At 34.7% G+C, this 144,179-nt stretch overlaps 4 protein-coding genes across 4 annotated transcripts; 3 read left to right on the top strand and 1 right to left on the bottom strand.

Moving 5' to 3' along the window:
* Positions 1 to 11,669: 11,669 nt before the first annotated feature.
* Positions 11,670 to 16,932, top strand: LOC126884243 (uncharacterized). Its single transcript, XM_050650170.1, has 2 exons — positions 11,670 to 11,809; positions 15,552 to 16,932. The coding sequence occupies exon 2, from the start codon at positions 15,552 to 15,554 to the stop codon at positions 16,149 to 16,151; it is 600 nt and encodes a 199-aa protein (XP_050506127.1). The 5' UTR covers positions 11,670 to 11,809; the 3' UTR covers positions 16,152 to 16,932.
* On the top strand, positions 11,819 to 15,538 carry LOC126885383 (uncharacterized). The gene is made up of 4 exons (XM_050651945.1): positions 11,819 to 11,956; positions 12,422 to 13,412; positions 13,608 to 14,581; positions 14,660 to 15,538. Exons 1-4 carry the CDS (start codon positions 11,819 to 11,821, stop codon positions 15,536 to 15,538), a joined length of 2,982 nt encoding a protein of 993 aa, XP_050507902.1.
* A 6,753-nt stretch (positions 16,933 to 23,685) lies between the features above and the next one.
* LOC126885382 (uncharacterized) lies at positions 23,686 to 24,948 on the top strand. Its single transcript, XM_050651944.1, has one exon. It carries the CDS (start codon positions 23,686 to 23,688, stop codon positions 24,946 to 24,948), a length of 1,263 nt encoding a protein of 420 aa, XP_050507901.1.
* A 17,825-nt stretch (positions 24,949 to 42,773) lies between these two features.
* Positions 42,774 to 131,542, bottom strand: LOC114338582 (probable JmjC domain-containing histone demethylation protein 2C). Its single transcript, XM_050651943.1, has 17 exons — positions 131,518 to 131,542; positions 124,472 to 125,053; positions 111,773 to 112,232; positions 86,919 to 87,063; positions 71,038 to 71,634; positions 70,584 to 70,745; positions 68,711 to 69,374; positions 68,277 to 68,521; positions 67,930 to 68,187; positions 64,807 to 66,369; positions 63,406 to 63,556; positions 61,899 to 62,029; positions 61,168 to 61,486; positions 56,950 to 57,383; positions 54,636 to 54,994; positions 52,504 to 53,023; positions 42,774 to 49,457 (listed from the first exon to the last, which is right to left on the bottom strand). The coding sequence occupies exons 1-17, from the start codon at positions 131,540 to 131,542 to the stop codon at positions 49,146 to 49,148; spliced, it is 6,927 nt and encodes a 2,308-aa protein (XP_050507900.1). The 3' UTR covers positions 42,774 to 49,145.
* Positions 131,543 to 144,179: the final 12,637 nt, after the last annotated feature.

Raw genomic sequence — 144,179 nt, 5'->3', positions numbered from 1 at the left:
ATATGGGTCATCTTTTACTCCTATCCTGAATAGGTGAACTGGAGTAGAACAATGACCTGTCCTCATTCTAATAATGGTGGTTATATGTCTTCTGTCTTGGTATGCAAAATTGTGGTACCAGGGGAGTTTATCTATCTGACCTACAATTTTAGAGTAAAATGAATTATTTCGATTTTTCCCCTGCCATTCTTGCTTCCACCGATTCCAGATGGAATGCTTGATGTCTGGTAGAAAGTTGGAATAGTGAAGAGTGATACCAGCAGCTACATTTAAGGTTCTACCTATATTAGCTAGTTTATCAGCCACCATGTTCCCTTTAATATTCGAGTGTCCTGGAATCCATGCCAGACTAATATTAACGTTATTTTCTTTCGCTTCAATGATGCCTCTCTTGGTCATGAACGATGAATGTTCTGTTTCCATAGAATAGGTTGATCTGCCTATTTACTGTAAGGCACTTTTAGAGTCCGAGCAGATGATTGCTTGTTTAATCCCATTTTTCAAAATAATTTGGAGGGCATGATTAATTGCGACAATCTCAGCCGTGCATATTTGGGTATACTTAGGTAGTTTACTGGTATAAGAATAGTTGATCCCTCGGCTAAAGACACCAAAGCTTGCTGATCCTTCATCATCAACCGAGCCGTCCGTGAAGAATTTGGTGTGACTAGGTTTATTTAGAATTATTTTTTGGAGTTGAACTGAGGCAAGTTCATCTGAACGATTAGATTGGATATTTATGATTGGAATTGTTGATAATTGATGGTCTAGTTCAAAGTTATGGCATGGGTATAAGTCACTTAAATATAAGTTGGGATAAGTACTTTTAAATTTGTTTTTTAAAAGCACTAGAAATGGAATACTTCTGTTTTTCCAATGATTTTGGTTCCTTTGAATTGCCAAGTCTAACAGGTCGAGAGCGGAAATAATTGGGTTGCCAATTAACATTAAATTTTTTAATATAAATTTAGAGCTAAACCATTCCCATCTAGATTTAAGCGAGATCTGACCACTTTCACTTAAGAGAGCATGAATTGGGGTAGATTTCATGCATCCAGTTATAATTCGGATACTTTTGTATTTTAGTTTCTCCAATCTTTTAATTAAGGAAGTTGGACAATCGAAAATTACCTGGCAGCCATAGTCCAGATGGCTCTGAATCAGACCATTGTGTACAATTTGTAAGGTTTTTGGATCACTTCCCCAATAAGTCCCACAAAGAGCTCTCATCACATTCAGGCCACGATTTACTTTTAGTTCTATTGAGTTTACATATGAATTCCACTTTAAGTTTTTTTGAATATTTACCCCCAGGTATTTGACTGAATCCACCCAACCAATATTCTGGTTACAAAATATTACGTTAGGGGGAGAGATTTTCGTGTTTCCTTTTGTAAATAATATTGCAGAAGATTTGTTCTTAGACAGATTTAAATTGTGGTCTAGCAACCATGATTCCATCTGAATCAATAATTTATTTACATTAATTACCAATTCATTAATATCACTCCCTCTAATCAGAAGAACCAAATCGTCTGCATACTGAATTAGTTTGCATGAAGAGGGGATTAAATTATACAGGGAAAGACAATATAGGTTGAAGAGGATAGGGCTTAATGGGGAACCTTGAGGTAGTCCCAGACTTGATTTTCTTGGGCCATGGGTTTGTCCCAGTTTGTCTTTGACAAATAGCTCTCTATCATTTAGAAGGCAGAAAATCAAATTAGCCAGTTGGGTTGGAATGTTATACTTTAATAATTTGGAATACAAGAGTGATATATTGACATTATCATAAGCAGAAGAGATATCTAGAAATATGCCAATAGTGTATTGATTTTGAGCGAAGCCTATTTGAATTGTTGAGGTGAGGTATGTAAGGCATTCCGTACAACCTCTACCCCTTCTAAATCCTAGTTGTAGTGGATTAAAAATCTTATTATGTTCCACAATCCACTCTATTCTATTCTTTATAAGAGTTTCGAGCATTTTGCCTACACATGAAGAAAGAGCTATTGGTCTAAAGTTTAACGGATTATTACAATCTTTATCTTTTTTGATTATAGGTAAAATTACTGATTGTTTCCACTGAACAGGAACTATACCCGTTCTAAGACTTTCATTGAAAAGTTGAATTAATAACAAAGATCCAACAACGGGAAGATTTTTTAACATTGAGTAGGAAATCTGATCCAAACCAGGAGCCGAGTCAGATTTAATTGAGAGGGAGTTCTGATACTCGTCGAGAGCAAATGGCGGTTCTAGGGCTTGAGGAGATCTAACCAATACTTTATTGACAGCGGAAAGGGGGGTTAAACAACATAGAATTTCGTGGGATATAGGAGTAGAGGGCAATTGTGTATATATTGAAGGTTTCGAAGCCGATACCTTATTAATTTTCTCCCACACAACTTTTAGAGGAGTGTTTCTATTTAATTTACTGTAAAATAGCCTGAAACTATTTTTACGTTTTGATTTTAGGAATTTTCTTGATTTGGCTATATTCTTTTTAGCCTCGATATAGTTTTCCATTGAGGGGATATTTTTAAATTTTTTTAAGGCAGACACTCTCGCAGAGACGACTTCAGCACATGAGTCATCCCACCATGGAATGTGGTATTTGGAATTATTAGGAGGGTGAAGCCAAGGTATTGTTTCATCAGCTACCGATGATATGGAGTTAGTAAAAAATTCGTAATCTTCCCTGGGAGAAGCTAAGAAAATGCTGTTTAAATTGTTATGATAAGTAGACCAATCAGCTTTCTTTAGATTTCTTCTTTTACATGAATGCGGGGGAGATTGAGGACATACACCTATCTGACATATTATGGGGAAGTGGTCACTAGTTCCAGTATCTGAAATAGTGGACCACTTGCCCACACTGGCTGCCACATCGACTGATGCCATTGTTAGATCTACTACCGACTTACTGCCTCCTGGGGCCACCAGTCTAGTTGGGGACCCATCATTGAGAAATACTAGCTCAAGTTCCTCCAAAGAATCAAAAATAATCCTACCATTGTGACTGTCTCTAGAACTACCCCATGCCTTATGATTACAATTTAGATCACCCATGATTAAAAATGGCTTATTAAGTAATTTAACAAGGGAAAACCAGTTGGATTTGGAGATAGAGTTGTCTTGTGGACAGTATATATTAAGAATATTCAAATTAAAGTTAGGGAGAAATGTGAGTTGGAATTGGACATCATGATTGAAGCCTGGATTGGCAATTTGAATTTCCCTATAATCAATATTATTTTTGATAAGAGTAATTAATCCGCCATAGCCATCCTCTCGATCTTTTCTGATTATTTGATACCCTCTACATCTTATAACATGTTGGTTTGAGAGCCAAGATTCGCTAATAAGGATTATATCTGGGTTAAGGTTTTTTATAACGATTTTTAGATTGTCAGAATTAGTGTTACACGAACGTATATTCCACTGAATAATAGTTATCGGAGTGTTAGGATTCATTATAAAGAGTATGTTTGCTAGACCAAGGAGTCAAAAGATCTCGAATCCTCAGGCTCGAGATCCTCTATTCCCCTCCGACCCTGGTTTACATTTGTATTGAAAGGTGATACACTTTTGTTTATGCTAGTCTTTAGATCTGCCATATTGTAAGGAATGGAGTATGATTTTGAGTTTATTAAGTCCCCAATGAAGGTCATGACGAGCTCCCTGTGAGACTGGTTTAGCATAGACATGGCCTGATTGAAATCCAAATGAAGTTGGGATAAAGATTGTGAGTTAGTGATTTGAGAATCAGGGTGAGCAGGATTGAATTTTGAAGTCGAGGGCTCATTTATTCTTCTACCTGATGGATTAATAAGTAGTCTTTGGTGGGAGATTTTATCATAACCTGTATTTTCTTGTATTGAAGGTCTTCTTCTTTTTGGTGGAGATTGAGTGACTTGACTAAAAGGTTTTGAATATTGAGCTGAGGCTGCAGACCTCCTCTCCTGTGGTAAGATGCCATTAGAATTATTCTGATCACTATGTAAGGGGGGGAAATCGTTTATGTTTAAAGATGAAATATTATGGATCCTAGGAACCTGCTGACTTGCCTCATAGAAAGATAGATTAGAAAAGGACATTAGATCCTTAATATCTTTTTGTCTGACTCTCTCTCTACAATTACGACTACTTGATTCATGGTCAGAAGATTTGCAGAAAATGCAATATTTTGTACACGTATTATATGAAGAATCCTCATGAGAAGTTTCGCATCTAGCACATTTCTTTTTTCCTCTACATTGGTTCATAGAATGGCCATAAAGTAAGCAATTTCCACATTGAAGAACAGGGCTGATGAATGGTGTGACCCTCATTGGTAGTTGATATATGGAAATTTCTTTAGGAATAGTTTTTCCTGAAAAAGTTATGCTAATAGTTCCCGTGGAGACAAATTCAACCTTTGAATCCACTTGTACTCTCCGGTTCATTCGCTTTACACTTAATATCTTACATAAAGCCAAGTTGGTTTCTGATGCCTCCTTTATTTCTTCCTCTGTGAATCTTTTATTAACTCCCCTTACTATACCCCTACAAGAAATCTGATGAAATGGAATGAACACGTCATACCCTAGGGCTTCCCAATCTTTCCTCACAACGAAATCGTTGGCTGCTTTTCTAGTGGCAAATAATACCCCTATCCTGTTTTTACCTTTTCTACTGATTTTCGTGATGTCTTTAATTTTTAAAACAGAAATAGATTTAGCTATACTTAACACGTGGTAATCTCCAATATTTTTATCCTGACCCTGGACAAATACCTACTTCATAAGGACCTATATCGGTCTCCGAATATAGTATTTGTTTTTTCCTTTAAGACTTTTCTGAATAATTGGAGGTTGAGATTGACATTCATGTTGGTTGATTTTATTAGGAGGGTCAGGTGGTGGAGGAGGATCGGGAGGAACTTCTTCCTCCATCTTATGCGGCAGATTGACGAATTTAAAATCTATGCCAGTCGATGCAAATTAGAAATTAACAGGGAAATATAGATAGTTTTGGCCCTTACCCTTTGGATGAGTTTCAAAAGTCGTCCGTTCACCTCGAACGATAATCACATATTTGTCTATTTTAAGTTTTCTTCCAAAAAATCAAATGTCAAACACAACAAAATTCACAACAGATATTCACTGCGAAAAGAAGCCGAGGCTGTTCATCCCAGCGGACCTCGACTTCTTATCAACGATAAATAAAAAATTAACAAGAATTAACAACTGTTTTCAAACTAAATTAGGTTTGATGAGGTTTTTTTAGCAAAAATTAAAAACTGTCAACTGTGACGTTTTCAACCAACAACCTTGTACGGCGTGATTTTACGTGGCGATTCGTAGTGGCGGACATTTCAAAGCCTATTATTGGAGTTGATTTTCTTTCCCATTTCGCTCTCCTAGTGGACATTGCTAACCAGTGCTTAATAGACAGTAAGACAACCCTTCGAACTAAGGGACTCGTTAAAGAGTGTTTCGATAGAAGCGTAAAGACTATCGCGGAAGTGTCACATTACCATGAACTGTTGCTGCGATTTCCGGAAATCACGCGACCCGCCGGTATCGTGAAAGACATTCAGCATCAAACCAAGCACCACATCGATACAATACCAGGTCCACCCGTTTTTTCTAAGCCGCGACGATTAGCGCCTGACAAACTGCAATGGGCTAAAAAAGAGTTTGAAAATCTTCTGCGTCTAAGCATCCTAAGACCATCAAAAAGTAACTGGTCTACTCCACTGCATATGGTCCCGAAGAAAGGTGAGGAATGGAGACCCTGCGGAGATTATCGACGTCTAAACCAAAGAACAGTTCCAGATCGATATCCAATTCCGCACATCGAATATTTCGGTCAGTCGCTAGCTGGTAAGACAATCTTCTCTACAATAGATTTAGTTAGAGCATACAACCAGATACCAGTAGCCACCGAAGACATACCAAAGACCGCCGTTACCACACCATTTGGACTGTAGAGTACTTATACAGTGCTAGTCAAAAGTCCGTACTCCTCCTCGTATCTTTTGAACGATTATACCTCTAATAGTGAAATTTAGAGGGAGGAAATAAACGGATGTAAGCTTCTTAACTAGTCATACAGACGAATTTATATTATACACTAACTCTATTTACAAATCTGTCCGGATTTATATACAGTTATTATGGAACATTCCAGAAATATCCGCGCCCATCTCGAGGTATCTCCCATCTCTATACCAGTCGATCCATTGTCCCACGTTCCAGAACGCCGCGAAAATTCGATTACGTCATTCGCTTGTTGTTTACTATAATATATTATATATTCGTTACAGTATTGACAAGTAGCATCTTATACATCTAAGTCGGCGCACACAGTGGAGGCGGTTTCCGCTTACGGTTAAACCGCGCGGACCCGCTTTTAAACGTTTTCAAAAAGAATGCACGTCTTTAAATGTACACGAACATAGTCAAAGCGACAAAGCACACGGTTATTAGACTTTATTACGGTTGTCTTGTCCGATGGTGGTGGGGAGACTTATATTTTTGACTTTACGTCACAAGAGTTTACATTCCCATATTTTTAAATGATTTTCGATCATTGAATGTGTGTTATTGTGTATATATGTGTATTATTTGTGTTATTATGAAATAATTAGACAAATAGTACACATTTTATCTTATACCGGGTGGTGAATCGTAAAAAGGGCCATAGGAAACTCAATGTAAAATTCTGAATTGTTGAATTCCTGCTTCCTTAATTATTTTACATCAAAAGTCATGAGAGAATACTTATAGAGAATTAAAATCTGTATTAAAATCAAAAGTTAAAATTGTTCTACGATTTAAATGAATTCCAAAATTTTGAAAAATATGATACATTTGCCACAATAGGTATGCGTGTAAAAGTAAGGCCACACGTTACTATTTAACTGACAGTGCTCACACCATTGACTGAATAAAAAAACCTTTATTATTAATCCTTTCTCCGCAACTGAGGGTATCTTATCAACTGTATTGTTTTTAAACAATCGATGATAAAATAAAAATATTCACAGTTCAAAAATGTGAACATTATTGCATTGTGTGTGGCCTAAGTTTGGGCTGAAAACTAAAATGTATTACATTTTTACAAAATTTTGGAATATGTTTAATTACGTAGACCAATTTTAACAGTTATTTCCAATACAGATTTCAATCCTCTACAAATAGTTTCTAATGTCTTTTGATGTACAATAATTATTAGGGAAGCTGGAGTTCAACAGTTCAGAATTTTACATTGAGTTAATGCAAAATTTTGACGCATGTCAAAATTCTCAATGTGTTTTAATTGTATTCATTTTTTTCGAATCCTGAGAAAACTAATAAATATTTTTGAAAAATTTAAACTCAGAATGAAAGACTACATTATTACCGAGGGCTGAAAGTCCCTGAAAACTTCTATAATATTTATTTTAATAAGTTACAGGGCTGAAAATAAAAGAGAAGTGTGATATTTACTTTCAAATATTTCATTCAAAAGAAACTTTTTATTTATTCTAAGGGGCTTTCCGCCCTCGGTAATAATGTAATCTTGCATCCTGCGTTTAAAGTTTTCTAAAATACTTGGTTTTCTCAGGATTCGAAAAAAATCATATTACGATTCAAATGACAGTAAACTCTCGTGACGTAATCTCACCCTTAATGTTCATTGGTTAGTCGATTTAGGCAACCGTAGTAATGTCTAAGAACCGTGGTCAAAGCAGGTCCGCGCGGGTCAACCGCTTCAACCCGCCTGACCGCTTTTGCTAGAATGAGAATTTAGTTTTTTCCGCGCGGTTTTAATGTTTACTCGAATGAGAGTTTAGTTTATTCCCTCTTTTATAATAAGAATTAATAGTTCTCCATGGATTATAATATTGTACAATATAAAACAAAAGTAATAAAGTCAATCTTATTGAAACCGTAATTTTGCGTGACTTAGGTATTTCTAAAATCATTCCAGTATTAACTATTAACTAAATAAGTACTTGAAAAATAAATTTACAATAAAACTACTTACCTCAATGTTATAGCAAGCCTTTCTTCCGGAAGGATAGCCTGCTTATGTAAATTACACCAGTTTTTAATTAAACGATACTCCTTCTTAAAGTACCTATCCGTTCCGGATGTTGGCAATCATCATGGCTATCTTGACTTACCGCAGCGCGGAACAGTTCAGTGGTAGTGGTGTTATACCACTTTCGTAAATTTTGAAGCCAGGAAATGCGTCTTCTTCCCGGTCCTCTTTTACCATTTACCTTCCCTTGGAGAATCAGTTGGAGAAGGCCGTAACGCTCTTGATTTCTCATTACATGTCCTAGATATTCTAATTTTTTTGTTTTGATGGTTATGAGAATTTCACACTCTTTCCCCATTCTACGCAGAAATTCCACATTAGTAATTCGGTCAACCCAGGATATACGTAAGATGCGCTTATAACACCACATTTCGAAAGCTTCGAGCCGATTCATAGATGCAACAGTTAGTGTCCACGCTTCCATTCCGTAGAGCAGAACTGTGAATATGTAGCATTTCAACAGACGGTATTTTGTTTTTAATGATATATTTTGACTGTTGAAAATAGGTCTCATTGTAACGTATGCTGCTTTCGCTTTTATTATTCGGTATTTAATTTCTGTTGAGTAGTCCCATTGGCTATTTAAATTCGTACCCAGATATGTATATTGCTCAACTCTTTCGATATTCTGTTGGTTGACTGTAAGTTGAGCGTTTAATATTGGTTTTAACGATACTCCACTTTCTCCAAAATATATTTAAAAGTCTCTTGAGTCATTCTTATATACTGGAAGAATAGTTCATTATATTTTAATTTTTGAAATAGATGAGTAGATGATCTAAACGGGTGTCACTACAGATATAGGGAATTCTGTGTGTTAGAGAGAGAGGTATGTGATGTCACAGCTGATATAGGAAAGTATGTGTGTTAGAGAGAGAAACATGGTATCTCTGCTGCTATTGGTCCGATTTAAACGTACGACGGCTCGTTGGAATGGGCGGGAGATAACGAATACAAAAAAACATGGCGGCATAGTGTCAAAAGGGCGCTTTCCGATGTGACGACGTCCGATGGGGCGCGTTCCGGCGTTCTAGCGCTGATCGATCGGTGCGCGATACCAGATGTGCGATCGGTACCTTAATTTTTCGCGGAACGCGAAGCAGATGCGCGGTCGGTACCTTAAGTTTTTCGCGGATCTCGTAGATACGAAGCGCGCGGTAATTTTGGAATTTAAATAAAACAACAACATAATGCAATTTTTTTTATTAAAAGAACTTAAAAGGAACACAGCGGCGCAGCGGTGCGCGATACCAGATGTGCGATCGGTACCTTAATTTTTCGCGGAACGCGAAGCAGATGCGCGGTCGGTACCTTAAGTTTTTCGCGGATCTCGTAGATACGAAGCGCGCGGCTGGTAATTGTGGAATTTAAATAAAATAAAAAAACATAATGCAATTTTTTTATTAAAAGAACTAAAAAGGAACACAGCACGTCAACGCGTCACGTAAAAACGTCACATCAAAACGTCACGTAGGCTTGTGAAATGTCACGTGAAAACGTCACGTCAAAGCACGTCACGTAAAACGTCACGTCAAAGCACGTGAAAACGTCACGTCAAAGCACGTCACGTAAAACGTCACGTCAAAGCACGTCACGTAAAACGTCACGTCAAAGCACGTAAAAACGTCACGTCAAAACGTCACGTGGGCTCGTGAAATGTCGCGTAGGCCTTATTGTCACGGGGAGCTCGATCGCAAGACCTGATTGCCACAGCGCGACGTGAGGTAGTAACATCATGTCTTTGAATGAGTATAGACGTAAATTAGCAGAATTTAGAGAAAAACTGACACAGTTAAGAAGTCAGGTTTTATTTTATGAGGATAAAAATAAGGTTATAAAACAAATAGAGAACCTATCACTGGGAAGCAGCATAGACTGGACACCTAAGGAATTTAGTCAGCAGCTGCAACAAGAATATTCAAGTGCTGCGGACTACTTATTTAGGGAAACTCCAACAAGGCGAATTCATCCAATTACTATTAATGATGTTATCGACGCCGGCGCCAACAACGATGAACAAAGAAAACATGAAAAGTGAAATAGATAATGTTTTTGCAATGACTTGTGTAATATTAGCTTCAGTGTTTATTTTAATTATAAAGATTATATTTAAAATTGTTAAGAGAAAATTTGAATCATCATGTAATATAAGACTTGAACAATAAATAAGGCGTTTAAATAAAAAACCCATAACTCTAAAAAATATTTAGTTGAAAATAATGAAAATAAATGTTAGCAGATAATTTACATATCGCATAGGAAATAGCGGTTGAGGGTCTAATCGCATTACTATGCAATTTTCGTTATCATACCCACATTTTGTTATTGAGTTATATTTCTTATCATGTGCATAGAAAATGTTGGAATTTTTAAAACCAATGACAATGATAAAACTGAATATAATTTTGCACACGCACACTTTCTACAACACGTCATAGGGTGGGGCACGCAACCGTATAAATTTCAAAATCCACCTCAGGACGGTCTATTCCATAGTCTATTCCTTACTGTTAGTGTACTGTTGTGGTTCAACTAGTTTTGCAAGGTAAGTGTTCTCTTAATTATTTTTTGTTAAATATTTTTTATTTTTCTTGTTTGATTTTGAATAAAACTTAATGTTTTCTGCTCTGCTATTTATAAAATCTCTTCATTCCAGCTGAGATTTATTATTTCGACATTAAATAATTATCTAATTGTCGACATTTTGAATGTCATTTATTTTTTATTTTCTCGTAATTATTCGTTGTTAAAATCTTTTCGGTTTTTCAAGTTTTTGGTTAGCTATTTATATATTATTTTAGCACCTGATTGTCTACAAGACCTCATGTCAGCATGACAATTATTTTTTATTTTCTCGTAATTATTCTTTGTTAAATCTGTTCGGTTTTTTCAAGTTTTTGGTCAGCTATTTATAAAATTCCTTCATTTCAGATGAGATTTATTATTTTAGCACCTGATTGTCTACAAAAAAGACATGCTAGCATGACAATTATTTTTTTATTTTCTCGTAATTATTCGTTGTTAAATCTGTTCGGTTTTTTGGTTAGCTATTTATAAAATTCCTTTATTCCAGATGAGATTTATTATTTTAGCACCTGATTGTCTACTCATGCCAGCATGGCAATTATTCTTTTTTATTTTCTCGTAATTATTCTTTGTTAAATCTGTTCTGTTTTTCTTTGATTTTTTTAATTAATGTTTTCTACTCTGCTATTTATCCCTTTATTCCAGATGATAGTTATTATTTCGACATCTGATTGTCTACAAACAAAAAAGACTTAATGTTAGCATGCTGAATGTCAATTATTCGTCATTCTTCGTAATTATTCTTTGTTAAATCTTTTCGTGTTTTGATTTTGAATACAACTCAATGTTTTTTGCTTGGTTATTTATATCACTCCTTCATTTCAGATGGATTTATCAAAAATTAATGCCTCATCTGTCGTAGCGAGGAAACCCGTGAAGAAACTCAAAGAATTACCGATCGACATTCCAGTACCCATTACGGGAGCCAAAATTGTGAAGACAAAGTTTGGGCAAGCTGTTCTGTTAGATTTGGGGGAAGAGGTGGTGTTTCTACCGCCTAGAGTCACAGATACCTACAGCCCCGTCATTGAGGAGTTTTCGAGCGGGAAGTATTCGATAGTTTATCACGGCCTGGTGGACTGCGGCCAACAGTACCAGCCCATGACATCATTTAAAATTATCTAAGCGAAAATACTGAAAGAGAGAGGTAAGCAATATGGATATTGTTAAACAATGTAAAAATTTACTGTTATTCATCAAAAGAATCAGAAAGATAGTTTTTGATAAATTCACAGCTAAAGACAAAGAAATTTGGGTGAAACGCTTAACGAAACAAATCAAAACTTGTAATAAAGTAATAAAAAAACGCACTTTGCCTATAGGTACAATTAGAAAACTGCAAACGCATGTAGGACATTTTAAACATTTTAAACAGATTATTTTCAATAGACATGTCGGTATGGGGCTAGACAACAAACTAAAACATAGAGTTAAATGGGAAAATGTAGTTTCCGCGTTTAAAAGTCGAATTAAAACTGGAGTTATAGTTAATTTATGGCATAAGGACTTAGCACATTTCCTAAATGATTGTTATATTATTTTTAAAAATAAAATCAGAAAAATTTTAAAAGCAGATAAAGTTGTTAAAGTTAATGTTTGTTTTTGTGGAGAATTTATTAAAAAATCGGGGGAGGAGGAAATTGTAAATTTTAAATATTTTAATACAAAAAATGCTGTACTAGACGTATCTACCGATACAGAGCGGTGGTTTTTTGAGAATGTTAAAGATAAAATAAATCTTAAATTATCCGAGTTTCAGGAAAGGGACTCCGGTTTTGCATTAAATAGAATTGTATCTTTAGAAGTAAATATTAATCGATATGAAATTGGAAATGGTTCCTCGTATATTAAACTTCCTGAGAGTATTCAAAAAAAGCGTGCTTGTATTAATGTAAAAAATTCTGATCAAGCATGTTTTTATTGGGCAATAGTTAGTGCCCTCTATCCAGCTAAAGCACATAAAGAACTCCCATCCTCATACCCATGGTACAGTACAGTACTAAAAACAGAAGACCTAGAGGCACCAATGCCGTTACATCAAATTTCAAAATTTGAAAAATTAAATAATATATCAGTCAATGTATTTGCTTTAGAATTAATAGAAAATAATGAAAAGTCATTTTTCACAGTATATCCAGCTAGATTAACTAAAACAGTCGTTGCCAAACATGTAAATCTTCTTTTAATTCAGAATCACTATTTTCCTAAATTAAACGATTATGAAGCACCTCCAGTGGATAATGATAATTCAGAAATTAAGTACCACTACTGCCACATTACGGATATGTCTAAATTAGTTGCTGGTCAATTAAATAAAAGAAAGGCCAAATTATTTCTTTGCAATAGATGCTTAAATTATTTTTCAACTGAAGGGAAATTGTCGGAACATGAAAAAATGTGTGCAGATATGAATAATTGTAAAATGTCTTTTCCTAAATATGATGCTGTTAGTTTTAAAAATTATACTTATAAACAAACAACGCCATTTGTCATATATGCAGATTTTGAGTGCATGTTAGAAAAAGTTACAGACCTCCAAACATCCTGTTGTACTAAAAAATATCAAAAACATATTCCGTATAGTGCTGGATACTATGTAAAATGTAGCTATGATGAAAAGTTGTCTTTTTTTAAGAGTTATAGAGGCATTGACTGCATGGAGTGGTTTGCTAATGAATTACCAAATTTAGCTCAAAGTATTCATTCGAAAATTAAGAAAATTATACCAATGCAGGAAAACCCGAGTACCAGTAAAGCCACAAGGTGTCACATATGCGAAAAATGTTTTTCTCCTACAGATATCATTGTTAAAGACCACGACCATTTTACGGGGGAGTTCAGAAATTTCGCCCACCAAGCCTGTAATTTAAATTTCAAAAAATTGTTTGTCGTCCCAGTTATTTTTCACAATATGAGTGGCTACGACAGTCATTTTATAATTTCAGAGTTAAGCAAAAAAGGAGATATTAGTCTACTTCCAGTCAATAAAGAAAAATACATTTCATTTACACTTAACGATGCTGTTACTAATATAAAATTTCGATTTATTGATTCATTAAGATTTTTAGGAGCCTCTTTAGATGAATTGGTCTCAACATTAAATAAAAATGACTTTAAAATTTGCAAGCGAGAATTTAGCAGGTTAAGTGACGATGAATTTAAATTAATAACTAAAAAAGGGGTATTTTGCTATGATTTTATTGATTCTTGGGAAAAATTAAACATTACCGATTTACCTCCAATAGAGGCATTTTATAATAAGCTAAACGATACGAATCTTACAGATGAGAAGTATGCTCATGCTAAAATAGTTTGGGATACCTTTAACATTGAAAATTTAGGTCAATATTCAGATTTGTACTTAAAAACCGATATTGTGCTTTTAGCAGATGTTTTTGAAACTTTCCGCAAAAAATGTTTTATAACTTATGGGTTAGATCCAGCCTGGTACTACACAATGCCCGGTTATTCTTGGGATTGTATGTTGAAATACGTGGGGTGTAACCTCGAGTTATTGCGTGACGTTGACATGATACTATTTATGGAGAAAGCAATTCGTGGAGGAATTTCAGTATGTAGCGGTAGAATGTCGGAGGCCAATAATAAGTACATGTCTAATTATGACCCCGCACAGCCCTCAAAATACTTAATGTATTTTGATGTCAATAATTTATATGGGTGGGCTATGGGAGAACCCTTACCCTACGGAGGGTTCGAATGGATGGATGTCAAAGACATTGATGTTATGTCTGTACCTGATGACTCTCCCGTAGGGTACATGTTACAAGTTGACTTGGACTATCCTCGCCAATTACATGATCTGCACTCAGATTTTCCATTCGCTGCCGAACACCGCAAAGCTTTGGGTTCAAATCATACTAAACTAATGACAACACTTTATAATAAAAAAGAATATATCGTTCATTATAGAAATTTAAAACAAATGCTGGCTAATGGGTTAGTTTTAAAAAAGATTCATAAAATTTTGAAATTTAAGCAGTCTGCGTGGCTGCGACCCTACATAGAATTAAATACTCGACTTAGAGCTGCAGCTACGAACGATTTTGGAAGAAATTTATACAAATTGGCCAATAATAGTGTATTTGGAAAGACTATGGAGAATATAAGGAAACATAGAATAGTAAAACTAGTCAGATCATGGAATGGGCGATATGGTGCTAAAAATTTAATTTCTAGTGCCAGGTTTCATAGCAGAAAGATATTTAATGAAAATTTAGTAGCTATAGAACTGATTAAATCAGATCTAGTTTTTAATAAACCCTTATACATTGGCATGACTGTTTTAGATATATCAAAATTATGTATGTACCAATTTCATTACGACTATATGCTTCCAAAATTGGGCGCAGATAAATGTAATTTAATGTATATGGATACCGATAGCTTTATTTATGAACTGTACTGTCATGATGCATATGAGGAAGTAATAAAACAAGATCTATCAAAATTTGATACATCCGATTACGCTGTAGATAATATCTATAATATTCCTCGCGTAAATAAAAAAGTTTTAGGAGTAATGAAAGATGAAAATAAAGGAGAAATTATGACAAAATTTGTGGGATTACGATCAAAAATGTATACTTTTAAAGTTCAATCTGGTCGAATCACTAAAAAAGCAAAAGGGACTAAATATAATATAGTAAAAAATGTTATAAAATTCGATGATTATGTAAACTGTTTAAATGATTTTAAGGAACAAACTGCTACTCAACACTCCATTCGGTCATATAGCCATAACGTCTATAGTATAGAACAAACAAAAATTGCGCTAAGTCCTTATGACGATAAAAGATATTTAATTCCAAATAGTTTTAGAACCCTACCATTGGGACATTACAGTATTTTAGAATAGATTTTTTTTGTAGATGAATGTTCCATCATTGACCGACCTGTCTATCAAAAAAATCTGTGAAACAACAGTATCAGCATCATATTTCATCGAGCAGTCCCCCTTGCCGTGGACATTAACAAAAATAATATTAAAAAAATTTCCTTTATATAAATGGGAAACGATGATAAGCAGTGCTAAAAATGATCCTATTCCTTCATATAAAGGAATAGAATTTATTGCTTGCTCTAAACACATACCGTCACATTTAAGAAATGTCGTATTAGGAAAGTCAGATTGGGGGAGTATATTTGAAGATGAACACTCCAGTTATTGTGTATGGGCTAATGGATATTATCTTAAGCAGCATCGCCTAAACGTATGTAAATCATGTTTTTTTGCATTCAAAAATGCTCATGAGACCTTAAATAAATTTTTACTGGTGCGTTACGACCATACTCACGAAGTTTATGATGCTGATGATATCGTTGAATGCGTATATCAGCAACCATATTATTGGTGCAATAGTTGCTTTACTCAAGTTTTATTCGATTTAAAAGATTACGAGTCTTGCGTTAATGCATTACATGAAATGCCTAGAAATAACAGGTTTGATGATTCTGAACCAGAAGTCTGAAGTAGGCAGTAATATTGATTCTTTTTTAAGGAACAAACTGCTACTCAACACTCCATTCGGTCATATAGCCATAACGTCTATAGTATAGAACAAACAAAAATTGCGCTAAGTCCTTATGACGATAAAAGATATTTAATTCCAAATAGTTTTAGAACCCTACCATTGGGACATTACAGTATTTTAGAATAGATTTTTATTGCAGAAGAACGTTGAAATGTCTCACAGATGTGTTACACCAGACCTATGGACTCCCGCTAATCTGCAACAAATAGCAGCCAATAAAATTTATTGGGATGTAGTTGATGCTAATACAAAGACATTTACGCTTCCAAGTGGAGAGCAACATCCTCTCCCTCAAGATGTGATTGGTATTGAACGATGGTACAGCAAGCAAGGATGTACCGCGAATTTTAAGATTCCCAAGCAAATACGATTCAGTTTAAACGTAAATTGTATAAGAGAATTAAAACTACAAATTGTGAAGAACTGTGAAAAAGTGATGTCATGCGGGTGTCGAAGATGCGGGGCTCCCTATGGATTCCCCCCAATTTACAAAAAATAGCGAATACAATCCTAAGTAAATTGTCTAAGAGAATTAAAACTACAAATTGCAAATATTTAAAAATTGATTTTTGAGACGAATTATGTTCATAAGCTACTATCTCTCTTTTGTACTAAACGCATAACAATATCCACTTGCTATCTCTCTCTTTCTTGTATATATATTGTAAAATAGTGTGTAATATATATATTATGGTAAAATAAAAACTCTAAATTGGTATTTTTTTTTTTATTTATTCAAATCATTAATTACCCTAATTTTATAAAAATAAATGAACTCCCTAAGAGCATTGTTTGTCATATCATCTGACATTATAGAACAAAAAGCATACAATATTTGCAAGGGGTTTAAACTATCTGCAGCATTTTTACAAAAATCTAAAACATTATAATAATATTCACAAAAGTTCAAATTTTCTAACAACTGCATACGAGGCGATAGCACACTAGTGTTAAGTTCAACAATTTGCTTCACTTCTTCTTCATCCATATAGTACTCCACACCATGCTTCTTAACAATAATGAATTTACAATCATCGTAAACTATCGGGGTAACAGTGCAGTATTCTTCGCATGGAAAAGTTGGGTGCATGAGGTCATCAGTTGATTGGAAAAAATCAATTAGTTGTTGTGTAATGATTGAAATAAAGGAATACCATTCGTATGCGCTGAGTGATATTCTGGTTGGTTTATATTGCTGAGATAAAATCACTGCAGGCGAAAATGATCTTGCAGGGCTTATACCACATTGTACTTCATAGCCCGATAACGTGTATTTTGTTGCAAGCAGGTAGAAAACTTCTGATTTGGCGGCAGCCTCATAATTTTCCAAAGCTCTATCTAATTCTTGATTATAGTCTTCGTTGCTAGGCATATCGATGCTAAATTCACAACCACCTGAGGAATACCCACTATCTTGAGAGCCACCTGAAGAATACCCACTATCTTGAGAGCTCATGTTCACTTGTACTGACATTGATACTGAAGCATGAGTTCTTTTATATTCCCCTACTCCTTGTGGTAAAAACAACCTCTTTGCAAAAAATGTATTGCTACGCGGCGGATTAAAAGATAGATCCTCCTAAACTACGTCATTAACGTTAATCCAGCTGTTATGTTTGCTGTCCATACCGAGCCATTTCACATACATCTTATTGCCTTTTCGTCTAAGTACTTTTTCAACCAAGTAAATGTCAGGGTTTAATGTTTTCTGTAATTCTTCTTCGTAAAACCCCCCGCTAATCGGTATACCTTGCATGTCTTCAAGCAAATACGTTATAGGATTTGTTATCTTAACTTTTACAATTTTAAATAATTCCGTCGTCCAATTGGGCGTGTAGGCCTTTTCAAATAAATGTTTTGTCTTTGAGACACGCACAATGTCACCAATTTTATATTTTCTTGGACCAGCAATTTTTAAATGACTATAACTCTTGTTTAAAATAGCTTTTTCGTTGGATTTGTTGACCTGAGATGGTGTGTATCCCGTTTTACTGTGCCTTGTATTGTTGTATTCCTCGGTAATTACAGGTAGAGCTTCTAACCATTTGTATGATCCATGTAAACTGAAATACTTGTACAACTTTGCTTTTAACGTTCTAATGACTCTTTCACAAATGGCGGCTTTTTTAATCGTGTAGGTGCTGTAATGATTAATTTCGTGTTTTTTCATTAAATTTTGAAATTTTCTGTTATAAAATTCTGTTCCCTGATCGGATTGGAGGTTCTTCGGAAGTCGTCGAGTATGGGCGAGAATATCCGAAAATGCTTGAGTAATTTCCTCGCCAGTCTTGGTCTTTAGAGGGCGTGTCCAAACATATTTTGAAAAACAATCAATTACGACTAGTATTAGTTTAAAATTTTTATTTTGGTGTGCGTAAGGACGCATTTCGGCCAAATCCATTTGCCACAAGTCATCGATTCCTTTGATTATTGTTCGTCGACGAGGATAGATTTTTCGTGCTGGTTTATGCAATTCGTTCACCACCTGTTCCTTTTCTGTAGACATTTTCTTATTAACGACCAGCATCTACATCTACAACATGTGTGCGCAATAGATCAATATTACGTACTATATCCTGTAATGTTTGCTCCACTTGTTTTAACCTCTGTTCCATCTTCATATCGTGCATCGTATGGTTTGCAAGTGTTTCTGCAGCTTCTTTTATGCTTTTATCCGCATCCTTTTTTAGTGTATTCACATCATCTTTGATTATTTTTTTCAATTTTTGCTCGAGAAGTGGAACTGTGGTTTTATGAAGCTCTTCTCTTACTTGATTTAGTTCGATCGCTAAATGTGGAACTGTGGTTTTATGAATTTCTTTTTGTACTTCGTTTAGTCCGACGGCTAAATCCTGTATATCATTAGTTTTTTGTTGCAACAACTTATTTATATTGTTCTCCGTATCCTTTTTTAGTGTATTCATAGCATCTGCGATTATTTTTTGTAGCTTTTGCTCGAGCAGTGGAACTTCTTTTCTTACTTCGTTTAGTCCGATTGTTAAATCTTTTATATTAATGGATTTTTGATCTAATATCGCATCATGGGCTTTAATTATTGGAAAGTATACGCTACGCATCTCATTTATTAGATTATCAACGTATTTTTTCGTTGCAGCATCACTATATTCTGATGGGTCCTTAACATTACAAATTTTCACATTTTCGGCATTAATGTTTCCGGCAGGAGTATGTGGAAATGTAACTCGTACTGCCTTTTGGGTGATACTGTTACGAGAGTGATGACCGAATTTGTCGACACTCATAATGGAAATGATGCCATCATTCTCAGTTACTCTATTATATTGGCTTCTTTTAGTTCATTGATGATAGCCACGATTTCGTTGTCGTGAGATGTGTTGCCGGCGTCTTTCGAAGCCACCAAGAGTTTAAGACGATCAACTAACTCATTGACGTCATCCCAATAAATATACTCTAAGGGTGCAGCGTTGTATGTTAAACGAGAGTCATCCAACCCCGTTCCTTTGACCGTAGATGAAGATGCTGACCGAGCTGTTTTCGTTCTGTGGTCGAGTTCTTTTTGTGATCGAGTTGCATGCTTTTTCATTGTTGCATCAGATGGTTTGAATAGAGGTTTAATAATAGAATGATATTTTTCTCCGCTGGAACCTTTAAGGCGTCCTAAGGTATCCAGATGAATCTCTGTGTTAATCAGCAGTGTTTTATACTTTTGTAAATCCTCATCATTATACTGTTCTGGGTTTGGGTTGGCATAAAATAAAAGGTGATATAGGCCTGGCGTACCACTTAACCTACGTTCTTCAAAATCCCGTTCTCGAATTATTACTATGTCTCCATTGTCTTTGTCAAAGTTTATTCGACGTTTTCCCAATATCCAGCCACTAATACTATCGTAAAATGGACCATAGTTTTTATCGATTTTATCGTCTTTTATCAAATATTCTTTTATGTACTTGTGACTTATTGGAGGATAGTGGTCGATATATTCGTCTGTGGCGTCCATCGGAATCTCGTTAGAACCGGAGATTGGCTCTTGAATGTTTTCATCAGATGCCTCGGGTGCATCAAGAAATACATCCTCATCCTCCTCCTTTTTCACCTCTTCTTTTTTAACATGTCCAAACTTGTTAGTGATAGTATGATGTAACGTTTTTGATGATTGAGCAATATCCTTGAGAGGCTTCGAGATTGGTTTAAAAAGTTTATTTAGTGACTCATCTTGATCTGTTCTACCTAACTTCAATGCCAAATATTTTTTGCGAATTGATCTAGCCAATTCGGTAACTTTCTTCTTGCGAAGGGCAATGGCGACCGTATCATCTGGCATTTTGCTGGCGACTAAACAAACACCTTACAATTTTATATATTTATCAAATCCTTTGCGATATCGTCCATTGTTGAGAGCAAAATCTTTCATAATTACCACAGTACCATACCTATCTCTCCAACATTCTGAACACATTTTTTTAAATTCATCAAATGACATGTCTGGCGATACGTGTTCATCAAATATATGTTTCAAATTTATCTCGTCTTGCTTGAACAGCACAATCATGTTACAATTGTCTCTTATTAGCTGCTTAGGTATTTTTGAATATGTTTGGCATAAGTAAGCCGCATCGATATCTTTATGTCTGCACATGGAATAATACTCACGAATCTTGTGTTGGCCATCACATGCGACATCGTCAAATAAAAACACAGAGTTTGGTTGAGCTTTGTTGGGATCAATAATTTCTTCATTGTCTTTAAATGGAAAATACCCTACACCTTTGACTTGCGCTAATGCATCTCGCAATAGTTGGTATTTCGGTTGAAAGAGGGATTTTGAATAAACATAGACATTTTTAAACTTGACGCCATTTGGACTAAATAAAAGTGATAGCATGGCGTTAGTTTTTCCACATCCACTTGGACCACAAATAATGGCTCTGAATGAGTTTGGTAATAATTTTCCATGTTTACTGTTGGTTGCTTTCTGTACAATATCTAGATTATCAATTGGTAACGTCTGCTCTTGTTGAATGACTCTCATCGTGTGTTAAACATAGTAAAAATATGAACAATATATTACCAATGTCACCAAATGCATGACCATCAGTCCAATGTTGGTGTTCAAAGGGGAAGGTCTTTTGAACTCTCTAATTAATAAACTTCCAGTTGAGCTTCATATTCCTGGTTATCAGTATTGTGGACCTGGAACAAAACTAAAAAAACGTCTTGCACGCGGAGATCCGGGAATTAATCCTTTAGACGCAGCTTGTAAACAACACGATATCGCTTATTCGCATCATACATCTCTCGAAGAACGTCACAAGGCCGATAAAGAATTGGAAGATAGGGCTTGGGAGCGATTCAAGTCTAAGGACGCTAGCTTTGGCGAAAAAAGTGCTGCTTTACTTGTAACCGGTGGAATGAAAACGAAAAGAAAGTTGGGAATGGGATGTCCTCGTCGTCGTGGAAGAAAGGGACGTTATTCTTTCAATCGGGATGTGGTACCTAAAATTGCAAAGTCCATGAAGAGAGGAGCATCGTTAAGAGATACTGCTTTGACAGCTGTACGAATAGCAAAATCGGTAATTAAAAAACTTGGTGGACGAAAAACAGTTGATCTTCCACGAGTGTTGCCACTAAAATCTGGAGGTTTCCTACCCCTCATACCCCTATTTGCAGGTCTTTCTGCATTGGGGGCTTTAGCCGGTGGTGCAGCAGGGGTGGCGAAGACTGTGGTTGACGCAAAGAACGCCCAAAAGAAATTGGAAGAGGATATGCGCCATAATAAGGCGATGGAACACATCGGCTCAGGTCTGTACTTGCGTAAGAAACCAAGAGGCGGATTCGGTTTGTATCTGAAAAAAAACTTCCAATAAAGCTACCCAATCGTCCGCTGTACGACTTAGAGATTGCGCATTACGCGAAAACACTTAAAATCCCACATTTTCGAGGTGTTTTCATGAATGACACTCTGCCTAGACACGGTCCTCGAAAACGTGAATGCGCAATAGTTAATCTAGATGCATCATCACACAGCGGAACACATTGGGTAGCATATAGAAAGATAAACAACGACGTAGAGTATTTCGATTCATTTGGTAATTTGAAGCCGACCAAAGAACTTGTTAAATATCTAGGTACACATACAAAAATTTTCTATAATAACCATCAGTATCAAACCTACAATCAAATCATTTGTGGACATTTATGCCTAAAGTTTTTATATAATGGAGCATATTAAAGGCATGGAACTGCTTCTGGACCATATGTTTCACAAAAAACGTTTTGAAGGATTCAGTGAAGAAGAACTAAAATTAATACCGCTAGATTATATTATACGAACTGTAGAACCTATAGAATTGTTATATATATGGCATAAATTGCCTGGGGAATATCGACAAGAATTTAACCTGCAGATACTACTTCCCTGCTTCGTGCATTACAACAGACCTGATTGGAGGACTCATTGTGATGGCCCACCCGGTTCTCAAGCATCTTGTCATTTATGTAAACTTGCTTTAGAACAAATAAAAAAATGTGAATAAATTTGTTTTTTTACTGTATATAAACCTATTAATCTCTTGACCTGAATCAGTCATCATGTCGCAGTTGTTGAGAGTAAACAGCACGAATAACATATTCTCGTTTCAACCTCCCACACCGATCGTATTAGATCCGAAAAAAGATTACGAAATAGCTCTTCGATTTTTCCATTCTTACAACAGTATACCAAACATCGAAAATTGCAAGTTTTATTACTACGATGTCAATAACCGAGTGCAACATTTTGATTTCCCCGATGGATGTTATGAAATTATCGATATTGAGGAATACATACAAAAGAAATTGGGGGCTGCCAATACATCTAAACCTGACATGATATTTAGTCTAAAACCTAACCACAATACGTTGCAGTGCGAAATCTTCAGTCAATTTAAAATTTCATTTCAACCAAATGACAGTCTTGGTACAATATTAGGGTTTTCTCCCGTAATACTAAATCCTAGACAGACACATTCTTCAGATCTACCTGTTAGGATTATTAAAGTATCTAGCATACGCTTTGAATGCAACATTAGTACCGGAGCCTTTGACGGTAACAGACCTGCTCACACGCTCTACGAATTTGTCATACAATCAAATCCTGGGTACGCAATTGACGAAACCCCTCACAATTTGTTGTATTTACCTGTTGTGCCACAGCGTGAAATTACCAATATCACTGTGTTGGCTGTCGATCAAGAAGGACGACCTGTGAACTTTAGAGGAGAAGAGAGCACATTGGTGCTGGAACTTAGATCAAAAAGCAGATGGGATTAGTAATAGAACAATCTACCCAGAGAACGCCATTAGTTGTGCAACCATCTCAGCAGCAATATCTTAAACAATCTGCCTACAGAACACCATTAGTTGTGCAACCATCTAAGCAGCAACATCTTACGTCCGCAAACAAATTGTTTTTACAAACGTTGGGTTTTAAACTGAAAAAATGACTACAATGTATGGAAAGAGAGCGCGTTCAAACAACATCACAATGCCTCCAATATTTGATATTTATCGTAAGCCAATATTTGATGAATCGATTCGAAAGGCTGAATACCGAACTTATGCATCATTCATCAAATCATTCAACTGCAATGATATTGTCGAATTTAGCATTAATCAAGTTGACTCGTTTTTTGCAATGAGCGAAACCTTGTTATGCATTAAAGGATCACTCGAAATAACTGGAAATGGTGGCGTCAAACTAGCAAATAATGTGGGTGCCTTCCTTTTCGATTCGTGTACGTACAGCGAAAGCGCAAGGGAGATGGAAACAGTGCGGGATCCTGGCATCGTAAGTGCTGTACGTGCCATGACATGTTATACGCAAGAAGATTCTAATTATATGGTTATGGCTGGATGGAATTACCCTAAGGATCCAATTCTAAACGCTGCAGATCATTCATTCAGCATACAGATGCCTCTTAAGCATGTTTTCAACATTTTTAATGATTATCCATTGATTACGTGTGGTCGTCAAACAATAAGACTAGTTCGAGCTCGAAATGATAACGATTGCATAGTTATTACAGAAAAACAAAACGCTGACAAAACTACAACTGTTACAACCGCTAAGATTAACATTACCAATATTGAGCTTAGAGTGAAGCACATATTCCCCAATGATGATATTAAATTGGAACTCATGAAATCTATTCAACAAGATCAACCTATAGTTATTCCGTTTAGAAAGTGGGAATTACATGAATTACCTGCTATTACGAGAGGTGCCAGGCGTGAAGTTTGGGCTGTTAAAACTAGCACATCAGTTGAAAGACCTCGTTATGTTATTGTTTTCTTTCAAACCAACAAACGCGACAAGATTACAGCTGATCCTACTTTATTTGACAATGTCAACATCCAAAGTATTAGATTATCGTTAAATGGAGAATACTGGCCAAACGAGAGAATGCAATTGGATTTTAGCAAAACCGATTACAATGAAGCCTATTTTAACTATACCGAATTTTATCCTAGCTACATACATTCCCAACAAAAACGACCTCTACTCGATTTCTCAGCTTTTAAGAATCGTGCATTGTTCGTTATCGATTGTTCGAAACAAGAAGAAAGCATGAAAGCATCCACCGTTGACGTAAAACTCGATATTGAAGCGAATAACGGTTTTCCCGACAATACCAAGGCCTATTGTATTATTATTCACGACTGTGTAATGGAGTACTTCCCTCTCACCGAAATTGTAAAAAGTCTAAATTAGATGCATGAGGTGTCAGTAGTACACGAGCAATCATCATGAGAATAGCATTCGTAGATATTCAGGGATTCGTTGTGGATGGGTGGTTTGTTCCTAAAGAACTTTCCATTGAAATAGGTTATAAACGAAGTCATTACATCTTTTTGCCTCCGAAACCATTCAATGCGCTAAGTAATGTGGATAAGAAGACCGCATCATACGTGGAGAAGAATCTGCTAGGCATCCGGTACTCTGATGGAGAAGTTGAACTATCTGAAATAAATAAGATACTGCAAACCGAGTTGTTATATACAGCTGACTGTATCTACGTTCGAGGGAAACAAAAAGCAGAATATTTGGATAAGAAACGCCACGTTTTTGGAATTTTTCCTCATATTATTGATGTTTGCAAGTTCGATGGTACGCCTCGTGCTGCTGGAAATCTTGGTTTTACTGCAAACCCCCCATGTCATGCCGCTGGATTATTTTCATGTGCAGAAACAAATGTGAATCGCCTGCGTGACTGGTTTGTCAATAAAATAATGCCAATGTAATTTTTCTGTGTACAAAATAAATATTTTTTAAAGTTATGGGTTTTTTATTTAAACGCCTTATTTATTGATCAAGTCTTATATTACATGATGATTCAACCATGACAATAAGGCCTACGCGACATTTCACGAGCCCACGTGACGTTTTGACGTGACGTTTTTACGTGCTTTGACGTGACGTTTTACGTGACGTGCTTTGACGTGACGTTTTACGTGACGTGCTTTGACGTGACGTTTTCACGTGCTTTGACGTGACGTTTTACGTGACGTGCTTTGACGTGACGTTTTCACGTGCTTTGACGTGACGTTTTACGTGACGTGCTTTGACGTGACGTTTTCACGTGACATTTCACAAGCCTACGTGACGTTTTGATGTGACGTTTTTACGTGACGCGTTGACGTGCTGTGTTCCTTTTTAGTTCTTTTAATAAAAAAATTGCATTATGTTTTTTTATTTTATTTAAATTCCACAATTACCAGCCGCGCGCTTCGTATCTACGAGATCCGCGAAAAACTTAAGGTACCGACCGCGCATCTGCTTCGCGTTCCGCGAAAAATTAAGGTACCGATCGCACATCTGGTATCGCGCACCGCTGCGCCGCTGTGTTCCTTTTAAGTTCTTTTAATAAAAAAAATTGCATTATGTTGTTGTTTTATTTAAATTCCAAAATTACCGCGCGCTTCGTATCTACGAGATCCGCGAAAAACTTAAGGTACCGACCGCGCATCTGCTTCGCGTTCCGCGAAAAATTAAGGTACCGATCGCACATCTGGTATCGCGCACCGATCGATCAGCGCTAGAACGCCGGAACGCGCCCCATCGGACGTCGTCACATCGGAAAGCGCCCTTTTGACACTATGCCGCCATGTTTTTTTGTATTCGTTATCTCCCGCCCATTCCAACGAGCCGTCGTACGTTTAAATCGGACCAATAGCAGCAGAGATACCATGTTTCTCTCTCTAACACACATACTTTCCTATATCAGCTGTGACATCACATACCTCTCTCTCTAACACACAGAATTCCCTATATCTGTAGTGACACCCGTTTAGATCATCTACTTAGATGATGATATTCTCCATAAATTAATCTTTCTCGATTAATAGGATGTACATCAACTCTCTTTCTTTTCAGTTTAGTCAAAACAGAATCTAAAGCAATTATATCGTCATCGGAAGACGACATTTTGCTACAAGTAGTAGACGCAACTGCCAAATTTGAACGATCTCTCTCGCTTTTACCCGTCTTCACTGTGTTACCATACCCGCGTGCGAGAACCGCGCGGTTTGCCCGTAAGCAGGAACCCGCTTTCACTATGTGTGCCGCCTAAGGTCAAGTATGAGAACTGAAGCTATTACAGGAATTATTGAGCTTGAAAAATCGTTTTTCCCATAAGAAATAATTTGATCATATTTATGAAGCCTATAACTTAAAAATTCGAATTTTCCCGGATATAAGGCATACACCGTTAGATTCGTCTAGAGTCCTTCTACAAACGCTCAGTTATTGGCGTAATTCGTAGGTTGAAATTTTGAGTAATTGTCGAAAAACCAAAATTTTCAAAGTTTAGTTTTTCAGTTTTTTGGCTATACTGAGCCGTATGTTTGTCTGATCGTGACAGCTTAAACACCATTTGAAAGCTTAACTCAACGTTATTGATTTGGTTTATTTACTGTTCTCCTGTCTCTTCTTGAACCGAGGATATATACCGCCAAAAAATATGCCGTTTTGTACCTACCAAGTCCTGTAGCTAGCTTATGGGTAGTCAAAACTCACAAACTACACCGGTTCTGAATCGGCCCTCACCCCCCTCTTCAAACACAGAAAAAAAAATTCAGATCGGTTTAACTTTTCCACACACATACATACATACATACATATCCACAAACATTTTCCCTTTTTTAAATAAAAATTGTTTATAACGTAATTGTTTTTTAAAATAAAAAAAATAAAGGATAAACCTACATCACGTTCTGCTTCTTTAAGTGCCGTCTCCTAATCGAAGGTTGGATATCATCATCACTATCTTTACCCTATCTACCGCTGCTCTGAAGAGTTCTATAGAACTGTAATTAAACCAGTCCCTTAAATTCTTCAACCATGACACTCTCCTTCTTCCAATACTCCTTCCGCCTCAGTGCCGGATTAACCATTAGGCAAAGTAGGCAGTTGCCTAGGGGCCTCGGCCCCAAAAGGGGCCTTGCAGGGCTCAAAACGAAATAGTAATAATTAGAAGGAAATAAAAACTGTAAATCATATTTTGCCGAAAAATTCAAATGTCGCGCAATACCATAAAAGTGATGGTGTGTGTGTTCACAAAGAGGAGATGGCATTAGATGAACTTTTTGTAAAAGTGATGGTGGACGTATAAAACTACATTTATTTAGTATTTACAGTGGCGTAGCTGACAGGCCCGCAGGGTCCGCAAGGCGGGGGGGTCCTTAAAGCCTTCAAGCTTAATACTTATACTTTCTTTAAATTGGGGACCAAAACATATTTTCCTAATAAGCAACAAAATAGGAAATTTGGAAGGAAGTAATCTTCTTGTTCTTCTTTTTATGTAGACATGACTCTGTCTGTTTTTCAATGTGCCTCCAGTAAGTTATCATTCTATCTTTTTCGTGGTCTTCCCAATAATCGTCTTCCTATTGAGGAACCGTCTCTCGTCGTCCTTACTACTCTATTTGTTGTCATTCGGCTTATGCAGTGGCGGCTCGTGATTTTTACAATAGGGGAGGCTATACCTAACTGTAAAATATCTAGACAAATTTGCGCTAGCAAAAAAATCCGCCAAAAAATCTAATTTAAGGCCCCATTTTTTGATCATTTTTTATTTACATTTTATAATATCATCATAATTCACAATTTCATAAAATAATATCATTTTAAAAATAGTTTGTCTAATTATAAAAGTGTATTACCAAAGTTTGTGTCGTTTATTTGTTAACAATTCTATCTATGTAAGTAGATATGCATATCAAAATAAATACAGATTTGAAGTTTTGCAGTCCATACAGGTTGAAGGTTCACATTTTTTGAGATACTCAACTGAATTTTTTTAATTCTAAAAGCGGCCTACTGCGACTCCAAAAACACGGTAAATTACCGATATTTTGCTTTGCATTACAGATATCGGAAAAAGTTATTTGAACAAGTTGTTCCAAATATTATTCTAATCCCACATACCAAATTTCATCACAAAATTCGCACTTTTAGTTTTTTCATTATTTGTATTAGTCAGGATCCTAAAATCGCAGAGGAGGCTGCTGGCCGATTAGCCGCCCTTGCCCAATCTCCGAGCAGCGTGTGCGTTAAGCGATAATGCAGCTCTAAGGAGACCGGGTCTCCTTAAACTATTCTTAAACGCTGCTGGGCTGCGCGGAGCATTAGCAAGTGAGATTTCCCGGCCAGCAGCCTCCTCTGCGATTTTAAGGTCCTGACTACAAATAATGAAAAAACTAAAAGTGCAAATTTTGTGATGAAATTTGGTATGTGGGGTTAGAATATTATTTGGAATAACTTGTTCAAATAACTTTTTCCGATATCTCTAACGCGAAGCAAAATAGCAAAGTAAACAAAACAGTGTAGCATGTGTAAAAAATTTATGGGGAGGTTAAGCCTCCCTTGCCTCCTCTGACCAGCCGCCACTGGGCTTATGTGGCCGTTTCATTCTACTCTTCTGTTTTTCACCCAGTTATTAATGTTGTCCACCTTGCATCTCCTTCGTATATCTGCACTTCTTTTTGTCCTTTCTGTATTATGTCGTGTTTCTGCCGAGTATGTCATTATTGGTCTGATGACTGTTTCGTAAATTCTGCCTTTCTGGAAGGAAGTTATGAAGCAGGTAATTGACGTAACTCTTACTCTTTTTGGGTGCAATTTAGCGTTTCGTGGACATGTTTGTAGTTTAGATGAAAGTGAATCCCAAAAAGTTAATTTTTGTCGATGGTTCTTTTACTAGCTAAATATGATAAACAATAAACTAGCTAAAAACAATAACTTAATAACTTAAACAGATTACTTGAGCCCGCAAATACAAAACAAAGTTATGAATTTGCTGGCTTAAGAAACTGAAAACAAAGTGATTAATTTAGTTAAAAAAAGTTGTTTTTATTCAATAATTCTTGATACCACTCAAGATATTTTCAAAAACGATCAGCGTAGTTTTATTTTCCGGTATGTAAAAATAACTTGCGATGAAAATAATTTACCTTCCAAAGCAGAAGTTGTTGGAAGTTGTTTGGGATTTATTCGCATATTTGACCAAATGCAGAAGGTCCTGTAATTGAAATTTTAAAAATTTATACAATCAAAGCACCTTTCCGTACACAACTGCAGAGGAAAGAGTATGATGGGGCAAGTGGTATGAGTGGTGTATATTTATTATTCAGGCGTACAAAGGCGCATAACTGACATTGAAAAAACAGTTTCCTATGTTCATTGTGCATCCCATAATATGAACCTAGTGTTGAATGATGCCGTTGCTGGTGTACAGGAGTTGGTTTTTTACGATATAATTAAGAGATTACAACATTGTATGTTTTTTTTTGTGCAAGTATTAAAAGATGGGGTGTGCTATGTATTATTATGACTTTGGATTCATCGCCTTTGCCAAAACTTAAAAAGGTTATGTGAAACCTGGTGATCCAGACATGATGCTGTTATGGCTTTGCGTCGAGCTTTCCGACAAGTAATGAAATCTTTAACGAAAACTTCACTGCTATCAAAAAACTATGAAAAATTAGAATCATCATCATCATCATTCAACCAATTCATGTCCACTGCTGGACATAGGTCTCCCCCAATTGTTTCCACACTTTTTCGTGCTTTCACACGGTTTTGTACTGATTGTTGCCAGTTTTTACTAATCCGCCTGATATCATCTGTCCATTGTGTAGGCGGCCTTTCTCTACTGCGGTTATCTTCTCTTGTTCTCCATTCCATCAGGTTTCGTGTCCATCTTGAATCTTTCAGCCTGTCGACCTGTCCTGTCCAGTTCCATTTGAGCCTGGTGATACGTTTTATAACATCTGCGATACCGGTTCTTTGTCTGAGATATTCATTTCTTATTTTATCCCGTAGGGTTACACCCAACATGCATCTTTCCATACGCCTTTGAGCAACCCGAATTTTCGACGCTGTTGCCTTGGTTAGAGTCAGTGTCTCTGCTCCATATGTTATTACCGGCAGCACACATTGATCAAACACTTGTCTTTTCAAACTGATCGGTATACTGCTCCTAAATATGTCTCTCAGAGCTCCGTAGGCTGCCCAAGCAAGAGTTAATCTTCTTTTTATTTCGCACGTTTGGTTATCTCTGCCAATTCTAGTTTCATGACCCAAGTAAATGTACTTTTTCACCAGTTCTACTTCTTGTTCACGTGTAATCAGCTGTCCGCTAGGAATCAGATTAGTCATTTTAGTTTTAGAAAAGTTCATTGTCAGGCCTATTTTCCAGCAGATAATGTCTAACTCATTTAGCATTTCCTTTCCTTCTCCTAGCTAGGTCATCAGTCATAAGGATCATAATATAATAAGAAGAATTAGAAGCTAATGCATTATTAGAGCATATGAATAATTTTTAATTTGCCGTTAACATTACTATTCAATCTAAAATACTTAACTTTATTCATCTAACATCAAAACTTTTGCAATCTGAAACGGCAGAGTTAACGGTCCTTCAACTTTTTGAAAAAACTCGTGATAATCTTCGAGAAATGAGAAATTCGTTTTCCGAAATTTTATCAGAAGCAGCAGGAATAGCAGAATAGTGAAAATTATATCGGAATTTAAAAATAAACGGATAAAACGTATAAAGAAATTTACGATGAGCTCAGCTGCGACAAAAAAATAACATGTAGCAAAAAAAGTTTTGAAGTTAATGTTTTCAATGTAAATTTAGATATACTATTGCAACAACTTACTAATAGGTTTGTGGGATTAAGAGACATGAAGGTATACCTAATAGGTTTTCATGTTTATTCCCAAAAAATCTATTAACACTAGCTGATGAAGACTTATTAAAGAAAGGCATTATTGTCATTTACACATATTTTAGTAATTACATATTATACTTTTATTAGTTATCGTTATGTTTATAATACGGGGGCCCACAAAAATAGTCGCGGGGGGCCCGCAATCTTCAGCTACGCCACTGAGTATTTATATTATAAAACCGCAACTTTTGTTCACATAGAAAGCCTATATTGTAAGAATAAGTAATAAGTCGCTAATGAATGGCGTTTGGTAGAAGGAACAGTACTGGCACTGCCTGTGAGTCTGCACCGTTTCTTAGAAAAGTAGTAAGAGCAAGAGGAACAAATGAGTCAGAGACCCTCTCTACCCTCTCCTCCACTATCCTTGCATTTCGCTCTAGTTTCCCGCAGAATTTATCATTTAGCTTCTTATTTCTTCTTAGTTTTGTTTTGTTCTTTGGAACAGAATGACCGTTCTTCTGCTGTTTTAACCTTTTCAAACGACTGTGGCATTGATGTAAACGACATGAGGGGCAATCATGCGACAATGCAGCAAACATGGCAAATACAATATACAATGCTCTCCAAGCTCATTTACCTAAAATTAACAAACTTTCAATTTACATTCCTTGTGACGCACACTCGCTTAATTTAGTTGGATTAGCTTTAAATAAGCTGAATTAAGTTGAATTTAGCTTAATTAAGTGGTGCTGAAAGTTGAGTTGGAGCTAGAGATTTAGCATATCGGAAAAAAACGGGAAAAATTGGGAAAAAACAGGTTTTTTCCGTTTTTTTTCCAGATCATTGGAAAAATTGGAAAAAATGGGAAAATTTGAATATTTCTTAATGGAGATTTGAAACGTGAAAAAATACAAATTTTAAAGTTTTTTAAATATATTTTGTAAAAATAAATGGAGGAATATCTTTAAAAATATTTATTAATATCTCTAACATATAAGTACAATATATGTATACCTATATAGGGTCAAAAATTATAATTTTTATCTAATAATGGAAAGTATAAAAAACCGAAACTACAAAGGTTATTTACATTATTTAATCAAAGCGCTCAGTCGTATATTTTCATCTTAGTCGGAATCTGAATTATCAGACCAAGCATCTGATTCAGACTCGATCTCCGCTTCATCATCCTGGACGGAAAAAACAACAAGATTGTTTCTGTAAGATTCTGGAAATATAATCTATACCAAAAGAGCTTTTACATCACGAAGCTATTTAATTATTGATAAATAATTACTAATTTAAAATTTTAGTTGAAAATTACAGTTTTTGTTGGAAAAACCCGCATTTTCCGAAGAAAATTTTCGTCGAAGTAAATCAGGCAAAACATTTCTCTATGCCAGAGGTGGCCAAACTTTTGATCGTCCGAGCCTATTTTCAAAATTCGAAATTTTTCGCGAGCCGCAATTAACTACGAATTAAAAATATACAAAAAAGGTTTTTTAAAAATATTTTTTACAGAAATTATATTATTGAAAACCTATAAATAAATGTACAAAAAATGTGTATTAAACTTAATTACTAAAAAGTTTAAAATATATTTATTTTACTTTTTTTGGATAATTCTTTAAAATTTGGTAAATAATTGGTGATTTCTCAGTATTTTTTTCAGATTCTCGTTAGTTAATACTGATTGATGTTTCGATTTCACGAATTTTAGAGTGGAATAAAATGATTAATATACGTACGTTGTTTCGAATATGGAACTAATTTGACAAAAATTATTTCCATATTTGATTCTGTATAGGTACTTCGATTTTGGTACAAATTTCCAAAATTCAGTAATCCGGCGTCGACTTATTATTTTAATTGTAGAACTAGATCTTCTTGCACCTCTATTAATAATATTAATTAGAATTATTCTAATTCTTCAGAGATGTTTTGGGTCATAATGGTACTGGAAATGAAAAACTCACTAATTCTTTCATATTTTTGTTATCAGTAATTCAGATTAAATTTGAAACACATACGGAACGATAATAATTTATTTAAATATAATAACACAAATATTATAAAGAACTCGGGTAAATTAATTGAGAGCCACAATTAATCCTTTAAAGAGCCGCATGTGGCTCGCGAGCCACAGTTTGGCCACCCCTGCTCTATGCAGAATTTAATTATGGTGAATTTTTATTTGGGTGTTTTTGAGTTAAAATCTTTGGAGTTATAGAGCAAAAATTGAAAAAAACACGATTTTCGGGCGTCATTTTGTTTATAAAAAAAGTAGCACACTATCTGCGGACTTTGCATATTATTAATATATAGAATCATAAGATTCGATTCCAGCAATAAAATTCCAAAAATAACTTTTCCCAAAAATGGCCTATTCTCCGATAATCTGCCCATACTATTGTAATTGAATGAGTATACAGTATGTTATACAGATAATTTAAATCTTCAAAATTAGTAATAGTAATAAAAATATGCATGGAAACTGAAATCACACCTTCAAAACACTAAAAGCTATTCCAAATTTATAAAATATTTACTTACCAGAAACCAGAACAAACACTTTGGTCAAAAACTAACAATTTTCAAAACAAAGACACTCAATTATTTTACAGTAAAGTTTCACTTTGTTCACGCATTGACTGCGGATAAGGCTAAATAAACTACTAAAATGCGTTGTTTAAAATAATTTTAACAAAACGTGTCAATAAAATTAACAAAACGTGCCATTCTTGAAGAATCTCCGAAATTAACCATAGTTTTCCCGGAATCCCGAAAATCGAGGGGTATTTTATTTACCGAGAACTAATCCTACAGAGCCCTACCTTGCAAGTACTTCTGTTTGATTCATATTAATGATAAATTCAGTAACTAAAACACTGTTATCGTGTATATTATAACTTTCAATTTTTCCGAATTTTTCCATTTTTTCCTGTTTTTTTCCGGAAAAAATAGGTTTTTTTCCGGCACCCAATTTTTCCGGAAATTTTAAATCTCTAGTTGGAGCAATATCGAATTTTGGGATTTTTCAGTCCGTGTACAATTTTTTCAGCATCTACTCACCGTTGGGAAGTTATGACCAAATGCTTAAATGAAACTCAAATAAGCGGTCCCATTTGCCACGATTTAGTGCTTAAAAGAACAAGTAGCACTACATGAAGTGCAAGGAATGATGCAACTAGAGCTTTGTCTAAAGGTTACAGCGCCTTCAAATCTGCTTTTCGTACTGTTGCTGAAGAAACTAATCAGAAAGCTGAAACAGTTCATGAGGCTAAGTTTTTGTTGAAAGGAATATCAAAAAAAGAAACATTCATAATGAATGAACTTTGAGCAACAATTTTAGAACGCATCAACGCTACAGTAAATCCTTACAGAGAGAAGAGATTGAACATCAAACTGCAGTTCAGCTTCTAAAATTCTTATGTGGAGTTCTTAAAATCCCAAAGAGATAATTTTGCTTACTACGAGCAGAAGGCCTGCGATCTACAATAAGTAGTATGGTCCTTTCCATGGGCATTTGTCAGTGCGTCACAAATGATTAAATGATAGAAAAAAAGGTAAGGCCGTGATAATATACATTTATAACATTTATTCTAACATGACATTTTAGTTAAATCTGACTTTGTGCCATCCAAAATGACCATTCGCTTGTTGCATTTATAATCATTAGCAAAAGATAAATCTTAAAAGCTACCAACACATTTGCAAACTTCGATTCAAGTTTGTTCTCATAAATAACCCAAAATCACTAAAGCAGGAATAAATTGTTTTCCCTGTAAGTCTTGAAGCTGGGCTATAAATATTTGAATTGCACTAGTTCATCTTCAATTTCAGGTTCAATATCATCAGTACAGTACCTATGCTGTCCATTTTATTTGCAATTTGGCATAAAAATAAAGCAATTGTGTTTATTGCATTAGTAAAATGGCATTTTCTTTGATTTGTATAGTCTTATAAATTGTACAGATTATATTCGTAGATATATTATATAATTCATAAATAATTTTTTTTCGATTATAGCGCTATCTATCGACAACTAGAATAAATGTTATAAATGTCTCTAATCACAGACGTGCCTTTTTTTCTGTCACATACAATTTAATGCGTTAGAAAGAAATCGAAAAACTGTGACGCACTGAAAGATGCCTTTGAGAAAAAGATTACTCTGAATATTGCGACGAGAGTAAACGAAAGCGAGCAAGAAAACTACATTTTGATGATGGCAATTCCAATGAAGTTTTTCTAAAGGGTGGAGAAAAGTTCAAAGTTGAAACGTATCTACCAATTTTGGATAAGCTAATTACTGAGCCGAGTTGTCGGTTGAAAGCGTACGAGTCAGTGAACTCAGTAGTTATTTTGTGTTTTTTGTATTTACTAAAACTGACTGATACGCCAATAAAGGGTTATGCTTCAAAACTACATGAATATACAGGGTGAGGCAGATAAAGGGCCTATTAGAAATATCTCGAGAACTAAAGGTAAGAAAATCATGAAAATTGGAATACAGGGGTTTTTAGGTGTGAACTATTTAATGAAAATATATTGGTCTCTTTGCTACTTCCGGTTATACCGGAAGTTGACTGTAACTTCGTTTTTTTAAATGAGACACCCTGTATATTTTTACATTTTTGGATTTTCCTCCATTTATTCTTTCTTTAAATATAAGGTTTTGTAATATACAGGGTAGGATGTATTCACACCCTGTAGGATTGTAGTAGTTTGACATAATAAACTCTAATTAGGTTCAAATGATTTTTAATATAGTCTACTATTGTTAGGAATTATTGGTATAGTTAAATTTTTCATTTTAGTATACAAGGTTGGTCGAAACTCGGAATTTCTTATTTTCTGAGTTTTCTTAAATCGAACACCCTGCATTTTAGTATTGTAATGAAATGTTATTTTATGGTACTTTTTAATTTCTTAAGCATTCCCTATAAATACCTAACTGCTTTATTGGTGATTCAAGCCAAACATTAATTGCAACACAAAATATGTGAAATTGTATTAGGTTGGCCGTGAAAATATTCAATCACAAATATTTTTTTTGGAAATAAATACATATTAATCTAGACTGATACGTAAAATTGCCAATAATGATTGAGCTATCAAAATACCATCGAAGTTAAGATTGTTGATGCGGTTAACAATTAAGCACAAATTAAAGCAGTTAAGTACAGGGAATGCTTAAGAAATAAAAAAGTACCGTGAAATATCATTTCATTACAATACTAAAATATAGGCTGTTCCATTTAAGAAAACTCAAAAAATACTCATTCCGAGTTTCGACCCACCCTGTATACTAAAATTAAAAATTTAGCTTACTAATAATTGTTAACAATAGTAAACTATATTAAAAATCATTTGAACATAAATACAGTTTATTATGTCAAACTACTAAAATCCTACAGGGTGTGAATATTGCTACGAAATTAATAAGAAAACGTAATTATCTTTTAACCTACCCTGTATAATGTTACAAAACCTTATATTTTAAGAAAGAAGAAATCGAGGAGAATCCAAAAATGTAAAAATATACAGGGTGTCCCATTTAAAAAAAACGAAGTTATAAGCAACTTCCGGTATAACAGGAAGTACCAAGTAGATGAAAATATTTTCATTAAATAGATCAGTCTTGAAAACCTCCTTGTTCCACTTTTTATAATTCAGTTGCCCTTAGTTCTCGAGATATTTCTAATAGGCCCTTTATCTGCCTCACCCTATATAAAATATGTACTGATGATATAGGTACTGTACTGATGATATTGAACCTGAAATTGAAGATGAACTAGTGCAATTCAAATATTTATAGCCCAGCTTCAAGACTTGCAGGGAAAACAATTTATTCCTGCTTCAGTGATTTTGGGTTATTTATGAGAACAAACTTGAATCCAAGTTTGCAAATGTGTTGGTAGCTTTTAAGATTTATCTTTTGTTAATGATTATAAATGCAACAAGCGAATGGTCATTTTGGATGGCACAAAACAGACTAACATTTCTTTCAATTATGGCTATTGAGAATGATTTGCTCGAAAATTTGGAATTGGAAGATATTTTAAGGAGATGGAGGGGTTATCCGAGGTTTTGAAAGGAGATGGGGGAGGTTTCGTAAGGGGCCTCATAGCCTAGGTTGCCTAGGGGATCTCAAGATTTTTAATCCGGCACTGTTCCGCCTCTTATCTTTCCCTGTATAATCAGTCTTAGCATTTCATATCGCTGTCTCCTATTACGCGTCCCAAACGTTGTAACTTTCTTATTTTTGTTGTGTTTATTATTTTGAATGATTTACCCATTTATCGCAATACTTCTGTGTTCGGTTTCTTCCGTGTCCATGCTATTCTAAACATCCTTCTGTAACATCACATTTCAAATGACTGTAGCTTATTTATGTGTTCTTGCTTTATTAAAGTCCAGCTTTCAAGTCCATATTGCAGTATAGAGAACACGTAGCATCTCAAAGCTCTTACTCTCAGTTCCAATCCAAGGTTCTTGTTGCAGAGAACTGTTTTCATTTTTAAAAACGCATTTCTTGCTATTTCTATCCTGGTCTATATATAGATATTTGTATTAATCAACCCTTTCTATCGGTAAATTTCCCAAATGTAGGTATGCTTGTTTGTATGTTTGTTTCCTTAGTTATTATCACGTATTTGGTCTTTTTTATATTTATTTTTAGTCCATATTCTTCACATAAACTGTTTTTTGTTTAGTAGTAGTTGGAGTTGTTCAGCAGTGCTTACCATAATTACGGTGCCATCTGCATATCTTATATTGTTAATAGATCTTCCGTTAATTATTATTCCCATAGTAATGCTTCTTCAAAAATGGCTTCACTATATACAAAGAGTAAAGGAGACATAATATGCTTCTTTTCATGAGCATTTTTCAGTGCGTCACAAATCTGGTCACAAATGATAGAAAAAAAGGTCCGTGATAATATACATTTTAGTGACATGACATTTTAGTTAAATATGACAGTTGTCACATTTTATTTGCAATTTGGCATAAAATCAAGTCAATTGTGTTTATTGCATTTATAAAATGGTATTTTCTTTGATTTGTATAGTCTTATAAATTGAACAGATTATATTCGTAGATATACATATTATACAGGGTGTCCCGGAAAATGGTGCGTTCCTTTAAGGTATGGAGAGAATACACAATTTGGAACAAAAAAGTCCTACACCATTTTTTTCTAAAGTAACCGTTTCCAAAAAAATGTTAACATTGTTTTCCATATACCTGTATTTTAATGTTTGGAAATTTTAATAAACTGGCAACATCGTACGCACTACGGAATAATAACAGATAATAAAAACTCGTTTGTGATTGTGATTTACAGTATTTAAAATAATACAACCTAATAGTAGGTACTTAGGTATTTACTATTTGTTTACTAAAATTATTTACTTTTGAAATGTATTGAAATACCTATTGCATACAGGGCCGTGTTTAGGTCAATTGGCGCCCTAGGCAATTCTCTAGTAGCCGCCCTTCAAGCATAAAAAAAATTGCAAGCAGATTTTTTTTATTTAAATAAGAATACATAAAAATTGTCATTCCAGTTCGATCACATCAAATTTCTTTCTTGATTTTTCTTTGGAAAAATCATCTATAATGTTATAATTTATCGCCTTTGTTACGTCACTTTCTATGGACAAAATCGACAAATTGTTAAGACGTTCTTGCGTCATACTTGATCGGAAATTATTTTCATGACTATTTTAAATTCTTGACATTTTTGAAAATGACCTTTCAGCGGACACGTTGGTTGGCAACTGGGAGGCACAAATAAATGCGCAAAGTAATATCAAAATCTCTCAATCCACTCTTTTTTAAATACTTAGATATGTCAATTATTGGTGATTGGTGATTTTAGTGTGGTATCCAATATCCAAATGAACCTTTAAGTGAATGCATTCATGTATGAATGATGTAGGTATCTATTAGTGCAGTCAGTGAGGATATTTGGCTCCGAATTCCATCCTACTGCATTAATTTACTTGATATTTTCACTGTAAGTAGGGAATAGATCAAGAAACAAAGTCTACGCTATGACGCTTTTAACTTAGGGGTGGTTCCCACCCGTTCTCGGGAGTGGAATTTTTTATCAAACTAACACCGGAAATGGCCAGATAACCTAATTCTAAGCAATACCTGTTTTATAAATTTTTTTGAAAACTCAATACTTTTTGAGTTATTCGTGGTTAAAAATTTGCTATTTTCATTGAAAAATGACACTCTTCGGAGACTGTTTTTTTGGGAATACCATAAAAATTGTGCATCTAACGAAAAAAACTATATAAAACATTTTTGTAGTTTATGAAAAATCAGAGAGATTCATTTTTCATAAATCTTCTTGTTTTAATAAAAAAAGAGATGATAGATGAAAAAAAAAAATTTTTTGGGTGCATGCTCAAATCGGTGTATTCAACTTAAAATAACAGAGAAATGACGATTTTAGGGGTATAATGCTGCCAATACCTTTTGTAGTGCTTGAAAAGACCTTTAAAACGAGAACTGTTAAATGTCTGTTACATTCAAACTAAGCAAGATATGGTGCAAAAAACTTGTGACTAATGTATTTTAAGGAAAAATGAGAAGTATATTTAACCCCTCATCCACCAGAATTTAAATGCATCGTTTTTCTTCTAGAATACCTTCTACTTTAGTGTTATTTCTATATTCAAATAGTTGGACGGGTTTAAAATGAATGGTTTTTGAAAAGAATAAGATCAAATTATAGAGCGCATTTTAAAATTTTCTTAAAAATCTTCTTTTTCTCCATGTAATTCGAAAGTGATAAGAGATACGTAAAAAAATACCTTACAAAAATGTAGGTTTTCTTTTAGATAACAATTTTATTTTTCTTTCATTACTGTATCTCATTATCATTTTCGAGTTATATGGAGAAAAAGAAGATTTAAAAAAAAATTAAAAATGCTCTCTATAATTTGATCCTATTTTTTTCAAAAACCATACATTTTAAACGCGTTCAACTTGTTGAACATCTAAATAACACTATAGTAAAAGGTATTGTAGAAGCAAAACGATGCATTTAAATCTGGTGGATGAGGGGTTAAAATATACATACGCATTTTATTTTAAAATAAATTAGTCATCCTTTTTTGTTGCACCATATCTTTCTTAGTTTAAATGTAATCGAAATTTAACAGTGCGGTCGTTTTAAAGGTCTTTTCAGGCAGTACTTACAAAATATATTGATAGCATTATACCCTTAAAATAGACCATTTCTCTGTTATTAAGTTGAACACAGCCATTTGAGCATGCACAAAAAAAATTTCTTTTCACCTACCATATCTCTTTTTATGTTATCACTAGAAGACTTATGAAGGAACGAATCTCTTTGATTTTTCATAAGCTACAAAAATGTTTTATATAGTTTTTTTCATTAGATGCATAATTTTTAAGGTATTCGCAAAAAACCATCCGAAAAGGCGACATTTTTCGATGAAAATGGCAAATTTTCAACCACGAATAACCCGAAAGGATTCAGTTTAAAAAAAATTATAGAATAGTGCGCCCGCCGCCTTTGCGGTGCTGCCGACGGCCCAATAATCCCTAAATTTACTACTTCTGTCCTTTTTGAATGAATAGTGTTAAGAAAATGCAATTTGTTTTCTAGAAATGAATGCCCACTTATATTCCATTGATGGATGTACTATGTACTTAAATGTTATTCGATTTTACCTTTTATATACAAATATATTTTTTGTACAGTATTTTTGCCGCCCTAGGCAACTGCCTATATTGCCTAATGGATAAAGCAGCCCTGATTGCATAATTTTAAACGAATTACACATCTTTTAACATAAAAACACATCTTTTAACTGAACTAGTATTATGTATTTAGTAAGGTTTAAATGTGTTGAATGCTGAGAGCTTTAACTGAATTACATAGTTTTAATAGTTTACAGTGGAACTTAAATACACCAGATAATGTCTCAGTAATTTGTTTACTTGTGAACTGAAATAACTAAGTTGTACTTACTTGAAAATAATTATTATACCGAATAGATGTTTCAAGTAACCTTTCACAAACACCATTCATACGACGAGAAATACCGGCAAAACATTTTGAAAGAAATTAATTATAGTATGCCTCTCCATTTAGTGATCTGCCATAAATAATCAACGTAATAACATAATAGGTAATACACTCACGATTCGAAAACATTTTCGGCATTGACACTAAACAGGATTCTTTAAAACTATCTGTTTACTGTCTATCTTCTATATATTTACATGGGACTGTCTATGCTTAAATTTGCGTACCGCACATAGTTGTCAGATTTAAATTTGCATACCAAAATGTAATTTAATTTTTTGGTCTAACGATTGCATTTAGAAAAAAATGTTATAAGAGTTTTTTGTTCTACATGGTGCCTTCCACCTATACCTTTAAGGAACGCACTATTTTCCGAGACACCCTGTATAATTCGTACATAATTCTTTCTCGATTATAGCGCCATCTATTGACAACTAGAATGTTATAAATGTCACCGACGAAATGTAATCACCGACGTGCGTTTTTTTCTGTTACATGCAATTTAATGCGTTAGAAAGAAATCGAAAAACTGTGACGCACTGAAAGATCCTCATGAGAAAAAGCATACATCCCTGCCCAACTCCTCTCCTGATTTCAACTTCTGGACTGGATTCGTTATCTATTACAATGTGTGCTCTTTGATTCCAGTAAAGGTTTGTTATTATTCGTAAGTGCCTTTTGTCTATGTTTTTTGTCTTTAGAATTTGGACTAATTTTTCATGTCTGACTTTGTCAAATGCTTTCTCACAATCAACGTAACAAACATGCACATCTACATTCATATCCATACATCTTTGAGCTAACACATTAAAAGCAAATAACGCTTCTCTGGTTCCTAGTCCGTTTTCTGAATCCTAATCCAAATTGACTATCACCTATTCCTTCTTCCGGTTATTTATTTATACGACCGTGTATTATTTTCAAGAATAATTTGAGAATGTGACTTATTAATTATATTGTTCTGTATTCACTGCAATCTTTAGCGTTTGTATTTTTAGGTATAGCACAAAAGGTGGAGAGTAAACATTGTTTTGGTATGTTTTTTTGTACACTGTGTTAGTCTACGATAATGTCTCAAGGTTTCATCATTTATGCATTTTAGGCTTTCTACTGGGATTTGGTCTGGACCTACAGTTTTACCATTTTTGCTGTTTTTTAATGCCGATTTAATTTCTTCTTTTAATATGTTGAAAACCATATAACACACCACGTTGTCACTGCTCTATTCTGTGTGAAGACTCTCGAGGGAAAGGAAATTAGTTTGTAAATAAAAAAACAAAGGATTGTAATAAACATTTTCTTATTCAAACCTATAATCTTACATAATATACATAGTACAAAAAAACTATATTGGGCCTCTTTAACAGGCAATTAAAGGAAACATATTCGTTACTGTACAAAAATCTATTACTACTGTACATTACTGTAAAAGCAAATAAATAATGTGTTCTCCAAATAATATACAATATTTATATATAGGATAAACGAACATTTTTCAATGTACAAAAAAGAACATAAACCAATCAAAATTCTCTGACAAGTGCGAGGGTCTTTGTTTTAACACCGCCCCTCACAAAAAAGATCATTTTCTACAGTTCTACAGTTTTAAAATAAAGAAAATCTCTTGAAACTGTTGAAAACCAAACAAAGCAAAATTGTCTAGTACTATTGATCAATACTATTGTAAAAAGCGTTAAATTTTAAAATAAAATGTGAAAGATTGATGATTATTTTGACAAAAAATATTTCAATAAAATATTGAAAATTAACACATTTAAGGTACCTACACATATTTTCATGCTACAAAAGCCCATAAACTATGTAGCTCTAGATATGCTGTTTGACAGAAACTTTCGTAGCATCACTTACGATACTACGAAAAACGAGGTTCAGACATGGCTGCTGAGGAATCATCAAAAGAAATGGAGAACCACTCAAGGGCAAATCTAGACTGACAAAAATAATCAAGAATATCGATAAAAAAACTATCGAACGATTTGATGAACCTCAATAAACGAGAGATCAAAACGGTGACTGGATATTGCACCATCTATGTATACAAACTAAGTAAGATGAATGAACCATAGTGCAGATATAGACGGAGAGGCAGCGCTGAAAAATCTCTTTGAATTTACTAAAGCTAAATTTTTCACAGTTCATTACTGTGATTGTGTAGAGAAACATACTGTGGTCGGTCAAACGAAACGTAGAACAGGGGTTACTGAGAGGGTATCAAAGTTGCTTTCCTACGAAGGTACTAAGGCTGAAAATCAGTACGCACATTATAAATTGAAGATAAATAAGTTATTATAGTCGGTTAGCTGCATGACGGGACATAGCCGGTCGGTCGGCCCCAATGAATGTACAGGGTTATTCACTATATTGTGACCCCCTTGTAAACTGCTTTATTTACAGAATTAGAAAAAATGTAAAATACAAAAGTTATTCGATTTTTTAATTATGATTTTTTGACATATATATCGTACTAGTGACGTCATCCATCTGAGCGTGATGACGTAATCGACTATTTTTTTAAATGAGAATAGGGGGCGTGTGCTAGCTCATTTGAAAGGTTATTCAATTCTCTAGACAATACTATAAACATTAAGATAATTATTTATACAGGGTGTCCAAAAAAAAATTTTAATTATTAATTAAACAATTAATTTAATTAAATTTTTTTTGGACACCCTGTATAATTAATCATGTTAATGTTTATATTACTGAATAGGGAATTGAATAACCTTTCAAATGAGCTAGCACTCGACCCCTATTCGCATTTAAAAAAAATAGTCGATTACGTTATCACGCCCAAATGGATGACGTCACTAGTACGATATATATGTCAAATAATCATATTTTAAAAATCGAATAACTTTAGTATTTTACATTTTTTTCTAATTCTGTAAAAAAGCAGTTTACAAGGGGGTCAAAATATAGTGAATAACCCTGTACATTCACTGGGGCCGACCGACCGGCTCTGTCCCGTCATACAGCTGACCGACTATAATAACTTTTATTTATATTTAATTTAGAATGTGTGTACTGATTTTCAGCCTTAGTAAATTGATTTAATTATCTTCGTAGAAAAGCAACTTTGATACCCTTTCAGTAACCCCTGTTCTACGTTTCGCTTGACCGACCGCAGTATGTTTCTCTACACAATCACAGTAATCAACTGTGAAAAATCTAGCTTTAGTAAATTCAAATAGATTTTTCAGCGCTGCCTCTTGGACTAATAGTGCGAAATGAAAGAAGAGACTGTCAGAAACATATTATGCCATTGTAATGTGCTAAGTGATGTAAGGCAGAAACTGAGTCAACTGACGTTTGAACTAGATGAGAAACTAAAACTACTAATATAAGAAAACTGTTGGCCTTAATTTTGGCCACAGAACTTATTAGAGTTTAAGGAAAAAACAAAGTATTGTACAAAGAAGATTATTATAAAAAGACTTGAAAGTACATGTTAATTAATAACTAATGCCATAAACAAGATAGGCAAGCGGCATATACAATATACATACATAAATATGTAGGACGTTTTGCGACACAGTTATGTCAACATTTTTGTGTGAGTGGGTTGTTCTGTTTTGTTTAGATATGTTTAAGAATAAAAATACAGCTATTATAGGACAATTTACATCTTTCACATTTTTTCCAAAAACTTAAGTCACGTTCGTAAGACTCCTATTTTTGTAAATAAACTCTATATTTTCTTTACTTCAAAATAGAACTCGAAAGGTGATCTCTAAAAGTGGAATCATTAATTACACTAATCGTTGTAAAGAAAAACACAAATCGAGATCATTTTTAACTTGCGACCTTGCCCCCTCTGAGCCGAGTCAAAATCGAACAACCAATTTCCCCCAAAAATGTTGGTCGCCCCGCCGCTGACCCAACCAATCGCTAAGTCGTTCCCCCTAAAATAATCAATTGGCACTTCGAAATAGCACTTTAAAGTTTTCTCAAAAATAGAGGTGTTACAAAATCGATTTTATTCTTAATACACATGTTACCGGATTCAGTAACATCTCTTTTGCATAATTCTAACACTCTTCTAGATAAGTGTGTAGCTAGATACATTCAGTTTGTGATACGATCATACTAGTAAAAATTACAGCTTGGTTTTTGCGGTTTAGTTCGCAATATGAATGAATCTAAATACACATATACCCACTTCTATCTATTATAAAGTCTGAACATTTTTTTACCCACATTGAATACTGAATAGCGGACTGCTAAAAATACCATTATATTTTCTCTTTTTTGACAGGCACAGTATACAATTAGTTGAAAAATAACCATTGGTACTTTTAAACATTGATATACAAAGGCCTTGTGCAGCAACAGCAGAAATTAGCCACATATACTTTAGTGTAAAATCACAGATATACAAATACTTAAAAGGAATAAAGTACACTTTTTACAGTAGTTACAGTGCGGTAAGAATTTCATCTTGTAATATTTTTACACTAAATCTGAAATGATAGACATTTTTAATTTAGTACTTTATAAGGTGGTAGCTGTATGAATAATATCTGAACACACATGATAAAACACACATATAAAGCAAGCATAAGCCAAAATCTGGCTTACTGACCAAGAACTTAGGACAAAAGAAAGAAAAAAGTGTCCCTATTACCGGGTCTTATTACTACAGAATAAGAACTGAATTATGTACTTAAAATGAGCAATCATATTAACCAGAGAGACAAACAAACAGGTAATAGAATATCTGGATATCTGAATGTGTCAGAACAAGCAGGATTTACGGCAGAAAGGAGCATCATAGAGCATATTATGAACCTAACACAGATCATCGAAAAAGCAAAGGAATTCAATATATAAGCACATGTAGAACATTAATTACAGTAAGGCATTCGACTGTGCGAGTTAGGACAAAATGTGAAAATACCTAAAGGACGTGAGTGCTCCCAAAACACCTAGTGACATTGCTAGTAAACCTCTACATAGAAATCTCAGCAAAAGTTTGGGCTCATGGAGAACTATCAGAGACATAATAAGCCCCAATCTGTTCAACATGTACAGGATTTATATTAGCATCAAAAAATAAGAGTACTCCATATCGATTTAATTTTTAAAAGTCTTAAACAAACATTGTCTACATGCATTGTTTACATTACGTAAATGGGTGACATTGATGTTGCAATGTAGGCCACTCGTTTTGAAAACTCCGAAGTCAGCGATTCTAATATTATTAGTAATTCACGGTCACATTCGGGTGTAGTCAACCATAACAAAACAATTACGATTTATTTATAGATACGGAGAAATTAAAAGAGGGATTGATTCATTATTCAGACATCGACGGTGTTAGATCATAGACTTTGTTCACCAACTAGTTATTGGCGTATTTAGTGTTCCAAATAAATATATCTGGTAAATAGTGTTTTCAACTTAATCAACCCCATCATCGGGGGTACCAACCCCCAGTACCAAGATCGGCATATGGTGACCTGGCAGGATCGTGTTACTGGGGTTGTTTAGGGAACTGTTACTGGGAACAGGGCATATCCATTGGCGGCAGAAGAATCAACAACTTATGCAGATGATACAATACAACGCTTATTGTCGAATCCTTGGAAGAATTGACGGATATGTTAGAACAAATAGAACGAGTCAGTTCGGAAGCATGGCCGTCAATGATAAAGCTCACCAAAGTATGGAAAAGCCAGAACATCACCATGGATACAAATATAAGGCTTGGTAAAAACAATGACCTTCTACATTTTTCTATTGGATCTGAATGGTATTTAAAGGAAGTTGATAAACGCATTATAGACGTTACAGGTAGGCCTCAAAAAAATCACTGCTTACTTTGGTCATGTGGTGCGAAGAGATGGTCTGAAGAAGCTGACATTGCAGGGGATGATGCAAGGAGCTAGAGCCCGGAGAAGATCACAAACAAAATATATGTGGACCATATTACAAAAGAGGTCGGAGCTGCACTAAACCTTTGCTTCAGAGTTGCAGAGGATAGAGAAAGATGGAGACAGTTTTAAGAGAAATCATTGACAATTTTCCAGATGGGACGATGTCGGAATCGGATGACCGACTAGGAAGAATAGAATATATGGATTTACTTGTGTTATTAGAGTGTTCCTTTCAATTAATGTTAAAATTTGGTCGTACTAGTCTGGTCATCTAACGATGGTAACTGTGAAGCAGAAGTTGGGAGACGTATTGGTATGGCAAAAAATGCGATGAGTCGCCTAACTAAAGTTTGGAAAAACAGATCTATCTCTCAAAACATCAAGATGAGACTGGTGAATGCCCTTGTATTCTCAATATTTCTATATGGAGCAGAGACTTGAAATCTTCGCGCATGCGAGCGACAAAAAATTGATGCCTTTGAGATGTGGTGCTGGATAAGAATGCTTCGTATACCTTAGACAGCTCATAGGACAAACGTTTCCATTCTAAACCAACTCAATATTAAAAAAAGCTGTCCACAATATGTCTGCAACGAATTCTGCAATTCTTTGGTCACGTGATTCGCAGAGGTGACGTCACTTTGGAAAGATTAATTGTTTCTGGAAACGTTCCGGGAGAAGATCAAGAGGACGATCACCAACTAGATGGTCTGACCAAATAAAGCATTCAGCTGGAAACTCATTCTGCGAAGCTCTTAGAGCAGCTGAAGATAGAGACCAATGGAGAAACATTGTTAGGAATATTGGAAGAAATCATGATCCTCAGTAATGGGAAACGACAAGAGAGAGAAAGAGAGTCTGGTCATAGTTATGCTAGTATATCCTAGCCCTAGCCCTATAATTCAAACACAATTCAAACAAAATTCACTGTTTAGTGAAGAAAGAAAAGGAAGGAAAGATCAGTAGTTCATATTTATGTAAACGCTTACTGGCAAAGGGATAAATTTTATTTAAACATATCAACTGAATGCATCTATTAAACAAATTGGAAAGTATTTTATATATAAAACGAATTAATCAGAAGTATCAACTGAGGTAATCCAGATTATTTAGTATAACAATATTCCACATTAACAACCACCTTTTAAATTTCTAACGCACATGAGTTCCTTATTTTGTAGTAGTACTAAAAAATGTATAAAACTCTTACCGCAAACGATTACATTTTACAATTTGAATTTGAAACATCAAATTTGACTGACTTGTGGTTACTTCTGCGGCTTGTCCGACAAGTTATACACGATAAAGGCCGACTGGCGTACATCAAACAACCAAAAAAGAGTGTATAATAGAATAAAGTACAGGTCGGGATTCGCCTGATGGCCACTAGTCTCTACTTACAGGAAGGTAAACCGTGCATATTCAGCATTTAAAATCATTCAAAAAAACTTAATAACAGGCACATTTTTGTACAAGTATATACAAAAAGGAAAAACAACAGGAAAAACGCTCAAAACACTTAAAAACGTCTTCAGGAATGTAGCAAAAACGGGGGAGAATGTTCGACACTCCTCGTTTTTCGTCTCGCACCCCTAAGAGTCAATATCACACATTTATAGATTCACAATGTTACAGTATTTGTATAGGCGGCGAAAGCATTTCGGTCAATTCTTTTTTTACTGTCTACATGTATATCTTTTAATGAACAGATAATCGCGTCTACTATTATCACAATAAAATTCAGGTTGCCACAAAAATTCAGTCCGATTTGGCATCATTCGAAGTACTACCGTTACTTCTTTCACTGCTGGAAGAATCTTTTTCACTTTTCGCATCTTTCTCCGTTTTTATATCCTTTTCAGCTTTTATATCTTTTTCGCCTTTTACGTTTATGTGGCTGTTTATTATTGCACTTAGTGATGAGAGTGAGTCTTTCACAGCATGATAGATAATATTCTTAATTTGAAGCTTATCCTCATGATTTGAATGGGTCTCTGTTAGATCACGGAACTCCTGTGTCAAGTGGAAGCAATGGGCTACGTTCTCTGGCGAAACAAAGTCTTGAGCCACCTGGAATAAAAAAAAATAATATGAGTAATTACAGAATTGCAAAATGTAACAATTATTACAACTACAGCATATTAATATTAATAAACAGGGCAAAGCGCGTGATCAGAGCGTGTGTATCTTCTTCTGTTGGTACCTACTCGTTTTAAATATTGGTGATCATTCTGCCTATAATTATTTTATTAACTGAAGCTTTAAATAGATCAGTTTTTGTTGTAGTGAATCAATTCCTCATTTTTTTTAAGCATGATATTATTCTTCTTCCAATTCCTTGCTTTCTGAATACGTTGCCTTGAAGGATTATTTTCAGTAATCTGTATTTAGTGCCGTTCCTCATTATGTATTAGAGGATTCTAACTTTCTCCTTTTAATTGTATTGTACAGCATTTATATTAGCATCCAAAAAATAAGAGTAATCCATATCGATTTAATTTTTAAAGTCTCAAACAAATATTGTTTACATGTACTGTTTACATTACGTAAATGGGTGACATTGCTTCTGCAATATAGGCCACTCCTTTTGAAAACAACGGAGTCAGCAATTATCTTACTATTAGTATTTTCACGGTCACATTCAGGTGTAGTCAATCATAACAAAACAATTACGATTTATTTATAGATACGGAGAAAATAAAGAGGAGATTATTGATTATTCAGACATCGACGTGGTTAGATCAGATACGTTGTCCACCAACTAGTTACTGTCGTATTTAGTGTTCTAAATAAATATATTCTGGCGAATCGTGTTTCAACTTAATCAACCCCATCATCGGGGGTACCAACCTCCCGTACCACCATATAGGATCCTGCCAGGATCATCACTTTTCTTTCCTTCCCCATTCTTCATAGTATCGTCTCGTTAGTTATCTTGTCCGTCCATGATATCCTTAGAATTCGCCTGTATAGCCACATTTCTAATGCTTCAAGTTTTTTCTCCATCGCTTCAGTGAATGTCCCGAATTCAACTATGTAGTATAAAATTGATAAGATATAACATCTTAGGAGCCTTACTGTTATCTCCAGATTAAGGTTGTGGCTTTTAAAGAGTTTGGCTACGTTGTTGAATGCCTGCCTTCTCTATTCTACATTTTACTTCTTGTGAGTGATCCCACTGTTCGTTTACTATTGTTCCAAGATGTAAACTGTTTTACCCAGTCTACTGGTGTATTCTTGATAAGCAGTTGGACTTCTCTAATTTTATTCTTGCTGATGATCATAAATTTTTGATATGTTTACTTGTAGTCCAAATCTTTCACTTACTTCATTAACTTTGTTTATTAGTTGCTGTAATCTGTTTAAACTCTCTGCAAAAATAACGGTGTCATCTGCATAGCGGATGTTGTTTAGGCGTTCTCCATTTAGGAGTACATATTCCATGTTCGCAATTTTCCTAGGCTTCACTAAGTATTTCCTCTGAATATAGGTTAAATAATATAGGTGAAAGTATACATCCCTGTCTAACGCCTTGCAGAATCTGGATCGCTTCCGTCGGTTCATCTCCAAGATTTGTTGTTATTGTGGCTGATTGTGGCAATTTTGTATTTTTTGTATTATATACCGGTCTTTATCATCCATTTGGGTTTTTGTTAGAACATCCATCATTTTTCGGTGTTGAACTGTATCAAATGCTTTTTGGTAGTCCACAAAGCAGTTAGATAGTAGATAGTAGTTAGAAACAGTAGATATCGCAAGCCATGTTTGTATATTTGGAATAATATCTATAGACTAAACAATGCATCTCTCGTACCTACGCCTTTCATGAATCCAAACTGTATGTCTTATACCTATGCTCTCTTCGCATATGTTGTATATTCTGCGATGTACAATTAAACAAAAAAGTTTTAATGCATGGCTCATTAGCCTATATTCTCCGCACTCTTTCGCTCCCTGTTTTTTTGGTAACGTAATAAATTCTGAAACTAGCCAATCTTCTGGAATATTGCCTGTGTGTATCTTGGTCATCATTATTTATTCAGTGTTGTCTTTTATTTTATCGTCTTAAAAGTATTTTCACAGTGATACAGGGCTGCTAGACGTGCAGCCCATTGAAATCTGTCTCCTGCTATCCCCCGATAGTACCATTTCTAGGTCTACCTGCTGTCAAGGAGGCTCTGCAGAAGACAAATTTACACCAAAACGTCCGTAGTTCTCGGTACAAAAATAAAACTATTTATACCGTAGTATGGTTAGAACGCCCTCTAACGGGGAATAAATGAAATGAATGTCGACTCGATTCAAGTTCTCTGTTTAACCCAGATATGACAATATCAAAAGGCACCGCTAGAAAAATATTCCAATATGCGGTTCAGAGAACCTGTATGAAACGAGTCTTTGTACTCTAATACAGAGTATGGCATTAGTAAAATTAGAAAATCTTTGGTTTCATTTTGATTGAAATCTGTCGCCTGCCATCATTTCTAATTTTACTAATGCCATACTCTGTATTAGAGTACAAAGACTCGTTTCATACAGGTTCTCTGAAACGCATATTGCAATATTTTCCTAGCGGTGCCTTTTGATATTGTCATATCTGGGTTAAACAGAGAACTTGAATCGAGTCGACATTCATATCACTTATTCCCCGTTAGAGGGCGTTCTAACCATGCTACGGTATAGTTTTATTTTTGTACCGAGAACTACGGACGTTTTGGTGTAAATTTGTCTTATGCAGAGCCTCCTTGAGAAACGGTAGAACCTAGAAATGGTACTATCGGGGGATGGCAGGAGACAGATTTCAATCAAAACGAAACTGTAGATTTTCTAATTTTACTAATGCCATACTCTGTATTAGAGTACAAAGACTCGTTTGATACAGGTTCTCTGAACCGCATATTGCAATATTTTTCTAGCGGTGCCTTTTGATATTGTCATAGCTGGCTGGGTTAAACAGAGAACTTGAATTCAGTCGACATTCATTTCAAGTATTGAATAATTAGGCTACATAATTACGTATGCTTATACTAACTGACTGTTCATTAGTAGTGATTTATGATTTTCTGGTGTTTTACAATTATATCACTAAAAAAATAAAATAAAAATAAATATTTACCTTAATACAATTGTGTAAATTCCTAACTTGATGCGGTGCTCCCGCTGGAATAAACACAGCGTCTCCTTTACATTGTACAATGGCATAACCTTCCACACCATATTCCTTATACAGCCTTTCCCTCAGCGGTCCGTCCAAGTACCAACTCTGATCGTGAATTGGATCATTGTTTGGTTCTAGGCGTCCTCCTTTTTCAATCACCACTTTATTTAGCAAATCCCGTATCTTATCAGCGTCTCGAGCATTATAAATGTGCCAGAGTGCTCCAGGCAATCCTCCTTTGTCCCTAACGCGTCTTCGTGTCAATATGTCACAACCAGCTTCATCAATGGCGCGGAATGCTTCTTTAATGTTCTCGTCAGCATCGACATCTTTGGGAATACCTACGTGCATCATGACGTTGACAGCATCGGAAATGTCAAGATGGAGGTTTGTGGTTCCTTTACTTGGATGAAGAGGTGCACCATAAGCAATGTACAGCTTGGGACCCAGGTCAGGACGTACGAAGCAGTCCGGTAACCTAAAAAAGATATTTAGTTGAAAAGTTGAAAACAGTTGAAAATAAAGCAACAAAATAAAACAAATATTTCAAATATTAAGCAAATTCTTATTGCATCTTAATATATGACTGGGTAATAACCAATTTAAAAGTTGGAAAGGGAGTTTTGGAGTTCGTGACGAACGTAACGAAAATTTAAAATCATGAAATAAAAAATATATTTATGTCAACTAAAGCTGCAACAAGTGCAGCGGCTAGCTTGTCTGAGAATCACAGGGACAATGTCAACATGCCTCACTGCAGCTTTAGAGGCGATGCTGAACCTTCCTCCCCTGCTCTGCATAAGGAGGGAGGCAGTAACCACCGCCTTAAAGCTTCGACAGACACAAATAATGAAACTTGGCGATCTAGTGGGCCATCATAAAATCTCAGAAGAAATTCCTTTGCTAAGGATGAGCCGACAGTTGTCATGCCAGTCAAATTTGACTTCGAAACACCATTTGAAGTGGTCATAAAAACCACCAAATGGGTGAAGCAGTTGAACCGAAACTGAAGGAAGGTTCACTCGTATGGTATACAGATGGATCTAAGGTAGATGAAAGGGCGGGAGTGGGATTTACTGGGCCGAGTTTCAGGTTATCCAAATCTCTTGGAAACGCCATAACTATCTTTCAGGCAGAAATACATGCCATACAGATTAGTGCCCAAGAATGTCTCAACCGAGACATTCGTAGGGCAAAAATCTTCATTTTATCAGTCAAGCTGCCTTAAAGGCTCTAAAGTCATTTACTTGTGAGTCAAAGTTGGTTTGTGACTTTAAACAATAACTTAAGAAGCTGGCGGAACGCAACAAAGTAACTTTGATGTGGGTGCCAGGTCACAAGGGAATTGCAGGAAATGAGGGAGCTGATAGCCTCGCAAAAGAAGGGACCAATACCCCATTCCAAGGCCCAGAACCCTTCGGTGGACTACCAAAAAGCCACATCAGAGAGGAACTCCGGACCTGGGAACTCGATCAACTACAACTATACTGGTCTAACACACCAGGACAAAGGCAAGCAAAAAAGCTCATAAAAGTGTTGCCTACTGCAAGAAACTGCCTTCTCGCAATGAGTAAAAAAGATATAAAAATGGTCACTGGCCTTCTCACTGGACACTGCCCTCTGAGGTATCATCTCAAAAAAATGGGCAAATCAGATAGTGAGAACTGTCGTTTCTGTGACAACGAAAAAGAAACGGCAGAACACATACTATGCAATTGCGTAACACTGTTCTGCAAACGACTAAAATTCCTAGACGAGGTCACCCTAGCGCCCTCTGACATACGAAACGAGTCACCTAGGATGTTAATCAACTTCATCAGAAGTATTGGCATCCTAGAGTTTAACTAGATTAAGGTATGCACAAAAGATCTTTATAGGTCTAAGTGCGAAGAGGCTGCATAGCCTTACGACCTCACATAATCTAATCTAATCTATTTCAACTAAAAAATAAAAGATCTTGGAGAAAATATTTCACAACGCAAAAAGATTGAATTAGTTCGATGACGTATTTGACTAAATTGGTAACACCAGTAATAATTTGGACTATGTGGTAAGTGAGAAACATAACTTAATACAAAACATAAACAAACCTGCTAGCTAGATTAATTCGCCCAGTTCGACGTGTATATTCCGGCAAAGGTAGCACCTTCATGAGGTCAGCAAATCTTGTAGGCAAAACTTCTGCAAAATCTTCACCTGGTGGCCAGTCTTTTAATTTGAGCAACAACGGGTGGCCTCTATCATCTTTCAAACGCTTGGTGAAATGGTCGAATCCTTCCCAGAATTTGCGCATCGTTTGATTCGGCAACACTTTTCCTGTCATGCAGTTGACTAGATCGTTTTTCTCGTCTCCGAAGTCCCGAGCGAAGGATTCCGGACTCCACAGCTCAGCGTTGAAATTCCGCGTTACATCTGAGACGACTATGGGCTGACCACGTCCCCACTGATCCTGAAAGAAATAATTCATACATTTAGTGATATTTAACCAATTACAAAAAGTAAATAAAAAAGTAATAACAAAAACTATGTTTTCTAACAAGATAAGAACTACCCCGATTAACTTAGTACTGGAATATTATTCAGAAATTATTTTCTTGTGAAACTTTATTATTTACTATGTTTAATAGGAATTAACCACAATATCAGTTGAAAATACATATGCTTATTTTGACATTTGATGTATTTTAAACTAATTTTAGTTAATAGGCATTAAAAATAATAACCAAGTTCTGAAAAGTATCCGAATGAATCACATAAACAAAGATACAATGACACTTAATTTCTCACAGATTGCAAAACATTATAATAGTTTACAAATAGAAATAGAATAACAAAGTAGATATCAAAACGTACAATACAATATGCAGTGCATTTAACATGACAAAGGGACTGCGACAGGGGTGATCCACATCCCCTACCCCGTTCAAAATCTTTCTGGAAAAACACTGAAAGAATGGAAAAGAAAATGCGAAGGAATGGGCATACTAATAAGGAACAAATATCTATATAGCCTAAGTTTTGATGACGATCAAATAGTGATCGCACAAGACGAAGATGATCTCAGCTTTATTATGAGAAAACTGGAACAGGAATATACAAAGAATGAAATCGAAATAGACCTAAATACAAAATGAATAATTAACAACGGAGAATACAAAAATAAATCAGCTGGAAAGACATGAAGGTAAACAAATCAAAGGAACAAGTACAAGTATTTAGGTTTCATAATATCAAACAAAGGAACAACTGAAAAAGATATAAAAAAAATAGACTAGGACCAACAAGAGACTGCATACGAAAATTGAACTCGGTACTATGGGAAGAGAACATCAATATAAAAATAAAAAGAAGAATATAGACATGACAAGAAGCATCCTGGCTTATGGGAGTGAAAATTGGATAATAAGAAAACCAAAAACAAAATAAGAGTATCTTGGTACTGGGGGTTGTTACCCCCGATGATGGGGTTGATTTAGTTGAAACACTAATTACCGAAATATATTTATTTGGAACACTAAATATGACAGTAACTAGTTGGTGTCGGGATGGATAATGTCTCTACTCTAACCACGTCGGTTTCGGAATAATGAATAATCCCTTTCTTTACTTTCTAGGTATCTATAAATAAATCTCAATTGTTTGTGGTGATTTCATTCTTGAATGTGACCGTGAATTACTAATAGTACATAATTGCTGACTCCGTTGTTTTTCAAAACGAGTGGCCTACATTGCAGAAGCAATGTCACCTAATTTACGAAATCAAAACAATGCATGTAAATAATATTTGTTTGAGACTTTTAAAAATTAAATCGATATGGATTATGTACTCTTATTTTTTGAATGCTAATATAAATCCTGTACAAGAGCAACAGAGATGGAATTCCTAAGGAGAAGCTGCATAGTAACATGAAGAGATAGAATAAATAATAAGAAAAGAATGGAAATTAACTCAGATATAATAAACTACATACAACAGAATAGATTAACCTGGTACTGACATGTCAGAAGAGCAGACAAAAAACGTTGGATACACAGAATAACATAGTGAAGCCCGATAGAAAGAAGGTACAGAGACAGACCTTGAAGATCTTTCAGAGATGAAGTGGATAAAGCAATGGAAAGCAAAAATCTACAGGAAGGAGACTGGCAAAACAGAAAGAACTGAAGAGAACGGTGGACTGAAGGAATACAGTGAAAACTTAATATTAGAAAAATCCTTAGTATAGACATTGTTTTAAGTAAAAAAACGAATCCACAATACATATTGTCAAATAACAAAAAAAAAGTTTATAGAGATTAAAAATAATAAATAAAGGTAAATAAAGGTAAACAATAGTTGTTTATTAAAATTATCCTTAATAAGCAAATAAAATAAATGCACAATAAAAAATAAAAATTACTTACTTGAAAAATTTTGTAATTCTCCAAAGAGCCAGGATCACTCAACCTCAAAAGTTTTCCATCGCACAACCAACTATGTGGAGTATTAGGATACATTAATTTACTCTCAGTCAAGGTCATTATCCTTATAGGTAACTGCCCCCTTCCTTTTTGTTGCCAATGGTACCTCCTGATGTAATGCTTCAGCTCTCTAGACTCGGCGGGATTTTGAGCTGCTACACTGTCCTCTATAACGCTGGCTATAGCATCGTCGACAAGATCAGAGGCTTTTGAAGGTGATATTTTCTTTTTGGATTCATTCTTAATTATAGGAGAAGCGGCCCGTGAGCCATTTGGTTTGTGAGATGGTCGGATGAGTAGTTCCCTTAAAGTGGAGAAATTGCCTTCGTCATCACTGCTGCTGACTTCTTTTTTGATTTCATGGTCAGGGCCCGATTCTAAAACAAAAATGGCATTCACAACTGGTATAGAGGTATAAAGTATTAAGAACGATATTTGGGGTTAAAAACAAAATGGACTATACTATGAGGACAAATAAGGACCTAAAAGAGGTATATCAAGAACCTACCATAATAGGCGTAATAAAGTCTCAATGATTAAGACGGTTGGGACATATATAAAAAATGGAAATTAAAAGGTTTCGACCGAGGTAGAAAAACGCAATAAATAAGAACTATTGGAAACAAAAATAACAAGAGCAATGGATCTATTTCAAGTTACTTATAAATACTACCTACAACGTAGGAAAGATATTTTGGATCCGGAGATGAAATACTGCTGCAAACGAATTGGAAAGTATATACAGTCCGTCTAATACACTTACTGTTGCACGTCATTATCTACGTTAGAGATCTAAATTTATACCAAAGTATAAAAAAATCCTGAATCCATTTTAAATCAAATAGATCACATAATTATTGCAAACGTGGATTATACAACAAAACAAATTAATATTCAATATAAATAAATAAAAACTTTGGAAATAGAGAACAAAAATTAAGTTATATTCTTACGTTAAGGCTATGGGTACATAATTCGCAAATATTTTACGTGTATCCCTACTTTATCTGTCTTTACACGGCAAATTACGTGTAGTAAAATTCACACTGGTATGGATATGTAAACATTACTAGAATGTCATTCTACTTGAAAATGTCATCATTAATTTAAAGAGATGGCTTTTGAATGTTCTTGGATAAATGTTATTTTTATAATTGCAAATTATTAATTCAGTTAATAAATGTGATATTTTTTTCAGTAACTATGTATTCAGTGATTGTAATAATTTATTTGTACAACAAAAACTAATACTCAATCGAGAAAAGAGGAAAAGTGTTAAAGTGATTTTTTAATAATATATTGTTATGGAACGCTTACAATTTTGAACATCTTTAACAACAAAATACTTGGATCACAGAATATATTATCCTGATGTATTCTCTGCTTGGATCTTCCACAAATAATACACAATAAATAACTTTTTGTTAAGTTCACGTCTTAAATCAATTATTTATCAAATACACTATATATCAATAATATTTCATCAATAACTCAAAATATTCCAGATGCAATGTCAAATATTTCAAATTGTCACTGATTGTCAGTGTCTGACTGACAATATATGCTGACAATATTATATTCGGCTGAGTGCGTTGTAAGACAAAGATAGATTTAGAAAATATTACCACGGCATTGTGTTCATTTTTTTCGAATCCTGAAAAAACCAATAAATATTTTTGAAAAATTTAAACGCAGAATGAAAGACTAAATTATTACCGAGGGCCGAAAGTCCCTTAGAATAAATAAAAAGTTTATTTTGAATGAGATATTTGAAATTAAAAATCACACTAAATTTTCTCTCAGTTTTTCACCCCTGTAACTTATTAAAATAAACATTATAGAAGTTCTCAGGGACTTTCGGCCCTCGCTAATAACGTAATCTTTCATTCTGCGTTTAAATTTTTCAAAAATACTTATTAGTTTTCTCAGGATTCGAAAAAAATGAATCCCCATTTGAATAGCATTGCAGCCGAAAATACGTACCGATCCTCTTAAAGTAAATAATAAAACAGTAAGTATAATAAAACAAATACTTATAGTAAAGAATAAAAACAAATATGAAGTGTCATCACCATAACTGTCAAATAAATGTTACCAATTTATGCTAAAATGTCACCTTCATTCAATTACAGTTACAGTGTGTTCTGAACAAAGGTGCTTCATAAAAACACTTTATAATCCATTTATACAAATTAAATGAAACATATTATTGTGTATTTCTTTAAGTGAACATTAATAGAAATCTTCAAATATTATTTCTACGCGTATATAATAAAATATGTCTAGTGGCTGTAATTCCAGTGTACTCAGCAAAATGATTCTAAAAAAGAACACACCTACCGCCTAAATATTTCGTGTTGGTATCATGTGAAGTCACGGGCTATGACGCGGATGACGTGCACCGGTAAGTATATTAGACGGAGTATAGCCAAGTATTAATCGAATTAAGTAGAAAGTCTGTAAAGCCAATTTACATACAGAGCGTGCTCAAATTATTAGACTCATCCTAGGAATTTCAGTTTATTTTTTAAACAGTGTTTTACAGATGCAATATTCGTCATAAAGCAAATTACTGAGAAATCGCTAGAGTATAATAGACCAGTACTTATATGCCATTTGATTGACTTAAAGAAAGCATTTGACAGAGTAAAACTTAATGTAATCAATCGTCTGTCTGTATAGTAAAGAAGTTCCCCATAGATATCATAAAAACTATTGAAAACATCTACCAAAACAACAAAATGGAAGTCAAAATAGATGGACAACTTACAGAACCTATAAACATAGGCAGTGGAATAAGACAGGGAGGCTCATCGAGTCCTATGCTCTTCAATTAAGGATGAAATCAGCAAAAGCGACAACAAAGATACAGAATGAAGATGATACAGAATGAAAAATAAAGATCCACAAGGAAGAATTTCCTGTATTGCTTGTACCATAAACAACTTTAAAATTTAGTGGCTAACGTAACCAACATTTCATAAAACTTTAAGTTTCATTGACAGTTGTTGTTCTGACATCAGACAGATTTGCTTTCAAACTCTCACCTATTAGTTGTCTTTCACCTCTTTCAACGTAATGACCTAATTAATTAATACCTAGCAACTCACGTACCACGTGTGGGAGTCATATGTTAGCCATATAAGCCCTAAGGCCATATCCATAGGAATTATATCCATCCTTTGGATTTAATTATGTGTACACTTTTAGACATTTAGTCTATTTTTAAAAACCTTAGTATTTTTGGGTGGCTCAGCATGTTCTTGTAAGTACATATAACCAAAACTTTGTTTTTACCTTGGTCATCATTTTAACTTTAAAATTTTTGTCTTGATCAATACGGTTATACTTATTTTAGGTAACACTGATGATGGTCTTGTTACAGAGCGAAAACGTTTTGTTTTTATATTTGGAGCCCTTTTAGGGGCTTTTTAAATGAATATACCTTTTACCAAGACGAATTTTTCATTAAATTTACTTGAAAAATAAAGAAGTAAAAATACCCTGGTATGCAGATGACGCAATATTGATAGCCCAACATGAAGACAGTCTGTAAAGATTAGTCCACAGTTTTAACATTAGAGCCAAAGAATAATTTCATCTTAGAAAACCAAAACAGTAATCAGTAAAGAACCAATCAGATGTAAAATAGAAATACCTTGGAATTATGTACATCGTACAGCTACAGAGCCCTGGACAAAGAAATGAGAAATCAAGTACAAAAAGCAAGTAGACTAGCAAGGTGGCTTAATAACATTATATGGCGAAACAACATATTAACCCTGAGATGAAGTCTAGAATTTATAAAGCCAGTGTAAAACCAATAATGACATATGCATCAGAAACAAGACCCAATACAGTCACAACACAAAGACTACTGGAAACAGTAGAGATGAGAGTACTGAGAAGAATTACAGGAAATACTCTGGGATATCGAAAGAGGAGTGATGACATTAGAAGAAAATGTAACGTATAGTGTATAAACGAATGGACACTAAATAGAAAAAAGAACCGAATAACCACATAAGCAAGATGTGACCCGTGTGGTCAAAATAGCACGAGATAAATCACCAATCGGTAGAAATAGCGGCCGACCGCACAAAAATGGAAGTAGAATTGTTTATAAAGAGCAAGAAGATGTTTTAGATGAAATTAACTTACCACGTTCATCTTTAATCTTTTTCTTCACTCCATTAACATTATAATAGCCTAATAGTGCCTTGACGACTTCCTTGACCTGTTGGTTATTATTCTTGACTTCTTTAGACGCTGGACATTCACAGAATTGTTCGATATCCCATAATTCCCTCATCTCATGAACCATCTTCCCTAATTTAATTAAAGAATCTCCAGCTATTATTTGAGTTAGCATTAGTTTTTCTTGTTCGTGTACTTGTCGATTTGTACATAATAACCAGGAGTATTCATCACGATCTTTATTAGCTTCTACCCATAGTTTAATTGTTCCTCGTTTTCGACCCTAAAAATATATCACACTTTTTTTTAAACTGTCGTATACAAAAAATTGGAGTTAGAACAAAGTTTTACACTAAGGCTTGTTTAAAAACTAAAAAAGCTATATTATGAACTTGGGTAATTATATAGTAAAAGATTAAACATTAAAAATGAAAAAAATTATTGGACTGAAATGTCGTGGAGCACACCCTGAACTGACCCAGAGGGAGAACGCCTGCGCATTACAAAATTGGGCATTTGATAAGGTCGAATGTTTCCCTCTGAACACCTAATGCGCAGGCGTTCTCCCTCTGGGTAAGTTCAGGGTACGTTCGGGGCATGCTCTGTGAGTAAGTCTAATATGTTTGTGAGGTTCTTAAACTGCCACACAGTGTAGTCAAGTTTACTAAAAAATTTAAAAATTAAAATTAACTTACCTTATAACAATCTATACACACAACGAAACCACATTTTCCACATGCCCAATGAAAATTGAACAAAGTCGTTTCACATACATCACACATTTCTCGAACACCTTGCACCACTCTCTTCCACGCTATAGTTTTATCTGTAAAAGAAAATACAAAATTTGAGGTATAAATTGAAAAAAAAAATAAGCTTTTTTAACAAATAATTAAAGTTAGCTTGTCTTGCAATTGTTAGTTTACAACAAATATAAGACTCCGAATACCTACATGTCAATGTACCATTTACAATAAACAAAATTACATAATCCGGTATATAGGATACAGAAACTATCTAGAAAATATGCCTGAGAAAACATTCAAAGCAAAAATTAGAAACATATTATAAGCGGTCAACAGATATAAAATACAGAAAACATTGCAGAAGATCAGGCAGGATTTACATATAAAAGATATTATCAAATATCATCATACATAACGCAAATATTAAGTATTGTGTGGGAATGAACTCTATACAGAGATGAGTGCATTAAGAATCAGCAAAATAACGCAAAAGACGGAAAAAATAATACGTTGTGGAATAAAAAGAGATGCAACTAGGAGAGGTGGGAAATTATCAATAGAAACCTATAAATTTACATTATATTGAAAGTCTCCCACCTTTAGACGTATCGGAGTAGTTTTGCAACTACCACTGTGACAGTAAAATTTTATAAAATTCTCTTGTGACAGTTTGACTCCGATAAGTCTTAAGGCGGGAAACTATCAATATAATGTAAATTTATAGGTTTCCCACCTCTACAAGTTTCATATCTTTTTATTTAACAACGTTATTTTGATGGTTATTAGCGCACTCATCATTGAAAGCATGGCGTTAGAAAATATGTATATCTCTTCCAACACAAATAAACACACAAACGATGAAGAATTATAATAGATTCGAATGTTTGTCTTTCTGATTAAAAAATAGAGGAACTGATTATATATTTCGTTTTTCATTATTTTTCGAGTAATTAACATAAACAATGGCTGGGACACATACCATACATAGAAGAAAAACCGACCTACTGATTAAGATGAAAACCAGATGGAAACCAGAAATTGAAGAACATACATGGAAAGACTACATAGAGGGAGATGGGAGGACCAGGTTATGAGAGATATGAAAATCCTGAAAATAAAAAAGGGGACCTATGCACAGATTGAAATGAGTGAAAAGAAAATTGTAAGGAAAGTCAAGTCATAGCACTTTCAAAATATACAAGAAGAATGTCAAGTGAGTACATTCTAATGAGTGGGTATGACATTGGTTAGCAGTTTAGAATGGATCCAAGAGAATTAATTTAAAGTGCACATGATACCATACCAATGATTTATTAATTTCAAGGACAGATTTGATAATATATTATACAAGGTTGACAAAGATGTGAGTTAAATAGAATACTTTCGGAGTGATATATTGAATATTAATTGTAACTATATTATTTTTATTTATATAAATTAATAGATAAATACTTACCATCAGCCAAATGCTCTGAATGAGCTTCTTTTTCTTGTACTAACAAATCACAAAAATGATCACCAACTTGTTTTAACAAAAACCTGGAAGTTTCTAGATCCAGATCTGTTGGTGCATTATCTGCATTAGGAAGCCACAGCCTGACATCCTCCTGAAAATCAAAAATGAAGATTTAACAAAGCTCAAACTACAATGTATACGATTTTATCTGGATTGTGTGTTCAGTTGAGATTTTTCGTCAATGCACTTCAAGAGTAGCAAATACTTAATAACATCATTAAAGCTTTACTAGTGCTGGAAATCCCATAAAATTGATTTGGTTGTTTAAATAGTTTGAAATCATATCCCTTTTTTACCCTTGTCGACGCCTGTGTTGGTCCTTTCTAGCATGTTATCGAAATTCACATGTGTCACCAAGAAGAGGATCGGACGCTTACCACTTGAGATCCAAAAATGTTTCCCCTATGATATGCATCCAGACCACTCGAGTGTACACACGCGAAATAGTGAGTTTCGCTGTTGATGCTTTGATTGTAAGTTTTTACCTTTTATTTGTTATTACCTATATATCTCCTTTGCTTCGTTTTTGAAATATTTACCAACCAATTTAATTTGAATTTGTGTATAATATTATTGTATTGCGCTTATGAAGAACTTCCACTTTCTCTCAATATTGGCTATCAGAAGGTATAAAATTCAGTAGCAGGTGTTGTAATTAGTGTTTATTGCTTGTTTTTGATTTTATAAATTGCCTCGTACAGTACCTGCTATTAGTAAACATACAACTAGGCTAAGTTTATAATACGAAGACCACGGGGGGAAAACAAGGAATGTCAATTTTTGACTCAAATCAGAGTAATAATGCCATCTGATGGAGAAACTAGCAAAGTTTGTGATGCATAAGTTATCGGTAGGCAATAAAAAGCGATGTCAGTTGAAAGCTGACCATAAACTTCTATTATACTTGCTAAGAACCAGAAATGTTCAAACTTCATTTTTCTCAAATTCAACTTTGAATGGCATTCCTTGTTATTCCCCCTAGGTTATCATATGCTGTTGTGAGTTCATCAAAAGTTCATCATATTTTTGTTATTATAGGAGATCTAAAAATTTATTTATAAAAGTAGGGGGTAGTTGAATATGAATTTAGTAGCATGAATATTACTATAAAAAAACACGACCACAACGTTTTAAGGTGAGCAAATTCTAGAGCAAATCTCATTGACTGACTGCAAGTCAAATTAGTTACTCACTTCTTTTTCTTCAATATTCGAGAAGTAATAATTTCAAAATGAATATTTTAAATTTGTTACATAACTGTTGAAATGTTTGAATCTTAGTAATGTGAGTGCTTTTATTTTTGAAATTAAAGAACAAAGAATAATTTATTAATATGCTTACCTCTAAAGCATCTTTGTGTGGATCAGAGAATCCTGCAATGGCAAGTTGTCCGCTCTTGGTGTACCTCAATCGTCTAAATGCATAAAATCTGCAAAATATGTTGGCCATATTCTTAGAACGTTGATTGGGAGTCCATCTACATTCTCTGCATTTGGCTAATTTCGGTGCAACCTCGAAACACGGACCATCCTGCAAAAAACTCTCCCCAGTCTTTTTTAACTGCCCCACTGGTGGTTTGCGAAAGGGGTCACGCTGGGGCGGAATTTCTTCCTCTTTGATTTTCTTCGGTCGTGGCTCCTCGCTTTTATCGTTTTTTGACCCCTTCGGTTTTCTACCACGTTTTCTTTGCTCTTTTCCCACCAAGTTTACTGACTTTTTGGCGTGCGCTGATCCGCTCGCTCCTGAGTCTGAGTCTTTGTCGCTCCCGCTTTCTTTTTCGCTGTCGCTTCCGCTTTCGCTGGGCGCCGTCGGCGTCGCTTGGGGTCCGCTTTTCCTCTTCTTTTCGTCGACGGCTTTCTTCACTGCGGACCCCCCGCCTTTTTTTCGCTTCACTTTGGGAGGTTTTCTTTTTGGTGGCGACTTTCTGCCTCTGTCTTGATCACTACTTGATGAATCGTCGTTTTTTGTATCGCCATTAACTGTCGTTTCTTTAGTAACCTTTCTATTAGCAGTTTTGTTGGTAAAGTGTTTAGCTTTATTTATACTGTTTACTGCCATTGTACCTATCGAATGTATCGAGTTAACTGGATTTTCTCTAACGGGGGCAGGAGGTGGTGTTGTTGTTTTTATATTTAATGGTAATGTTACGCAACTGCCAGATCCGACAACGCCAGTTGTATCTTCGGCATCTTCACCAGTGTGCCTCTGTAACCATGCCTTCTTCAAGTGTCTCACTGGGTAACTACCGCTAGATGAACTCTTGATTGGTCCAGGACTGTTTGACTTTTCAGAGTCGATCACACTAGGGTTCACTTTAACCGGCGTGCCCGGTTGTTCGTCAGTTGGTCCTGGTGTTACACTAGTAGGAGGTGTAGGGGTGGAAGCTGTACTAACTGGCGCCGGACTATTACTCACTGGGACAGTTGGTGTAGGTGGTTTGGGACTTTGATCACCTATAGAAATTGGTCGCGGAGGTTCAATTGTAACTGCTGTTACACTAACATCCGGTAGATTCTCAGGTAGTACTGTAGGTGTTTGTGATATCATTGTAGTTGGTGGTGTCCTGTACGCCGCAGTATTTACCACAGTCGTAATAGTTGTAGCAGCACTAGCTATTAGCGGACTGGGCTCAGTAACTCTTGATAATTGTGGTTGAATAGAAGAATTATTAAATATATTCAACGTGGGTGGAGACGCGCTTGTGCCCATCGGTGAGAGACTTGTTCCCATTGGTGATACACTAGGTCCCAACTCAATCTTCCGCTTCTTTACATCTAGGCAGACTGGATTTCCTAGATCACCTGGTATGCTCAGTGGCGTACTTGATTTTCGTTTTGGCGAAACTGCCTGATAGTTCTCCATTTTACTTGAACTAACACCTAAGTCTAGAGGTTGTGTCTGCACCTGAAATATACAGTTCTAATTAAACAACTAACGAAAAATTAAAGAGATGGACAGAATACATCAATGAGTTAACACGTTGCGTGCGGATGTAATGAGAGAAGACTTATACTCTGAAGTGTTACGCATGGACAAAAGAATTATATCAAATATATATAAATAAAGTAAACAAATATACAAATAAACATACATTTGGGAGATGTACCAATGGGAAGGGTTGAAAAATACAAATACCTGGGAATCTGAATTTCAGAAAAGAATGATCAAACAACGAAAATAAGGGTCAGGATAGAAATAGCATGAAATGCGTTTGCAAAAATGAAAACAATTCTCTGCAACAAAGACTTTAGATTAGAACTGAGAGTAAGGACACTTAAGATGTTATATGTTTTCGATACTACAATATAGATTTGAAATCTGGACACTGAAGCACGAACACATAAATAAGCTACTGTCATTTGAAATTTGGTGTTACAGAAGGGTACTTAAAATAGCATTGAACAGAAGAAAACGAACAAGGAAGTACTGCGACAAATGTGCAAATAATACTAAACAATAAACACGATAAAATAAGAAAGTTATTAGCTGGGACATGAAAGGAGGGACAGCGATAAGAAATGCTAAGGGCCTTCATATATGGACTGCAAAGTGAGGTCACTGCAAGCAGCATCATGCAGTCGTCGCTGAGCGATCTGGCCTTTCAATACAAAATTATCATTTCACAATACACGGACCGCACATGAGGTCCAACTGCAAAAATGCGGTTAACTTGTAACCTCAATACTCTGGGTATTGAGATTTTGAATTGGCTCCACGTTGGGCGCCAATTACGCGCAAACCATTACAAACTTGCGGTCGAGTTTCGCCGTGCTGTCGGCAACAAAATGCGGTTGGACACGTCTCACACGAACGGCATGGAACAGTCTGCAGTCAGACTGCAAACCGCGTCTTCTCTCGAGCATTCCGACTAGATCATTCATCGTTGTACCACGATACAGTATACTATTATTATTATTATTATGCTTGCTTTCAAGAAAAACGCAAAATATAGCTTATTTGTTTATAAATGAAATTAAATCACATGAATCTATATGAAATTATCGATAGAATTGTTAAAAATTCTGCTTGGACTGCTGTCTGTGAGAAGTTTGTGACGGATATTGCAATATAGCGTGCACCCACGTTCTACGACGTTTTCTACGCATTAGTTTAGGTAATAACAAAATGAACAGTAGACTCTCTTCATCCCAATCCTTATTGCAACTGATTGAATAGGTGCGGTCGTATTGCAGTCGCACACGACTTCAACCGGACTGCAGAGTGCAGTCGGGTCGCAGTCTAGTCCAACCGCAACACGACCTTACTCATGCAGTTGGGTCTCGACTGCACTTTGCAGTCCGTATATGGAGGCCCTAAGACTGGTAATACAGGGTAAAATAAAAGGAGGAAGGTGTGTAGGAAGGAGAGTGTCATGGTTGAAAATTTTAAGGAACTGCTTTAAAGCAGGTCGATAGAACTCGTCAGAGTAGAGGTAGATAGAGTAGGGATAGTGATGATACTAACCTGAGAAATGCCGACCATATTAGGTTGAAATTGCGGATGTGTCCTAGATATTTGTAAAGGTGCCGATGTAGCAGTAGGTGGTGACGTTCCTGGTCCGACTAATTTTACTGAAAGTCCAGCAGGTACATAGCCCGGTGTAGATCTATCAAATCGATCCACAACACCAGATGTGGTTATAGGAGTCCTACTATGAGCAGGAGGTGGTGGACAGTTCATAACAGCAGGCGGCTGATTATGAAGGGGATGATATTGTGATACCTACAACATTTAATTGTACATTATAATATGTTTCATATTATTTTTAATGTATTATATTCGCTATTATTAGTATGGAATAAGTTATTTACCTGTTGATAAGGTGAAGGTGAAATGGATGAAGATAGTGGTGGTTTAGCAGTCAACGATATTGGAGAAGTGTTCTCATGTGATGGTCGCGTTACTGGTATCATTGAGGAACTGCCACCTATAGGAGGTTTTCCGAAAATTTGATGAGGTGCAGGACTGCTAACTTTCGGTTTTGAGTTTGCAACAGTAGGTGTTGCAGAGGAGATCATAGTGTAGCCTGCCGTCGTAAATGGGTAACTTGCTTTTGCTGAAATCATACATTGTAAAATTAGTTATATACTACGATAAATGTTTTAAATCTATTGCCTTATAGTCTACAGTCCCTCAACCTAAATCCCCTCAACAAAAAGCATTGTTATCGCATACAAAATTGTTTCAATCCTTGAATTTAATCAGCAGAAACAAATACGAAAACATATGAGACAATAAAGCTTACCAGATGTTTGGTACAGCATTGCTTGATTTTCAGATCCTGCACGGTACCTCATCTCAGGATTTTGATGAGGTTGACTATGCGGATGCTGGTGCGGACTTTGTCTTTGATGATGTGGGCTTGAGACATGACTACTGGTAGGCCTGTGGTGACTGGCTGCCTTTCCCAGATTTTGCGCTTCAACATGATGATGAGGACTAGCTGTATGAGAAGACAAGTGTGGTGACTGATTCGGACTTCTGTATTCGTAAATACTTTTTTGTCCTGTAGGACACTGATAATGTCCTAACATCTCATTCCTCAATTTGGGACTAGGAGAATGAGCAACTGATACCCTGGTTTCTAGGTGATGGGGATTCTTTGCTTCATGTTTGACAATCACAGAATTTTTTAATTCGCTAACCATCGCTGTACCATCTCTGTCTAATTGACCAGTTTTGGTAACAACCAAACCTCCCGTCTGTGTTTTGTGCATTTCGGATTTTATCTTTGGTTCAAAAAAGGTATTTTGTGAGTGAAGGGATGGGTGATATCCATAAATATTTAGTTCAGTTTTAGGCATGGTTTGATGTACTGATATGGCGGGGACTTTCTCTATGCTAGATTTAGATGAAACGCTTCGATGTGCAGGGGGAGGAGGTGGTATACTGGTGGTCGTCCTTTGAATCTGTAACAATTATATATTTAAATTGTCTTTAAACATAAACCAAGCATACAGCAGAATAGTAGTCATATTTTATTGATTATATCATATTGAAATCATCTAACCTAACCAGGATTCACTTGACATACATGTATTTACAATTTTATAAAAACTGTCAATTACTATTTCGCACCTCCGCTCAAAGAGTGTCATAACTCAAAAAAATTTAAAATCGGTTTTATTGCACCACCAGATTAATAAAACTATAAACTCCTATCTCACAAAGTGCCACGTCTATGGGTCAAGTATTTATCGTTAGATGACACTAGTGTCATTATACGATTATCCAAAATCAACGACGCACCGAACACAAACAGTGTCACATATCGACTTGTGCAAAGCATTTGTATAAAGCGTCGTTTGTCGAGTTAAGACAGTATATGTGATTACTTTATTCAAAACAATCTGAGTATGTGCTCAAGAATAGAAAAGTGACACATTTAATCTTTCTTTTTGCAGTATTTTGTGTTTAATGTTGTTACTTGTTTTAAAGCTACATCATTAAAAAGTATAAGTCTGTTAACCCAGATAATAATAATGATATTATATTCTGTACTGCAAGTATCACTTTTGATAAATAATATTTCGTAAATTTTTCGTTATTTTATCTGTATAATGTCACAACTCAAAAAAAAATTTTTTTTTTAAATATTTTTAATATACTTAAGTACGCTATTTTATAGAGCTTTAAAAACCACTGTAACTGACTAAAATAGATATTATTCTAATTTTAATAGTTTTTTAATTAAACCCGAAAATGTTGTAGGACAAACTTTAAACGTCGTTTTCTCGAAACTTTGCCTTTTTGACGTATGACACTCTTTGAGCGGAGGTGCGATTTGTCTGAATTAATAAAATTGAATCGGTCATTTCGAAAACAACACAATGTCATAATATCTAAATTTTTCAGGAAACGTAAAAATCTTTCCATTTATAGTCGGGTATTTTCTATTCTATAGGATAAGGACATACCTTGTTTTCGACCTGACTGAAAAACATACCAACTAATTTTAAACAGTAACTTACGTTGTTTTCACACGGAATGGTTGATTTCAATCTTGATGGCGTCGAAAAGTTATTTTAAACTAAACATGCACTTATGTTGTGTTCGAAATGACCGATTCAATTATATATTTTTACATTCACACTACAATTAATTCTGTTTGTACTTACGGGAGCATAATATGACCTATGATCACGGTTATCCCTAACGGACATATGCCTCTGTTGCTGTTCTCTGTGGTGCATCTCCTCAACACGTTTTCTATCATCTTCAGACATACTAGACGTCCTAGGTTGAGTAGGTCTACCCGTAATAGGATTCCAAGGTTCCCTCTGTGAAAGATGTAGCAAGTTAGTCAGATTCTTTACTTTCTTATTATTTTACTAAATTAGGTAAAATCAGTTAAAATATGTATCATTATACTTCAAAAGTAGCAAATAAGTGAACATCATAAAAAAGTAAAAGATAAATGTGAAATAACTGAGAATATAGTTATGTATTTAATATGTTTTTGTCATACCAGAGTTATTGTGATTAAAAAAAAAACAAATGTACCTAATGTTTGTATGTGAAATTGTTTAATTTATTCTAAGGCGTAAATGATATAATAATGATTTATTTTACCTTTGGCTGAGCTGCTCGTAGAGACTTTTCAAAATGGTTGTGCAAAGCCTGTTCTTGTCGTTCTTTTTCCAACTCTTTCTCTCTTTCCTGCCTTTCCCGCTCAAGTTTTTCCCTCTCCTGCTTGTCCCTTTCTATCCTTTCTTTCTCCTTCTGCTTTTCCATTTCCTGGTTTTGCCTTTCCCTGTACATCCTTTCTCTATCTTGTAAAGCTAGTGCCCTTTCCGCAAGCATTTCTTCAGGAGACGTAACCTGACCTGCAGAATGACTGCTCTGTTGAGCAGCCGCTAGCATGTGGGTGGGTACTCCATAAGCAGAATGCGTCCTCGGACTACTCTTCCACAGCATTTCTGTGAATGGGGCCGTGTGGTGATAGAGGGCATGAGTTGCAGCTAGATGAGGATGGTGACTGGTGAGCGGAACGTGGGGAGCCATTAACGATGGAGGTGGGGGTACGGGGTAGGCGCCAAGGGCACTGGCTGATGGGTGTTGAGCAGCCGCAGCTGCAGCGGCAGCAGCTACTGACGCGACGGACGACGAGGGGGGCGGCGGGCCGGCTGACGCGCTGGCTGGGGTGTTAGAGTGTGACATTAGTAGCGACTGCAACAATAATTATTTTCAATTAGAATAATCATAACTCACAATACAGTAAATATACATACTATATTTTTAATAAAAATTCATTTAAAAACGAGTGTGACATTAGTAGCGACTGCAACAATAATTATTTTCAATTAGAATATAACTCACAATACAGTAAATATACATACTATATTTTTAATAAAAATTCATTTAAAAACGACCAATTTATTTAACCTGTTATTATTAAATGAAGATAATAAGTAGTAAGATTAGGGAACATCAATAAATTACATCATAGAAAAGGGAGAGGGGGAGGAGGCCATGAGTGCACCTCCTACGTCGTTTGATATATTTAAATTTGTAGCTCTCTAAATATAATTTTTTACTAGCTTCTACCAGAGGGCAGCATTATTAAAAGTATCAGATAGGTAATGATATAAAAGTGTATAAGTTTAATACTACCTATATAATATTATATAATAAAATATTATGCTAATACAGTGGAACCTGCTTAATTCGAACTTCCATAATTCGAAATCTTCTTTAATTCGAATTTTTATTTTGGTCCCTAGCATTTCCTATATAAGTAATGGTAAAAAGTCGTGAATAATTCGAATTATATTTTGGATAATTCGAACTTTTCTGCTATATTTTCTGAATATCTTAGAATCTTTTGTCATTACTGAGAAGCTAAATTCTAAAAAGCAGGTAAAAATTTCGGATCTCTTTGGAAAAAAATAAAGTCGATCTTTTTTATAGCTTGCATGTTTTAATTGGTATTTTTGGCCGAATTTTGTTAGCCCATTTTTTTAGGTTCACAAAACTCAGGCAAGAATAGGAACAAAAACATGCAAGCAATAAAAATGATCAACTACTGTTTTTTTGATGATCAACTACTGATATTTATCATTTGCAGATGTTTTTGTAGCTAATCCTTGTTTTTTGTAGATTTATTTTTAATTCGAATTTTTGGATAATTCGAATCTTTTTAACGGTCCCCTGAGATTCGAATTATCCAAGTTTCACTGTACCTTGTATAACAAAACAAACCTTTATATTTTTGTGATGGGGAAGTTAAGAAGATTTTGAATATAAAATAAAATATAGGGTAATCAAACAAGCTTACATTTTAGAAAAATATAAGCTTGTTTGATTTTTTCCGAAATAATGCAAGTTTTCGATCTGCATTGACTCCCCTATGAAATAAATTTATTTACCCTTATTGTTAAAGTATCAATTATAGTAATATTGTCAAAAAAAATGCATGGCGTCTTTTTATAATAGTAATAAGTAACATTACGCTTGATGTAAAATAAAGAATATTTTTAATACATTTCCAAACAATACATTTCTTATTTAAGGGACCGTTCAAGTATTACGTAACGCAAGTTGGGGGGGGTCAAAAATCTTCAAAAATTGCGTTACATAGGGGGAGGGGGAGTCAAAAATCTTCAAAATCGCGTTACGTAATACTTGAACTCTCCCTAAATAAAAAATTCTGCTTGCATTTTTTTTTTTTCGCAAAAATGGTACATTTTTGTAGGGCGGCTACTAGAGAATTGCCTAGGGCGGCAATTGACCTAAACGCGGCCCTGCATATAAGTGGCTGTGAGCAATTTCTTTTTGTATTGCGTCTGATAGCCTTTTTTTCTATTTGTTGAATTGAATGGTTCGATAGACAAAGCTCGCTTGGCGTGGGATCGTTGCAAAATATTATTCATTCGCGGATTACATCTTCAGGGGATCAATCGGTCTGCTACGTGAGGTAGTACCGGCAAATCCGCTAGTACCAGCAGTGTACAGCGATGTTTGAGATTTCTCTTAGTATCTTTGGCAGTAGTAATGGTTTGTAATAGTAAGCAGTCAATAAAATTATACCTTGTAATCATAAATTGGCAAGTTATTCTTCAGAGATCAAGTTGCAGTATGCCCGTAAAAAGTGTTTTTGCAATCTATGAAGGTTTTTTGTTTTTGATTAAAGCAGGACAACTATAAGTTTTTAAATTTTTGTTTATGTATCTTGCAACAGCAGGCTTAATAACTATAATGAATGTTTCAATGATGATGATCTGTACAGGGTAAACACCTGTTATCATTTTAATTTTTTTTGTTCTACATGTACCCAGTGTAGTGCAATGTAAGTATTTTTTTGAAGGGGTACATCACGTAATTTTTTGCATGTTTTATCAAATTTTTTTTATATACATCACTAAATATGTAAATAGATTTTCAGAACTAAAAAAAGCAACATAATATGACACAGTAAATGACCAAGTATTTTTGACTGTAAGATATAAGTTAATATTATGCCCAGTTAAATCTATGCTTCACCTAGCAATAAAACAGTGGCGGTTTCTCCATAAGTGCACATGTGCACGTGAACCCCCAAAATTACTTTCACACCAACATTCATATATGTAATATTTATCATTATATAAATAACATTTTAATCTAACTATACAGTAATTTAAATTCGAAATAACAGATCCAAGGAGTTTATAAGTATCTAATAGGTAATATTTAACTATTTTTTATTCTATTTCAAAGGAGAAAGTTCACGGATGCGAGGCCTTAGACAGAACCCCGCGTTCACCGCTCTCACAGTGGTTCCTATACCAATGACTTTTCATACGACGAAATACAACTCACCACCCATCCCGCTACCCGCTATAGCCCACAAGTTTAGATGGCCATAGGATCACACGTTGGATGTGATCTTACGGCATGATCTTTGGTGTTTTCAACGTGCACGGCACACGTATGTTTAAATTTTGCTTTCATGAAGTTCGAATTTAGGAACTATATTAAGAATGAAAGGATTTGTGGACGTAAATGTTAGCGTGGAATATTTAAAATCAATTAAATTTTCTTCATTATATTTAGAAGAAAAATTAAAAATGCCGAAACCAAATTTGTTAATTAAGAATGTACCAAAGTGCAAACGTCGGGATTATAAATGATTATTTAAAATGGAGATTTGTGTAAAAACTTACAAATTGTGTAGGTGTGAATGAAGCACATATTTGAAGAAGAGGAAGCATAATGAATAAAATAGAAGATACGATTTTAACTATCCAGTTGGAATTCCAGAATGGAATTCTCCAATTATGTACCTACTTGTTACGATGCCAGTGACAACTGCAGAAACAGAACGATGTCTCTCTGCATTGAAACGTATCAAAACTTTCCTTAGAATAGCTATGGGCCAGGATCGATTAACTCCACTCGCAATGTATTCAATAAAAAAAAATGATTCAAGAAATTCCAAATTTTACTGAATTTGTTTGTGAATAATTTATCTAAAAAATAACAGGCGACTGACTTTCGTTACAAAACTTGCTTGTAACATTTAAACACTAAATTATAATTTTAAGTCAATAAAATACATTATTTATTGTAATTTTTAATAAGGTCCTTTGATTTTTACAATTTGAAGACACTCAAAAACCTTTACCTACGGAAATAGGGTCTCAAGGTCTTTTTATATGTTAACATTATGTGTGCACCCCCAATATTTTACACCAGGCGCCGCCACTGCAATAAAAACGGTTTCTTTGCAACAAAATTGTATTTTGATTTCTGTAACAATCTTCTTTTCTCTTGGACCACATATAAATAATTACATACTAACAGGTCTGCTGAACGAGCATACAGTGGGTGTGATTGTTAGTTGTTTTTTGGTTATTTAGGTATTTTGGTTTTAAGAGTTTTCTTTGTCTCTCGAAGAAAAGACAAAGTGGCATGCTTTTTGAAAAATTGTTTCTAACTTGTTTTCTTTGGTTTATAGTAGTTCACATCTTGATAAGTTTCTTTTTCTCCAATTTTATTTTTGTTTGTGTACTAGTAAGAATGATCCAAAGAACCAAAATCTCATCTCTTCCGATTCTAAGCAACGCGGCCTTCATATTTTTTTCTTTTATACATCTGTGTGTTACAAATTGTAGAAAAACGTGCAAAAAATTTCGATTCTTTCTAAAAACACTTGTAGAATATTCCGTTTTCTTATAAAAACTGACTTTCAAATGTGCTCCAAAACAAACAAAGAATGATAAAATATCGTCAAGTAAATGTTCCGAATATATAATTAACATTCATAACAAAAGTGTAGCACAACTGTGTCATAAAACACATTTTGCATACAATAGACCAGGGCATTTAGCACTAAAAACACCCAAATAAATAAATTTTTAAATACAGCACCTAGAGACTTGCAGTTTTTTGCATTATCTTCAGGATGACGTCAGGAAAAAAGTCTACTATTCAAAAATGGGTGGAAATGCATAATTGCATTGTAAAGTGCATAAAATGCATCCAAAGTTGCAGAAATATAAAAATAAAGTGAAAATCAGAATACTAAGGAACAAAATTTACTATTTGGGGGTTTTTGGGGTCACTGAATACGATTACGCCATCAGAACTGATCCCCAGATCACCTGGTGCCCAAGGTCACAGCAAGAGACGTCATCTTCTGGAGTTTTGATGGTTTTCGGCGTTAAATCGATGCAAACGGATTACCCACGAGTTTTAGGGGTCGCTAAATAGGAATATGATATCAGAATTGACATCCGGAGTACCTGGTGCCCAGGGTCGCTACTAAGGCACGTCATCTTCTGGAGTTTCGAGGGATTTTGGCACTAAAGCGATGTAACTAAACTACTCGGGGGTTTTTGAAGTGGTTAAACACGAAAATGCCATCAGGACAGACCTTAGGATCACCTGGTGCCCAAGGCCACTGTAAGGGACGTCTTCTTGTGGAGTTTCGACGGCTTTCGGTATCAAATTGATGCAAACTAATTACTTACGGATTTTTGAGGTCGCTTAACACGAATATTCCATCAACACTGACTCCCTGTACACCTGGAGCCCAACCTCACTGCAAGGGGCGTCCTCTTCTGGAGTTTTAAAGATTTTGGCAATGAATTGATAAAAATAGATTACTCGGGAGTTTTTGAGTCGTTAAATATGAATATGCTATCAGAACAGACCTCTCGATCACCTGGTGTCCAAGGTCATTGCAAGGGACGTCATCTTCTGGAGTTTCGAGGGCTTTCGGTATTAAATTGATGCAAACGGATTACTTAAGGGTTTTTGGAGTTGCTAAACACGATTATGATATCAGAATTGAACTCCGGAGTATCTGATGACCAGGATCGCTACTAGGGCACGTCATCTTCTGGAGTTTCGAGGGTTTTCGGCATAAAATGGATGCAAATGGATTACTCGGGGGGTTTTAAGGTCGCTAAACACGAATATGCCATTAAAACAGACCCACGGAGCACCTGGTGCCCAGGGTCACTGCAAGGGACGTAATCTTCTGGAGTTTCGAGAAATTTCGGCATTAAATTGATGCAAATGGATTACTGAGGGGTTCTTGAGGTCGCTAAATACGATATGCCATCAGAACCGAATCCCGGAGAACCTGGTGCCAAAGGTTATTGCTAGGGGCGTCATCTTCTGGAGCTTCACGAGTCTTCGGTACTAAATTGATGCAAACGGATTACTCACAGGTTTTTGGGGTTGCTGAACGCGAATACGCCATCAGTATACGTACCTAAGGCAGGTCATCTTCTGAAGTTCCGAGGGTTTTCGGCATTCAATTGATGCAAACGGATTATTTACTAATCGGATTTTGGAGTTGTTGAACACGATTGCGTCATCAGAACAGACACCAGAGCACCTGGTACCTAGGGCACGTGATCTTCTGGAGTTTCGAGGGTTTTCGGTACCTAATTGATGCAAATGGATTACTCATGAGTTTTTGGAGTTTCTGAACATAAATACGCCATCAGAACAGACACCGTAGCAACTGGTGCCTAAGGCACGTTCTCTTCTGTAGTTTCTATAGTTTTCGGTACTAAACTAGTGCAAACGGATTGCTCCGGAGTTTTTGTGGTTGCTGAACATGAACATGCCATCAGACCCAACCAACGCAGCATCTGGTGCCTAAGGCAGGTCATCTTCTGGAGTTTCGAGTGTTTTCGGTACTAAAATTGATGAAAACGGGTTACTCATGGGTTTCTGAGGTGCCTGAATACGAAAACGCCATCAGAACAGACACCGAAGCACCTGGTGCCTAAAGCACGTTATCTTTTGGAGTTTCGAGAGTTTTCGGTATTAAATTGATAAAAAATGAATTACTTTTTGGTTTTGGGGTTGTTGAACACGAATATGGCTTATATGAGGAATTCTGGAGTATCTTGTGATTACTGTAATCACTAATAACGTCAACGCATAATAGCACTCATATAAAAAAAATAAATAGATCAACATAGTAGAGTTCGTATTCCGCAAACCCAAAAACCCATAAGCAATTCGTTTACATCAATTTAGTACCAAAATTTTTCTTAACTCCATAAGATGATATACCTTATGCATCAGGTGCTCCGGTGTTTGTTCTGACGGCGTATTTTTCTTCAGCAACCCCAAAAACCCATGAGTAATCCTTTTGAATCTATTTAATGCCAAATACCCTCAAAACTCCAGAGGATAACGTGCCTTAGGCCCCGTATGCTCCGGTGTCTCTTCTAATGGCGTATTTATGTTTAGCAATCCCAAAAATCCCTGAGTAATCTGTTTGCATCAATTAAGTACATAAAACTTTCGAAACTCCAGAAGATGACGTGCCTTCAGCATCCCCAAAAACCTATAAGTAATCTGTTTTAATCAATATAGTACCGAAAACCTCGCCTAGCTGATGACGCCCCTTGCAGTGACCCTATACACCAGGTTCTTACGATGGTCTATTTTGAAGGCATGTTAGTATTTACCGACCTTAAAAACCCCCGAGTAATTTATTTTCATCAATTTAATGCCGAAATTCCTTAAAACTTCAGAACATGACGTCCCTTGTAGTGACCTTGGGCACTAGGTGTACAGGGGGTGGGTTGTGATAACATATTCTTGTTTAGCGACCTCAAAAACCCTCCAGTAAATCCATTTAGATCAATTAAATGCCGAAAGCCCTCGAAACCCCAGAAGATGACGTGCCCTAGTGGCGACCCTGGTCACCAGGTATTCCGAAGTTCAATTATGATGGCATACTCGTGTTTATCGACCCCAAAAACCCGTAAGTAATCCGTTTGTATCAATTTAATACCGAAATCCCTCAAAACTCCAGAAGATGACGTCCATTGCAGTGATCTTGGGCACCAGGTGATCAGTGGTCTGTTCTGATGGCATATTCGTGTCTAACACCTCAAAAACCCCCGAGTAATCCATTTTTATCAATTTAATGCCAAAATCCCTCAAAACTCCAGAATAGGACGTCCCTTGCAGTGACCTTGGGCTCCAGGTGCACAGGGGGTCGGTTCTGATGGCATATTCGTATTTAACGACCTCAAAAACCCTCCAGTAATCCATTTGCATCAACTAAATGCCGAAAACCCTCGAAACCCCAGAAGATGACGTGCCTTAGTAGCAACCCTGGGCACCAGGTACTCCGGAGGTCAATTCTGATGGCATATTAGTACTTAGTGGCCCCTAAAACCCGTGAGTAATCCATTTGCATCGATTTAATGCCGAAAATTATCGAAACTCCAGAAGATGACGTCTCTTGCACTGACCTTAAGCACCAGGTGATCCGAGGGTCAGTTCTGATTGCGTAATCGTATTCAGTGACCCAAAAACCCAAGAAATAATAAATTTTGTTCCTTAGTATACTGATTTTTACTTTATTTTTATATTTATGAAATTTTGGATGCATTTTATGCACTTTACAGTGCAATTATGCATTTCCACCCATTTTGGAATAGTAGACTTTTTTCCTGACGTCATCGTAAACATAATGCAAAAAACTGCAAGTCTCTAGGTGCTGTATTTAAAAATTTATTTATTTTATGCTAAATGCCCTGGTCTACAAATAAGAATCCATTATCTATTATGAATAGCTCAACATATCCTGCGTCATTGGGACTGATATGGATGTCAGCCAATAAGTAATCTAAATTGCACATTCGCTGGCACCTGACCTAGTTTTGTCGACCAATTTGTGTTGTTACTTTTGTGCTGTGCAGGTATGAGAATTCGAATATTTTATGGAATAGTAAAAGCGAAAACTTTTCAGTAAAAAATGTTGGCAGAAAAACCTTATTGTTTTAAATTAACGAGCATTTTCACCCGCGTTTCGTTTTATATTTTTCCTTCCTGTAAAATGTTCCAACATCTTTGTATTTAATTATAGATCACATTGTTTTTTTACTTCCAGTATTATATTAACAAGAGCCTGCAGATCATAAAGGTGTTTTGCTCCCATCTGCGCAATAAGAGCTTGAAGTGCAATAATGTCTTTAGAATATGTCTTACAAGGACAACAAAATACAGGCCAGAATAGATTGGCAGAGGAATGACAGAGAAACAGACTGAACTGACAGAGGAAACAGACCCAGGCACAGGTATAACGCAGGGAGACTCCTTAAACCCTCTCCTCTTTAATTGTATAATGGACCAAACAATTAAAACTTTGAAAAGAGGTAAAGGTTATAATATGGTAAATAAAGAAATTACGATCCTCTATGCAGACGATGCTATACTAACAGCAGGAAATAGAGGACTTACAAAGATTGGTCCATAAGTTAGACATAATAGCAAAGAAACTGAACATGGTCATTTCAGCCCAGAAAACAAAAAGAATGTCATCAGTCATCAGCAAAGAACCGACTAGATTTAAAACCAGTATTGAACCAGTATTGAACAAATTATGGAAATCAACTATTTTTAGCATCAACAAAGCATCTCTGCATTGTCAGGATGTCTGCGGGAGATAGTCTGGTCAAATCCAGATGTATGTGAACAGATAGTAAAATTAGAATCTACAAGACTTGCATACGACCATCATGACATATGGCACAGAAGTGCGCGAAGACACCAACAAAACGAAACAGATGCTAAGGCCTTGTTCATATAGGGCGGTTTGCCAACGTAAACGTTGCGATTAAATGTTTTCCCCCTATTTTCCTTGGTATTAGCCGCAGAATGACAAAACAATACAATGAGAGGGAACAAACACGTTAGGATGTTTTTGTTCACTAATGAACACAGACATAAAAATATAAAATAAGAATATAGAAGAAGAAGCAGAAGAAGAAGAAGAATATCACACTGATTTTAAGAATAACTCACACTAAATAATATCTAATAAGAAACTTTAGTGATAAGAATGTAATCAACATTGCCTGAAATAAGATAAAAATATATGAGATGAATAAAAAGTTAGAAATTCAGAAAATCATAAAATAAAAATTTTCTGCAAAATGTTGATTGCACCTATAAGAGATATTGTTGCTCGGTTTATACATACCTACTTTTTTTTCAAAAATGGAATTGATAGTAATTTTTCTACAAAAATGCATGTCTTGATTCCTAAAAAGATTTTTAGAAATGAGACACTGGAAACTATACAAAGCGCTAGATTTTAAAGGGTAGGTAGTCAATTTTCGTTGTTTTTTTTTGTGAGATATTAATTTGTTCATGTTTTACGTTACTTTAATTTCAAATTTCAATAAATCAAAAATGTTATTAAATAAATAAAATTAGATTAAAATAATAGTCTAAGAGCTAGTGAACCCTCCGACTAACGGTCGTCCTGTAAGGCTAGAAATTTTTCTAGTGATAATTCATAGCACACCAAGGCTAAAAACCATGACCTGGCAGGCATCAGCGGTGCACGTGTATCTACCAGGTGAATCGAAAAGTGCAAATTTAGGGGGTAAAATAAACTAACTCTCTCCTGTAAGGTTTAAATTTAAGTATGTGTTTGAGTGAGTATTTAGAAGAAATGTGTACAATGACAGGCGATTCTGAAGAGCATAAGACCTTGCCAGGCGAGGGGAAAAATTAGAGGTTTTTCCTAAAATTATTCTTTTTGCATCGAACAAATTTTTTTTAGGTTTTTTGAATCATTCCAAACAGAAAAGGTCTTTAGTGATTTTTCTCTTAAGTTATTAGTTTTTGTTATATAAGCGATTGAAAATTTTGAAAATTGCGATATCGGCCATTTTTAACCCTAAATCGGACATTTATCTAAAAATTTCAATATTGCCAAGGTACGTAGATATTCTTTAAACATTGATTGATGAAATCCCGAAGAGTTTTTTGCAATAAAATATCGAAAACCCCTTGGTTTTTTTAATTGCTAATCAAGCGGGCGCGACACTGTAGGATAAGTGAGGACGTTTGAGTTTGCATAAATTCATTATCTCGAGAATGGGCAAATTTCAAGAGAAATCCTCAGACAGGTCGATTTTTATTTTTGAATTATAACTTTTTGGCATATATATAATACTAGTGACGTCATCCATCTGGGCGTGATGACGTAATCGATGATTTTTTTTAAATAAGAGTAGGGGTTGTGTGATAGCTCATTTGAAAGGTTATTTAATTCTCTATTCAGTAATATAAACATTAACATAATTATTTATACAGGGTGCACAAAAAACATTTTCTTCTATTTGTCAAATTTAATCAAAGTTAATTTAATAAAAAAAAATTGTACACCCTGTATAAATAATTATGTTAATGCTTATATTAGTGAATAGAGAATTAAATAATCTTTCAAATGAGCTATCACACAACCCCTACTTTCATTTAAAAAAATCATCGATTACGTCGATTACGTCATCACGCTCAGATGGATGACGTCACTAGTATTATATATATGCCAAAAAGTCCTAATTTAAAAATAAAAATCGACCTGTCTCAGGATTACTCTTGAAATTTGCCTATTCTCGAGATAATGAATTTATGCCAACTCAAATGTCCTCACTTATACTACAGTGTCGCGCCCGCTTGAATAGCAATTAAAAAACAAAGGCGTTTCCGATATTGTATTGCAAAAAACTCTTTGGAATTTCATCAACCAATGTTTAAAGAATATATACCTACCTTGGCAACTTTGAAAGTTTTAGATAAATGTCCGATTTAGGGTTAAAAATGGCCGATTTCGCAATTTTCAAAATTTTCAATCGCTTTTATAACAAAAACTAATAACTTAAGAGAAAAATCACTAAAGACCTTTTCTGTTTGGAATGATTCAAAAAACCTAAAAAAATTTGTTTGGTGCAAAAAGAATAATTTTAGGAAAAACCTCTAATCTTTCCCCTCGCCTGGCAAAGTCTTATGCTCTTCAGAATCGCCTGTCATTGTACACATTTCTTCTAAATGACTCACTCAAACACATACTTAAATTTAAACCTTACAGGAGAAAGTTTATTTTACCCCCTAAATTTGCACTTTTCGATTCACCTGGTAGATACACGTGCACCGCTGATGCCTGCCAGGTCATGGTTTTTAGCCTTGGTGTGCTATGAATTATCACTAGAAAAATTTCTAGCCTTACAGGACGACCGTTAGTCGGAAGGTTCACTAGCTCTTAGCTCTTAGCGTTCGAACAACTGGCCCTGAATCCCTAATAAAATAAGTGATATTTTATTATGTACCATTACATGCATTAACACTATTTTTATTAAAAAAATATTTAATTAAGACATAGTACAGAGATTACTATGTAGATAAACAAACTCTACCATTGTTAAATGCGGATAGGAATGTGATAAAATGTACTCACTTCCTGAAGCACTATCGTGAGTGAATCATAAATATATACATATATACAATGGGTACCGGTTATAACTGCAAATCTTTTGTAATGTGGAAGTTAGATAAATTTTCACATTGATAACAAAAGTAAATTTTATTCCTATATAAGAATTGCTATTATTACATATTAACATAATTATCAAAATGAGATAAAATGTCTGTTAGAGATTAAAATACATACAATATTTTGTATTCGTATTCGTTTTTCTGTAGGATTTAGCTTTGTAGTTTAAAGTAAAATGTTATGTATTGTACCCTCGGAGATCGCTGGGAAAATGTACACGCAAAATAACAACATTCAGTTTGGCAACACTGTGTTAATGTTGATAGTAACATATCAATCTGTCTTAAGATGAACAGAACTGTAATTTAGTCCAGACAAATTAATATATTTTTTTGCCAACAAAACTGAGATTTTTCAACCAATTAATGTTTCAAATATGATGTGCAAAATAATTTTTAATTGGGTTCTACTAATGAGCTTGCTATTTTTGTCATTAAAGTAGAAAAAACTTGAAATTTAACTCATTAAATCATTATCGTCTTAATTATTTTAACTGTACTAATACCCATCCACTAATTCGGAATGATTAATGGGTTGTTAAAACATTTTATCTGTAGCAGCTTCTGGAATATCTTGAAACTATCGAATTTCATTGATAAAATGAATAGACCAGGGCATTTACCACTAAAAACACCGGAATAAATCGATTTTTAAATACACCACCTATCGACTTACAACTTTTTGCGTTGCGTTCAGGATGATGTCAGGAAAAAATTATATAATAGAAAAATAGGTGGAAATGCACAATTTAATTTTAAAGTGCATAAAATGCATCCAAAAGTGCATAAACATGTCAAAATCAGTAAAGGGCCAGATTTTATTACTCGGGATGTTTTTGGGGTCACTGCACACGAATATGTAACCAGAACCGACCTCCGAACCATTTGGTGCCCAGGGTCACTGCTGAGACACGTCATCTGGAGTCTCTACGGTTTTCGGTATGAAATTGATGCAAACAGATTACATACTTAGCGGGTTTTTGGGATCGCTGAACACGAATACTTTAACAGAACCGACCCTCGGAGCACTTTTCTCCAGGGTCACTGCCGACACAGGTCATCTTCTGGAGTTCCGAGAATTTTCGGCACTAAATTGATACAAACAGATTACTCGGGGGTTTTTAGGGGTTGCTGAACACGAATACGAATATGAAGTCAGAACCGACCCTCGTAGAAACTAGTGGCCAGGGTGACTGATATGCACGTCATCTTATGTAATTACGAGGGTTTTTGATTTTCGGAGGTCGGTTCTGATGGCGTCTTCGTGTTCAGCAACCCCAAAAACCCCCGAGTAATCTATTTGCATCAATGAACTGTTGGAAAGCCTCGAAATTCCAGAAGATGACATGTATATCAGTCACTCTGGGCACTAGGTGCTCCGAATGTCGGTTCTGATGTCATATTCGTGTACAGCAACACCAAAAAACCCCTAGCAATCTGTTTGCATCAATTTAGTGCCGAATACCCTCGAAACTCTAGATTCTAGATGACGTGACTCTGGGCGCCAGATGCTCCGGTGGTCGGTTCTAATGACGTATTCGTGTTCAGCGATCCCAAAAACCCTCGAGTAATCTGTTTGCATCAATTAAGGGCAAAAAACCTTCGAACTCTACATAACGTACCTTAGCAGTAACCCTGGACATCATGTGCTTCAGAGATCTATTCTAATTGCATATTTGTATTTAGTGACCTAGTCCAGTCGGGTTAGACGAATAACTGGCCTAACCTTAAATTAGGAGCTGCCCCAAATTTTATTTTTCTAATCTTTAGGGAGGGTCAATAGTAGTGTAAATTTAAAATCTCGACTGAATTCCGCCGTTGCGTTAGCCGCCATCTTGATTTTAAACGAGAACCGTTTTTGCTCAATATCTCCGCCCTTTTCAACTTTTCGACAAAAAATATACAGACTGAAATTGTTGAAAATGCGATTTTCTATAATTTCGTTTATTACAATTTTTTTCGTGCGGTCCATATTTTCCGAGCTATGGGGAAAAATAATGACAGAGCATCATTATTGATTTATTGAATTATCTCGTTTATTATTAGTTTTACAACAAATTTTAATCTATACAAAAATGAAGAGAATTAAGTTTTGTACAATTTTGACCTCTTTCATTTTTTTGATAAAATCAATATTTAAGGTAGTACGTATGTGATAAAGGCGCGAGCGTAAGACCCGATTGATTTTAAAGCAATTGTTTTTGTTCAATAACTCCGCCATTTTCAACTTTTCGACAAAAAGTGTAAGGACTTTTAATCGATTATTTGCACTACTTATTACTATTACTTGTTGGCTGTAAAAACACTTCCGAAATCAGTAGTCTCAAACGCCTCATGACTTTATTCTGAAGGTTCCATGATGATTATTTAAATTCCCTTTACTGCTGTTCTCTAAAGAGCTGGTTATACTCCATTTTTTATGACGCAGTTCATTTACATTTCATGTAATTTAGTCGAAGTTTGTCAGGGTGGTCACGGTATTTTTATACAAACTGAGAGAAGAAAATTATTGTACAAACTGAGAGAAAAAGATATCGATGTTTATAATTATTCCTCTGCTTTGGCCGGTCTTGTATAAGGACGCCGTAATCTTCTCTTATAAAGACGGTCAGTGGATTTAGTAAGAATGGCTGTTTAGACAACATATATGACATGTAATAATTATGTTCCAAAACTTATTTTTTAAGCGAACATCTATGGAGCGAGAAGAGTGAAAGGGAGCTGGTTTAGATCTACCCTTAACCTTGGGTAAAAATTTCAATCAGCTGCATCGAACAGTCTTATTCTAATAGTCAAATAACGAAGATGAAAAAAATTCCTTGAAAAAATACTGGATACACGAAAGTCCGATTTGGAAAGCTATGAAACTTTGCAAACAGTAATAAGGGGATGATTTCATATCAATCTAATTAGCATAGTTTAGATTGATACGAATCTTTTTAGCGCGGAGAGGGAGGATGTTTAAACGACGTGTGTCCCGGCCGGTCTGTGACTTCAAAAGGTAAGTTCAACGTTCAAAAAGTGATATCGAAATGGTTCGAAAAGACCGTCAATTAAGAATTAGGGCCTTTGATGAACATGTGGACATTGATAAATAAAGAAACAAGCTTTGCATAAGAAACTAAACATGATGACAGTGTGTAGTAAGCTTGTGTCCAATGACCTGGCGGTCTAATGGCAAAATAGAGGCATGGTAAACATATTTTTTGTTCTGATGAGACCCTGGAATGCATCGCAAAGTGATGACTCTGGAACTAAGCGACAATCCATGCAGTGGAAAGCTCCATTCTCCATTTCAACGCCCCTGGAATAGTGTGAATCCAGTGTGAACTGTAATTCAAAGCTTGATTAACCGATGTTTTGAATGACTAGAATCGATTTTAAAGCTTTTGAATGACTGGAATAGTGTGGACGATATTCAGTCTAGAAATGGACTGTATTACTCACTCTATTACTGAACTGGAATTGGAATAATGTGAACCGAGCATCATCCCATATAAACATAATATTTAACATAGATTTTCACTTCTACTAACATTTTCCTTTAGACTTTATAGACTCATAGAAGTTTTGCATTCAAAATAAATTGTCATCAACTTAATGAATTTTTATTTCATTTGATTACAAAAAAATCCAACTTGGCTTACCTGATGCTGAACGCTATGTATGTGCCGAACATGCGGCTCCTCTAGCAACAGGTTAGGGTCTCTCCAGACCCTTACCGGTTCGCTTCTTACTTCGTGATGTCTCTGTTGTACACTTGAAGTTGAAGCGGGGATGTATAGTGGAGATCTGCAAAGAAAACATATTACTATTAACCCACATAAATAACCACTGCTTTTTAAAAGATTAATTACACAGGCCTGCAAAAATATATTTTTTTAAAGTTGTTTGAAATTTGATAACTGACTTTTATGTAGTTTTCAGCGCTGATTTAAAAAATGTAAATCATGTTTGTCTATCACGTCAGGTTTTCTCACAAAGTAGGGGGTATATTTGGGTATAATAACAAAATGTAAGTAATTTGTCACCTCTTTCCAACGTTATAAAATTTATTTTATTTATTAGTCATGTTCTAATCTACATTGCCGTTACACTTACATTTATTTTTAAGCTCATAAGTCCTTATAATAACGCTTTCGCTTTCTGCCGAAGCTTCTTTTACTGCTTTTCCGGCTGTAGAATCGTTGAGGATCATCTCTTTTCTTCACCCAGCAGTAGTCTGCTATCATGCTGGCGTTCCATCTTCCTTGGTATCTTCTTTCCATTTCTTTGATGTCTCGGTGAAATCTTTCGCCCTGCTTTTCACTGACATCACCAAGGTTTGCCTTGAAGTACTAAAGATGTGAGTGGAGAAAGTGAAGCTTAATGCTCATGTTACAGCCAAACTTCTTAAAGTTGTCGATCATGTCTGCGACGATTGTCTTGTAGTTTGGATCTATTTTGTTACCGAGGAAACCGGTAACACCTAATTTAAAACATGTCCAAGTCGCCTTTTCATTTTTGTTCACAAAGTTGGGATCTCTCAATAGTTTTCTAATGTCCGGTCCTACAAAGATTTCTTCCTTTGGTTTTGCCGTGGATAAACCAGGATACTGTCCACAAAGATATCTGAAACACTCCCCTTCTTTATTCAGTGCCTTGACAAATTGTTTAATCAGCCCTAACTTAATGTGAAGTGGTGGAAGTATGACTTTTTGGGATCCATAAAGCTTTTCCTCTCAACATTTTTAACTCCTACTTGTAAGCTTTCGCTCAGGCCCAATCTTTTTTATGTAGTGTTGCTTTCTGTCCCTACTTTCCCATTCATAGAATAAGCAAGGGAACTTTATATAGCCACTTTGTTGACCAAGCAGCATTGAAATCACTTTTAAATCACCACATAGTGTACATTTGTGGTCTGAGTAGCAGAGTTTGCTTAACACCAGGTCATCTTCTTGGGAAAAAAAGATACAAATTCCCTTTCCATACATCGATACCAAGAGAAAGATGTATCCGGAACCAGCATATGTTTATTTTTTATTCTAGATCCTAAAACTTTTGCCGATTCTTTAGAAAGGCCTAGATCTCTTACTAAATCGTTCAGTTCAAATTGTGAGAATGGAATGGGATCGGTCGTGCCAGGATCGTAGTAGTGTACAAAATACTGCTGCTTTCTCATAATAATTACTCTTTATTATATCATTTTGTGAAATAACTGTATTTGATAGAATGTTTTCACTATTTTTCCCGAAATCAGCGTTGAAAACAGTATGAAAATCACTTATGGCTGGTTTCTCCTAATAACTCTTTATTAATCATTTTGTGAAACAACTGTACGTGATGGAATTTTTTCACTATTTTTCACTGCATCAGTGTTGAGAACAATGTGAAAATCACTTATTAAATTTTAAACAATTTTTTGGTCGCAGACCTGTGTTATTAAAGCAACGAGGAATGTAAAGAACAAGAGAACTACAGATTTCTTACGCTGGGAAACAAAATTCTGGTAACACTTGAATCCGATCCTTCTACAATTTACAAGATATACGGAACGGTAAATGAATAAACATTGGGAATCTACATTATGCATTCCACAATATGTCAATTTATCTAGGTAAAAATCTAATGAATTTTGATTCCTAGTACTCAATTTGTGAGTAGAACTAAGGTAATGATAGACAGTTTAAGCAGCAAATTATAAAATTTTATTTAATTTTAATTAATTTTGTTTCATTTTATTTAATTTAAGTATTTTATTTATTTTCGTTTATTTTATTTTATTTCATTTTTTAATTCCACTTATTTTTTATTTTATTTCATTTTATTAAATTTTATTTATTTTTATTAGATTCTATTTACTTTTATTTAATTTTATTATTATTTTTATCTAATTTCATTAATTTTATTTAATTTTATTTAATGTTATTTAATTTTAATTTAAATTTTAATTTGTTTTATTTAATCAACACCTAGAGTTGGAACCACCCCGAACCCAATCATAAATCATAACGAAAACCATCAATCAAGTAACTTAAAGGGTTATAGTAGTTAAACATTATTAAATATTTTTGTGCGGGAGATTGGTCAGAGGTATTTTTGTTACTTGTTGTGAATACTGTTTTGACTTTCTTATTTGTTTGTGTTTTTGCATTGCTTCACTTCCTTCTCCACTGCTTTTAAACATTGTTTTAATATCTGAGTTATGAACATTCTTTTCCAACTTATATTTAGTAGCAATTTATATATAGAAATATTTTGGCACTGCTTTCTGCCATAAAACAATAAAGAAATTTATGATTTACACAATATAATTGAATTTCATGTTTTACATAACTTCATATACTTCAATGTCATAGCTGCACATAAATACATATTTCTTGAATGAGATAAAAAATTCACTTCAATGCTAGACACTAATAAAATTTTATACTAAGCCGTTTGCAAAATTCTTGATGGGATTTTGCCATGAACGAAGTCTACTTTACTACCCACAAAAAAGTGCATATACATAGTATTAATATTAATATTTTCTTATTAGAAAAAGTAGCAAGTTTTTACAAAAGTTTATGGAGTGAAAGAAGTAGCGTGCTCAACATATTTAGATTAGATGTATTTTAAGAACTGTACATGATGAATCCATTCTATAGTGTCTGAAATCGCAGACGCATCTGTAGGGACAGGTCTGCTATGCAGACAATTTATGTACCACCGGAAATATGACGTATGTTATTGCAGACGCAATGCTCATAAGAAATACATAAAAGATGAAGGTTTGTGAAAGAAAGAACACCGCACTCCTTCACCAAAAACTGGTGATGTCCTGTTTTTGCCCTGATTCCATGAGGTTGACCTCCATAGGATTGTGGGATTGAGCACCCATCTGGGGACCAGATTCTGTTGTTTCAAAACTTATTTAGGGTTTAGCCATGGCCATAACTCACCATACTGGCAAGAGGAGTTGGCGAGTGTTAAGGGGAATAGGAAAGAGTTATAAGGTTTCGGTATGATAATACTGGAGTTTGGGCCTGGTTTCCTCGAAGTAGGGAGTGTAGGTTCTTCCTACACTCAGGAACCCGCGCTACAGGAGCCCGCGTAGGCCAGATGCTAAATCCCTGAAGTAGGTCTACACTCTATCGGGTAGAGGTATCTAGTTATTTTAGGTGAATTGGAAGAATCGCGAAAATGAAATAGAGCTGAGTAAGACACGTGCCACGACAAGGCAACAAAAGATGGACGAGGAACATTGTACAGTGGAGACAATACGAGCACAGTCGTAGTAGAAGATCGCAAAACGGTGGCTAGACGACATCAAAACCAAACTGGCACTAAATAGCCCAAAACAGAGAAGAGTGGAGGCATTTTTCCAGAAGTGGATGCAAACAGGCTGAAGAGGAAGACTTGATGAATTCTTTATCAAAATTCCTGTATCTAGTTTCGCTCCATATTCATAACCACTCTGACACTGTTGTTTGGAATTAAAAATAATGTTCTAATATCCAATTACATTCTTCTATAAAAAAAATTGAAAATTTTTTTCAAATCAGAGATATTCAACATTATTTTTATTTATGATAACTCCGTTATTATTAATTTCACGAAAAAAACTTATTCTTAATAAAAAGTTCTACATGGTCAAAAAACTAAGATGCAACCATAAGATATAAAATTTTTATTAATTTTACAACACATTTTATACCGAACAACTTTGTATATAACATTTTTCAATATGTACTGTGAAAAATATAAGTTAATACCTTACTCTTGAGATAAGTTTTTATTTTTTGACATAACTCGTATAAAATTGATAAAATCTGATATCTTATAGTAGTTGCATCTTAGTTTTTAGACCATGCAGAACGTTTTATAAAGAATAACTTTTTTTCGTAAAATTAATAATAACAGAGTTATCATAAATAAAAATAACGTTGAGTATCTGTAATTTGGGGAAAAAAATTCAATTAGAAGAATTTATTAGCATATTAGAACATAATTTTTAATTCCAAACAACTTTTCATAATAATTTTAAATATTGTGAAATATAAAGGTGGTAAGTACTTTTCTTAAGTATTTACTCTTGACCGAAATTCATATTTTTTGACAGACCTCGTACATGGCTAAAAAATTTAATAGTTTGATGATAGTATTTTAGATCATGCTCATATACTTTTTATAAAAAATAACTTTTCTCATAACACTAAAAATAAAGAAGTTTTCCATGCGGTGCCTACTTAATTGGACACACTGTATAACTACACCTACACAGACTATGAGACAGAATTACACAATCTCAAGGAAAACGTACCAAGTTTTTACTAAATGCGAATATTGAAAGCAAATAATTTTATTCTTGTAATACGATCTTTGTAATAAAAAAGATGCTGAAATACCTACTACGGTACTTCCGAGAATCTATTGACCACTTGTAATAAATAAGCAATTATACAATATAATTAAACAATAATTATATAGCAAAATAATTGCCTATTCTTGTTTTATGGAATTGGCAAAATGTAATATTTAAAAGGGTTATTAAAACCATAACTTAACTCTTAAAAATATTAGTCCACTTACCAACAATATTAGTCTGAACTAAAGATTAAATTAATAAACGTCAATTTTAAAACAAATGTCAATGTCATTACACCTCATATTTTACTTGTTGCCAAACTTCAAACCTCTCAGCACAACATGGAATTAATAAAACTTGGTTTTAAAGGCTATTGTAACGGGCAATCAACATTACACTTTACGTTTATCCAATTTAAGAAATATGTAAGCCATCTTATAACTGATCTTGAACCGTATCGTATTCGATAATTGATTATTTTGTGACATAGTTAAATTCTGAAGGTAACAAAAATGTATTTTGTTGTTTTAACACAATCCGTTTTTAAATTTTAAGTTCTCTTTTAAATTTCTTGTAGCCTTTCTTTTAAATTCAGGGAATATGTAGTTAACAGTATGTAAATATCTAATTTAGGTAAAGGCGGAAATACATATCCGCGCCGTGTGAGCGCCGCGCGTTCGTGGCGCGGTTAATGTTCGTTAAAATTTTTCATTTTGACCAGAGGAAACTTACGAACGTTTAGTAATTGTAGATAATCATGTCTCTGTCCTGTACTTCTACTACATCTTATTTTGGTATTATTCTGAAACTATTTTCTTGTGTCATCTTATGCAATTTACTATTTTATGTGGAATAAGCCACAGTTTGCGAACATTTCGGGAACTACCTTTTTCGCTTCCCGGCGACACAATTATAATGGTAGGGGAGCCCAAGCGGGGATTTTTGCAGTTACTCGAGCGCGTCAGATTATCATATGGGGAGAAACGTTGTACCCTGCAGATGTACCTCCACCATCTATTGGCTCTTAACACAGGGGGGTTCGTTCAGGGGGGCCCGAAAAAAAATCTATCCTTAAAAATACTCGAAATTGTCAGATTAAGATTAGGTAAGTTAAGTACATGCAAAAGAGTCTATATTTCAAAAATATGACGATTTGAGCGGGGCGTACGGAAATGGGTGAGTCAAAAAGTTTCACAAAAAAAAAGCGAATATTTTGCGAAATGAACGTCAGATTGAAAAACTAAAAACTACGTGTTCAATATTTTTCAAAAATCTATCGAAAAATACCAAACATGAACCCCACGGAGAGGGAGGGGGGTAAATTTAAAATTTTAAATACAAATCCCGCGATCTTTCGCAAAATAAACATTATATCGAAAAACTACAAAATACACTTTATTAATATTTTTGAAAAATCTATCGAATGGTTCCAAACACGACCCCCCACAGAGGTGAGGTGGGGGGTTACTTTAAAATCTTAAGTGGTAGCCCCCATTTCTTATTGCAGATTTGGATCGTTTGTATAAAAATAAACAACTTTTATTCGAAACATTTTTTCTAATTATGGATAGATGGCGCTGTAATCGGAAAAAAGATTGTAGGAAATGGAAAATTAAATTAAAAAATGGGAAGTCCCCACTAAAATGGAAAATTTTACCTAACTTTTTTTGGTTTTAGGACCTAATACTCACAGCCCAATAGGTCCCCAAAGCGCTCGAGTGACTGCACATTTAGCATACTTTGCTCCCCTACGATAATATATCTGCTTGTTCCTACAACCAGAAACAAAATTAGAGAACTATAGGTTCTTTCAAGCTGTGCGTTACCTTTTTCGTTTTCCGGTGACACAATTGTAATGTATCTGCTTGTTTCAACTGCGTAGCTTCACCAGAAATGAAATTAGAAAACTACAGGTTCTTCCAAGCCCTGTGTTAACTTTTTCGCTTTCCAGTGACCCAATTATAATATATCTGCTTGTTCCAACTCAGTTGCTTCACCAGAAGCGGAGTTAGAAAACTATAGGCTCTTCCAAGTTGTGCGTTACCTTTTTCGCTTTACGGCGACACAATTATAACATATCTGCTTGTTTCAACTCCGTTACTTCACCAGAAGCGAAGTTAGAAAACTATTGGCTCTTCCAAGTTGTGCGTTACCTTTTTCGCTTTCCGGTAACACAATTATAATATATCTGCTTGTTCCAACTCCGTTGCTTCACCAGAAGCGAAGTTAGAGAACTATTGGCTCTTCCAAGTTGTGCGTTACCTTTTTGGCTTTCCGGTGACCCAATTATAATATATCTGCTTGTTTCAACTCCGTTGCTTCACCAGAAGCGAAGTTAGAAAACTATAGGCTCTTCCAAGTTGTGCGTTACCTTTTTCGTTTTCCGGTGACCCAATTATAATATATCTGCTTGTTTCAACTCCGTTGCTTCACTAGAAGCGAAGTTAGAAAACTATAGGCTCTTCCAAGTTGTGCGTTACCTTTTTCGTTTTCCGGTGACCCACTTATAATATATCTGCTTGTTCCAACTCCGTTGCTTCACCAGAAGCGAAGTTAGGAAACTATAGGCTCTTCCAAGTTGTGCGTTACCTTTTTCGCATTCCGGTAACACAATTATAATATATCTGCTTGTTCCAACTCCGTTGCTTCACCGGAAGCGAAGTTAGAAAACTATAGGCTCTTCCAAGTTGTGCGTTACCTTTTTCGCTTTCCGTTGACACAATTATAATATATCTGCTTGTTCCAACTCCGTTGCTTCACCAGAAGCGAAGTTAGGAAACTATAGGCTCTTCCAAGTTGTGCCTTACCTTTTTCGCTTTCCGGTGACACAATTATAATATATCTGCTTCTTTCAACTGCGTTGCTTCACCAAACATGAAGTTAGAAAACTATAGGTTCTCCAAGTTGTGCGTTACCTATTTCGCTTTCCGGTGACACATAATATATATATCAGCTTATGAATGTTTTTTTGATATTGATAACTATTTCCGAAGTGAAAGTCGAAAGGTCAAGTAAACTTGGGCCCGGATTACGAACACTCGATACGAATCGTATCCGCCATGTTTTTCCATAAGGCGCTACGGTAAAACATGGCGGATACGATGCGTATCGAGTGTACGTAATCCGGGCCCTGATGTCAAACTCGAATTGTGGCTTATGCCCAAATAAAATAGTAAATCTTATTTTTAATACAACATGTTATTTTTAGTACAACAATGAACTAACCTTTTTTACATTGGTCCGCATGTATATTTTTTATTTCAGCTTCTATTTCCGTTCAGATCGGATTTAAGTTGTTTCTTTAAATTAAATGGTTCTTTACTGAGGATCCCACAATAATGATTTTCCACGGTAAACATCAATAAGTTAGATATTTCCTTCCGACAGTTCCGACCATTCCATTACTAACAAATATTCAACTCAGACGCGCCAAAACCAACAAACCACTCGCAAACCCGTCCAAATACGTACTGCGAACCATCAAAGCGTTTGTTGAAAAACCGACAGAATTTAGATCGTGGTGCGCCGTGTGCGTGCCGTTTGTGCGTCACTTGAAAACACGTACTAATCTGACAAATACGCTGCGCGCGAGCGGCTCGCACACCGAGCAGAGCGCATATGTATATCCGCCTTAATATGTAGGGTGTTAAGAAATGTTTTATTTTATGTTGTTCTTTTATTTCAACATACAATTTTTATAATACATAAATACATATTCAATTTTAAATAAGTATTGTATAATAACTGTATAATTTTCATGGATGCGAAACATGGCAACTTACTAAATCGCCTTACGCCTACTTGCATGGGAAATGGACTTCTGGAGAAGATCAGCTAGAAAATCAAGGTTTGAACAAATATACAATGACCAACTCAGAAATATAATGGGAGTCAAGTCAACCATCATAGATGAAATTCAAAGCAGAAGAGCAAAGCAAAGAATGGACGACGCCAGGCTGCCAAAACAAGGGAAGAAGGAAGAGAGGAAGGACGAAACAATCCTGGCTAGGCGGCATTCAGAAGGCAATGTCGGAAAGGAGCCTTCACCCTGACGACTGGAACTACCGACGAAGCTGGAAACTGGGAACCGGAAGGGGAGGATGCTATAATAAACCGGGATAATAATAATAAGTTATAGTAAAAGTAATAATAAATATATAAGTATATAAATATACAGTAATAATATAGTAATAATAAATGTATAAGTAATAATAAATAAAACACCACCCTAAAAGTGCAGTAGAACGAACGACATTACCCCGGTATTTAGGAGGAAGAGGACTTATGGATATAGGTGAGCAATTAGATAAACGGATTGCTAATTTAAGAACTTATTTTGCGGAACACCGCGCAATTTGCGCAGTAGATGACACAACACCGATCAAACTAAGGGAACCAGAAATGCGCATAAACCACCTTACTAAGGACGAAAAACTGCGCACCTGGATGGGTAAACCTCTGCACGGGCGACATCCCAATGAGGTCAGCCAAGACTATGTCGACAATACAGCGTCGAACTATTGGTTGACATCAGGAAAGATGTTCCCTGAAACGGAGGGTTCATTACTGGCCATTCAGGATCAGGTTATACCAACCAGAAATTACCTGAAATATATCGTCAAAGACCCTTAAGGTAGACTTCCGCACCAAGCGACCGAGACAGGAGACCGCGACAGGCGACAGACAGGTCGCGAATAGACGATAGTTGGTCGCTGGTCTCGGTCGCGGACTGCAGAACTACCCTGATATAATTGCATTGAGAGCAGTCGTGGGGAGACCTCGCCTATCTGTCGCCTGTCGCGGTCTCCTGCCTCGGTCGCTTGGTGCGGAAGTCTACCTTTAGGTTCAAAACGACAGATGCCGATATGGATGTCAAGCCCAAGAAACCATCTAACATATTACAGGAGGCTGCCAGGCATTTACTGCAACTGAATACAAGGAACGGCATGACGCAGTGGGAAAAATCCTTCATCAAGAGATAGCTAACAAGCTGGGACTTCTCCAAACGGACCATCTCCCATATTATCAATACGTTCCTGATAGTATGCTTGAGGATAGCAACTACAAGCTATACTGGGACCGCACTGTGTTCACAGACCAAACAGTGGCACATAATAGACCAGATCTCGTACTAGTTAATAAATTAATAAGACAAACAACACTAATTGATGTGGCGATACCTAACAACAATAATCTACGTAGTAAATTTACTGAAAAGATCGCCAAGTATAGAGATCTGGAAATTCAAATACAGAGCCAATGGAGAATGCAAAGTACCCAGACGATACCTATTGTTATGTCTACTACTGGAGTCATTCCGAAGACCCTCCTCGAAAGCATAAAAAAGTTGGGTCTCAATGAACATCTTTATAAGACCATGCAGAAAGCTGTACTACTTGCGACAGCCAGAAGTGTACGAAAATTTTTGGGAGATACACCTGCATTCCAAGTCACCTAGGGCTCGATAACACGGAAAGAGTCCCACCAGAGCTCAATCCTTTTGATACCCTAGGTATCTGGGATGAGTCAATTTTTCCCTCAGGGGGAGTGTGAGCCGTATGGCTAAATCTGGATAATAAGTTTCATTAGTACTGTATCTCGACACTATTCACTTTAATTATTAGAGTCTTTAAATCATGTATTTTTGTTTGTCAACCGATTCTTGTGAATAGGTATACCTACCTATAAAGATATTTCTATTCTATTCATTTAATGAGACTGATGGACACTGGTTCAGTTTGCTATTTTGAAAAATTATAATCGGTGTTTTTTGTATTGCGTATTTACTTGCGTATTTACCAAGAAAATATTTACGTTGGCGCAACACTAATACTGGCATTCTTTATTACTTTTTTGAAGGTCACTAGATGGCGTCTGATAGGCTGATACGTTCACCTTATATTTTTTAACCATAAAATTAAAATGGAAAACATTTAAATGAAATCAATGACTCATAAAGTTCTCTGAATAAATTACAAAATAATAATAATAAAAAAGTAAAAGTAAATAAATAGTTTCAATAATTGTAATCTAATTATGTGGTCCTAAAATAGATGACCTCATTATGAGAATATAAAAACACATTAGTAAGTACAGAATTGAATTAAAGCAATAAACAATCACTGTGAAGGTTATTCAAGGTCGAGATGATGGTTCGGATATGTACAGCAACATGTATTAGTTATGGGAGTCACTAATTTTGTTCTTTGAACTAAACTTAGTACGTGCATAAAAATCGGCCCACTTAAAAATTTGGTCATTTTTGAAGTCTCGTATTTCCTAAACCTGTTGGCCGATTTAAGTGATTTTTTAATATGTTATAGCCTTATTCTTTAGCAATATCTCTGTAATAATATTATTGCTAAACAAGTAAGTGTTATTGTATACCGGGTGTAACAATGATAGTGTGTTTTTTCCTCAAAGTTCGGAACACCCTGTGGAATATTCAAGCGTATATAAGATATTGAAATTAAAACGCAACTGTAGCCTAAGGCAAGCCGCACACCAAAGAAACATGAAATGAAAAACATGAAACATGAAACGAAAAACATGTATGAAACGAAAAACATGTTTGATGAAAAGAAAACACTGCTAAACAAATCTCAAAGTCCGCCTACCAATGAAACGAGTGTGATTCATGCTCATGACACATTTTTATTTTCGGAGAGTTTCATAAATGGCCGGACATATATTTGTTTAGCAGTGGTTTATTTCCATGAAATGTAATTTACGTTTCATGTTTCTTTGATGTGCGGCCTTAGGCTTTCTTAACATTCTGCTTTTGACTCATTCGCTTATGTTGGATAATAAAAAAATTTGGTATTTTAACAACTAGCAACGTTCTTCATCAATACAGGGTGTTTCTAAATAAGTGCTACAAACTTTAAGGCGAACTTCTGCATGAAAAATAATGACCGTTTGATTTATAAACATATGTCGGCAAATGCTTCGTTTCCGAGATACAGGATGTTGAATTTTTTCTTACAAACTGACGATTTATTTACTGCTCTAAAACAGGTTAAGATATGCAAATGAAATTTGGTAGGTTTTAAGAGGTAGTTATTACGAAATTTTTGGCATACAACTAAGAATTTTATATTCACCATTGGCGTGCATACGGTTATGACCGGGTAATATGACCTATATGCACGCCAATGGTAAATATAAAATTCACAGTTGTATGCCAAAAACGCACAAAAACTACCTCTTAAAACCTACCAAATTTCATTTGCATATCTCAACCGGTTTTAGAGCAGTAAATAAATCGTGAGTTTGTAAGAAAAAATTCAACATCCCGTATCTCGAAAACGAAGCATTTGCGGACATATGTTTATAAATGAAACGGTCATTATTTTTCATGCAGAATTTCCCCTTAAAGTTTGTCGCACTTATTTAGAAAATCCTGTATTGATGAAGAACGTTGCTAGTTGTTAAAATACCTAACCTTTTTATTATCCAACATAAGCGAATGAATCAAAAAGCAAAATGTTAAAAAAGCCCAAGGCTACAGTTGAGTTTTATTATCAATATTTTATATACGCTAGAATATTCCACAGGGTGTTCCGAACTTTGAGGAAAAAACACACTATCTTTCTTACACCCGGTATACAATAACACTTAACTGTTTAGCAATATTATTATTAGAGCGATATTGCTAAAGAATAAGGCGATATAATACTAAAATAATCACTAAAATCGGACGACAGGTTTAGGAGATTCGAGACATAAAAAGGATGTGTACTTTGTACGCACGTAAGAAGTTATACTTCTATTTTATTTTATTATATAATTTCAACGAAATAAATATACGTAACAGTTACAATACAAAAATTAACAATAATTACCAAAAATTAACCATTTAATAAATGATAAATAATTTCCCATTTGAAAGTTTTGAGTATAATAACCAGTTTCTCATTACTTCCTGGTAATCTTTAGTGGATTGTGAAACGAACTCAAATAAACCATTCTCCACAAGACCATCTTCGCTCTGCGGGAGCATTTAAACCTAAACCAGTAGATATAGTCCATGTGGTGAGACCGCTCCCGTCTGGAAAAATTTCTGATTCGGTTTCTTTGTGGATTCCTATTCAAAAATGTCCCCTTTAAACAGATCTGAAGGGTGCCGGGCGGAATTTTTGGACAGAAATTGTTTAAACAATTTTTTTAAACAAATACAAAAGATCACTTTTTTTGCTCCGGAACATATACTTTTGAGCGAGCTTTTGAGTTTTGCGGGTCATTCTGAACAAGAAAGGTATCTTGTAAATTTTCTCAGAAATTGATAGTTTTCGAGTTATAGGCGATAAAATCTGAAAAATGCGAAAATACGCATTTTCGAGGCTTAAAAACTCATATTCAAATTAGTATTTTTGAGGTTGCCAGACACTTAAATTGAAGACTGAACATTCAGCTTCAAGATTCTGAAGAGTGATAGCGTCTAACTTTAATTTATACCGTTGTTTTTTAATTGTTAAATATGCGTGTTTATCCGATTTTTTGCCGGTGCGGCGCGATCCGTTTCAAAAATCTATTTTCCTCCGAAAAATATTTTTTCTAGATTATCTGGGACATTCTAAATAAAATAAGTTTTTTGATATTTTTCTCAAAAGTTAATAGTTTTAAACTTATAAGCGATTTAAAATCCGAAAATGCGTTTTTTGTCATTTTTATTAAGATTAAACTAAAATCACTTTAATAAAATATGGCTCCTTATTGAGTTAGGGGGTGTTTTATTTAAAAATTATTTTTGCTAAGTATTTTAAAACTATTCGACATATCCTTTTCATACTTGGTAGAAAGTGTAGGTACTATACACCCTACGAAATTATGTTAAGGTTGATATGAACCCTTAATTAATTTGTTTCTGATCCTAGAGATGGCTGTACTGTAGCATGTTACTGTGGTAACATTTTCAACTTAATTGTAGATTTCTACATGATGACTCTGTAATAATGTAGAAACCTGAACAATATTCTGTCCTTACACCCATTGGCTCAATTGGCCTTGTTGCCAAATTGTTTAGACAGTAATTTTATCAAGGCCTAATAACAATGTAATGTTAGCAAGAAACATTTAGTCCATGATGTGATGCCGCTCTCGTCTAAAAAAAATTATGGTTCGGTTTCTCTGCGGATTCCTATTCAGAAATGTTCTCTTTAAGGAAATATGAAGTGCGCAGGGCGAAATTTTTGGCCAGAAATTGTTTAAAAATTTTTTTTAAGAAATTCAAAAGATCATCCTTTTTGCTCGGGAAAATATTTTTTTAGGTTTTTTGGGCCATTCTAACAAGAAAGGTATGTTGTCATTTTTCTCAAAAGTTGATAGATTTCGAGTTAAGGGCGATTTAAAATCTGAAAAATGCGATAATACGTATTTTCGAAGTTTAAAAACTTAGTTTTATGTATATTAATATATCTGAAATAGCCAAGTGCTTGAATTAAAGTTTAAACATTTTTTTTTTCAAAATTATGAAGAGTAGTCGGTTCTATCTTAAATTTAGACCGTTCTTTTTAAAATGTATCAAAGAATATATAGTGAGTAGAAGTTTACGGCCCTGTAACGTTTTAGCATAGGATTTTGCGTTCCAACTGAGTAGGTGCTATGGAGGTGCATAGATCTGACAACGTCCGTAGTCACCGTCATCTCACCACCGCCCGCTCTGCGGCCGTAACATCCCTCGTCAACAAGCCTCCTTATAAACGTGACCATCTGTTTTATATAAAAGCTTCCTCTATGAGCTATATTATATTCGTTCAATTCGTTGATGTTATTATGCGTCCATCCAATTTTAATGCTGCGGCAGGTTATATTTCAACAATCTTCTATTTTGCACGGGAAAATAAAAAAAGTTTGTTTTCATTTTTCTGACAAGTTTACAGTTTTTGAGTTATAAGCGATTTAAAATCTGAAAAATGCGAACATACGCATATTCGAGTTAGAGGCTTGAAAACTGATAATTATTATTATTTTTGTAGTTGATAAGTGCCTAAAATCGAAGCTTAAACATTTAATTTTAAGATTTTGCTGGGTAACCGGGGCTTATTTCAAAAATAAATCGTTGTTTTTTACTTGTTAATTATGCGCGTTAAAAATAAAATTTAATAGTTATTTATGATATAAGTGTTAAAAGTTTAAAAGTACACGTTTAAGGCAGGCATGTGAAAGTTTGCAGAATCAGCGAAGCGAATTCTGCAATTTACATGAGTGCCTTAAAAATGTACTTTTTAACACGTATATCATACAATATTTTTTCTACAAACGTCTTATATATCAACAATTATAATTTATTCATTCTCATTTACAGGACAATGACAATACCTACAAAAACTTTTACTTGAACTTGACTGACATTCCATTTTTATATTTTTCTTGACATTACATCAAAACCGTCTATACTGTCAATACGTAAATCATAACATAACAACTATACGCTGTGAGCCCGTACGTAGAGGGGATATTTACACATTCCCGAACGCCAGTAGTGACAAGTCTGTAAACGTTTACCGGAAATATGACATAAAATGTCAAAGTGATTAATTTAAAATTAAAATTAAAAACATTAATTATAAAAAATATTAGTTGGTCAAAGCTGTGGTATATATTTTTACCTTAAATATACTTATATTTTAAATACTGAATTTAAGTTTTTTAATGTTCCTTAATATTTAATTATAAATTATTCTATTAATCTTAGCGCCATCTACACGATAATTGTGAAAGTATCCGAAGTAAGAAATTAATATTTCATCAACAGAACGTCAAAATGATTAGCAAAATCTTAAAAAAATCTATTACAATTTAATTACTTTTTAGCGTTGTAAATATTAAGCGATAACAATTAAATAATAAATTTAAAAATTACCGGTGAAAGTTGAATAGTAATCCGCTAGGATCGACACCAGCGAAGCTCAGAGCATATATAATAACATCTACGTATATTCTAACAAATTTTAATAGTTTTTTCTACAAACGTGTTAAAAATGCAATAATACAGTTTAAGTTAAATTTTAAAAAACCTTTTAAACTACCTTTTTCAAATTGAGCAAGTTGTACTATTAATATTAATGTTAATAAATGAAATATGAAATATAAATATTTTGACGTTTCACAATTTGACATTTCACTTTTAACTGCAGTGCCTTAAAATTTTTAAAGCACTAGTGCCTTAAAGTAGCATTTTTAACGCTCGTATGGAGTGCTAAAAATTGCATTTTTAACACGGTTGTAGAAAAAAGTTATTTAAACAATTCCTGGCCAAAAATGCCGTCCGGCACCCTTCTCATAATGTTTAAAGGAGACATTTTTGAGCAGGAATTCCAGAGAAACTGAATGGGAAGCATTTTTCATGCGGGAGCTACCACACAACCGGGACTACTTCTCTTTAAATTTTGTATATTATTATTACCATAGTTTTTTAAACAATTTATTTATTTATTTAATTATTTACAATGTACCAATTACATACGCCAATCATATCGCACGACAAAAATATGGAAAACCAACAACCACCCTACAGTTTACAGGACTTAAGCAGTCACCATATGTAAATGGGGGAAACTCCTGGAGTTGGCTGAAGAAATCAATATTCACCTTATTCATAGTCTAAAAGATAAAACTACTTTCTTTTATAGGATATGGCGCAAAGGCGCAACCTCGATCTATGCTGGGTTTCGAGTAACTCACAGTTGCAACTACTCCCAAGCTTCCGAACCGTACTCCATAGTTTCCCCCCGCAGCCAACTTCAGATTGCGTTACCCGCAAGATTCAGATTGAGTTACACTAAATACCAATTACCAATCTTGTAATTTGTTTAGAAACATTGTTTAGACAATTTCTGCCCAAAAATTTCGCCGGCACCCTTCTGATTTATTTAAAGGGGACATTTTTGAATAGGAATCCGCAAAGAAACCAAATCAGAATTTTTTTTCAGACGAGAGCGGCCTCACATCATAGACTAATTGCATATTATGTTTCTCGGTAACTAAATATTCCAGTTGTTAGTCATCTCTTATCTCACACTGAAAAATGGTAATAAAATTTTATGACCACTTGCAATCTTGTAAAAAATGTATTAGCACAAATTTTGTTTATACATAAACGTTTTAACACGTTGACGGACTGTGCGTCAAATGTATAAGCAAGTGTTGTGACACTATATGAATTTTGCAAAGTAGAATAAATATACACTGGCGCGCAAAAAATTTAGGTCACTAGATGAATTATTTGATGCCTCGGATTTCCTAAACCTGTTGTCCGATTTGAATGATTTTTTAGTATGTTATAGCTTTATTATTTAAGAATCTTAATGTGTTAATATTGTTGCTAGACAGGTAAATGTCATTTTATACCGGGTGTAACAATCATACTGTGTTTTTCCTTAAAGTTCGGAAGACTCTGTGGAATATTATAGCATAAATAAAATGAGGCGCTCAGAGCAACAGTGGCCTAACCCACATCCCACAATTTTACCAAAACGATATTATTACATTAAAGTTATTCTTTATTTAAGTGTTTTCAGATGCAGACTAGTTCAAGCAATGGTTGCTTAAGCCACTCTGCATCTGAAAACACTGAAGTAATGCATAACTTTATTGTATTAAAAGCATTTTGGTAAAATTGTGGGATGTGGGTTAGGCCACTGTTGCTCTGGACGCCTCAAATATTGAAATTAGAACTCAATTGTAGCCTTAGGCTTTCTTAACACTTTCTTTTTTTATTCATTTGCTTATGTTGGATAATAAAAAAGTTAGGTATTTTAACAACTAGCCATGTTCTTCATCAATACAGGGTGTTTCTAAATAAGGGCGACAAACTTTAAGGGGTAATTCTACATGAAAAATAATGACCGTTTGCTTTATAAACATTGTCCACAAATGGTTAATTTCCGTGATACGGGGTGTTGAATTTTTTCTTACCAACTGACGGTTTATTTGTTGCTCTAAAACCGATTGAGATGTGCAACTGAAATTTGGTAGGTTTTAAGAGGTAGTTATTGCGCATTGTTTGGCATACAATTAATAATTTTATATTCGCCATTGGCGTGCATACGGGATGTATCTAAAATATTTATACCCGTATGCACGCCAATGGTGAATATAAAATTCTTAATGGTATGTCAAACAATGCGCAATAACTACCTCTTAAAACCTACCAAATTTCAGTTGCATATCTCAATCGGTTTTAGAGCAAGAAATAAACCGTCAATTGGTAAGAAAAAATTCAACATCCCGTATCACGGAAATTAAGCATTTGTGGACATATGTTTATAAAGCAAATTGTCATTATTTTTCATGTAGAATTACCCCTTAAAGTTTGTCGCCCTTATTTAGAAACACCCTGTATTGATGAAGAACATGGCTAGTTGTTAAAGTACCTAACTTTTTTATTATCCAACATAAGCAAATGAATCAACAAAGAAAATGTTAAGAAAGCCTAAGGCTACAATTGAGTTCTAATCTTAATATTTTATCTATACTATAATATTCCACAGAGTGTTCCGAACTTTAAGGAAAAACACAGTATGATTGTTACAACCGGTATAAAATGACATTTACCTGTCTAGCAACAATATTAACACATTAAGATTCTTAAATAATAAAGCTATACCATACTAAAAAAATCATTCAAATCGGACAACAGGTTTAGGAAATCCAAGGCATCAAATAATTCATCTAGTGACCTAAATTTTTTGTCCGCCAGTGTAATAGCGAAATTGCTAAATTTGTTTTATGGAAACAATATGTTTTTTGTAAACATGTGGACGACGACCATGGATGTCGTATTATATTTCATATGCATCTGTAGATGTAATGTGACAAAAAATCTACAAAAATCTACCGATTTTTTGTCATAACTCGTTATTTTAAAAATGTCGTCTATAGACGTTCTGTTCATCAACGTGTTAAGAACTAAAAATATCTGAGAGAATAAATTCAATGTATGATAGAAAAAGAATAGAAGAAAAGAACAGGATTTTGATTTTAAATTCGGCAAAATATGCAAGGCGAAAACATCGTGTTTCTTAGGAAAAATATTCCCATGAGATCTTTTTGCGTAATCAGTTTCATGAGATACCGCAGAATAAGGTCCAAAAAGGTTATAATAAAGATATTAAAAATGGTTGTTAACAGAAAAAAATACTCAAAACTATTTCACTAACACCAAAACTAGTTCTTCTCTGTCTTGCTCGTCGATTTATTGCATTTCGATTTAATGTCCATGATTCAGCTCCTTAGTAAAGCACACTGTGTACATAACATTTAATTATTCTGAGGGCCAATATCAGATCTTTGCTGCATAAAATCTTTTTCATTTTCACGAAGTTGGCACGTGCTTTTTCAATTCTCTCACTTATTTCTGGAGTATAATCGTTATTTTCTGTGATTATCGTTCCCAGCAAATATATTTTTTACTCTCTCTGACTGCTGGCCGCCTACCGTTAATATTTCATTTGTATTGTTATTCTTTCTGTACAATGGGGCATTCGATTCCATAGAACTCTGGACCGTATTAAACGGAATGAATAACGCAAGGAAGTCATCTAAGATTTGCCGATGACATAGTGCTCATAAGCAACAATACAGAAGACCCAATCTACACACTAAAGATGCTTAAACATGAATCTGAGAAAGGCGGTTTAAAAATGAATTTAAATAAAACAAAAGTGATGACAAATCAAAATATCAGAATCGACTTAGTTGGAAGTGAGATCGAAAGTGTCGAAGAGTCACATGATCAAACTAGGCCATCAGAATCAAACGGACGAGATAGCTATAAGAATCTGAATTAATTGGGCAGCAGTTGCAAGACTCAGTGATGTGTTGAAAAACAAAAAGATACCAATAAATCTAGAAAAAAGGGTACTCAACAGTTGTATTCTACCAGTTATGACTTATGGAGTGGAGACCGTGACACTTACAGGGTTATCCATTACAGCCAATATATTAAGAACAACACAGAGGGTCATCGAACGAGCTATCTTAGGAGTATCTCTGAGAGAACATATTCGAAATGGGACGTACGAAACAGGACGAAGGTGGAATATGTTATTGGAAGAATTGCGCAAATGAAATGGAGCTGGATAGGACAGGACACGTGCCACGGCAAAACAACGAAAGGTGGACGAGAAACATTTTACATTGGAGACCACGCGAGCATAGTCGTAGCAGAGGAAGACCACAAAGACGATGGCTAGATGACTTCAAAGCAAAAGTGGGGAGAAACTGGTACCAAATAGCACAAAACAGAGAAAAGTGGCGAACTCATGGGAGGCCTTTGTCCAGGAGTGGATGCAACCAGGCTAAAGAAGAAGTTATTGTTTTCTTTAGGGACATTCACTTAACAAGCTACTTGTTTTTATGGATTCGGCTGCCTCTAGAGATGTATATTCTCGGGATGAATACAGTCACTTAACTTCCACAATATTATTGTCACTTACTGACCCGTCCGGACAAGCTCGTAAAAACCCATAACCTTTTTCAAACACAGAAACAATCCACACTGCTTTACTATATTTTTTATTTTGATAGCAATTTCTGGCTGTTCTTCGTTTCTTATCAGATAAAACAATTGTTCCAGATATCGTTATCGCGTTTCCTCTTTTTACTTCTTTATCGATGATTATTCTGCCGCGCCGTTTTCATTTTCTAATATTCCATAATCTTTCTCTTCCTGCTCTTAAAGAAACTGTTTATTAGATTTTTTTTCTTTCTCATTTAATTTATACCGATCCAGATTAGCTCCATATAATAGTTTTAAGTTCTACTTCCATCAGACTAATCAATACGTTTATTTAACATACCTATTATTAAGTGACAACACATTTTTTCTTTTTGTCTTATTTATTTCTGTTGTTTTTGTACAGAGAAGAAATCAATATAGATGTAAGATTTTTAAAATTGATTGTTACCTATTATTCCTTGTATATTGATCCTTTTTTATTTTTAATATGAAGGTGCAAATATTTTTAACCTCTCCTCAATTAATTTTAGAAGTGGTTATTTACTGCTCTTACTCCATATCTGTTTACATATTATCGTCTAATTGTTTTCCCTTAAATTTAGCTCACCACAAATGCAAAAAGTAATGGACAATGAAAATTTTAAAGATAAAGTAATAATTTCAATTAAAATCTTTAATAAACATAAAAGTGCGACAAAAGAGGAATACCATGGATGGTAGTTATTAGAAACACTATTTGACAAAAATGAAGACTATGCTCCAATTCCAATTCAAAATATAGTCAAATACAAAGCTTCAGAGATACATGAAAAAATGCAAATAAAAAAAGACAACTTTATGGTACTTAAAAACATTAAAATGCCAATTGCCAAGTAGGGTTTAATCGAAACAGAAAGTACCGGCCCTAAATATATCAAAATCTAATACGGCCAAGGGGACTGAAAATATTTCAACAAAAGTAGTTAAATTAATTTCAGAAGGTCACGTTGATGCGTTATAAATAGACGTTATAGTAGTAGGCTTATATTACCTACCAACATTAAAACATTTTGTTGTACAAAGTAATTGATATGGCAACGCTGTTAGGATAAAGTTCTGTGTGACGCGATTGAAGCAGAAGGCACTGCTATCTATCGAACATAAATATTACCGATGGTGTAGATGGCGCTATGTCATGGCGGCACAAATTCTTAGCGGCAATTCAAGTTATAATTCTTGTTTAACGAGATTTTTCATATGTTTAGGAAAAAATATTCAACATTTTATTGGAAATATTTTCCATTGTTACAGTTTTATATATGTTGTTATTTAAATTTTATCCAATTTCTTACCGGTAGCTGTATTATAAGCCGAAACATATTATTTTTTCCTACTGTGGCAAAACTGTACATTCAAAAATTTTAAAAAAATTCATAAGTATTTCCTAGGATTATATCTTTATGCTGTAAGAAAATTAACAAAATTGTATGTTTAGTTTTCCCGCTTTATACTTGAAAAAAAGGAGTTTTTTTGAGTTTTTTCGAAAACGAAAACATGAAGTTTGCTCAAAATTTGTCAAAATACTTCTGGTGATCACATATACCTTCTCAATTTTTTTCAAATTTTTTGAATGTGTAGTTTATTTTTGGGGGGGTTCAGATCAACCTTAAATACAGGTTTCCGGCTATTACCAGAGGCGTACGACAGGCGGACAGGGGAAAGCAAATGGTTGACCCTTCCCAAATTCTACGTCACTGGCGAAATTGCCATTTTAGCGCAATTTTTAAATTCTCCAATACTGTCTATGTAAATAATATCCTCTTTACTGGTAACGATAAAGTCATCAGTTTTCGAGATATTTGAAGTTAAACATGTAACGGCACAGTTATTTAGTTATTTTGATTAATATATATTACATATATTGTGTCGCTTAATTTTTAGTTTCAAATATATTAAAAACCAATGATTTTATCGTTAAGAATGAATAATATACTCTTCAGTCTTAACGATAAAATCATTAGCTGTCGAGATATTTGAAATTAAAAATTAAACGGCACAAAACTTTAATAAAAATAAAATAACTGTGCCGTTACATGTTTTAACTTCAAATATTTCGAAAACTAACAACTTTATCGTGACGAGTGAAAAGTAAGTTATTTACATTGAGAGTATGGGAGAATCTAAAAATTGCGCTAAAATGGCAATTTCGCCAGTGACGTAGAATTTGGGAAGGGTCAACCATTTGCTTTCCCCTGTCCGCCTGTCGTACGTCACTGGTAATAGCCAGAAACCTGTATTTAACATAATTTCATAGGGTGTACAGTACCTACACTTTCTACCAAGTATGAAAAGAATATATCGAATAGTTTTAAAATACTGAGCAAAAATAATTTTTAAATTTTTAAATAAAACACCCTGTAACTCAATAAGGAGCCATATTTTATTGAAGTGATTTTGGTTAAATCTTAATATTTTGAGGTCTAGAATCGACAACTCAGAAATTGGACATTCTTAATGAAATCCCCTCTATAAGCAAAACTATATCTTTTACTATAAGGAAAAAAAGAAGAAAAAACGACAAAAAAAAATGTTAATTAGTGAAAAATTCCCAGGAACCGGATTATCGGAACAGCATTTCAAAATGTTTAATCTCCGTGACGTTATTAAAAAATCAAATTATAAACAAATTAGAACAATTTTCAAATGTCATTTTAGAGGGGAGTTAAATTGAAATTTGAATTTATCAATACATTTTTCAAAAATATGCATAAAAATAAAGGTAACGAGGTTTTACACAGGTTTATATTCTTTTGGTAACAACCGCTTTTTTGCAATTGAAAATATAGTAACATTTGATAAACAAATGGAATATCTCATAAATTATTAAATATGTTTTAACCAATTTTTTTTTGCTTAATACTGGTAATATAGGGCAACTTCTCCTATCAAATAAAATAATTTAGAGTGCTTATTTAAAACGCAACAAATACTTCTTTGCAAATTTGATTTTTAAATTTTATATATAATTATTTAAATAAATTGGGGGTCAAATTTAATTTAGTAAGTCTTAGGTAAAAGATTTGTCCTTCAGCTTTGTAGCAAAAACCCTAAAGACCTTCATTAAAATGTAAATTACCTCAGCAGGTAAAAAAGTAAATATTGTGCAAAAATGACCCCTTTTTAATTATTTAAACAATGATCCCCTCATATGATTTGGATACTTTTTTGAAAATATCTTTTGTACTCACCTAAACTTTGATATAAAATTTGTTCCAACCTGTACGAATTTACATTTTGATTTACATGTAGTGTAATCTTATTTTACTAGATTTGTCAAACGTAGAAAAGAGTCTGAAAATCTTACAATCGCCATGCGGCGTTATAGCGATTGTGAGATTTTTAAACTCTTTCCTACGTTTGGAAAACTGTATCTCAAAGATGATTTGTTAAATGCGTCAGAGGCATTAATAAAGGATTATCCCCTAATGAGACAAAGCATTCTACGAATGTAATAGTATAGATCTATGCCTTATAAATCCAAAAAAAAAAAATTATATTAACACGTTGACGGACAGTGCGTCAAATGTATAAGCAAAAGTGTTGTGACACTGTATGTACTCGTATTTTAAAAAGTAGAATAGGGAAAAATGCAACGTCTAATAGACGTTGTGTTACATTACATCAATGGAAATTAGACATCTATAGACGTTCTGTCCGTCAACGTGTTAAAAGATAGAAGTTGCTTCGTGAAAAAATTAAAGAGCAGAAAGAAAATACAGGTAATCTGCCTAAGATTCAACTTTTAAAAAATTCGTGCTTTCTATTTTCTTATTAATATTAGTGTTAAGACCTTTTAATTTCATTGGGTCTTTTTTTAAAGAATACAGTAGAACCCCGATTATCCTGGTGCGGATTATCCGTGCTGCGGATTATCCATGCTATGATTTTCTATTACTCAAGTTGCATTTTTTAGGTTTTATCAAAATAGCGTCATTGTAAATCACTTGACGGAAACTCTATATGACGAAAGAGAGACTCATAATGAAAGATTTATTTTTTCTGTTATCTTTTTATGGTAGGTACATGTGTATCTGTATACGTACATATGTATTATACATAAGAAATATATGTTCTGATTATCCGTGCTTTTCAATTATACGTGCCACCTTTCGGTCCCGAGGAGCACGGATAATCGGGGTTCTACTGTATATGTAATAATTAAACAAGTTGCATAACTCTGCAATTTAAAAAAAAACTTATTGGTTTTAAATACATCGGTACGGCAATGGTTTATGGCCTTGACGGTAACCCTTAACCTCTATTTGAAGATTTACATTTGTAATGAGCTGCCAGTTGCAAACAAATAATAAACTTTAGTATATTTAACTATAGAAGGGCCGGCGTAGCTCAGGCGGTAGGATGTCTGACTCGCATGCTGGTAGGCTGGGGTTCGAAACCCAGCGCCGCCGGCGAGAACAGCTAGACATTTTTAAAAATATCTATAGGCACCAGGTCGACTCAGCCTGAATAAAATGAGTACCTTGGGTAATAAAACCAGGGGTAATAATAGGCGGTTGAAGCGTAGCACTGGTCCTGTTACCTTCCTTGTATACCGTAGGCCCTAGATATAGCAGACTACCCTGCTATAATTCCAAACCCACGTCAGCGGTATAAAACGGGAGACTATTATTATACTTAATAATTGTAGTATTTAATGTGTTTATCATTACCTGCTATGGGATCTTTGTTGTTGTAATCCACCCGCCGTAGACGACGAAATGGATACTGACGATAATAAGGACTGTGGCGATACTGACGAGGCAACAGCGACGTTACTGCCAACGCCGACGTTGATATTGCTTCCTCCGTTACCGCTACTACTACTGCTACTGCTCGATGATGACGATGACGAAGAACTTAAAGAACTACTTGTTGGTTCGTCGGTAGAACTTAGAGCACTCGATCTTGATCCAGATCGCTCATCGCCACTATTGCTGATACATGAACGCAATGAACTCACACCCGAATCCGAGCGATCGTCAGGAAATCGCAGCAGTAAACCGGCGCACTGTGATGCTGATGATGATGCCGACGATGCATCCGAAACGCCTCCAACGACGCCGCCGAGATCCATTCTGTGGACGACGTATGGAGAAGGCGAGGACGACACCAACGGCACGTCATCGTCACCTGGAACAAGAGAAAAATGAGTTTAAATTTATTTGTCAACAAGTAGAATCATTAACATTCAATAAAAAAATCCATAAAATTAATCAACAGTATGTGAACAAGTATATCCCAATAATGATATAGAAACGTTTATATTTTTATGAATAGTGTATTGTCAGGATCCCAGGCCGGCCCTGTCAACACCAGAAGCTTCTGGCGACGAACTGTCTGATTCCCCTTTTTGTTTACTGAATTTTATTTATGTGTTTAAAAGGGGGACCTTTTTTTAACAGGTACACATCTCGACATTTCTTTTTGTTCTAGAAAATGTAGTTATGTGTAAATAACCCTTCGATTGTTATTCTAGAATAGGATGTTTGTATTGTAAGAATTCTTCCGAAATAATCTTTCTTATTCTGAAACATTGTAACAAGATATAAAAAGGTGCATTTGAATTAGGGAGAGTTCAGTTGTTTTTGTATCGTAAATAAATAAATTACTTCTTTTAGATAAGTTATTATAAATTACGCGTGAGAATTCTTAGTTATTTGTTTTATTAGTGTTGTAGTTAAATTAAGTGTTAATTGTACGTTTTATAAATAAAGCAATATCAAGTAAGTCTTTTGTTTATTTAATAATAAATTCAGTGTTTTACTTCTTGTTTAGATGTAAGTTATTAAAAATAAATAGTCATTTAAGATTAAACATTAGTGCCTAAAAGGTCATAGTAAAGTCAGTTTTGTAACAGTATGACTGAATTGAATTGTCTGGTAATATGCAAATCATATCATGTGCATTAAATATTAAACTGGGAAAATAAAGTTTGTATTAAACTGTAGCATTATGTATGTGATTGTGTCAAACTTGTAGCGATGGTAAAAGTATAAGGGTCAAAACAACATTAGCAATATGTGACAAAAGTAAAAAATAATTATTATATTTGCTCATGGATTTTTCCACAATTATTATAAAAAGAATACACAAGAAACCTTCACATCTGCAATTTTTTTAAGTATATTTGAGTATATTTACAATAACCAATACCCACTAATAATCTTTTCATTTTAAATGATAATAGGAAAAACAGATCAAGAAAAATAAGACAATTTCACATTGGAGATAGAAGGAGAAACTACAGGCATGTTCAAAAGAGTTTCAGAATGTGCTTAAGTACCTGGGTGCAAAATTAAATGAAAAGGGGCATGGGGAAAGGGAGATGAAGGCAAGGATAGCAAAAGGAAACAAAAAGTATTAATGAAATCGAAATATGTCTTAATAAAAACAAAAATTAGAATTTACAAAACTGTTACCCGCTACATTCATATTATGCACGCGAAATAAGGGTGCTTAAATCAGAAATAGACGTTTTATAAAGATCAATACAATATGGAGGTGTGAAAATATATGGTCAATGGAGCAGGAATAATAAAGAACTTGAACAACTATATTTTATTATAACGAACTATAAATAACGACGGCAACAGAAAATGCGATATTTAGGATACATTAACATTAAAAGAATGGGAAAGGAAAAACTGAAAGAATGAAGAAAAGGTAGACCAAGAAAGAGATGGAAAGAGAGGGCACCTATATGAAGACTTAAAAAAATAATATTGAGAATTGGAAAGAAAAGGTTTTGTACAGAAAACAATGGAAGGAAGCTGTTAAAAAATGTATGGAAAGACTATAAGAAATATTAATAATTGTATTTTAAATAAATAAATGTAAATAGAAAATGATGAAAATGAAAAATACGTGAAACTTTTCAGCCATAGACCTTAAAGGCTTGTTGAGCTGTATAAATAAATAAATAAATATTTTCATTTTATATAAAGGTGGGAAAGTTTACTAAGACTTTGTTTCCTAAACTAGGATATTTACAATATTGCATCTTTGGCCAGCCTTTGATATCAATTTATTTTAGTTGAACTAATTGTCTTGATTGACCAAATAAAACACTTTAGAACATATTAATAGTTTATTACCTACTAGATAATAATATATCCATTTAAATAAATACAGAAAGGAAGGAACTACTACAGTGAAAAGTGAAATAAACCGGTCAAGTAGGACCAGTAACAAGAAAACAAGAAATAATTTTTAATTAAAGAAAAAACTTCAAAATGAAACTACAAAGTATTATTCATTTAATTTTTAATTTCGAAGTCAGTAGTAATTATATTAATAAATCATAAACAACATTAAAATCCTTTGGAATTTAAACCAATATGACTTTTGATTGACCTTCAAGTGCTTCGCGGAATATTCCAAATCAAACTCCCACTAAATGGTGAATAACCTTCAATTGACCTTGAGTGAGTTATTACAGGTAATAAAAAAACTGACCATTTATTATGTTCATAATTATTTATCTATGGTTAAAAGTCAAATGTTTTTTAAATTGGTAATAAGTAGGTACTTTGGACTATTTCCAAATTATATAGGTATGTAGGTTTTGTATTCTCGTTTTTTTCTTTTGTTTTGTTAATCACACATGTGTTTTTCTCCATACTGTCTCTTAATGCACCCGTAAGTTGCTTTTTTTTACTTATTTGAGGACCTGTGTACCTAAAATAATTTTATAAAAAGTAATAACAATTCGAAACTTATAAACGATAATTACAAAATATTGACATTCAAATGACCTTCAAACATGTAAAGCTAAGTTACAAATATTTTTGTTTTTGTTTTGCATCAGGTTAATTATACCCTGCAGCATTAAATCTATTTTGATTGGACTACCTCAAATTTCGTATTTATTTAATAATGAAATTCACAATATTCATAAAAATAAGAATTGGAAGTTTTATATTTATTTGCATAAATCAAAATGCTTAAAATAGAATAAGCCAAGTCATTGTTTACCATCCTACCCACACAGTAAAATAATATTAATGATTCTGAGCCAAGAAGCTGAGGAGTAAACAAACTTGCAAAAAAACGGTGGTGAGTGGTGAATGAACAATAACAAGAATATTAGAAATTAATACAAATATAAAAGATACAAAAATCTGTCATATTATCACAGAATGCAGAATGATGTTTAAAAATTAGAATTACGTAATTGTAAAGTATGGTAGGTATGTTAAACAGTAAATGGTTAAGTTCAATTAGTTACCACTATAAACAGACCGGATTAACCGATAATAGTATAAAAGGCCCGGTTTCAGGTAAAATTTATTTTAGGCTTTATTATGGGAGTACCGTCTAGTCAGGGTTAATTGCAAAAGACCAACTCTGTCTACCTCGGTGGCTTATCGCTCCGGGTGGGTCTTAACAATGGGCCAGGTCAGATAAATTTAATAATATTTACGACCGCACTAATTAAACTCAAACCAATTACTGTTGAACAAACCATACATGTTATGCTTTACCAGGTACAAAATTGATCGAGACGTAGGAATATCATCATCATTCTGTTCAGACAATTCCCATTGGATTGAAACTCTGCATGCAATCTTTACGGATCATTTTTTTAAATTACTAACTGATTCCGTATTGTTAGATCTCTCATTGCCCTAGCTCTGTCCCATAGTCTCTTACTATCGATTTTTTAAAGGGTTTTCATCTCTGCTGTTTCTAGCATTATTTTTGTACTCTCTGTGTCAGTGTCAGGTCGTGTTTCTGCCGCGTATGTCATTATTGGTCTGATGACTGAAGTTTCAGAACCTTGTTAGATTATTTTAAGTTGTTTTTCTCCTACCTCCCATGGCATCCTTGTTTACTTCTTACGTTTTTATTATTTTATCCATGATCAAGTTGAAGAATAGAGGACTCGGGGAATTCTTATTCTATTGCTAGCTTCAATTGGGCCAGTAGTTCTTCTACTTTTGTTTATGTTGGGTTGTTCGGCTAGCTGTTTTCGATTGTTTTAATTATTCCTAGATGTACCTCCCGTAAGTACAATAAAAAGATAACTTCCTTTAAGTTTACCCTGTTAAATACCTTTCTTAAGGTCCACGAAACATGACAGGAAGACTTAACACAATGCGTGCCACGCTTTAATCAGGATAATAATAATAATAGTCTCACAGGCCATTGATATCCACTGCCATGTGTATATCAAAAATGAACGACGTGGCCTCTGGCAAAATTATTAATGTTAGGATGAGGGCAGTAGAAAGAAGAATTATACCTGGAATGAAAACTTTTGCATGGGTTTGTGATTCTTTGTAAGGATGAAGAGTGTTCAGCCCAAACTTTATCCCTTTTTCACATCCCTGGGTTTTCACAAATGCTTTGCAGGTTTTTTTAGTTTATGTCCACCGTTTTAGTGTATCTTTGGCCAACATTTGAAAACCGAATGTAAAACCATCAATTGATAATAAAGGTTTGCCCTTTTGACTGACGCTTATCGTTGATTCCATTATTTCGGATGTTATGACTTAAACACAATTTGATCTTGAAATCGACGAACTGACAAGCTTGAAATAGACAAACTAACTGATGCAGGAACTAATAAACTTTCACGTATTTATACAACATTTAGCCCATTAGCACAATTAACAAAAGATAATATAAACAAACAAAAAGATTAAGGTAAAAGTGCCTATTCATGGAATCGTTAAGAAGAGATTAGAATCGGAATTGGAATTACCCAGAGAATATAAACAAACAAAAAGATTAAGGTAACAGTACCTATTTATGGAATTATAAAATGGAATTATGTATAAATATGGAAGAGCTTAGAATCGGAATTGGAATTACCCAGAAAAGCTAGATATTAGATTGTCGGGTAACAACTTTCTTTTCTAAAAAGAAATATGTCGTACTGTGAAATATTTATGTGAAACAAATTTTATGTACACTGCATGAAGATTTAGAAAAATCAAAATAGATAGATACTACCTATTTAAATTATGATTTGGCAACATTGTGGCATTAAAAAAGAGATTAAATAGACAAAATATAAGCCTAAATGATTAACGAAACGTAGGCATTTCGATTGTACCTGGGAGGCATTTCATGTATGAAAATATTTACCTGAAAAAGTGGGAGGCATTTCGATAACGCCGTTACATCGGCATCGTCTCAATGCTCCATTGTTTGATTTGTGCTGACATAAACGATAAGTCCTTCAAATTTCTTTAAGGGAATGAAAACTAATTTTATAAAAAGAATATTTAGTAATAGTGCCGAAACCCTCGAAACTCCAGATGATGTGCCCTAGCAGTAACCTGGGCACCAGGTGCTCTGGTGGTCGGTTCTGATGGCATATTCATGTTTAGCAACCCCAAAAACCACCCGAGTAACAAGATCTGGTTATTTTGACATATTTATGCACTTTCGAATGCATTTTATGCACTTTAATGCAATTATGCATTTGCACACATTTTTCTATATAGACATTTTTCTTGACATCATCCTGAACACAATGCAAAATGTTGCAAGTTTCTAGATGCTGTGTTTAAAAATCGATTTATTCCGGTGTTTTTTGTTCTAATGGCCTGGGCTATAATACTAATAGCCTTTTGTTTCTTTATTTTATAAATAAAATTGAAACTTTTATCAAAAGTATGAATGCGGATGATAATTTTATCGATTTTACGACTCATTGTATTTTTTGTTCCTTTATTGTCCTGAAACAATAAGTATTTTTGGAATAAAAAATAAAATACGCATTTTATAATAAAAAGTTGTTTTTTAAAATTTATAGCTTCTGTATGTCACGTCATGAACGATTTATCAAAGTCTGCTAAATCAATGGAATTCACATGCCAGTTCATAAAATCCCACGCTTTTTATTTTTTTATCGTATTGTGTTCTATTCCAAACGTTAAGCATTGGATGTTAAATCCAATTTAAAAAAATTTGGAATAGGTGGAATTCTCAAACAAGAACTCCAAATTGCGTGGAATGCTCATTAATTAGAACACACAGATCAACCCATACCTATATCTTGGAGTAAGCGCCGGACTCCACTTGCGATTTTGTAGTCGCGCGATTGTTTTGCCGCGAAGATTGAACACATTGTTTCAAATACAAGTCAATCCACGATTATTTAGTCGCAAATGGATTGATTTGTATTTGAAACAATGTGTTCCATCTTCGCGGCAAAACTATCGCGCGACTACAAATCGCAAGTGGAGTCCAGCGCTAACGGTAGACCGGTCCCTCACCTAAGACAACATTGCATTGCAGAAGGGAAAAAAATTGGGTGCATGTCCTGGTGTCTTAAGAACAAAGGCATAGGTACGTAATGTGTTTTTTAGCTGGCTGAATATGCGTGACCCGTTTGGGGTAGATCTACCCACACCAAACAAGTTGAATGAGACATGCATTAAACAGATCGTGCCACTAAAGCGGCGACTAAAATCCAGGAAAAGCTTACTTGGAAAGGATAAAGTAAAGTAAGTAATCTAAAGGCGGGCTCAAACGACTAGTGTACTTAGCAAATCCACAATTATTTGCCTAGGATGATGAGAGTGGCATATCCTTCAGATGAGCAACCCACGTGTTGTGTGGGGAATGCTGTGATGCCTAGGGTAGGGTGATCAAACGTTCCGTAGAAACGGGATTGTCCCGTTTTTTAACGATAATACCCGGAGTTCCGAAAGTCTACCGGGACGCTTAAATGTCCCGTATTTACGTTGGGTTGATACATTTTTGTCGAGCCTACGCTCAGACCATATTAACAACTCCTGGACAGTTGAACTATCCCATTGCCATCTTCCCTTCTCCTCGAAAATTGAACTGCAGTTTATCTATGCACAGATTGCCTAGGTACATTGAATAGGTTCCAACTTAGCTAAAAAAAGCATGTTTACAGCAAGAGTCCCTTCTTACGTGTGGAAAGTTTTTTTTAAGCTTATGATTTGGTCACCCTCACCTAGGGCCACATCTAGGACAATTTCATCTACCGCTTTAAATTATACATAATAATGTAAATCTATCATAATTTTAAAACATTTAAATGGTTTTTACCCACATATTTTGGTGGATCAGCATGTTATAAACCTGTATATATTTAATAAATAAATAGGTTTGTTATTGTTCAGGTCCAAAAAAAAACCTGTTGCTAAATAGCATTTATTGCGTTGGTGAATAATTTCCTCGAGTTTCAGAAAATACTTTCGGTGTTTTCCTTTGCATTTTCAATGGAATATTTTCCCAGTAAGCTGGGAATATCTTCCTCTAAGCGGTGTATGTAGTCTGTATTTTTCACCTTTTAAAAAATTAATTAAGAATTAATTTAATTATAATGAGTGTGTCCTTCATAACCAGACTAGAAAGCACAAACTAAATATTCATAACTTCCAATTAAATGTAGTCCCATCCATAAATGTATTTTTTTAGAAAACTAGATATGTTAATATTTTATTTATTTCAATGCAAACTTTCTCATATATGTACGTGTATGTATATTGTTAAATATGCAAATGAGATTCATAATACTTGGATTCCCATATTATTTTATTATTATCTCTGTAATTTATTTACATCATTATGGAAATTTAATCTTGGAATTACCGTAGATATATTTTCACAACACTTCTATTTCTATTAGATTGTTAATCATAATGTAGGATTGTTAAGTGGGTTAAAATTATTCTAAAATGATAGCAGATGTATTAGTTCTTTTTTTTGAAGTAGCTAATTTAAAATGTCAGTATTAAATGATTAGATATCCTATATTTATATAATGATGGAGCATACTTGTTCAAATATTTGTTGGTGAGTTTCAGGTGCAAATAAATAAAATCACATGACACTCAAATCAATTACAAAGGAATGCTATAGGTTAAGTATGTGGCGTGACATGGGACTTTAGCTTGTATAAATATAGACAGAATTGAAATATTTATTTTACCCACAGTTGACAAGAAACAAATAACCATAATTATTAAGTACTAACGCTTAAAGTAGACTTATTTACTATGTAAGTAATTTAAGTAAAAACAAATAATATTTTAGATAATAAGTGTCAATAGTCGTCTATAGACCCACATTTTAAAGGCCATTGGTAAGTGGCCTTTGTTCTAAACTGGTAAAGGCATCTTTCCAGACCGTATGGACAGAAGCATTGGAAACGCTAAGTCGATGGTCTCCAATACACGCTGTACGCAGCCTACGTCTTCGATCAATACCACGCGGGTCGGTGGTCATTTCAATTCAGCCCGTAATTTGAATTTGTTTTAGAATTACTCTTTTTTACTATTTTCGGTTGTAAGACAGTTTTTGTCCTTCAAAGTTTATTAAAAGTAACGAAAATAAACCATTTTCCTACGCGGCGTGACGTTTTACGTAGCCGACAGCGTCTATTTGAGACCACCGGCTTACACCTAACCTTCTGGTTCTAAGGCTGTGGCCTCCAATAGACGCTGTAGGCTGCGTACAACGTCACGCCGTAGGAAAATTATTGTTCATTTTCGTTACTTTTAATAAACTTTGAAGGACAAAAACTATAATATCTTACAACCGAAAATAGTTACAAAAGAGTAATTCTAAAACAAATTCAAATTACGGGGTGAATTGAAGTGACCACCGACTTAGTCGGTGGTATCCAAAAGACGCAGTAGGCTGCGTACAGTGTGTATTGGAGACCATCGACTTAATGGAGAGTAATAGAAATATAGGTTTTTGGTTTCCCTGATACCGATATGTAAACCATGCGATATACGTATGCATATATACGAGGTCTGGCTATTAAATAACGAGACTGCGAGCGCAGAAGGCGTCCTAGAGGGGAAGAGTGGGAAACGAATGCAGCATTGGATAGCTGGAAGTGTCTACTCTTCCAGTACGAAAACACGTTTTTGTCGCCGTAGTAGTATTTTTTCTGTAGAGGTTAGAAAAGAACGTGTTTTTTTCTCGTGCCGATAACAGTGTGTGACGAAAAACATGAGCAACGGATTAATGCGAAATTTCTCGTTAAATAAAAAAAAACTCCGAGTGAGTGCTATAATTTGTTGAAAGAGGCCTATGGTGAGAATTCTCTATCTCGTGCGAGTGTTTTCGAATGGTATAAAGGGTTTTCTGAAGGCCGAGAGAGCGCCGAAGATGACCAACGTCCAGGTCGACCTGTCTCTGTTACAACTCCGCAAACCGCAAACAGTGACCAAAATAAATGAAACTGTGCGCGGAGATCGTCGTATGAGCATTCGGATGATTGCTGAGACTGTAAACGCCGATAAAGAAAATGTCAAAAAAATTTTACATGAGGAATTGAACATGAAGAAAGTGTGTGCGAAGTTGGTCCCAAAAAATTTGACCCCTGACCAAAAGCTCGTCCGTCAACAGAATCGTTATTTAGCCGCTAGAGGCATTCCAGTGCTCGAACACCCGCCGTACTCGCCGGATGTAGCATCCTGTGGCTTTTTCCTGTTTCCGAAGATCAAGTCTGCCTTAAAAGGAATCCGGTTCGAGTCGATGGAAGAGGTGACGCGAAAAACGGCGGAGCTCCTAAAAGCTCTAACAAAAGAAGACTTCCAGCATTGCTTTGGCCAATGGAAAAAACGAATGGAACGGTGTGTGGCGAGGGAAGGGGAATATATTAAAGGAGAGCATTCGATTGTAAAATAATTTTTAAAATAAAACTCTTTTTCATAAGCAGTCTCGTTATTTAATAGCCAGACCTCGTACTAACCATAGATACTTTATCAAAGAGTCCTCTCGGAAAGTCTGCCAAGTTGTTGACTATTACAGATTACAGCTGTATCGTCAGCATATCTTATGTTGACAAGAACTGAATTACTTTCATTAATAATCAATGTTTAGATTTTGTAAGATTTCCAGTCTTGTCTCGTGCTCAACATTTTCAAAGGCCATTATTAACACTAGCAAGCTTAAAACCTTAAATCATTATTTTCCTGAGTTTCCACTGTATCAGCTCTTTCTTTTCTTTTAGCACTTCTTTTCGACCTCATAACTACAGAGATTCCCGTTACTTAAATCATCTAGCTAGAAACTACTAGGCAATTCGGTTATGCAAACGATTTAGGTATTGCTTCCCAAAACTCCAGCCGATCAGTCCTCGAATCTGACCTTTCATATATGATCTGAGCTTACTGCACGAGCTCTTGACAAATGGAGGTCCTAAATACCATAAGAAGCGAAACCCATTGCCTCCATTCAACGCCTACTCTAAAATATCTAGATGTCAACTTGGACACCTCTCCTTCATGTAAGAAGCACCTAACAAATTTAGCGTTAAAATTGCCGAATCACTTTGGAAAAATATTTCACTGAAGTTCGAATTTTGACCTTCGGTCATGAGAAATCTCGAATATCAACAATTGTTGAGTCATAAAGACCTGATAGATTTCCGAAGTTCGAAGTCTAGAAAATAGTCAGTAAAATACCGACAAATATCTACGCAAACTACAGTGGTTATGAAACATGGTTAGCCGATCGGCAGAACTTGGCGAATCCCGAGCAACAATGGACATCAAAACCTGTACCTCTGGCATTGCACTAACCTACACTATAGGGACTAAACAGAGTCTGAAGAGGTTATGGAAAGTCAGAAGCCAGACTTAAATTATGGGGAATACTTCAGAGCTTCTTCATCATTCGGTACCATATTATGTTCCTCTAACCTTGGCAATTACATTGGCGAGTTCTTCACGGTCTTCAGCTAATCGGAATAGCTGATGTTCGGCACTGCGTATTCCTTTCCAATCGCGAATGCCAATGACATCTGCTTGCTTCCAATTCCTGTGTTGCTTTTCATGATAAGCTGAAGGATTGCGTATCGGTCACCTCTCAGAACATACCCTAGGGATGAAATCTTTATCTTAATATTTTTAAATAATTCACGAACGGAATTTACTCTATTTAACACTGCATCGCTTTCCATGGTATTCGTCATCATTCCTCTATGCAACCACTTCTCAAACACCTCTACACAATTCTTTGACGTAACTTTAAGTTGTGGTTACAGAAGAATGATTTCATTTTCAGAAACGCTGTGTGAGCTGATTCAATTTTGCACTAGATCTCTTTACTTGGATCTAGTTGTACTATAACGTGCCTTGCAAGATATTGATGTCCCCCAATGTTTTGTTGATCTGTATCTGTAGGGAAGCATTTTCGTGCGGTTGGCAATTGCATATCATAAATTATGTCTTACGGTCATTTATTTTTAGACCCACGACTTCCTGTCGTGTTTATGTAATACAACAACTCTTAAGGTCTTGGAGACTGGAGACTATCGTATAAGATACCAGAGTCGTCAGCGTTATTTAATCAATTCACCATTGATTTTCACCCCAAACTCTTTATCTTGCAAAGCCTCTTTGAAAATTATATCGGAGTAGATATTGAGTAACAGTGGGGAAGCCACAATAGACCTTTTAGGTAGAGGCGAAGGGTGATTATGCTCCTACTATATTGAACTTAACAGCGGGGATATTGAATAACTTCATAGCTACCTAGATGTATCATCGTCTGTTGTTAATCACAAGCAATCACATAAATAAAAAACAAGTAAATTACTTATACCAAAGGATATAGACGCTCTTAGAAGGCCAACGTTTAACAAAAAAAAAGTGTTCCTCTAATCAGGGAGTCTCAGAATGTAAACAAATGTATACAAAAAGTTTTGTAGCCCAGTCGATAGAGAGCGCTGCCTGATAATCAATTTTTGCACAATATTTGGAAATGCTCATGTAGTAATAATAATAATTATTTGCAGGATGAAATCCCATATCAAGATTTTTTAATCTCTAATCTCTTTTTTTAATTTTTAAATTTTATATACATATTTATAAAATAAATGAATAAAAATTTCCCCTAAAAAATGTATTAAATCTTCTTGGGCTAAGACTGGCGCCAATTTTTTGCAAGGTTCATGATGTTTTAAGTCATAAATCAAATTGTTTTTATTAGTGAAATTAAAGCATGATTCATAAAGCAATCAATATGGACTACCATGCCATAAACAAGTGAATGGCATATATGGTTATCTAATCTCTTACAAGTAGATACTTAAAATATCTTTGGACATCATCATCTACAAAAAAAATAATTGGATGAATTTTTATCTTTACTTTTCTGTAATGTAGTATAAAAATAGTGTAAATACCTACTATAAAAATAAAATGATACAATTTAAAAAAAATCAATCTAGGTTTCCATCCCAGATCCATAAGAATACTGATCAAACTCTGATCAAACACAAAGTTAGGTCTCTATCGAGTGAATTACAAACTTTTTTTATATACATTTAAAACAGCGAACATCTTCAAAGGCGTTCATTTTCTATGAGCCTCTATATTCATTGCTAATACTAAATATTAAATTACAAAGAAATATATTACCTCTAATAGAGCAATCCCCTTGCTCCACTCTTTTATTTGACGTTATAATTGTCCTAGTTTGAGCCACTATCACACAATCCTCTTCACTTTCGTTTAAATCACCATTCACCACTTCCTTCTCTGTAGGCATAGATTCACATTGCACATTGTCACTAGCTACACTCACACTCACTAACTCGACACTATTACTGTTGCTGCTCCCATTGCTGACCTCACCGTCAACCGGACTGGGGTCCGGTAACGTAGGCGGTTCTGGTTCGGATTTATCGATGGGACTCAGTTGTGGTGTCTCAGGGTGATTATTTCCGTCCTCCTCTGCCTGTTGTTCAGCTAACTCACGTTCTAATTTCTGGCGACAGAGCAAAGAAAGTGTAGTACAAGTCTCGACTCTTATTTCGATTTCTCGAAGTTTTGCGTTGTTTGCTTCTTCTAGAACTTTCTTCTTGTTGACGGAGCGATTTGTGAGGTTGCGTCTACGTGTTTGTTTATTTTCTAAATCTTCTTTTGCGATAAAGTTACGTGGTTTTGTGGATGGCGCTTCTGTTTCGCTGGGTTTTCTTTTGCGGGTTTTAACTGATGATCCTGTAACAAAGATATTTATTAGAATAAGTTCTATGGTGTCAATAAATTCAATAAGTATTGGCAATATATTGTAAAGTTTAAATATCTTCTAAATTCTTAACAATTATTTTACCAAAATCTTAACATTTTTAATTCATTTATTTCCATTCCATTTTTTCATTCATTTTTAAAGACTGGTATTCTTCTTTGATTACCAGAACACCAGAGATATCAAAATACAGAGAGGAGTCCGCCAGGGTTGCGTGCTGTTTCCACTACTCTTCAATATCTACAGAAGAGTCACATGCTGTCATGAATACGGACTGAAGATGAATTTGAAGAAAACTAAATGCATGACCATGACTAAATCAGCAGATGCAAATATCCAATTGAATATTGAAGATACTGTAACTGAGAGTGTGGATACCTACAAATACTTTACTTACGAATATGGATAAAATCAAATGTAGATCAAACCGAACAAATTAAGACACTTATTGAAATATCATGTGTATGATTCGTTAAACTTGTGGTGACTAGAGACACCGCAATTAATTTTGGAAGGTTTTGAAAACGATTTTAGTTTATTGAAAATTATGACTGCACCCAAATATTCTAGGTCTGGATCCCGCGTACCAAAAAAAAGTTGATTAATAGCAAGCTGAAAATTTGTTAATAGCCTAAGGGTGTCTAGTCGGACAAACTTTGATATATGTATTGGAATACTGGAACAGGGGAAGTTTTAATTGTGGAACAGGTTAAAAATTTGGAACGTCAGACTACGAAAACGTCAGATGTATTTTGTCCGACAGAACTTCCATTGATTTGTTACCCTTTCATTAAACTCTCATGCAAAAATCAGACTGCTATTACTAACCAACATGATTTACGTCATTTGACATGTTCTTTGTGTTCCACCCATTAAAATGCCCAGTTGGTGATACACACCAGTCTGATTTTTGCATGAGAGTTTAATGAAAGGGCAACAAATCAATTGGAAGTTCTGTCCGACAAAATATATCTGACGTTTTCGTAGTCTGACGTTCCAAATTGTTAACCTGTTCCACAATTAAAACTGCCCCTGTTCCAGTGTTCCCATATATCAAAGTTTATCCGACTAGACGCCGTTAAGCTATTAACAAATTTTCAGCTTGCTATTAATCAACTTTTTTTTCTTATGCGGGATCCAGACCTATTCACTTATCTTTTCCATACAAGATAATCTGAGTAACACTTGAATGATATGAAGGTTTTTCACAACGTATTAAATATCACGTAATAGGATGTATACCAAACCAAAAAAACTTGCCATCAAATTATTGCAGAAAACCGCTATCTTAAGCTTATTACAACGTCATTTGTATTGAAATGGTGTGGTTAAGTTTCCGACACAGGTAGAAATTAATAAATTTTAATCTATTGTCCCTTTAATTATTATACCTGCTATTCAGTATGTTTACCTCTCAAAACCCAAGGACGCCATTCAAATACAAATGATTTTGTAATAGGATTAAGATACGGTTTACTGCACTAATTTGATGGCAAGTATACTTAATCTTTTACATTTTACACCATACTGAAAATATGCGGCTACATCAAAGTTTTCTTTGTTTAAGGTTTCTTCTATTAATGATAAGTACACTATTGTATCTAACCAGATACCGATCTTTGTTGCAAAACCACCTGATAATGTTAAAACTTGGCAGGTTTTCAAGCACACGCAAATACTCTCTATCCACACCCATCTCGACGTTCAAAAATCCGATAAACAATGCATAGAATTCTTAAAAACCCGTACGAAATTCGAATTCAATAATCTAGACATTGGAATTCCGTCACATGCGATCCACCATTTTAAAATTCTTGACACGCCTTTCGGATAACACTCTAGATCATCAGTAACCCCACAGGAATGCCAATAAAAATTCAACCTAACGACAAAGAACAACGAGTATTCACATTCTAAAACTAACTCGCTACGAGTTGTGCTTCCAACGAAAATAAAAAAAAAAAGAGTTTGAACGAGGAATCCGGCACACAAAACAACGAATGCCGCAGCATAAAAATATGTAGGTAGACGATATAGTGCACAGGGTTGTAATTTTAACAGTTTCACATTTGGAAACTAAAATACATGCAAATAAACGGTCAAAATATTCTGAACCATGAATACGAATCAGATAAAGTAAATTAAAGCCCTGAGAAAAATATTAATGTCGTATAAATAGGTTGAGACACGAAGAAATACCAAAACGGGTAACTGAACATAGAGGTCAAGAGAAAAATCAATTCCAAATAATATGCCAACTCCAGAAAATCATCAATTTAATCCTAATTTTGAAATTTAAATAACAACAAAGTAAAAAAATGTAATTTTCATTGTTGGTAGATATTAACTGCTCTAAAAGTAATTAATACTTATCAAATGATTCTGGAAGGTCATGGTAACTGTCTCACTCAGTAGATAAAAAGTAATAAATACAAAGGTCATAAATAATAATAAAAAAGGTAATAAAAAAATTATAAATTTCTGAAACTTTTATCTTATGGCATATTTAAGTTAAATATGTATTATGTTTATATGGGATTTACCACAGTTTAATTGTAATGACAATTACATATTTTTACCTCGGAAATCGATTTCAAATATTAATGAGAATTTTGTTGAAAAAGACACGAAAAAAGTTTGTATAACCGCCGGTTGTTGTTGAGGTTTGAGTACCTGTGTTCGTATGTACAAAGTACCTATATACATTGTGGTAAAGCCAAATGGAATAAATTTATTATTTCATGAATGAGATATTTTGGAAATAAATCTCGAAACAGGTTGATTTTTATTTTTAAATTATGATTTTTTGGCATACTAGCCAATACTAGCGACGTCATCCATCTGGGCGTGATATAATGATTGTTTTTAAATGAGATAGAGGTCGTGTGCTAGCTCATTTGAAAAGTTATTCAATTCTCTATTCAGTAATACAAACAATAACATAATTATTTATACAGGGTGTCCAAAAATATTGTTTGAATTAAATTAATGGACACAAAGAGAAGAATGTATGTCTTCTTCTTCTTCTTCTTCCTTCTTGTATGTAGGCTTTAAAGCCTGTTTCTTCTTCAATATTATCCTCCTAAATTGTCTAGATTAACCTTTTTCTTGGTCTGTCAATACTTCTTCATCCATTTGGTGACTTATCTCGTGCTATTCGTACTATCCTATCCTCTGCTATTCTACTAATGTGTTCGTTCCACTCCTGTTTCCGTTGTGTCACCCATCCATTTATGTCTTTCTATATTGCATGATCTTCTTATGTTTTCGCTTCTCTCCCTATCCAACAGACTTTTCCCTGATATTCGTCGGAGTATTTTCATCTCTGTTGTTTCTAGTAGTCGTCTCGTTTTAGATGTGTCAGGCCTTGTCTCCGCCGTGTATGTTAATATAGGTCTAATTGCTGCTTTATAGATTCTTGCTTTTGTGTCTTGTCTTAAGTGTTTGTTCTTCCAGATTGTGTCATTAAGAGATCCCGCCGCTTTACTTGCTTTTAAGCTTTGTTGTCGTACTTCCTCTTCAACATATCCGTAACTGGTTATAGTTATATCTATTCCCAGATATCTAAACCTTGCTTCCTGCTTTATTATTTTCCCATCAATTTCGATTTTACATCGTAGTGGGTAGAATGTATGTAATTTATTTAATTCAAAATACATTTTACAGCTGTCAGAAAACAGAAAAAAAAAATGTTTATTTCACAAATAAACATTGCTTTTAGATTAAATTCAATGTTCAAGCTGCCACCCACCTGCCCCTTGGCAGTTGAACCAGAGAACAATTGTGGTTATTGTTCTCTGGTTGAACAAGCGAAAAGCAAAATTTACTTATCAAATAAATATTTTTTTGTCTTTTCTGCCGGCAGTAAAATGTATTTTGATTTAAATAAATTTAAATAAATACATTCTTCTTTTTGTGCCAATTAATTTAATAAAAAAAAATTGGACACTCTGTACAAATAATTATATTAGTGTGTTTATATTATTACTAAATAGGGACCGTTCAAGTATTACGTAACGCAGGTTGGGGGGGGGGTCAAAAATCTTCAAAAATTTCGTTACGCAATAGTTAAACGCCCATTAGAGTGCGTTACGTAGAGGGGGAGGGGGGGTCAAAAATCTTCAAAAATCGCGTTACGTAATACTTGAACGCTCCCATAGAGAATTGTATAACCTTTTAAATGAGCTATCACATGACTCCTATTCTCATTTAAACAAATCATCGATTACGTCATCACGTCCAGATGGATGACGTTACTCGTATGATATACATGCCAAAATATCATAATTTAAAAATAAAAATAAACTTGTTTCGGGATTTTTCCTTAGTCACCGGCTTACGAAATAACGAATTTATTTCTTTCATTTTCACTTCACCACACTGTATACCTAGTGTGACCAACTAGCCCGAAAAATCCGGGACATGGCCCGAATTACGAAGTCGTGTCTCAGCGTCCCGGACAAGGCTTCCGGGCCATCCAAATTTTCAACGTTTTGGTAAAATTCTATTTTGAAATTTTGAATACGTTATTCTTCTAATTCACATCAAAATGAATTGGTGGGACGAAAAAAAGTCGACAATCTCTATAGTTTAATTCTAATACCACATCCAAAACGCATGCATTTTATATCGGTGGACGGTGGACTTTTTTTCGTTTTTGTATTTTAATTATCGTCTTCTGAAAAAAAAAATGGCCCGATTTTCATTAAAAAGTCCCGGATTTCAGGTATTTTTTTCAGCCTTGTCCCGGATTTGACTGAATTGGAGTTGGTCACACTATGTATACCTATTATCTTGCACCGTCAAGTTGGCTTCAGCTAATAATTTATGTCTATACAGCCTAATAATTGAATGAATTGCTTGTTTTTCTGAATGTGGATGAAGTAAATGTAACGATAAAAAATAATCATTCCTCGGCATCGTAAAAAATGTAATCCATCGTAATGGTTAAATAAAAAATATCGCTGAACTTTAACTAAAAATCCTTTGAGGCAAGAACAAACTGGAAATAAATCTGCGAAAAGAAACCGGTTTTAGAGTTGACATAAAAGGCAATTTCTCCATTAAAATTTTAGTATCTAGCTGAAACCAGTCCCAATAAAAAATCGTTCCAAATACCAAATCGTCAACCTTTGACCCTTGCACTGCCGCATAGTGAGGCACTAAATCAAGTTGGCGTTATTGTTCCTTTTTCGAATTACGGTCATCGATCAAGTCGGCTTGAAACGCAACCCGTCATACCACCCGGCCGGAATTATAATCGTGAAGAAGGGAGTGGCTTCAAATGTTGTTGAACTTTGATGTATTCTTAGGTATTGTTGTGTTTGACGAAAATACATGACATAATGGAAGGATGAGTCGATATTATGATAATGAGAGTATGTATCACGAAATTCGAATTTGGCGAGGTTATTCAAATGGCTCTATTGGAAATTGGAACTATTAGCCGGAATGTGTGGGCGTTGAGTTAATTTATGTACCTATTTGGCTGCCTTTCACGAAAGATATGAATGGGAGTATTTTCGATTATTACACTAATAAAACATAACTTCAGTAATAATGCGTCAATAGTTGTTTTATTTAGAAAATAAACTGTGAGAATTTGGCTTTTGTAACTTTCTAAAAGAATAGTGTTCTGAAACTGTTGTTTTGTGGCATGTTTAAGTTAACCTTTAACTACCCGCGCATCAAGTTATAACACAAGTACACGCGTGGCGTACTTTATACGCCACAGGACAATACACTTAAAAGGAAAGGTTTTGTTTATATTTTTTTTGAAAAAATACACTTAGTTGTTTGTTATAAACATTATTCGGCATCAGCGAATGCTTGAAGTTCTTTTTTAGTAAGTCAATTGGGATTTATAACTTGAATCTGATCCCTTGAGAAATAAAATTACTATCTAAATAAAAAAAAATTAAAATGTGATTTTTTAATGCTGATTTTTTTAATAGTGATTTTTTTGTGCCATAATGACTAAAAAATCAATTGAAAGATGTACTTACATTACTAAAACCGAGGTATATTATTAATTAATTACGGTAATTACGATCATCTCAGAACGCCGATTTTAACGGAACTAAAACCAATTGTAAAGCACATTCCAGTGATAGCTTAGATAGATAAACAGGGTCAAAAATTAAATTTTTACATATAATTGCAGTAGAATTCTTATATCTGGCGTACAAAATAAATACACCAGCGCGTTTAGTTAAAGGTTAAATGTAATGCTCCTGGGATTGGCCACAGTAGATTGTAATGACAATTACATTTTTATCTAAAAATATTTGACATTTCGATTTCCACACCGGAAATTGTTTTTAAAAAAGATTATTAAAGAAAACAAATTGTATTAAAAAATGTATAACCACTAAGATGGTGTTGATGTTATGTTGTATCAAAAAAAAACAAAAAAATTGCGGTTTGACGTACTTGCTTATGGTCTTGTAGGCAACAGTCATGTGTTCACCACAATCTGAGTACAGTCTCACAGGTTAAGCGAATATTAATAATTTAAAAAATATAATCTGATAATTTGTGAACTGTATTTCTATTAATTATGCAACCAGTAACACACTGTAACCATCAATCACCGCTTCACCCTTTATTTCTTTTGCTGAGGTTCATAAGCTTTTTATTATAAAATGCATTAATAAGAACGGCTTGGCCTAATGCTATGATAAAGATTTCCAGAAAATAGTGTCTTCTTCCCGTAAATATTTCACAATTTTCACTTGTTTGGCGTTTTCTCGTTACATTTATTTTTCATGTACAGTTACGATCACTGAATAGTTTACAGCTAATTTTTATATTGTAATACTCTACAATTGCAGTGTCGTACGAATTTGATAAATGTCAAAGTCAATGCTTGTCAAAAATTTCGCTAGTGTTGAAAAATAAAATAAAATAAAATAAAACGATATCAACCTCTTCCAAAATGGTTAGAATGCATTTGAGTGATATGCAAAAAGCAAGAGCAATAATTGCCAAACTCGAAGAATGTTGTTCACTAAGGAAAGTTGCTGCAGATTTGTACATGAGCCAGATGTGCATATGGAAACTCAAAGAAAGATGGAATAATTATCACTCTATAGCAAGGTTGGGTGGTTCAAGAGGGCAGAAGATCTCCACAGATCAACAGGATGAGTTGTTAGTAGATTATTTGAGAGAATCTCCTTTTGCCAGAGCTCAAAAAGCTAAGTGACAGCGTTTCCGGGTAATATTTGCACTGCACGTAGAAGCATTACACAAATTATTGTTTATTATTTTTAACATTGTTTATCATTATTTAATATGAAATAGAGTTAAAATAAAATGAATATTTTAAAACCATACTTCCCTATTTTCGTTACCTATTAAGACTATTGGGACCGTGCAAGTTCGGCAAAGCGACCTCTATTTCTACGCTCTGTACTTTTATTCGCACTTTTAATTATATTGGCCAATTATATTAGTCCTGGTTGCTGGATAATTGTCAAGGCCATAGTCCAAAAAAATAATAAGAAGAAAAAAATAAGATGCAGGTTATGTTAAGCAAACGTAAACAATTGTATGTAGTAAATAAAATCAGTTATTAAAATGCAGTACTGCAAGCAAAATACAATTAATTAAATTTACCTTTATATAATAATTGCATATCATATCAATATTGTGGAGCAATATATAATTTTTCTGCGTCAATGACAGAAGGTATGAAATATACGTCAATTTGACAATATGAATTATTTAAGATAGATGCAATATTTCTCCGCGACTCGCGCACGGTCCTTTCTCGTTTCCCTTTCCAAGTACTTGCACACCGCGAATAATCCATTCTATTCAAAAAACTTCTTTCTATACTATCCATGTTGTTAAATTTTGTAAAATATATTTATATTATTTTGATTGTTTAATTTTAATCAACCTATTGTAGATACACCACTGTTAACGTCACTTTGACGTAAAAGGTGGGTGGTAACAATTTAAAAAATTGGCTCCTTTATACGTAAGCCTGTAAACTATTCAATGATCGTAACTGTACAACCAATCTTGAGTATATTTTTTAACAAACGTTCATAACGTACCTATAAATTTCTGTATTAATTCTACCACTTACCCACATACAAAAGCTAACGAAGTTGGAGAAACAATTTTGTCAAACATTAGAAACTTTGAACACAACCACTAGAAATGTTTTATTCACTTCATACAAATATCCATTACTACTTCAATATGCAAAAACAACACGAAAAAATTTGTGAAACGAATCTTTTAAGAAGAATTTCGAATAATTTCGACCGAAATCGATTCTCAATATTTTTTATAAATGACGCAACATGACTAGCGCATAGTCTACCAGTTACTAACTGAACCTAAATGACGAGTGAAAGCGTGAAATGAGCAAATTCACTTTCTATCATCAACAAAATGGTCGACAGTCGTTCTTCGAGTTTCATTAATTATCTATGTATGGTAATTAACTTCGTTTTATGGTATCCACTTTGTTGATGGCCGATTTTTGCACTAGAAGGCAACGTCTTTGTGTGGTTTTGTAATTATTGCGGCGTAAACGTTCGTTACCAATTTATTTATTTATGCATATTGGTCCTAGGACCAATAAAAGAGTGATGCTGCATGAAATATGTTCGATTAAAATTAATAGACAATAGACAATGACGGACCTTCTACCTTAACTGGGTGTATTACTTAACATTTACTGAGTCTATTGAAACAGATGTGAGACACTAGGGGCCAAATTTGGAGAATACGGTGGATACTCCAATTCGAAATTTAATTCATGGATTTTAGCCATAGTCAAAATGCTCATATGACACGGTGCATTGTACTGCAAATCGGGAACCTGCAAAACTTTGCAGGACCAGGTCACGATTTTTTTTTCTTCAGCTGGTCTCACAAGGTTACAATAATCAGAATTTATTGTATTACCAGTTTGCAAGTAATCCACAAACACAATATCTTTCGCATACCAACTGTATCTTTCTACTGTACTAATTGAAGGCAAAGAGTCCTTATACACTTTCAACATTCGTTCATAAATTTCCTTTGCTTTAAATCTTCCAAAAATAAGATTCAATAGATTTTTCTCATTGTAAACATAAATACGGAAGAATGATTACCGAAACAAATTCTAAAATAAATGTCCTGTGGGATCCGAAACAGAGGAAGATCTGACCTAGATAAAGTTATAGAGATACAAGAAAGGAACCTTGAATGAGGAAGATATATAGAAAATAGAGGGCAATGGATACTACAAATCGGTAGACGACTAGAATGCTACCAACCGTAAATTCCCTTTCTTCTGTAGTGTCTTCACGTCTGATGAAGTTACAGAACAGCTAAATTTGTATTAATATGGCATGACTCAAAGCCGGAAGACTGATTAATTATTCCGACTACGATTGTGAAAGTCTTCAGTCTCATAAAAAATCTATTTACATATTCTTATCAGCTATAAAAAATAATTAACTGAATAATATATCATCAAATGGACTTTGATCCCATTTACAATTACAGTACATATATATTTAACAAACAAAACAATTATGGGCTCTGTTAAATTGATACAACTCCAATGGAATATCAACGAAAACTTTGACCTTGTATTTGAATTTAATAATAACCATGTCCTTAAATGATGTCTTTAATTAGATATGGAATAATTGGTGGGTGTAATGTCCTGTATTTTTAGAATATCGATTGTTTAGTCTTGGTGATTGATTATTCATATAAATGTCCTAGTTTAGTTGAACGTTATTGCGCTGAGACGCCACGCTGCCATTTGGTATATTTTTGTATCTATCATGAATTACAAATTATAGAAAAAATATCGACAAATGATCAATCGCACTAAATATACAGACAGGATGATAACATCCCTATCAAATAAATTGGGAAGTATGTCTCGATAACTAATGCTACTACGTACAGTTTGAGCGATATTAATGAAAATTAGTCTTCAAGGAATAGGTGTTATTTTTATTGTAATATTGGTAGTGTCAAAACTTATTAACAAAATCAGGAAAACGGTCCATCCACGTCGTATCACGCAAAACAACTTGTTTACATTTTAGTTGTTAAACAAAAAATGCTTGAACCTTGACTTCTAATGAAATTGTTGCCCCAAGAATATCAATTTTATACTGGAAAACCCATTTCGTGAACAGAATTTCCACTCCGTTTGAAAATTATTGATAGTGACCCTGTAGTTTCGTAAGTTTAATTTCTTAAAAATTACACTTTAAAACAGATAATACAAATAGCGATGCAAGAGAAAAAGAAATACATAGTAGCATTCCTTGACCTAGAAAAAGCCATAGAAAAAGCTTTCGATAAAGTACCACGACATAAACTATGGAAAATACTGAGACAAAGGACTGGACAACAAGCTACAAAGAATGATACAAAAAATATACAATGAGAACAACAATGCCGTAATTAGTAATCATTCAACATCAGATACGTTTACAATAAATAGAGGTTTAAGACAGGGAGGAGCACTTAGAACAACACTATTTCTAATATAAACATAGTTTCAAAAGTTATGCATCACCTAAAATTATGATCATTTTCATAGTTGATTTCTTCATGAACTGAACGCCTTCTTTATAGGAGATGCAAGGTGGAAAACATGGATAACTGGGTAAGAAACAGAAGAGTAGAATGGAATGACCACATAAGTCGAATGACAACAAACAAGTAGAATGGAATGACCACATAAGTCGAATGACAACAAACAGAGTAGTAAGGACAGCGAGAGAAGAGTTCCCCAATAGGAAGATAGTCAGTGGGAAGACCACGAAAACGATGGGACGACAACTTACTAGAGGCACATTGAAAAAACAGATATGAGTCATGTTTATACAGAAAGAAGACGATGATCAGATTAACGGATTCCGCTTATTTTTTTATTATTTTAGATTTTTCTTTGGTATTTATACACTTGGGCAAAGGTTTACTTAGACTTATTTTTTGTACTTATACCGGGTGGAAGAAAAGAAATGTTTTTCTTATGTTAAGTTTGAAACACCTTTGAGACCCCCTGTAGGGAGGAAATAGTACAAAATACATCGAGATTATTTGTAGTCTCATATTTTGTTTTTAGTTTCTCGCGCTGTAAAATGCATGGCCAGGCGGGGATGTAAATTACGGCGCTTGCCGCGAGGTGTAAATACAACGTTTTGGTCGTTGTTGTGGCGAGATGAGCTACAAATTTGGACCAGGTCCATTCGTTTTCGACACGACGCCATAGATGGGCCCGTTCGATGTTGCTGCGCGATATTTTACAGCTCAGTCTGGCCATCCACTACTCTCACCGTGGGACCCATTTTTGTGCTTCATTTTACGTCTCTTACGGCGCCGTAAATTATCGCGTGTCTGGCCTTAGCGAAAGGTCACACGGGCGATAATTTACGGCGCCGTAAGAGCAGTAAGCCCATTGGTTGACTAACTCTTCCACCAATTGTAGATAAAATAGGAGGTAGTCAACCAACGCCTCGTCAGGTTTACTGCTCTTAGCTTAGTCTTAGCCTAAGCTAAGGCTAAGAATTTTGAACGTGCGATGGCTTGAAACCTTCGGTGAAGGGCGATGAAGAGAGAAAGGTTCTCAAGCCACTATAGGAATGTCATCGTATATTTCAACCATAGCACGTTCAAAATTCTTAGTGTGTGAAACAAGCGTCCTGTCTTACCATACACTAATGTGAGCTACACACTCTCGCCGAAGTCGATCGAGGTTCAACAAGTACGAGAGTGTAGACGGCCACCTTGTGCAACTTTGCCTCGCTTCGTTCTACTTCCATTCTTTGTCGGTCTGGTGCGTCCGAGTCAAAGGGATCCTTGTCGGTATCGCATCGCTTGAATGTGTTCCTCGCGAAGTAGAACGAGTGTGTAGAGAGGTACTTCGGACTTCGATGAACTTTGGCGAAGTAACTTCGCCGAGAGTGTGGAGCCCGCTATAGATGAAATTGTTTTCTATAATAATATATAGTACGAAAGGAACAAAGTGTTCAGAGAAAGAAAATCTGTGCAATATGTATTACTGTACCCTCGGAGATCCGTGGAAAAAATTTACACCCAAAATACACCCAAATTTACACCTAATTTTATCTGTAGCGGCTTCTGGAATATCTTAAAAATATCGAATTTCATTGATAAAATGCACATATCCCACCGATCTTCGCTTCGACCATACCTCTGGTTATTTAAAGAGCTTCCACATAGACACCAAATCACGTTACTCTCAACATATTATAATTTATCGACATGTAAACATTAAGAATGTAGGCGGCATAAAGAGAGTATCAATTTCAAATTTGAGTACTTAGCCGCTGTATAGATAACCACTTGCCGGTATTTTAACAATCGTATTAGGTTACCTACTCCTTGTAAATTAGTCATAAATAACTTAAAGTTAAACACTTCCATATAGTTCAGTTAAAATTTTTATAGGATAAATATTATGCAAGAGAAATTAAATTTTGTTTCTACTAAGGACAAACAAAGCAAGTTCATTAGCGGAAACGAATTCAAAATTATTCTGCATATTATACTTGAAGCATTATTTGGTTAAAACATCTCATTGTTGGTGGTAAAGAATATATTAATTTGTCTGGACTAAATGTGTCATTCGTTTGAAACTACCCGTGGACGATTGAGGGGTCTAGATTCAAAACCGGACATTTCCACTTTATGTCATTCCGAGTAAACTTAAAAAAAAAACAATTTTTCAAAACAACTTTTCTGTTCCCTATCTCAAATTGAAGGAAAAGTCCACTTTTGCATCTGAATCAATTCTTTTACACCAAATTACTACTAGGAACTGTTCAATTTTGCTCTTTATCAAATTGTTAATATATGTATAGCTCTTTAATCACAGATTTCAGAGGTGTATTCACCTTATTTTGACCAAAAAGTGGAAATGTCCGGTTTTGCATCTAGACCCCTCGATTAAGAACAATATTATATGTAGTGGAATAATAGGCAATGTTGCCTATTTTAGCGTTCCCTTCACTGTGGTATCTCTAATTAAAAAATAAACACTATGTACTCGTATATAATGATAAAATATTTAACAGCATTTTTCACTTCCATGAATTACGAACTACGAAAAACATTCACCTAAAATATGTCACGCTCGCATACCATTGGCGATTCGACACTTCAGCCCTTCCAGCATTTTTGCAATTCACGATTCTATTAAAAAGTTTTTCGCACAGTTAGCTACATAGCTACCTACCTATCGATGTGCTCGTAACACTAGCAAAGCAAAAAATAATCATACGCTTGCATGGCGAAATTTTCTCCTCCCTTTTCTGCCGACGTCAGTGTAACAACCGCCTAATAAGCATTTTTCGAAATCCCTGCGATGGCAATCCACCCGATGCCGATGCTACTCCAACGATCTGCCCATTTATTCAGAGTCGGACTAAAAGTCACCAGGTCCTGAGGCAGTGACGTACGGTAAAATTTACAATTTTTCAATACTCACGTTAATTGAAGAGCTTATTTCCACAGTATCTTAAATCCACAATTAGTATTTTTCAATAACTGCATTATGGATGCATTAAAAGTTTCTATATTTATGTAAAAATGTGTTATAGCAATAGCCAGCAGAAGAATTTAACGCCACGTTTCTTTATTATTTCCGAATGTTACCAAGAAACTAGTGGTAAGTGACATGCTTAATAAAAAGTCATGTGTAGTGGTCACCAGGTCCTGAGGCAGTGACGTACGGTAAAATTTACAATTTTTCAATACTCACGTTAATTGAAGAGCTTATTTCCACAGTATCTTAAATCCACAATTAGTATTTTTCAATAACTGCATTATGGATGCATTAAAAGTTTCTATATTTATGTAAAAATGTGTTATAGCAATAGCCAGCAGAAGAATTTAACACCACGTTTCTTTATTATTTCCGAATGTTACCAAGAAACTAGTGGTGAGTGACATGCTTAATAAAAAGTCATGTGTAGTGAATGGTGCAGTGGTATCATCGATCGAGTTGGAAAATGAGAATCTGCGCTACTTTTTGTTAGTTGGAGGGGAGCAAAAAATAAAGAACAAAACTCATAAATACACTAGTGGTCCTTCGTTGCCGAGATTAACTTATCAACATAATGACAATATTAAGTTTACAGTAAAAAACATCTACTAGAGAAGACCTTATCAATCATATTAAGTCCAAGGGATTAAAAGATTTGTCATTCATAGTTCAATGAGAGGGGCGAGCGTTATAACTTGTTACAATTAATAATACAAGGAAGAATACAAGGTAGAAGGAGTCGCGGAAGAAGACGCATCTCCTGGTTAAACAATTTGAGAGCTTGGTTTAATTGCACTTCTGCTGATCTCTTTAGAGCAGCGGTATCGAAAGTGCGAATTGCCGTGATGGTTGCCAACATTCTTAGAGGAGATGGCACATGAAGAAGAAGAGATTCATATTTACTAGGTTAAGCATAACGATGAAAAACAATCATACCAGTAACTTTAATGCCTATCACAGATGGTGTCCGAAGTGTTACGATAACAATCGATATTAAAGTAAGCTAAATTAATACTGCAGGCTAGCCTAGGACCAAAAGTATGGTGGCTTTTATACCCAAACCTAGTAAGGAAAAAGCTAACTCACTGAGGCCGATAAGTCTGATGTCATTCGTACTGAAGACATATGGTGTATTGGTTGTCTAAGTCCAATATATCAGCAACAGTATGCGTATCTGGAAAGAATCTCTACAGAAACGGCACTGCACCATCTCGTACCGAGGGTGGGGTACGATTTGGAAAACCAAGAGGTAATATTGGGTGAATGTCTAGATATAGAGGATGCATTCGACCACGCCTCATACGAATATGGTCATGAATACGCTGATAGCTAGACTCAGCAACACAGGCATCATGTCCTGAGCTATGCGGATGACCCGGTAATCTTAACCCACGGGAAATTTAATGGCACAGTCAAAGGTAGAATACAACAGGCTTTGACAGTAGTTGAATGGACTTCAAATGTAGGTCCGAATATAAGCTATCAGGAGTCTAAGGGTTCTCTAATGGTACACATCTAAATCTATTGAGTGAAGTAAAATATCTATGAGTATTCGACTCCGTGCGCACTCCGCCTCAGTGCTCCATTCGGTGTCGGTTTATATGTAGAGGAGCGCATGCCGTATCCATTGGAGCTGTTGCAGGGAGCGCAAGAGGATCACGAACATAGTGGATATGTGCCTTTATACATACTTGGTATTTGAAGAAATGTCGGCACAATTTTGATCCAATTTAATCAGGATTAATGGATCAAACAGATTTTAAGAAAGCAAACGATTGATTTATGATGACATTAAAAAAATGATTGATTTCAACAAAGGAACAAAGAAAATACAAATTTAAATAATATTTCAGGATGCAACAGAGAAGACTTTGTAAACATAAATATAATATAAAGGCATCTACTGAAAAATTATTATAAACCATTGATCTAAACTAAAACGTCTCCTGTTTGAACAGCTTTCTAGTGCGCCTATGGCTCTAATAAACGCAGAGAAGTTTGGAGTTGGATAAAGTAAGAGATAGAATAAAATTTGAGGGACGTTTCTAAGCTCGGATGGCCGTTACGGTGCGATAGTAAGCGATATTTCCATTGCCCGACGAAGTCAGAATCTAACGAAGTGAAACGATGTAAAATCACAGGAAGATCTCCAATTGTGAGTTTTCCTACGCAAGCGAAATATTTGTAAAGTACAGTTCTAAATTATGCAGATTTTATTCAAATAGTGATTTTGAATACCTATTACAATGATTTTGCAGATAAGTGTTTATCTACATGTGCTAATCTAATAACTGAAAACAAAGGGATCAATGGAGTAAGCAAAGTACCTAGACAATACCTATTATCCTCTACTACTGGAGTCTTTACGAAGAACCTCCTAGAAAACAAAAAAGTGGGGTCTGAATGAACATTGTAAGACCATGCAGAAAGCTGTACTACTCTCGGCTGCCAGATGCGTACGAAAATTTTTGCAGATACTGCAGTATACTAAGTCACCTAGGACTCGATAACATGGAAAGAGTCTCACCAGAGCTCAATCCTTTTGGTACACTAGGTATCTAGGATACATTTTCCCTTAGGAGTGAGAGCCGTATGGGTAAATCTGGATGTTTAGTTGTCAAAGATATAAAATGCACAGATACAAAACACTTTTGCGAAAAGATTTATGAGGATTCCACTATGTACATATAATATGTCCTCTGCGGCTCTTTTCATCATGAAACAATGCATTCTTTGACAAATACGACTAAATAGGGCATTACAAGGCTTTGACGTTTATGACACTGCTGGGAGACAAACAATGAAACAATTATATTTACATATTTATATTTGTACCATATTGTGTTTCTTAAGTTTTTTACCTTTAATAGTTTTTTAGTTGTATGTTCCGACCATTTTGTTGTTGATTTTGTGTAGTTTTTAGTTGTAGAAGTATGTAGAACGACTTTATTTAGTTTTAAGTAATGAATAAATAAACATGAGTGAATATTTTCGAAAGTTGTTGGTAGCCAATACAGATGTTGATAGTTGATACAAGCAAAATATTGGCAAAATAAATAATTGATATTCATTTTCCCTCAAGGAGTTTTGAGTTAACCTACAGTGGCAGTTTTCCAAGTGTAAGTAACATGGACATAGTTATTTAGCATTTTTATAGGATATTTTATAGCATTTAACCATTGTGATTGTCACTCAGATGATAAAATTTAGTTCAATTTTATGCTTAAAATGTAGCACTAATGGTAATCGATAAAACTGAAGTTTATCACGATTACTTCGATTCCACACTTCAATACAAAACAGAAATGAGGCATATTATCTTTTTAAATTAATTGTTCCAGTGAAAATGTTAAATTAATCCTTGTACAAAACAAAATCACAAAGAAACGTAACTAAATTGATCACACCAAAAACACATTAAGAACTAACATAATACTATTTATGTTTGCGTCCCAGCCGCCATATTGATTTAATTTTGACAGCATGTTGGAATTCCCTATTGCCACTTGAGGTTTTGTAATGTAAAGGTGAAAATACTAAACAAATTCTTTTTTTTTTCTTTGCCTTGCAATATAAACAGCTTGACCTCGCGGATTGCGAGTGGTGACTAAAGAATTAATTTAACGGACTTGTGGGTAGGCGGCCCCGCTAATCAGGTTATACGACTATAAAAACACGTTTCATTGTAAGACTTCGCGGCCTACGTACAGAATTTTAAACGATCGTGAATAATGATATTTGTAAAAGGGTGGGAGTGGTTGCCAAGATTCGAATAAAAATAGTTAACCATACATGTAATGAAACTTTCCTTTATGGGAATCTATCAAATCGTTAAGAAAGATAAAAATATCTCTACATTTCAGCCTTGAAATTAATCTAGAAGCTATCTAAATCTAGATTACAATCTAAAAGCCCCTAGCTTGTAGGCTATTATAAGTTATGGTTAGAATTCTGTGTTTTCGGAAACAAAGCCCAAAGTTTTTTACATTTGAGCGTCTTTATGATACGATATGAATATAATAATATTGTGATAGACGATATAGAACCCGTGAATAGATTCACGTACTTAGGAGTGGACCTGGTCGCAAATAATGAAGAAGAACCGGAAATAAATAGAAGGCTTATGATGGCAAATAAAGGCTATTTCGCGATGGGCCACATATTCAAATCGCGAGACGTACACAGGAAAACAAAACTCCGGATCTATAAAACAATAATCAGCCCCATAGTAAGTTATGAGTGTAAAACATAGGTTATAACAAAGATATCTGCAACTGCATCAGACGTCTTCGAAAGAAAAATATTACGTAGGATACTGGGCCCAATAAGTGAACATAACAACTAGCGAATTAGATATAATAAAAATATATACGAACAATATAGCGAACCACCACTAGCATAATACACTAGACTTTGTAACGTTTACGTTTTCCCAGTGTAGAATTTAATTCAGTTTTCATTGCTTCATGGGTTTTAACTTATTTCCCTGTAGATTTCAGAATCTCTAGTGCCATGTTTTTCTCAGAATAACATATGTGCTATCGATAGAGTCGTTCTCATACAAAATGTTAGACTTAATAGCTTTCTTGTGAATGATATCGGCCTTGCATCCCATAAAACATTTTAAGTATTAGGTTTGCTAAGCCCTTTACGAGTGGTAAGAAATCTGTTTTTGAATATGTCTCACAGTTTCCCATAATTTTGATTGGTTAAAACCCCACCCCTATCAAAGGACGCCAAAGGTCCATAAAAAGCACCAATTCTGAAAATTCAGCGTGATTCTGGTGAGTTGAGTTTTGATACAGTGCAGTCATGTGATTTCGAGTGGCCATTGGTTTGGTGGACCCGAGACCCGACTTCTGTCGGTAAGTTAAAAAAAAACAATCTTTTAGAAATGCACCCAATACAATTTGCGTTTTTCTATTTTTTGAAGGGTCCATCCACCTATTATGTTGTCCATCTAAGTTAGCCTTATGTTGTCAATATAATTCTTCATGTATGAGCAGTTCTTCTGAGCTAGTAAATAGCTCTCTATATCGTAATACATATACGATATGCATTTTCTTTCGAAATTCAACTTTAGCCCTTTTGCTGCCATCCTACCATCTGGACAGTCTGGACACTGTCTAGTCTGAAACATGGGATTTCTCTAATAAATAAGTTCGCAAGTGATTGATAAACAGTTACTTTATTTTCATTTTGACATGACATAAGGGCATTGCCTTATTTTTTTTATAGATCGCTATGTAGTTCGGTGCATCAAGACATTTTCTTTATGTAAATATGTATTTTTTTGAGTATTATTATGTATTAGATTTATGAGTTAAGCAAAGAGCGCTTTTCCTTTTATGTTTGTAAGTGAACGGTAAGATTTTCAGATTTTATTTAGAATATCGACTTTTTATTTTTTTGAGTACCAACTATTCAGTTCATTTTCGTTTGAGTTAATAAGAGTTATATTCGTTCACTTACATTTTGTACTTTTTTGGGTTTTACTGTGTTGGTGAATACACCAATTTATATACAGTAATAATTACATGTATTTGAAGTTTTAT

This window comes from Diabrotica virgifera, chromosome 5 (genome assembly GCF_917563875.1).
Source record: "Diabrotica virgifera virgifera chromosome 5, PGI_DIABVI_V3a".
NCBI classification, from domain to species: Eukaryota; Metazoa; Arthropoda; class Insecta; order Coleoptera; family Chrysomelidae; genus Diabrotica; species Diabrotica virgifera.
Note: the sequence above shows the minus strand (reverse complement) of the source record. Positions and strands in the feature narration are given on the sequence as shown.

Excerpts from the sequence above, each read along its gene's own strand:
- LOC114338582 (XM_050651943.1), bottom strand. The coding sequence starts at position 131,542 with ATGACTGTTGCCTACAAGACCATAA. Across the intron at positions 69,375-70,583 it reads ATAGGTCATATTATGCTCCC|ATTCAAAGGACGACCACCAG; the intron begins GTAAGTACAAAC and ends TAATTGTTACAG. Across the intron at positions 57,384-61,167 it reads AAAGATTAAAGATGAACGTG|AATCGGGCCCTGACCATGAA; the intron begins GTAAGTTAATTT and ends TTTTTGTTTTAG.
- LOC126885382 (XM_050651944.1), top strand. The coding sequence starts at position 23,686 with ATGTATGGAAAGAGAGCGCGTTCAAACAACATCACAATGCCTCCAATA.
- LOC126884243 (XM_050650170.1), top strand. The coding sequence starts at position 15,552 with ATGAATGTTCCATCATTGACCGACCTGTCTATCAAAAAAATCTGTGAA.
- LOC126885383 (XM_050651945.1), top strand. The coding sequence starts at position 11,819 with ATGGATATTGTTAAACAATGTAAAAATTTACTGTTATTCATCAAAAGA. Across the intron at positions 11,957-12,421 it reads AAATCAAAACTTGTAATAAA|GAAAGGGACTCCGGTTTTGC; the intron begins GTAATAAAAAAA and ends TCCGAGTTTCAG. Across the intron at positions 14,582-14,659 it reads ATAATAAAAAAGAATATATC|CAGTCTGCGTGGCTGCGACC; the intron begins GTTCATTATAGA and ends TTGAAATTTAAG.